The following is a 117303-nucleotide window of genomic DNA, read 5'->3' on the forward strand; positions in this document are numbered from 1 at the left end:
TCGTGCGGATAAAGGATGACAGATTGTTCTTTTCGGTCAACTGTCTAGGGCTAAACGGAAAGCAGTTGTCGGCACGGCACGGCAACGGAACGGCACGTTGTGCGGATGAAGGATGACAGATTGTTCTTTTTGGCCAACCGTCTAGGGATAAACGGAAAGCAGTTGTCCTCATCTGGGGTGGGAGGACGTCATAAAGAAAGATTTAAAGGAAATGTGAACTTCGTGGACGGGTGTAAAAAGGGATGCTTTGAATAGGTTGGGGCGGAGGAGGAGCGTGTGTAGCTGTGTTGGCCTCAGGCGGCTTGGTGCTGCGGTGAGTTGTTAGTAGTAGTAGCAATTCAAAAAAGAAAATCCTATTGCCTGTTGCTTATGCATAGCATTTGTTACTGGGAACTAAACAGACTTTTTCGGGGAGGCGAATTTTCTCTGGGGGAATTTTCAGTGGTGGGATGTGAGAGATGCCCCCTCTTAAATACTTTGCTCTTTACGCTAAAGTGTGACTTTGTATCCCAATCCTTTACGAACAACAAGTGAAACACAAGGTTCGTTAAATTAGAACAAGAAGCTTTTTGAAAATTCTAAATAACGTTAGCGTGAAAGGCGAGGTACTGTGGAGGGGGTATCCTCCTCATATACGTAATAGTTTCTGTTCGTTTAAGTTTTAATATTGATTCTTACTTTTAGTTGAAAAACCGGCTTTTTTTTGTTTAATCATTCAAAGATGCAAACAATTAGGGGAAAACATTGAAATTCGGCTCTTCAAAAATAGCCAATAGTTTAATTTTTTATTATCTGGAGGCCAAACCCGTGTAATTTCAAATCTAGATTTTTGTTGTAAGTATTTATGTCATCGAAGCTTGTATTTATATTATTCAATGTTTGAAAAAAAAATATGCAAAATACTCTTTAATTATAATTTTTTTCATTGAACTTTGGAATAACGAAGAGTTAATTATTTTTAAAAAAAAAATGATAGGAGATATCGAAATCGATACAACAAATTTAGAAAGTTAAAACATTTGAAACAAAACAGTGGTACGCTTTGGTTACGTGAGCTAATTGCCTATAGACAGTTAGATTGCCTCTGCATACACCTTGTCAACGTAGCGTTGACCAGCGACGAGAACGTAGGATGTGACATAAATTATGCAAAATTTGTCCATCGTGCTTTTTTGTTAGAACTTTCTATTTTCAAAATTCAATATTAGACAAAAGAAAATCTTTCTTAATGAGAGCTTTTAATTTTTCGAATCCTAAATTAATTGACAGATTTTGCATACAGCGTCTTAAAACCTAATGAATCCATTCTTTTAGCTGAAACTATAGCCAAAGAGTTTGTAACTTGAAATGAATTAATAACACTCCAGTATGGATTAAAGTTAAAAAAATTTAAATTCTTGAGCAATATACTTTAAATTCATTTCTAACTTTCCCTAAAATTAAAGATAGGTCAGTGGCCGGAATTACGGTTGGACATCTAGCTGCCCCTGCAATAAAACGGGTTTTATGTGGATTTTTTTTGAAATTTTGCCGCCCAATATAAGACAGGAAACTCTTTAACATTATTATCAGTTTCAGTATAGAATTTGTTCTAAATTGTTTCTTCTATTTTTTTTAATTAAACTATTATCCGCTAGATGAGCCTTTTCGTAGGTATTTGTTGTAAGCAACTCCTTTGATAAAATATCACAATAAAAATTCTGATAAATTACGGCAAAATTATTTCTAGATTTATTAACTGGTAAAATTACAATTTCATTTCATATGTTAGTGATTGCTTGTTTCACATTATCATTATACAATATTGATTTTTTTCTTAGATTTTCTTAGATTTCTTAGAATTTTTCTTAGATCAAATTCCTTCAATATTGAAAACTTTTTTTAAAATAATTTTATCCTTCTTACACCACTTAACAATAAATAAATTTAAATCATTATTTAACCCACTAAGAATACTTGCAGGCTTTAAGTGGTGGGAAAGACAGAATTTAGTCCCCATTTTCATTATATTTTGAAGATCAAAATGCTTTATTATGGACAAATCCCCTGTTACAACATGTTCATGAGTTTAATTTACATATGGTTTGCCCTGTCGTTTTCAAGAATTTATACATTAAAATTGGACAATCCTTATTCTTAAAATTACTTCAAAAGGTATTTTTCATTTTCCGCTGGTGTAAGATCCCGGGTAAATTAATATATTTTCTGTTTATTAATAAAATTGATAGATAAATATAATTCCTTATCTTTATTAACATTATCATCAGACTTTCTGTAATTTGCGATAAATTTTGTTTTAGCTAAAATGCAAAGTGCATCGTAAATTAATTTAATTATAGAATTACATGTTGTATTATTTTTCACAATCCAGAATAATTTTATTCAGTTATTCCTTGATAATTTATTCATAGATTTTTATTTTGCTCGCCTTACCATTAGACTAAAAAACTGGTATAAATTGATCAAAATCTATTTAAATCCAATTTTTTTTTCTGTTACTTTTCCTATGTCATCTTGATCGATTTTTACGTTTAATGGGACATTTAAAAGAAGAATGCTCAGTTGAGCCATTTATACAATAAACAACGACATTGAACATGTCTCCATATTTTGCCACTGGATCATTAAGCCCAAAAGGATAAACTCTGCCGAGAGCATGGATCCAATAATCTTCTCGTCTGCCTAATTAATTATTTTTCTCTTCATTAGTAAAGCTTTTTAGGTCCAGATATTCTAAAATTGTAATAGTTAGATTAGATAACGAGCACGTACCATTAGTACAATGCTGACCTAGATAATTATTAGTTTTTTTCTGATAATTGTACTTTTTTGTCCCGAAAACCTCAAATACATGTTGTTAATGCTTTCCCCCAGATCTTGTAAATAACAATTTTTACATCCTAATTAATAAATAATATTAGTTGTTTTACAATTTACATTACGCAGAAGCAAACATTAAAACTTTATTATATAAAGTGCTTTTAACAAAAGTCCGAGGGATGAAATATTCTTGTCAAAGAAAACAACGATGGTTAGATTTACTACATTTCAAAAGACCGCATTGGATATTAATATTAGACTTTATTCATTATAAAGTAAAAAATATAATAAAACTTTAGCTTCATACAGCACAAAGTCCAAAACATATCCAAAAATCAAGCCAACATCTGCCAATAATAAGATTATTCTAAATAAAGGAAAAAAAACAAGACCCTAAAATAGAGCCTTAGCTTTAAACTTTAATGCGACCATCATATAAAATAAATTAACCAAATAATTTTCAATATCAGGCTAACAACCTGGACTAGGGTTAACCTGGACCAGGGTCTGTCAGGAAAACATTTTTTGATGATTCCTCCACCGGCACTAGATCCATCCTGGATTCATATAATGTATGAAGGTAATTATTGGTTTAAAAAAGAAACGAAAGAAGAAGAATCGTTTCCTACTTTAGAAATTGAGATAAACAAGCACCTGAACAAAGACTTTATCCAATTAACTAGGACAAAATGTATAATCAAACAGTCAACCCAAATGGAACGTCCAAATCCATGCAAAGTTATTATTAATAAATGTAAACCTTTGTAAAATTACCAGGAAAAGTACCTCAAATCTAATGCAATATTCTCATGTGACTACCTAAAATAAAAGCTCTAAGTAAATACAGCTCTGAGGAGCTGTCGAACCAGCTCCTCAGAGAAATGCCACCTGCCTAAATGGGTTTCGACGCATTACATTCCTTATCCGGCAAGGTGGAGTGTCTACCATAAAGCTCTTTTGTGGTATCCTCATTCTTTGTAAAACTCGTGAATTACATATCTACTAGTAAAACTATTCAAATATTACGTACAAAATAAGATTAGCTCTATCCATGTTACAGATCTATCCCGCAAGTCAATGAAACCTAAATACAAATCTAAACAATTCCAAAATTTACGGGCTGGAGGTGGATTGTAAAATAAAGTGATTGATTGGCTTCTGGAACCAATTATAAATTTAATGTCCTTCCAGCTGGTCTGGAAACCTGTATAAATAGAACAACCTCAAAAGAAAAAAGAAAGAGAAATTATATTTATCATCAGAACTGAATAGCAGAGGCAGAGTTGACTATTGAAAGTCACACAGAAGCGATATCTTCGAGGAAAACTAGAGGTCTGGTGGACATAGAAAAGATAGTTCTATTCATGAGCCCTCAGAACCCTTCTGGCAGGATTCACAGCTGTTGAACGTGGTTACTGGTGTCCCCGCTTCGTCATCTGTTAACGTAGACGATGCCAAAACTGTGGGAGAAGAGATTCTGAAGGACATGGAAGCGAAATAAATTGACAAATATATTTTCAGGAGAAAGGAGATAGCTATAACTGTGGCTGAGAAGTCATCTCTTGTGATAGATAGCTACAGGGGAATTGTCGAACCAGCTCTAATCTTCCAAAGTCTAGCCGCAGTGGCTAGCACCAGTGGTTCTAATTTGAACGAGGTTCTATCGTTGAAGCTTTGTACATTTCCACCATCGCTCTTTAGTTTGTTTGAGATGATGAGGACAGCTGACAAAGCATCTCCAACAAATGCATTGATTAAAATTGAGGGGATGGATGGTCCAGTGACATTGCCAACCTCCCAGAGTTTTGGATGGTGGCTGGCTAGTCCACAATACCGTCGACTGCCGGATCAACATACTTAAAGGTGACAGAATCTTACGTAGATTATGTCAAAAGACATTTCGGCCAGGCAGTGGCAGTTTTTTACTCTTACACTGATACACCAACGACGGAAAATTGCACATAGCTCATGAGAATCAAAGATTTGTCGTGTCCAACGATTGAATTCTCTCTTAGCATGAAGATTGTCAAAAGTCCCAAAAATAAACAATGCTTCATCTACCTACTAACTGAGAGGCTGGTAAACTCTTGATGTCAAGTTCTGCATGCTTAGAATGATGCCTATGTCTTTGTTGTACACTTTGATTGGGAACGATACCAACCTATTAGTCCTTCTGCTATACCACGAGAAGCTTGATGCGTATGATATCTTTACGCCGACCGACACGCATAAAAATTACTGACGAGTGTATTACATAAAAAACATCAAAACACACTAGGAACCAAAGCAGCAGAAAATCTATTCGTTTGCCACGCAATGTCTGGCTGCAATACAACATTTAAACTTCACGGCGTAGGAAAACCACCTGTGGTTTCCTTTTCACTTAAAGATCATATTTTTAAAAATGCTTGCAAGATCTTCTTGACACCAGAATTCCACCACAAGGATATCACCAAAGCTGGAAAGAAAGCTTTACGCCGCAAATACAAAGGGAAAAGTAATGAGAATACCCTGAAGGATGTCCGGGTGCAGTTATTTGCTATGCAAGTTACAAGTTCAAATGCTTTCATTCAGGCAGAGCAGCTTCCGCCAACTTTTGCTGCCACAAAGTACCACTTTAACATATGCTATTTGCATAGAATATTTGCATATAATAATAGAATAACCCGCAGTAATGCACTTGACAAACGGAGTAGAGAGAAAAAAAAGTAGCCAAAAAAAAAGGAATGACAAATATTTATTAAATACGTAAAACTGAGAAACTTGTTACGTGAAAAGATGAAATATATTTAAATATCAACTTTTGTTCTACATAACGTTTTTACAGACCGATCTACTGTTTCAGGATGGGACTCCAGGGGCGTCGGTCAACTCTGCTGTTTTAAGCTTCAATACACTTGTTTATCTAGGCAGTTGGGTCTATAATCCCGTACCTTCACGTAATCCATGAGTTGCTTGCCCAAGGGAGGGGGGGGCAAGGTAAGTAGATACTTTACATATCGGAAAAAAAATGCTCCGTAACTGCTTTCGATCTGTAGCTGTGAATTCTTGCCAGAACGGTGTAAGATACAGGAAATTTGGATGCGCGCATGTGCTGTAAAGTGTGCTATGCAGTCGACGGTTAAGTCACAACTTACTGGCTACCAAGCTGCCGTAAGCACTGGCTGTTCGACGGTTAAAACGGCGGATTACTACACTTCTTGTTGTTTTTAGGGAGTCACCGATTGGGAGACCTAAATACCTCATTTCGGACTTGGGAGTGACTGGCACACTGTCGAGATTAACTGTAAATCCTTCCAGTATTTTACCCCAGTTGAACCGTAATTCATCCGATTTTTCAGGGTTAAATTTCAGATTAATCTTTGCGTATTCAAGAGTGACAAAATTTCTTTCAAACGAGAGTGCTGTTCGACTGGGGGTTAAAAATGTCATCTGCATAAGCTATAAGCGATACGTCGATTCCTTCTAAAATACACGAGGGGGTGGCGTGGGCTTGGGCATGGATTATTGAAGACAACTCGGAATATTGAAGACAATTATTGAAGACAACTGGAGATGTAAGGGTTCCCTGCCTAACCCCTATTCGGACTGGTATTACTATGTGCGTAACAGTCCCATCAGGTAATTTGACTACAACAACCAAATGAGTAGACATATCATACATGACACGGATCACACAACTGTTAACTCCACGCTTAAACATTTCAATCAGAATATGGGCATGAATCAGCGAATCAAATACACGGCTTACATCGTGACTCCCTAGAACTAGTGATTCAACAGAATTATTGGCATCAATTAAGATCGACGAGACCGCAGTCAGAGCATGGACGCACCTTAAACCCTGCGGGAATCCAAACTGGAACGGAGGCATAGAACATTTGTGTAGAAGCTCAGGCATAACCAATGTTTCGAACATCTTGCAGAATGTAGTAGCAACCGTTATAGGACGATAAGACGAGCACTCATTCAGCTGCAATGGCACGACACGTCCAATTTGCCACAGCCTGAAGACTGGGGTTAGCACCTCTCTTTGTCGCGGAATATGTATCTTCCCATTATAACAGATGCATTACCTGCACCAGATAATCTGCTGAAGGTGGTGCGATGACAGTGCACCAGCGTGTGTGAGTCTCTCAGATGCAGCTGCCGTCGGAACGATTTATCCTGGAGCTTTTCCTGCGGGTAGTGTAAAGGGGCGTTGTGTGCTAACGCTGCAGCAAGACAGAATGAGGAACAAAGACGAGTTGGAAGAAGGATTAGCTATATGCTGTGCTTTAAAATCAAAATGTTTTTGTGATTAATTTATCTGAGTTCTAAGCGTTCCTTTTTTAACTGATTGATCGTTTTTACCTCGACCTACCTTAAGTTTTTACCTCCATTAAAGAATTGGTTTTCAAGAAGATATACCTATCAACCTCTCATAGTACAGGGTCCTCAGAGGTAAAAATTCGGTAAATAGTAGAAAAAATAGCCTTTTGACCTCATATTTGGCAATAAACCGCTTTATTTGATATAAAATGGCTCTTTGATCACAGGAATCTGTCAAATAATGATCTGCGTACTTTACCTACCCCTCCCCCGACTCCATGGTGGTAAAAGTTGATATACTTATGTGGAAAACTAGATTTATGATGTCGTATTCGAAACTGTCATGCTTAATTTGATAGGAAACGATTATTGAAACTCCAAAATTTTTATAAACACAAAAATAAATTTCCCCTCCTCATTTTCCCTCTTCAAGGGCAAGTTTGGGACACTTGTGCAAGAGGGAGTTTGGTGAAATTTTTTTGTGTAATTCAGCTGATTCTTCTGAATATTTTGGTACAGAAAAAATTATTTTGCAATTTCCCTGAGCTCAAACCGTATTTTTACTCCACTATAATTAGCTTCGCTTTCTATGAAAATTGTCCTCGCTTAGGCGTTGAGCGGTAGCTAACAGAATTTTCTAATGCCCCTTTCTGCTTTTGAATATGTTTGTCTTATCCGCCTTTAGAGCTAGCACCGTTATTTTGCATTTCACCTTGATTGACGTTATAAATTTATTTTTTTTTCCATTCTCAAACCAATATTATCCCAACTTTTTGCATTATTACAACCATACCAATTATTTTCCATTGTCTTTTTTATCTCTTCAACGTATTGCATTCTTCCTTATCCCCTTGACGCTTCTTTTGTCTTATTACTTTTCCTGTTTTCCAGCTTGTGAATACCTTTTCCAAACGCGTGACTACCCATGAAAAAATCTAATGCTGCTTATGTTTCTTCTTGTTTGTATGATCTCCGGAGCACTCGCATCTTGGTGCAGATCTGTCTAATGGTTGAGATCAGTGTGGCCAGGTGCCTGACATGAGATAGCGCAGCAAGAGAAACGAAAATGCGCCATCGGTGCAATTTCGCTACATATTTTTTTGGGTGGAGTTCAATATTCTTGGGAAATTAGATAGTGCAGGCAAGAGTGCAAAAAAAAGAGGAAATCAGAGACAATGTTATCAGATTCACCCAAATTGTGTACATTTTGCCTTTTAAAAAAAGCTAGAACTCAAGATTCGTAAAATTCTCTCTTCAGTGACAAGTTCTGATACCAGATTCCAAAATCTGAAACAGTAAAGCATTTTTGACAGCAAAACTGCACTTTCTTGGTTGAAATTTTCTGTTCTCAGTCCATGATTTGACAAGAAAGATACTTATCTCACTTCTCTGGTCCCCAACAGAATTAAATAAAGAAAAGTGGTATTTTACGCTACTTTTTGACTGATATGCAGAATTCAAATCTATCCACAGTGTAAATCGCGATTAAAAAACTAAAAAAAGAAATAGGTAGACCTCCTCTGTATACTGGTCATACAATTGTGAGATAGCCTTACTTATTTAGGGCTAAAAAGTGGTAACGTGTTATAACTGAGGAGGCGTTTGGTAAGAATCGGTATTCAAAATCAAGTGACAACCAATATTTATTATTAAATAGAATAAAAGGAGAAAATGTTGCAATTCTTATTACTATAAACTCTTCCAATAGATCTCTTTTGGGTTGGCTAATCATATATTGCGTGTGTGTCCGTTGTTCAGGAGATTTCCTTTATATCCCACGTCGTTCACCGAAAAAAAAGGGATTATTTTACATTTCAGGTTATCGAATTCTTCTACTTGAAAGCATTACTCTTGAACAGCTGGGCATGGCTTGAGCTCTGGAGTATTAAGATACTTTAGTTCAAATTATTCTCTTTCTGGTGAGCCAAAAACTAGGAATAACCGTACTTGATTAGATAATAATTTATTTGTTTAACCTAAACCAAGATATCCTATATTTATATCTTGTAAAAGAGATTAGTGTTCCTTGGACCTTTGATAAACTTCAATTTTAGGAGGGAAAACTATTAATTGAATCTATCTGGACAGAAAGGATTTGAAATTCTTAGTTTGACAATATAATTACCCTTTCTCCATAACCTATCCGTATAACATCGAAGTAGCCTTTATATAAATAGTCGGCACGGGTTAACGAAATGAAAGAGAGACTAAGAAGAGGAATAAGGTCCTTTTTCGTATACAGGTCAGAGTATACACAAGGGGGAAGAAATGTTAGTGTTCAGTAGTCCCAATTTTCTTATATGTAAGATTTCTAATAATGCCTGGCTAAGTTCCAAGGGTAACAAGGCTGGAAAAGGGAAGCACAAAAGCTCTCCTAACTTTGACTTCCTGCTTAGTGTTTTTTTTCCGTTCCTTAAACCTTTCGTTATTCACAAGTTTAAGTTTCTGAGAAGAAATTAATTTTTGTCCTATTTTAACCTTTAAAATGCTATCCTTGGTCTAAATAGCCCAAGCCTTGGCTAATTAAGATATACTAACCGAATTATAAACCCAATCACCAAATAGAATAAAATCTAGAGTCCTAAGCTATTTACGCGCGTATTTTCCCGCCTTAATTAATTTTAATTACATTACGTATCCCTTAAATAATAATAAATCTATTGACACCCCTCAAAGGGGAATTTTTCCCTGACTCCAATTTCAGTTTAAATGGCTCAAATGTAAGTATTAAATTAATTCAAAATAAGATCTTGATTTTATCCCAAGCGACAGAAATCTGTCTGAAGTGTATTACTTTATTTCAGTGTTATCCTCAAAGGAAATTTATACAGGCTAGTGGTAGCTTTATATCCTAGTTAAAAAGATTTTCACTTACCCAGTTCCTAGCTTTCGAGGCAAAACAACCAGGATTTGTCTCTGATCCGTACATTTTATTCAATTTAGTACTTGACTCGCTTAGCTACTTGTCCCCCGTCTTTTTAGCCAATCACCAACCTTTTTGTTAAAAAGTAGTTTTTTTAGCCTTGATTCTCAAAGCTTGAAATGTCATACCATTACGACATTCCACTCTGTCTTGTACAAAACTAGTCTAAATTGGGTATTCAACTATTTATTATGGTTTCAAAAGTCGTTCGAGCTTAAACAAAGAAATGTCACTACAAGATTTATGACTAGTTGCACAAAGCAAAGTTATTTCAAATTCAAGCTAATTCGAAATTGTCGTTTTATTTCTGACCCATTGGAGCAAAGGGGATTCCACCTTTTACTGAAATTGAATTACCAAAATTACACAAAAATAAGGCCTCCTTACAATCTCTCCCACTTAAAATCGTAGTATAATTTATGTTTTGAAATAATTTATGTTTATATATATATATATATATATATATATATATATATATATATATATATATATATATATATATATATATATATATATATATATATATATATATATATATATATATAGGGAGTGTAAAAATGTTAAAAGTCGATGTCCAATATGTTGTTACATCTTTCCCTTTTTCTTCTTGCATGGAAACTCGTATTTGCCTCACTTCATCCAGTTCAATGGTTGAACTAACCCTATTCTGAAAGTAATTAAAAAGTAAATATTTAATTTCGTCTTCCTAAATATAGTAGAAAATTTTAGTCTTTTTTCCTAAATCTGGTAAAAACTTATTAAAACATACTTTACAACTTTGTCTTAATATAAGCTTTCCAAACTATGCTTCAGAAGTTTCAGGTTTTCTTTTAGCTTTTGTGATTCAAGCGTGGCGTTATCAAGTAAAATGACGGCTCAGTCATAACTCTTGCCTTTTATTGACAGCTATGAATGTATTTTGGTGAGTAGATTATTTTTCCAAATTATAAGTGAATCCTTAAAAGAGTATATTCTACGCAAAAAAAAACTGTACCTGTACTCTATTTGAAAAAAAATACGAGTTATGAAATTTGAACCTTTAGAACATTCTGAATTCATCTCCTGTAAAGGAGACAGAAAAATCACAAATTATTACCAGTTTAAGTTGGTGTGCGTTTACGTTACAAGGAGTAGCTTTATATAATTTCCCTATTCCATGTCCTATATTTGACGTATATTTTAAATCCTATCGGCAGTGCCCTTTATTTTCAACAATATTCTAAATCCTAGGGGCGATTCGTTTCAGTCTTATCAATGTTCCTTAGATGGTGCTATTACTATATTTTTTTTACCAATGTTCATTCGTCACCATTTGCTCTAAGTTGCAATTTTCCTCTGGTATCAAGTGACCGAATATCCAAAGAGGTCACGAGTGAAAATATTTTCTCTAAGAGTGGATAACTACCACCAACTTCATCTCCTCTCTTAAAGAGGTTTTACTTCTTTACTGCCTCTTCAACCTGGCTGTACATATTTCCAAAAACACCATATTATCTTAATATATTTAAGGTTTTTACAGCTCCCATCTGGGCCCCCCAAAAAGGATTCGAATGCAGGAAACGGTTCACTCCATTAACTAGTTTTTTAATGAAATGATCTTAAATTGACGTCTCTTTTCTTGTCAGAATCGTTCATTGTATACAATTAGCCATTCACGGGAACCAAATGGAGATTTTGTAACCTTTTCCTAAAAAAGGGATTTCCTTTTTCTCCCAAATTCGACATTTCTGGTTCTGAGCTCTACCCGAAATGTCAAATTCTGGAAAATTTTCGGTATCCTGCTATTCATATCTGTAAAATCAATTTCAGTAATGTCCACACTTTTCTTTGTCACAATTTTTAGCCTGGGAGACTGCAATCCAGGTTCATGATCATGAATACAATGTGAGCATATGCATATGCAACCTTTGCGCGTTCTAATGCAACCCTTTTTCGCATCCTAATGGATGCAAACCCTTGAGAGGTGTCCTATCAACCTCCCTCTGAAGTACATGATTCTCTGTCATGAGATGTCCGTGACTCTTAGTCACACTAGGTCTAGTCTTAACGGTTAACCTATATCTACAAACTACGAAATCTGGGCATGTGCCTTCCGGTGGTTTCCTTGCCATTGCCCGGAGGTTGCAGTACTTTCGGCAAAAATTGCCCTAACAAATTTCTTGCGGTTTGTTTATAGGTGCTTGAGCTAAACAATATTTTGCTTTGTGTCCTGTTTCACCACGGTGGACACACGTGGGAGGTTTTCGCATTCTGATTGTCTATGTGGACCCCCCCCCCCAAGTCCAATATTTTATGCGAACTTTTTTTCTTTCACTAAATTTATTCCTGGAATAATTACCCCTAGTTGATCTTAGCATATTTATTCTAAAACAGCTGGACCCTCCACAGTTCAAACATTTCTTTCGGTTGTAATTATGATTTCCTATGTCTTGAAATTCTACTCTGGAGTTATCTCTTTATTCTCCAGGGGAAGTCTTGTCTCTTTAGTCAGTCACCACTGCTCCCAAAGACATGCCTGAGAAGTTTGTATACATTAAATCAATCGATTCAAATCTATTTGCCAGCGCTAATAATTCATCTTGTTTGTCTGGTGCTTTATTTTGTTCATGAACTTTCTTTCCAATTGAAGGGAGCACACCACTTTTAAAAATACTAATAGTTATGTCATCTGCCCTTATACCAGGACAATTTTTTGCATACTCTAGTGCCTTTCTACTAATTCGGGAGTAAAATTGGTGTACTAACTCAGATTGCCTTTGTTTCTCAGATAAGAGTTCTTGTAGTTTTTGTGCAGCTGGTTACTCCCGGTTACTCCCAAAATTTCCTCTATAAGCCACGTCGTTCACTGATAAAAGAGATTTTTTTACATTTAAGGTTATCGAATTCTTCTAATAGACAGCGTTACTCTTGAATAGCTGGGCAAGGCTTGAACTCTGAGTATTAAGATCTTTTAGTTCAAATTAATGTCTCTCTGGTGAGCCAAAAACTAGGAATAACCGCACTTGATTAGATATCAATTTATTTGTTTAACCTAAACCAAGATATCCTATATTTATATCATAGGCAGCGCGCTAGCGCTGCCTAAGTAAAGAACGATGTGGCCACAATGTGTGTGTTTTTTTCTCTCCTTACCCAAGCACTTCGTATCGAAGGAGTTGTCGTAGAAACTTCGAAAAGAGCTCATTCGATTGGAAATTGGAGTGGCTAGTGCCCTTTACAATAGTCGAAAGTGATTGGAACGCAGCTAGCCCTTCCCCCACGCCCATCTTTCCCCCAAACACATCCAATCAAAATTTTGAGATAGCCATTTTGTTCAGCGTAGTTGATGTTTTTGAGGAGGACACTCCCCCACAACCGTCAGGGCAAAGGTTTTAAGTTATGCCCTGGAGGCATATAAGGTTCTTATAGAAGGCACTGTCGTAGAAACTTCAAAACAGGCTCATTCGATTGAAAATTCAAAGGGCTAGTGCCCTTTTTAATAGTCGAAAGTGATATGAATGCAACTAGTCGCCCCCCCCCACGCCCATCATTCCCCCAAACACATCCAATCAAAATTTTCAATTTGCCATTTTGTTCAGCGTAGTTGATTTCCACATAGAAAATATGTTTTTGAGGAGGACACTCCCCCACAACCCTCAGGGCAATGGTTTTAAGTTATGCCCTGGTGGCATATAAAGTTTTTATAGAAGGCTTTGTCGTAGAAACTTCGAAACAGGCTCATTCAATTGGAAATTCAAAGGGCTGGTGCCCTTTTTAATAGTCAAAAGTGATTGGAAGGCATCTAGCCCCCCCCACGTCCATCATTCCCCCAAACACATCCAATCTAAATTTTGAGATAGCCATTTTGTTCAGCATAGGCTAGTTGATTTCCAGATAGAAAATATATTTTAAGGAGGACACTCCCTCACAACTCTCAGGGCAAGGGTTTTAAGTTATACCCTGGGGGTACATAAGGTTTTTATTGAAGGCGTTGTCGTAAAAACTTCAAAACAGGCTCATTTGATTGTAAATTCAAAGGGCTAGTGCCCTTTTTAATGGTCGAAAGTGATTGGAGGGCAACTAGGCCCCCCCCAAACGCCCATCATTCCCCCAAACACATCCAATTAAAATTTTGAGATAGCCTTTTTGTTCAGCGTAGTTTATTTCCAGATAGAAATGTTCTTGAGGAGGACACTCCCCAACAACCGTCAGGGTAATGGTTTTAAGTTATGCCCTGTGGGCATATAAGGTTTTTATAGAAGGCGTTGTCGTAGAAACTTCAAATAGGCTCATTCGATTGGAAATTCAAAGGGCTAGTGCCCTTTTTAATTGTCGGAAATTATTGGAGGGAAACTAGCTCCCCATGCCCATCATTCCCCCACACACATCCAATCTAAATTTTGAGATAGCCATTTTGTTCAGCATAGGCTAGTTGATTTCCAGAGAGAAAATATATTTTAAGGAGGACACTCCCCCACAACTCTCAGGGCAAGGGTTTTAAGTTATACCCTAGGGGTATATAAGGTTTTTATAGAAGGCGTTGTCGTAGAAACTTCAAAACAGGCTCATTCGATTGGAAATTCAAAGGGCTAGCGCCATTTTTAATAGTCGAAAGTGATTGGAGGGCAACTAGGCCCCCCCCCAAAACGCCCCTCCTTGCCCCAAACACCTCCAATCAAAATTTTGAGTTAGCCGTTTTGTTCAGCGTAGTTGATATCTAGATAGAAAATATGTTTTTGAGGAAGAAACTCCCCCACAACCCTCAAGCTCATGGTTTTAAGTTATGCCCTGTGGGCATATAAGGTTTTTATAGAAGGCGTTGTCGTAGAAACTTCAAATAGGCTCATTCGATTGGAAATTCAAAGGGCTAGTGCCCTTTTTAATAGTCGGAAATTATTGGAGGGAAACTAGCTCCCCATGCCCATCATTCCCCCACACACCTCCAATCAAAATTTTGAGATAGCCATTTTGTTCAGACTAGGCTAGTTTATTTTCAGATAGAAAATATGTTTTTGAGGAGGACACTCCCCCACAACCTTCAGGGCAAGGGTTTTAAGTTATGCCCTGGGGGCATACAAGGTTTTTATAGAAGGCGTTGTCGTAGAAACTTCAAAAGAAGCCCATTTGATTGGAAATTCATAGGGCTAGTGCCCTTTTAAATAGTCAAAAGTGATTGGATGGCAACTAGCCCCCTCCCCCCTCCCATCATTCCCCCAAACACATTCAATCAAAATTTTGAGATAGCTATTTTGCTAAATGTAGTTGATTTCCAGATAGAAAATATGTTTTTGAGGAGGAGACTCCCCCACAACCGTCAGGGCAAGGGTTTTAAGTTATGCCCTGGGGGCATATTAGGTACTTATAGAAGGCGTTGTCGTAGAAACTTCAAAAGGGGCTCATTTGATTGGAAATTGAAAGAGCTAGTGCCCTTTTTAATAGTCAAAAATGATTGGAGGCCAACTGGCCCCCCGGCACCCATTATTCCCCCAAACACATCCAATAAAAATTTTGAGATTGCCATTTTGTTCAGCGTAGTTGATTTCCAGATGGAAAATATGTTTTTGAGGAGAATACTCCCTTACATCACTCAGAGCAAGGGTTTTAAGTTATGCCCTGGGGGCATATAAGGTTTTTATAGAAGGCGTTGTCTTAGAAACCTTAAAAAAGGCTAATTCGATTGGAAATTCAAAGGCCTTGTGCCCTTTTTAATAGTCGAAAGTGATTGGAGGGCAACTAGCCCACGCCCATCATACCCCCAAACACATCCAATCAAAATTTTGAGAAGGCCATTTTGTTCAGCGTAGTTGATATCATGATAGAAAATATGTTTTCGAGTAAGATACTCCCCCACAGCCCTCAGGGCAAGGGTTTTAAGTTATGCCCTGGGGGCATATAAGGTTTTTATAGAAGGTGTTGTCGTAGAAACTTCTAAAAAAGCTCATTTGATTGGAAATTCAAAGAGCTAGTACCCTTTTTATTGGTCAAAAGTGATTAGTGATATTTTTTGTTGTTGTTGTTGTTTCGACCAGGGCACTTCGTATCGAAGGTATTGTCGTGGGAACTTCGAAAGGGGCTCATTCGATTGAAAACAGAAAGGGCTGATGCCCTTTTTAACAGTCGAAAGTGATTGTAGGGCAACTAGTCCCCCTACCACTCCCACCCTCCCATTTGCCCATTATGTTTAAAAACTAAATTTTTCTGTAACATTAAATAAAAATGCACTGTTATAATGCTAATTCCCAATAAGGCATCTCAGCAGTATCCCAAGAAAGACTGAGGGGATTATGTTCAAACTTTCGGGGTTACTTCTGCTCTTAAAATTTAACCAAATCAAAATAGCGTAAGTGTATCCATGCTATCAAAGAAAGTAAACAGATTTTTTTTGCGAATGGTATCAATTCTTCTATTTCAGGTCAACTAGAGGAGGTGTGAAACTAAATTAAACAGTACTATTTGTGTCCAGATTTTTAAAAGGGTGTATGTCTTAAAAATTACTGAAAATTTTTCTCCAGCATACAAATAGAAGGCCAAACTATAAAGTCTTAAAAAACAAAAAGATTTAAAGTTTTATTTTATTTTTCCCATAAAAGACTATCTCAATATAAAACGAACAGAAATTAATTAAAAGAAAACTTTTTCCACAAAATAAGTTGTTCAAAGAAAAGTAAAAAACTCCATTAAACAAAAAATGAGCAAAAATAAAATCAAATAATCTACCAAGCGTGAAACTACCACAAATAAGCATCGATAAATAAATTACAATAAATAACCGAGTCAAACTATAAGTTGGGTGCAAAACCCTTATGCCTTCCCAAGGCCGAAACAAAATTTTCACTACTGAAAAAATACAAATGAATGTGCGTTGTCAGTTTAATATACATATACTGATATTTAGTAATCAAAATGTTAATATAATTTGATTTGTTAAATTTATAAAAGTAAAAATATTTATATTTTTTTCAGTAAAGTTCAAATTTTTTTTTGGTTTTGGGAAAGCATAAGGTTTGTGCGCCCAATGGACGTTAATTTCTACTCGTTCTGAATTTGAATCGGTTGATTATTTCAATTTCTGTTCATTTGGGGTTTCATTTATTTATTGATGCTGATTTGTGGTAATTTCACGCTTTGTAGATTATTTGATTTTATTTTTGCTAATTTTTTGTTTAATGGAGTTCTTTACTTTTCTTTGAATAACTTATTTTGTGGAAAAAGTTTTTTTAAATTAATCTTGTAAAAGAGATTAGTGTTCCTTAGACCTTTGATAAACTTTAACTTCAGCAGGGAAGACTATTAATTGAATCTATCTGGACAGAAAGGACTTGAAATTCTTAGTTTGACAATATTATTACCCTCTTCCCCTAACCTATCTGTATAACATCAAGGTCGCCTTTATATAAATAGTCGGCAGGGGTTAACGAAATGAAAGGGTGGCTAAAAAGAGGAATGAGGTCTCCTTTCGTATACACGTCAGAGAATACACCAGGGGGGGGGAGTAATGTTAGTGTTCGATAGTCCCAATTTTCTTATATGTAATAGCTTTATAAATGCCCGGCAAGTTCCAAAGGTCTGCCTTTCTTTCTTCACGCCATCTATAGTATTTCAATGCTATTATGAATGAGTTTGCTTCCTTGTTGTTATCTGGAAAAAGTGTCTAAATTATTTTGAAGTTTACTTCCTATTGTTGTTTACCCTCTAATGATAGATTATCTGCTAAGTAGTGTTTGTAAAAACTTGAACAATTGGAATAGGGCTTTTTCTTTAGGCCTTCTTACCAGCGCCATCTTTTTCTTGAGTAAATTGGCGCGCCATCTATAGTATCATCTATAATTAAATTTTTCCAATAAGCGAGCAGAAGAGGGGAGTTTCTTGTCGCAAGGGCCGTTGTACCTGCCGGGAGTGTGACTCCCTTAAACTGCGGGGATCAGGTAGCAAGAAACTACGCTTCCTTCGCTTATTGGCACGCCCACGGACTGATTTTTGGACTATTCTTTGGCATCCGATTGCAATGTCGGAGAAAAGCGATAAAGATGAAAAGCTTATTATCAATCCGGTACTGAACTTTTTAACACGTGTCATGAATGATGGACTGAAAATAGAGGTGATCACGGCAACTGCCCTGAGTTTTTTCACTCTTGAGCAAATTATTGAAGCTAAAGCTGTACTGCATAAGGAGCTAAAAATCGAGACCCGGCTGATTAAGCATAGTAAGAAGGAGGATGAGAACGTATTAGATATGTGCAGATGGTTTAACCAAGCTGTAAATCGCGAGAAAAAGTTGATTCCTACCTTTGTGATCCTAACGCCATGCTCTGTTCCTACTGTCGGGGAATCCACCTCAGCGACAGCTATCTGTCGGCTCAACGAAATCAAGCGTAAGGTCGATGGACTATACGAAATGGCTCAAAATCGGACACTGACTTGGAAACCGAGCGAACCCGCTGAGGAGCCCCCCCTCCGGCTCAGTTACGCTGTTATCCTCAAAAACTTACCTGACAGCTTAAATACACCTCGTGCGCGAAAGGACATTATTGACAAGGTCTGTCCGAACAGTAAGGAAATAAGTGAGCTTCGTAAACTGAAGGGTGACTGGAAATTAGTGGTGAAATCTAAGAAAACTGCTGATACAATTGCCTCAACACTGAAAAGTGATAAATATGATGTTACTGCGTCCGTACACTCACCGAGCTATATTGGTGTACTCAAGCGCGTCCCTGAAGACCTGAATGAGCAGTCATTGCACGAACTTATCCCCCGTGCCACAAAAGTTATGCAATGTGGATCCTCTCCTGCGTTCAAAGTTTATTTTGAGTCGCGACACGAGCTCGAAATCTTCGTCCGCAACTCCATTAAAGTGCACTACGAAAAACTACCCGCCGAAGTATTCGTGTTCAACCCAAGACGATGCTAATCGTGTCATACAGTCGGTCATTTAGCATCCGAGTGCACCAATCAGCCCAAATGTTCCAGATGTGGATCCGTAGAACATACATCTGATCGTCTCAATCCCTGTAAACAACCGCTTTTTTGCATAAGCTGCAACACTAGTGGACATTCTTGCTACAGCGTCCGTTGCTCGGCAAATAAACATGCAAACGCAGACTCAAAAGCTAATAGGCTTGCCCGTGCTACTCAATGAACATTTTATCTTGGAATATGAATGGGAATTTCGCAGAAAGGCACCCAATAGTTTGTGAAATGCTAAAAAGCAATCAAATTGTGTATATCCAAGAGCACTTTGCTCTTCCTATTTCTGTAGGTCAACTGGACATTTTCCGTGCTAATAACATGTATGTTGTTCCTGCTGTCAGAAAAAAGGACCAAGGAAGGCCCTCTGGGAGACTCGTGACGTATATTAGTAATGATGTTGAATCAAAGTTGTTTTTTTCAACGCAAAACATTCTAGCGGTTCAAGTGTGTAATTTTGTTGTTGTGAACGTATACTTGCCAACCGACTATCGTGATGACGCATCTCATTCCGAATTTGCGCAAAGTTTACGTAAATTAGCTGAATATCTTAGCAAAATCCGATTAAAAAGATTGCCTTGTGTAATATTAGGTGATTTTAACTGTCCTATGAGTGCTGAATTTACTGAAACTAACGCACTTTTTACTGGTGATCGTGAAAGTATGGTACATGGTCTCCTAGATGATACATTTACCATTTTAGAAAAAAAACAAAATTTTACATACATACACAACACAGGAAGTACTTCTAATTTAGACCATGTTATTTGCTCTAAAGACCTACTCCCTACTTCAGTACGGGTGTCTGACACTACTTTTACTTCTGACCATTTTTCAATAGAACTGCAAATCACACCTCCCGCTATACAATCTGAGCATCCACACCAAAATAACGCAGCAAAAACTACAAAAAAAATGGACACAAATACGGGATTGGAATAATGTTAATACGTCGGTTTACACGCAAGTTTCGGATGAAATTTTAGCTAAAATTAAAATCCCATTTAACCTTCTGATCCAGTCACGACGAATTGAACCGAAAGAGGCCCGACTTGAACTTGATATATATGCCGCCCAAATTACACACGCTCTTCGCTCAGCTGAGGACGCTGCTGTTCCCATAAAGAAAATTAAGACCGGTACGCAAGTTTCAGGTTGGTCGCAAAATGCTGGCCTAGTTAATGCATGCAACCAGGCAAAATTTTGGCTTTCTGTTTGGAAGGAGTGTGGACAGCCGAGAATTGGGGTTGTAAATGCCGTTAGACTCCTTACAAAAAGAAAGTTTGGAAAAGAATTGGCTTTCCACCGGTCTAATGTAATTGCTAAGTCTTCTGAAGATGCTCTACGAAATCCTGACCTTATATGGAAGACTCTTTCCGAAAGAAAGCCGAATTTTGCTGCATCTTCAATTTCCCTTGAATCTTGGAGAACTTATTACGAACAAGAGTTTAAATCCCCCTGTCCGACTCTTAGCGCAAAATACAAGGCAGAGCTGCATAATTTCCTATCAAGCACCGACCGTTCTGACGTTACTGTGTAGGTCTCCGAGGTTCAGAACGTGCTCCGTTGCATTAAAAAGAAAAAGTCACGTGGTGCTGATGGAATTTCTGCTCTTCATTTAAACAACTCATCTTCAATGCTCATTCAGCACCTTGCCCTGCTTTTTCAGATTATTTTTTTTGCAAGGTGTGGTTCCCAGTAATTTTTGCATAGGGTCCCTTACCCCTGTGCCAAAAAAGGGGAAACCCCTGGAAGAATGTACGTCTTTTCGACCCATTACTATATCAACAACTTTTTGCAAAATTTTTGAGCTGCTTATAATTAATGAAATAAATGAGAAATGTTACGCACCACCCTCCCAATTTGGCTTTCAACCTGGTCTTGGTTGTGGCCATGCGCTAAGCGTCGTGGCTTCTGTCCTTATTGACGCTGAAAGCTCAGGCGAGTCGGTCGCGATTGGTATTCACGATGTCAAGCGTGCATTTGATTCCCTTATCCACGACCAAATTATTCTAGAAATGGGAAAGAGAGGCGTCCAACGAGATGTCATAATGCCATTAAAGGACATGTATGAAAACCTCCAGGCACAAATAAAAGTTGTTTCGCCCGAGAAGAATATAAGTGAAATATACCCAACCGTCCCAGTACGAAAAGGCACCCGGCAAGGTGCTCCTACTTCTGCCCCGGCTTTTAATAACAGTGTTCTTCCAGCACAGGAAAATTAACAAATAACGTGTGTTCTGGATGGTATTGACCTTTCTCTTCTTTGTTAGGCTGACGATATTTTAAATATGAGCCGGAATATTGGTGGCATTGAATGCAATTTTGCTATTTTTCAAAAGCAATATGCTACGATAGGCCTAGAATTTAACGCTGCAAAATCAGAGGTATTACTGTTTAATTGGCCCGAAAACCAAGTCCTGCCTACCATAGACCTTGGACAGACAAGTATTAAGCCAGCAGATCACATCATTTATCTTGGACTACCGATTGGTAAAACGCTGAGACACACACGACAGCTATTAATTCAACATCTAGAAAAGCGTACCGGTTTTGCGTACAGCAGATTGGTTGCAACGAAGTTCAGCTTCAACCGGTTTATCCTTGCTCGGCTGTATACTGCACTAGCATTGCCCCATTTTTTATACCTGAGCCCTTTTTGGCGAACATTTCCATGCACCACTAAACAGAAACTTCGAGCAATATTTTTTAAATATGCTAAGTACCTTTTAAGACTCCCCCCCTGGACATGTAACACATACCTCATTAATAGGTATAAACTGGCAGATCCCACTCTTATAATTGAAAATCAGATTTCCCGTTTTAACAGTAAAATTGGTAACCACCCCTGGCATAGCTTACTCAAGCAGTAGTCAAGTGTAGAAATGTTTCGTATTTTTTGTCAGTTTAGTGTTTTTCTCGTTTGTATCCGTTGAAGTATTATTTGTCCCTTTTTTTTTTTAATCTTTATTGTACTCTGTCTTGTGTTTTTGTAACGACGGGTTATAAATAAATAATAATAATAATAATAATAGCGTTGACTTCTCAGTTAGTGTTTTTTTCGTCCCTTAATCCTTCGGTTATTCACAAGTTTAAGTTTCTGGGAAGAAATTAATTTTTGTCCTATTTTAACCTTTAAAGTGATATCCTTTGTCTAAACAGCCCAAGCCTTGGCTAATTAACATATATTAACCGAATTATAAACCTTGTCACGAAATAGAATAAAATCTAAAGTCCTAAGCTATTAACGCGCGTATTTTCCCGCTTTTAATCAATTTTAATTAGATTACACATCCTTTAATTAATAATAAATCTATTGACACCCCTCAAAGGGCAATTTTCGCCCTGACTCCAATTTCAGTTTAAATGGCTCAAATGTAAGTGTTAAATTAATTCAAAATAAGATCTTGATTTTATCCCAAGCGACAGAAATCTCTCTGAAGTGTATTACTTTATTTCAGTGTTATCCTCAAAGGAAATTTATACAGGCTAGTGGTAGCATTTTGTCCTAGTTAAAAAGAACTCCACTTACCCTGTTCCTAGCCTCCGAGGCAAAACTATCCCGATTTGTCTCTGATCCGTACATTTTATTCAATTTAGTACTTGATTCGCTTAGCGACCTTTCCCCCGTTGTTTTAGCCAATCACCAACCTTTTTGTTAAAAAGTAGTTTTTTAGCCTTGATTCTCAAAGCTTGAAATATCGTAACATTACGACATTCCACTCTGTCTTAAACAACTGTTCTAAATTGGGTACTCAAAAGTCGTTCATGCTTAAACAAAGAAATGTCACTACAAGATTTATGACTAGTTACACAAAGTGAGGTTATTTCAAATTCAAGATAATTTAAAATTGTCCCTTTATTCCTGATCCATTGGAGCAAAGGGGATTCCACCTTTTACTGAAATTGAGTTACCAAAATTACACAAAAATAAGGCTTCCTTACACAATATAAATGAAATTGTACAAAAACAAGAAAGCTGAAGGTGCACATCACAAAGATAACTATTGGATAGGATTTCCTGATGAAAAACAAAAGAAAAATATGTGAAGAACAAAAGAGAACCATGATCTTTGAAGATCGCCTATCTCCAAAATGCCATTTAGATAATTGACATCAAAGTCTTCTTCCTTATGCAATGCGTTTATAACATTGCTATTCTAAGCTTCAAGAAGATGAACTGAGTTACGAGAATGAAATATTTCGCAGTTTTCAAGAATATAAGTGAGAAAGACAAGAAAAAACGAGTAAAAGATGAGAAATTAGACCGACTGTTATTAATGTAACTATTTTTTAAATTGCAGGCCAAAGACAATATTCGAAGATTTTTTTCATGGTCACAAAACAGAAGCCAAAGACATACATATGAGACAAAAGTCTAGTCAAGATCATTATCAAAGTTAGGCAAAGAAAAGAAAGAACATATCAATTGACCTTGTAGAAAACAGTGAACTCTCCTTCCGTATCACTCAAAATTTCCTCGAGAATTTCGTCTTTATTTTCATCCTCATCGGTTGGTTTTTTATGTCATTCGTAAATCTATTCAGCACAGCGGGTGTAGAATTAAGGTCCATGTAGCACTTTCCTGGTAATTTAGCCATATGTTGCCTGGAAGCGGAATTCGCGTATTAGGCACTTCTAAACGAAATTGAGTTATTAGTGCCATCTAGTGTGAATCTTTCTCAGTGCCATCTATTTTGCGCTCTTTCCAAATATGGACTCTGTTTTAGAGTATCGCATTCCCATGTAATACTACGAGTCAAAACCGTTTTGACATAACTTGCATGATTTTCATTTTGCTGGAAGTGTGATTGACGCATCAGATATTCGCTTTTAACAGAGGACTTTTGATGTATATGCGCATTCGCCTGTACCTTTTAGAAGAAAAGATTTAGAAAACGTAAACAAAAAATCCAATAGCTTTGGCAGCTATTCTCGATAAAATGCTTCAGACATATTCTGATATTATGAAGTTAATAACATAGTCAGATTTACGCGTTCCGTCAAATAGAAACTCCATCATGAGCTACAATATGGAGAACATCCTGTTCAAAATTCCACTGGTTGAGAGAATTATTATGAAATATTGTGAGCCAGGACATTCTCTTATTAAAGAAGTAGATGCCATATACAGTGTTGTTGAGGGGGCACTTAAGAACCAGGAAGTGTACACGCCCTTAGACCTAGAAAAAAACACAGTTCAAGCTTAAGCGTCAAAGTTCACTTGCGATCATTCAGTTGCAGTCATCACATTTTCTGAATTTCCAGACATGCTCGAAAACCTATAAAACATATTCAGCAGTGCCTTTCTCAAAGGTCAAATGGCTCGAATTCCGCCAGAATTTCTGTAAAAGAGTATGATACCTTAATACCCTTAGTCTTAGCAGTGTTTACAGTAGAAAAGGTAGTTGTAGTAGTAGTAGTGTGCACATACTGCCTTTTGGTCAATTGATTATTCCCCTAAGCAATTCCTGAAACTTCAAACTTATTACCCTAAGCTATTCTTGAGATACAAACATTTAGTCTTTAGGGGAAAAAGGAAGGCTGCCCGCCCCTTCCCATAATTATGACATTTAACTGTACCTGTTTCTTAAAATTCTTTTGTATCCAGTTGTTCCTACATTATATCTGAATTTCTTGAAAAGTTTTACTCAGTTTCTACTAACTTTACAGGTCAGTTTTACCGTAAGTCGAATATCGGGCCTTTAACACGCTTGAGCTGCTTTTGACGTATCTGACAATTTGACCAACTCTTAAAAACCCAATTAGCGTACCAGTATTTTGCCGATTGATTGTCCATATACTTTTCAGATACTATGTCAGGTACGTTCTTAACTTACGCCAATTCCGCTTCCAGGCGACACATATTCAGATGGTCACAATATATTTAAGCATTTTCAGCTACATCCTGTCTTTAATTATGTACTCGCGCAGTCCAGTCCAGCGCCTATAAGCAGATTAACCACTATTAGTACTTTCAATATCCCTCTCACTACTGAATACATACAACATCTCCCCTCATTAATGACTACAAATGTTTCCTTAAAGAAAACAACTGCCCTTCTCATTTTTTTTCTCAAAGGTTGTGAAATTTTACTATAAATATTCGGAAATAGTTGATGTTGGTGATGAAATGATGAAAAGATTCAAACTACACTATTATTGACGCTAGTTTTGCCTATGAACAATAATAAAATAAGGTCAATTGACTCCTTGACAGGCCTTTTGAACCTGTAAGGTTGCCCTACTAACAGGGCTAATATATTTGGTAGCGTGATACAAACTGAGGCTTGGGTAAGAAATCGGTACTCAGAATTCAGTGACAACTGATTTTTATTACAAAAGAAGATAAAAAGAAAAAATATTCTAGTTCTGATTATGTTGAATATTTCTAAACCTCTTCTAGGTCTAAGGTCTAATGATCTGCTCGTTCAATCCACCAATGTTTACCGAAAAGAAAAAGATTAAGTTAATCCTAGGCTATCGAATGTTTCTGTTTAAAAAAGTTACACTTGAATAGCTAATCAAGGCTTGAGTTCTGGGTTATTAAAATCCTTTAGTTCAAACTATTGTTGAGCTAAGCTAAGAATAACCGTACTCTGCTTTTAATTCAATTTTCATTAACCCAAACCAAGAGATCTTCTTATTATTTCTTGAAAAGGGCTGTGTATTCCTTGGACCTTTATTAAGCTTTAACTTTAGCAGGGAAAAACTCTTAATTGAAAATATCTGGACAAAAAGGATTGTAAATTCTTAAGTCGACAATATTGTTCCCTTTTTCCCTAATCTATCTGTATAAACATTAAGGCCACCTTTTTATAAACATCCAGCACGGATTTAACGAAATGAAAGAACGATTAAAAATGGAGCGGTATTACTCTCCACATAACCGTATGAAGATTGCACAAAGGGGGGGGGGGCAAGTAATGTTATTGTCCGATAATTCCAATTTTCGGATTTAAGGTCTTTATAAAGTAAAGCTAAGTCCCAAGGAACTCTAGGCTGAAAAAGGGAAGCACAAATGGCTCTCCTAGCGTTCTCTTCTTGGTTAAGGTTCCTTCCCTCTTTGAACCCTCAGTTATTCAAAGCTTAAATTTCTGGGAAGAAATTTAATTTAGCTTATTTTAACCTTAAAATGCTGTTTTGTCCAAATGGCTCAAGCCTTGTCTAAGTGGAAATACTACTGAACTAAAAACCCAAAGTCACCAACTTTATAGTAAATGTAGATTTCAGCACTATTTGTTATTATTTTCTCCCATATACATATTAAAGTTATCTCCTAATGACAGAAATCTTTAGAGGTTTTCTTCTTATTTTAATTTTATCTTCAAACTTTTGTCTCCAAGGGGAATTCAGACAGACAGTGGTAGCCTATCGTAACTACAAAGTAAAAACACTTACTCCTTGTTTGATCCAAAAAATACTACCCCGTTTCCATCCCCGAATCCCTATTTTAAGCTTTGTCTTATTTTGTTCTTCTTTTCTCTCATTGGCCAGAGACCAGTTTTGATGTAATCCTAATAATAGTTCTTTGTTCAAGAAAAAACCTTCTTTTGTCATGTGATACATATCGCGTAATATTTCTTGTCGTTGACCCCTCGAGTTTAAAACGGCGGTGCGGTATTTGCATTTATGGCCCTAAACGGATCAAGGGTATTCTTATTCAAATGTAATGTTGTTTGTTCTCCTTACACAAAGGAAATTAATACTTACATTTATAATTACTCAAAAGTCATACTTTGCTTTTTTACAATTTAGTCAGGTTATGATGGCTTTCCCACATTCTCACAACCTTCCATACTTTAGTTTCTTAGTACAGTTTTTTTTCGTAATGAAACTGTAACTTTGCTAAGAAACGATTTATTTCCATCTCTTCTTGTTCTACATTTACGTGAAATCTTTGAAAATTATGTTTCATATAGTTTAACCATAGTTTTCTCAATGTTTTGAATATTATTCCTATAGAGACTAGTCCTAATAAAGATAGAAATAGATTAAAGGTATTGAGAAAAAATGTCCAGTAGCTAGCCGTTTTCCTTCCTTTTTCGTCCTTTAAGGAAATGTGCATTTTTCTTAGCTCAGCTATGCCAATCTGCGTCTTGGAGTTGTTCTGGAAATATATAGAGATTAAATCTTCCATTAGTTTTTTATAACAGCTATGGAGAGGTTCCCTTCTAGGCTAATTATCTATATGTTTAAAGGTGCCATTTCCTTTGTAATCTGTCCCCTAAACATTCTGTTTATCTTTAACATTTCTGCAGTTAGAGAATATTCTTCTGGCAATTTCAGTATTGAGCTGCCTTTTATATATGCGAATTTACTGTTTTTCTCTGTTTTACATTCGAAATGTATTCTTATTTCTTCTTTGAAAGGAGATGTGATTATATACCTTTCCCTTCCAATTTTTTGGATTAAGATTATATTCTTTTATATGATTTTGGTTTGACATACTCGTTCAATTAGTACACTATTGTATATATAGTTTGCTGGACTGCAGGAGTTCATTTTTGTGTTTATAATTAGAAGTTGTTGGGTCTAAAATAATTGTGTAGTAGTTAAACTACATTTCTTTTTTAAATTATCTTTTTCTAAAAATATCTCGTTTGATCTTTGCTCAACCCAAAAATTTGAACTCGTTTTCTATTTGAAAGAAATACGATGTATTTGACACTGGGAAAGGAATGCTGAGCATTTCGAACATTCTGAACCCATCTTGTTTATTTGATATGAAGAAATCACAAATAACCAACAATTTCAATTGTTGTGTCACCACATTGCAGCTAGTCGATTTATAAAGTTACAGTAAGCCGTAACGCCTATAATTTACCGATATTCTATAACCTATTGGTAGTGAATTTTCAATTTCGAAAATTGTCCTAAGTCTGTCTGCCGGATCTGTGACAATGAATGGGAAACTTTTATTTTCTGCTTGAAGAATAGAAAGAATTACTGTTTCTATTTTCTTTACTAGCTTTTTTATTTGGATTGAACTTTTTGTCATTTCTTTGTTTATCTGTAGTTTTCGGAAATTTATCTCATTAATTTCCTTTGATATTAATCATTTTTTTCTGTTAAATAATCTACCTGATGAAGAATGTTTTCTACATTTTCTTCCGTTGCTAGTCCTGTGACCCATCCTATTGTTTTTCCCAAAAGTGGTAATAGACTTCGTTTGTTTCGATTTTTATTATCTGTCATTAATGATTCTGGTATTTTTAGAATTCTATTTCCTTCACTTAATTCTAAATGTAATAGTTTGCACTTATCTATTACATATTCCTTTAGGTCATGTATTTCTCTGAGTTCTGTGAACTTCTTTTTTACCTTTTTTAAGTCTATATTGACTATTTGTTCCATAATTTTAATATTTTCGATATTTCAAATAATCAAATTCAGCTCGTCTAAATCAGATCTGAGGCTTTCCGTATTAACATACCATATTACCTGATGTATTCCGTTAACTGGTAAGATCCGACCAATCTCCTTGAAAGCTATTTGGCTATGTATTTCTGTTTCCTTAAGCAATATCCCTCTTGTAAACAGGGTCAGCCAAACATACAGGGTTCCAACCATTTTCGCTGAAATGGTTTTATGTCCTTTAGTTACCTTTAATATGGCAGGCTACAAGTGTATTTTATTTAAAACTTTGGAAGGTTCTACAATCTTACACACTCATGACACTATTTGCAGTGAGAAAGTTAAATGTCTTATTTTATGGTACGCTCATACTTGTGATATTTGCCCTCCTTACTCTCAGTGTTTCGATATGATTATTAAGCCCTACCCAGATTATATCCCTTGTGGTATGAGGCTTTCATTTGTGATAGACGCTTGCATTTTCATAACGACTTTAGTTCAGATATACTTAAATATTCTGTTCTTAGTGTTGCAGATCTTGATAAAGGAGGTCTTTGCTTATATCCATGCTTCCCCCCTCTTATTTTACTGTAATTTTCTTATGTTATGTCTAGTTTAAAGTGTATTGTCTTTTTAACAAGTGACGGGAAGATTATTTTACACACACACCATAGTGTTTCCTTGGACCTAACCGACAATTTAAGGATTTGGAACATTTCATCCTTTCAACATCACCCTATTAATCATCGGTGTATGGTTTTGGTCCTTGGTGGAATTTCATTATTTACCCTGGAACACTTTCATACCGATCTAGTGAGAAAAGAAACTAAATTATACTCAGTTCACGTCGCTGATTTTGAAGGGTTTTGTATTTCTCTAGAGGATACTGGCTTGGAGCGGCCCTTTGAAAGTTTAAATTTATAATAAGGTAAGTTTGTTATTTATTAAGGTTTCGCTATTTTTCCGCCGAGAAAGTCCTTTAAACTAGGATCTTTATAATTTAGTGGTTTTGCTTCAGCCTTTCTTTCATGGATAAATCTTCCTTGTTCGTAATTATCAACTGTTTGCACAGAAGTATTTCCTTCCGCATTGTCATTTATTTCCTCACTGCTTATTTCGTCCATGGGTTGTAATTGAGGCTCTGGTAATCTCAATTCTGTGCCTGTTCCTGCGTTACCAGAACCATTCCCCTCACTCGAAGTCGTAATTTAAGGTTGGTTTACACTTTCCAAATTGTTTTGATTTATTTGGTTTAATAAACTTCCCTTTAAATTAAATTGCCAAAAATTATGGGGGATGTCTTCCTCTATCTGTGCTTTAATTATTTGTTCCCCTTCAAATTCGTCTGGTATAGGATCTAAGGGCTTGTCATCTACCCTTAACCTTTGTTTTGCTATCTCGGGGTTCATGGCTAAAAACCTTTCGTGGTCGTTTATCCTTTTTTTTTTTTTTTTTTGCGAAAGCGAAAATCAGAAAGAGTCAAAAATGAAAGTGAAGAAGAAAGAAATATTACGTTAGAAGAACAATACAATCAGTCTTCGACGCCAACAAAATGTGGCGCAAAACCCAGCACAAACCTACAAAGATGCTATAAACTACGCAACTGTTAATTACAAGTCACTGGGACCCTTCAACGTTATATGTATTCCCCGTGGAACCCTCCATTTTCCCGAGGAAAGCGTAGCAAACAAAAGTGATTTATTTGGTGATTAACACCTACAATGAGAATCAATATATACAAGCCTCCCGCATCCCGAGTGCGGGGCCCGGCCTCGAAATCAGCTCCATAGTTATTTTTCATAAAACTGGCATTTTATACCTCTGGCCAGAAAAACGATCTAAAAAGGTTACAACTGTAAGGAAAAAATTGTATTTTTCCCAGGGTGATTGTATCGATCTTATGGTGACGCCATGACATCAAGAAGAGGCTCACATTGTTTGCGGTTAGCAGACAAGCGACACTGAGAGTCAATACATACAATCCTGCCGCGTAGCCGTGTCGGTACTTGGCCTCCAAATCGGCTACATATTTTTTTTCTTAAAACTGGCATATTCATTCAATATATTTCTCTGATTTTTTTTTTTTTTTTTTAATCCTATTTCCAATCTCTTCTTCGTTTATATATATATTTTTTTTCAGTTATTTGTGAAGTTTCCTATTAATTCTCCTATTTTCATAAATGTCTTATCCAATTTTTTTTTTTTTTTTGTTATTTGCTTTATAATAGTGTATTATTTGTTTTGTTGGCCCTTTACAATCTGAGCTTCTTGGGGGTGTATAAATTTTAAGTTTGTAATTGTTTTTTTTTAGTATTGATAAATTGATTGATTGATTGACATTTCTGGCCCAAATAACGATCTAAAAAGGTCACAACTTTAAGGAAGAATTCAAATTATTCCTAGGGTGTTTGTATTGAACCTATGGTGACACCATGACATCAAGAAGAGGCTACTATTAATACTACTGCTACTAAAGCTACTACTACTGCTAATATTATTTCTACTGCTACTACCGCTACTACTATTACTACTGGAACTACTATTATTGCTACTAAAGGTAAGGGTATCAAGGCAGAAATTTTGGGTAACATTGAAACTGTATTGAGCTAAATCGAAACACACTATGCGCATATAAGTTGTCAAGATGACGTATCAGCAATGCTTCAGGAACGGTTTATGGTATTAACTTGAAACTTTCAGCGTAAGTTGAAGAGGTTGTTGAAGAAAACCAAAGGTTATATGTGCATACTGCTACCGCTGCTACTACTGCTACTACAACTATTGCTGCTACAAAAGCTAAGGGTATTAAGGTAAAGCTTTCAAAGAATATTTCGGTAAAAACAAAGAGAAATTAATTTTTAAAAATTACTGAAAACACTTCACTGAAAACAAAATCTATTTTAAATGTTTCCATTTTTTTAAATTTAAAAAATAAAATCAGTATATGTATATCTAACTGTCAATCCACAATTTTTTTTTCAGTAAAGTGTAAATTATGTTTTGGTCTTGAGGGGGCATGGGGGTTTTCAGCACTACTCAATTTAATATTTATCCTAGTCGTTTATCTTTAGTCGTTTATCTCTTTAAGTTACCTTATATTTACTAACCTGCGTTTACAAGTTTTTAACTCCTGTAGCAAAAAGACGTTTTTACATTATTACGATAGCACTAGATAAGACCCCTTGTATGAATAATCTTTGTATGTACTTTCTTGGATGACATGCACTAAATTATTAATGAAGATTTTAATTTCCAATATTCTGTCGTTGTATTGTGCCTCTTGACCTTTTCGATCCCTTTTTAATTCATTCATACATATTTTTTGGCTGACAAATATCTCTTGAACGAGATTAGATACCCATTCATCTTCTGAACAGAACACCTCCCTCGGATTAGAAACAATGTTGTCAAATACTGATTTCACTTCGAAACCATGTAGTAGAAAAAAGGGTGTATATTTCCTGCTAGTATCTATACTAGTGTTTAACGCTGTTTGTATGAATAGTAAAAATTTACTCCAACTTTCTTAATGCATCTCCTCATGGTAGTGAGTTAGTATTCTTTTTATACATTTTACCCCATTTTATGCTAATCCATTAGATTGGGGGTTTTTTGGCGATGAGTGTATAATTTTGAATTCTAATTCTTTGACCAGTTCATTAAAGGTTTTACTTGTAAATCATGTGGCATTATCAGACAGTGGGAAATCCATATTTACAAAATGGGATTTGATTTCATTTATTATAAGTTCCATAACGGATTTTGACCTTAGGTCTTTGGCCTGTACTATGACTGTGTGCTTAGTAAAAGGCTCTACCCCAATAATTATATATTGTTCATAGTTAGTGCAAAGTTGTAGTTTTCTCGTTATATCCATTGAACATACATGAAATGGGTGGCCGGGAAAATACTTTCTCTTAATTTAGGATATATATTGCTAACTTTATTCCTCCTTAAACACAGATCACAATTCTTTACCGCCTCCTCAACTTGGCAGTACATATTTTCAAAAACACAACTTTGTTTTAACTTATTCAAAGTTTTTACCGTCCCCATGTGCGCTCCTAGGAAAAAGCTCATATGCATAAGATTAATGATTCCTCTAATTAGTCTTTTTGGTAGGATGATTTTAAATTGATGCATCTGTTTCCTTTTTTCTGAGTCGTCTATTGCGTACAATATTCCTTCGACTAGGATCGACTGAAGATCTCTTAACCACTTCACAACAAAAGGATTCCCTTCCCCTAAATTTGAAGTTTCTGGTCTGTTGTTAATTTGAGGTCTGCCCGAAACGTCAAATTTTGGAAATTCTTCCTGCGGCTTACCCCTCTTGGTGCATAGGTCTGCGGGTATTCCAGACCCAGCCCAATTATCCATGCTAGTGACCCTTTCTGTAGTCCTAGTCTTCACACGCTCCACCGCACGAGCTTGTCGTATCCATAACGGCTCGTCCCTCTCCGAGTCTGAATTCCTGGACGTTTGGGATTCGGCCCGATTATCCATAGTGCCAGTAACTCCCACAATAGTTCTGTTCTTCGCAAGTTCCGCTGTCAGAACTTGTCCTTTACAGGGTTCAATTTCACTCCCCTCTAAAATTGACCTGCTGTCAGTAACACAAGCATGCGTACTGCCCTTTACTTTTACCTCTTTCAGTACGCCGTGGATAGACCCAGAGGTTAGGCATCTATCCCTGTACCCAGGCTTGTTCCTTCTTATAGAAGGAAACTCCTTTTCAGTATTACTACTGAATTCATCCCCTTTCGATGGTTTGATAGTTCCGGGAATGTTTGAACTACCCGTATTTTACTCACATCCCTCACAGGGCCTGGTCAAACCAGTCTGGTTCGACTGTACATTTCTACCCTCTTTCGACTTTTCATTATTTTTATCTGTATCTTGGGGAGATTTTATGCCTAAGAGTGTATTTTCTAATTTTATTATTTCATCGATTGCCACCTTAATTTCATGGTCTTTTAGTTGAAATCCCCTCATTTCTTCTTTACGTATTACAAAAAAATCAATTGGTTCCTCGTCTCCTAATAGGGCTAAATATTCTACTTCTGACTCATCAAGATTAATTGACCTATTTTCCTTAACAAATTTTGAGCTAGGGCGACTCAAACAGTCTGCAGGGTTCCTGCTAGTGTTAATTTGGTGATATGTATACAAATCGTTGTCTAATAGAACCGCAATTCTATATAATTTTGAGTGAAGATCCTTTGATCTTTTAAGATATGTTAGTGCTGCACAGTCTACAAATATGTGAGTTCTCGTGGCCCGTAAATACCCTTTTTGGAAGTGCTTTAGACTTTGTACTAAGGTAAAATGTTCCCTGTTGTGGTTATCAAACCTTGAGGCTGCACCACTAAGAACCTTCGAATATGTTACCACTATTGGAAATCTATCTGTTGTTTTGCATTTTTACATTAAAATTGAAGCAATACTTTTTTCCAAGGCATCTGTGACAAGGTAAAATTCCTAGTCCTTATCAGGAAATTCTAAAAAAATTCTATTTGGATATAGTAATTCTAGTTTTAATTTTTCAAGGACTACGCTTTGTTCAGGGCCGAAAACAATGGGAACGCTTTCTCTAGTTAGTCGAATTAAAGGTTTGGCTAATTTTACATAATTATGATAGAATCCCCTACAATAATCTGTCAAGCCTAGGAATTACCTAATTCCTGTGACGTCACTTGGTGGTTCCAATTTCATTATAGCTTCTAATTTTTGTGCTTGTGGTTTCACTCCTTTTGTGGAGACTCGAAACCCTAACAAGTCACATTCTTCCGAAAAAAATTGAGATTTGTCATGGACCATGTTCTCAACAAAACACTGCTGGTGCATCCATTTGGATGCACCAGCCTCACGGCCACATACTCACGGTGCTTTGGCGGCCTCTTGGAGTTTGCGTGATTTTCAATTTACTTTCGACACTGTCGACAGACAGTCACTGTGGTTGATCCTTCAATCTGCTGGTGTACCTAATTAAATTGTCAATTTGTTCAAAGAACTATACAATAAGACCAAAAGTGTTGTCATTGTAAATGGCCAGCTCTCATCACATTTTCAAATTAGAAAAGGTATTCGGCAAGGCTGCGCTGCTGCTACCGAACTCTTCAACTTTGTCATGGACCATGTTCTCAACAAAACACTACTGGTGCATCCATTTGGCATCGGTTTTGCTGGAAGAGTTCTGTCAGCTGTTTACTCCACTGACGATATTGCATTGGTATGCGAAAATCTCACTGACATCAAAACTTCTCTGAAAACGCTAGCATCTGCTGCAGGAAAACTTGGTCTAAATGTAAATTAGACCAAGATCAAAATATTACCTGTGGACAAGACACCATGCAGCCTCCTGACAATGCGGAATTCCCCCCCCCCCCTAAAGGATAAACTTGAAAAATGCACTGATTTGTCGAATTAAATGTGCAACACCTTCAAAAAATCTCTGAAACGGCACAGGTGGCCCCACCTGGCAACACTTACCGTAACTCATTCAAGATTAAATGGGGAGAGGAAAAGAACAAGAGAGGGATACAAGTTAGAATTAGATAGCACTGAAAGCAAAAAAAAATCATTCCCGTGTTAGCAAATAGTTTACTAATGTTGTATTTCCTGAGTAACCAATCCCACATCAAAACACTGTTCCAGATTACTATGCTGGAGTACTCAATAAACCAATGAACAAATGTAGGGCGGAATGAGACATCATTGATCAAAGTGTTAAGCATCACTTGAGGAAAATTTGGATCTAAAAGTAGCAGGTGAAAAAATTTGGGAGGAAAAACACATTTTGGCCAACAATTAAATCATGTTTCAGGCAGTAGGCCTATGTATGAGGAATTTGACAGCACTAGACTACTTTTTTACTTCAAGCTCTTGGGAAAAGTTACCCCAAGGTTGCAACAAATACTTGTAGACATAATTAAAGCTTTCGATACAGTCGATAATTCTATACTTACTGAAAAGCTGCGATGATATGGAATAAAGGGAATATTTCTCACATTAGACAATCAGTTTCTTTTCTGGTCGTCAACATCAAGGTTATTGCTAATTATATGTGGCGTACCCCAATGGTGTATTTTAGGCCCTTTACTATTTTGATATTTCTTCTTCTCTTCGGCTACTTAAGTAAGGTTTAAGGTAGGAGTTGAGTGTTAAGTTAGTGGTAGCAGTGGTAGTGGTAGCATTTGTTTTTAAAACCCTTTCTGAGGTTAATGTCAATTGTTTTTTTTTCTGGATTTGTTGGATTATCCCTCTTCCATACCATGCTGGAGTATTTAGAGGGGATGTGTTTATGTTGATTTTTTTTTAAGTTGATAGTAAATAAATTAAATAAATTTAAATTCTTTTTTAATAAACACGTCAATACTAGGGGCATGTACCACCTGATATAGACAATATTAAAATTAAGCAGCACTCAGGTTAAACACTTCTTCAAAGATATATTCAGCATTTAAGTTCCAGAATTCCCCCCAAAAATTGAAAGATAATCAGCATTGCAATAGAGCTGCCTAAGTAGTAGGTGCTCTTTTTTTGTCACCAAAGAACTTCGTATGGAAGGAGTTGTCATAAAAAACTTGGTAAGGAGATATTTGATTGGAAATTGAAAGTTCTAATGTCTTTTTCAACAGTAAAATCGTTTTGAAGGCAATCAACCCCCCTCTAACACCTTTTTTCTCCAGACATCCCAACAAAAACTTTAAATATCCATTTTGTTCAGCATAGATCAAGGGTCTAATAACTATGCCTCTGGGATGACGATCCTTAACAGGACTTGGAGCCATGGCTTTAAAATAGGTAGTTCTCCCATAAAGTATCTGTTACTGAGAAACTGAGGTATATTTAACCATCAGTGGCCAAAATCGTAAGGACATTCAGATGAAGCTTTCAGGGAATCGTGAAGGGAGTATTGTACTAAATCAAAACAGAAATGTGTATGCAAGTTGTCAAAACGGTACATCCAAGAAAAGGCTTGAGTAAATTAGAACTTTCAGGGAATGATGAGAGGGGTGGTAAACTGGCCAAAATGCGACATTTGCACGCTACTATTGTTATTGCAACCATAACTATTGCTGCAAATAAGGCTAAGGGTATTGAAGCGAAAATTGAAGGGAAGGTTGAGAGGGAAGGAGGAAAAACTCTATCCATACCTGTTGTAAAAATGACATATAAGAAATCTTGGAAACACATTTATGTTAACCTTAAACTTTAAGGGAGTAATGAAGGGATGTTCAAGGGACCAAAAACAATAAGTGCATACTACTATCTATAAACAGAAAGGTTTTGGGTGCCCAGAGCCTCATCGCCTTCTGGCTTGCGTACCTATGGACTCGGAAAGAAATATGTCACCTCTATATATTTGCACTATTGATATGTAGAAAGCGTTCGATAGCGTCAATCACATGCAAACAATGAATGCTTCACTGCACAATGGAGTAATTTCGAGCATAGCGAGCACTGAAATTTCGGTACGAAAAGTTGACTGTGTTGGCTAAATGGAAAGGTACAATTTCAGATCCCGCAAAAATGAGAATAGGTGTGAGGCAAGGCAGCGTTCTTATTCCTCTTATTTTCAAACATACAATCTCCAAGATTCTGGACCATATTTTGCCCTCTCTTCTATTGCATGGTACTGACCTATCTTACTTGGCAAACGCTGATGACGTCCTTCTACTCAGTAGATCCAAAGCAGACTAACAAGACAACCTGAATCAACTTCTAATTAACTTTCAATCCATCGGGCTTTCTATCAAAATTGATAAGTGTGAATTTTTGACCTTTAATACACCGCAATGTGATTCTGTCACTCTCGGAAATCATGTTGTCCCTACGGTATCGGAACTGAGATTTCTTGGTGTTAGGATTGCAGAATCGATCATTCAAACTATACAACCAATGGTTAAGCAAACAACTACCGCCTTATATAGCAAAATTTTTGTTAAACATTTATTGTAAAAAAAAAAAAAACTATGGCTGTTCAAAAAATTTGAATATTCAAATTTGTCCAAAATTTCAGTTATAGTCCAACATCTTAATTCTTAAGTAGAAAAACTGAAATCTACTTTAAAAGTACTCCTAATATTAACGAATAACATAGCTTCGTCATACGAAATCGAACTATAATTAATAATAATAAAAAAACTTTTCCAAAAAGGAAGTCTGCAAAGAAAAATTAAGTCATATTAAAACCTAACGCTAGGAGAAGTAAAGTCATATAATACTTCAAACTTAAACCAAATAAAAATTACTATCAACTAAAGTGAAACTAAAAATGGATCGAAATCAAAATTAATTTTCATATTAAACATAAAGATAAGAGATACTGTCATTGATGAATAAATGGATCCACAAACAAAAATATTAAAATGAATGAAATGACCTTTACTTTTCTTAAAAAAACTTCTTTTTCGGAAAGTTTTTTTTCTATTCAAAAATTTTTGTTCGTTTTTGACTGCCAAAGTTTCAAGTTTTTCAAAATTCCCTATTTCAAAATATTTTTTTATTCCAAAATAAATTAACAGTTTTGGTAATAACTAATAAATTAAACTGAATATTTGTTTTAAAAAGATCTTGCGTATACAACATTTATAAATGTGTTTTTTTGTTGTTTTTTTTTTTTTTTTTTACTTGGAAATTTTTTAAAGGAATATGAAATAAAAATAGTATGACGTGGCGCTCCACGTTATTGTGTCCTAAACTCCGTCCTCGCTTCTTAGTGTATATACAAATATTTTGCAATTACCAGTTTTTTGCTCTTTAAGCAATTTAATGTCTTTTCATACAGAATCTTTTCAAAAATATTTTATTATTCAAGCAAATCCGATTTCTTCTAAGCTACAAACTTTTGGGTTTCTTTTTTAAGGTTTTTGAATTGTTGTAATCTCTTCTTAAAATTTGTACAAATATTTTTACAATTACCCGTTTTTGTTCTCCGCAATTTAATGTCTTTTCATACTAAAGTCTTTTCAAAATTTTTAATCTTTCAAATGTTGAATAATAAATCTAAACAGTGGCAATCAGAAAGGAATTTAGATGTGGCAATCGGAAAACTTGATTAATTCTTAATTAATTTTTAGTATGGTTGAAGGCGTGTTTGAATCGTATTCATGTCTTAACGGATCCTTTTTGAAAAGTGAATGTCACTACGGATGCTCATCTACTAATCACGGGGTCGACATCGAAAAAGTAAAAAGAGCATTTATTCAGATCAATGATTATGAGAAGCTATTAACGTTGAGAACTTGATTGATATTCAATATGACGATATTACTATGCATCACCCTGAGGCTCTGAGGTACTTGGTTATTGCTCCTTTTTACCATAAGATGATGATACCAAGTAACGTGTTGATGAAGAGGTTGCAGATACCCTTTGCCTGTCTCTTTCTTGATGTGATGAATGACGAACGCAAAAATGCAGTCATCAGTAAGTTATAGTTGAGATATTCTAAAAACCTGTAATATATATTACATATTATCCCATTATAATATATATAATGGGATATTAGTATAATGCTTTATGATTAATAGAGAGAAGGGGCTTGTATAAGAATTATGTGAGTGATAGATCATTTTAAAATGAGAGGAATGTAAAGAACGCGGAGAAATAAATAAAATCTGAATACAATGGGTGTGAAATGGATGGTATGGGTAAAATTGCTGAAGATCTTGAACATACAGCCAGACGGCATAAAAGTGAAATATTGTACTTGCATGTTAATAAATGGATAAGGAATAGGCGAAGTAGATTTGGTCCATTTAAAGATACGAACGGGGTCACAATTAGTGAAAGAGTTGAAGAGAGATCGGCATATGTATATATATATATATATTAGATAAATAATTGATGATAAACATTTATGCTTATGTATTTTAGTCACAATATAAATTCTATAAATTTTATTTCAATAAAAATTGAGCTATTTTTAATCCATTTTAAAAAGTGATTTTAGACTTCAACATTCGTTAATATATTTGATTTTGATTTTCAGATTTTAAACAAAATTTGATATATTTAATAAGCATAGTCGAAAGTGATTGGAGGGCAACTAATCCTATAGAGAGAGATCGGCATATATATATATATATATATATATATATATATATATATATATATATATATATATTATATATATATATATATATATATATATATATATATATATATATATATATATATATATATATATATATATATATATATATATATATATATATATATATATATATATATATATATATATATAGTATATAGAGAGTAGCTGCAGACAGGGCGGGCGGCAGATCATATGCAAATATTCTCCTATTTTCTAGGTGCTTGTGGATTTTCCTTTCCTCGGCCTTTGAGACTGGCAAAAACGGTAGATAGATCCCCAGCGAGTTTTGATAGGTAGTTCTGGGCTGATAGTTTTGCCAAGAAGTGCAATCTGCTTTTTGTTAAGGACAACTTGAGCCATGTGATGAGACCTGACAAATGTGATGACCTTAAAGATATTATTGACACAATGGTAGATTCAAAATGTGAGGGATGCACCCAATGGTTTGAAAGTAGGGATATTTTTTCTTCATTAATGAGGTAGCAAGTTTATTTACACTGAGATTATCAAGGCAAATAGCGTCAATCCCAATCAAAGCATTCATGTCTCCAGTCCTTACAAGGCACCAAACTTTAGCCACTCGTTCCAGTTCATCAGCTACAAACTGCGCAATGTGCCGCTTGGGATAGATACTAGGGTTGACACAGTGATTGGGTGATTTTCGGGGAAATCCCCAAAAATTCGGGGATAATGGAAGTCCTGCTTGAATCATTAAAATATGTTGTTGAATAGGTAATCGTTCGAAAAAAGCAGCGTTTTGCGCATTGCTAGACTTTTTTCTGGCTCGAATCCATGCGCTAAATTGTGTAATGTATTCGAAACCACATCGTTTTACTAATCATGTAATCTTACCTTTAAGAAAAAGCTGCAATAAATGCTGGTAACAATAAAACAGAATAAAAGCTGGTAACAATAGCAGTTCAACAAATCAAATGTGTGTTTTTTACCTGATACTAACGAACGCAATAAATCATGAAAAGTATTTGATACACATATGCAGTGATCGACGGATAGATAGCATGGAAAACAATTAAGACATTGAGGCAGAATTTAATAAGATCGTAAAATAAGATAAAAGGTCAAAACATTGGATAAACCCAGCACAAGTATCCATTTGAAAACCAAGATTCCAAAGAAAAAATTCAATTTGATCTTGTGGAAACCTCCTTATAAGGACACTTCATCCAGAAATAATTAAGAATCTAGTGGGATAATCCCCAAAGATTTATGTGTGGGCACTAGTTGCTGCTGTGTCACCATTGCAATGCTAGATTAGAAGAGATTGGACGGATTTTTTTTTTTTTTTAATAGGCCTTACTACCCGTATTATACCCGGATATGTAATTCACTGATTATTTATTTTATAGTTAGAGATAGCCAGTCCAAAAATTCAAGTTAAAAGTCACCGAATTAAATTTACCTCTGCTATAAAAACCTTATTTATTCAGACTGACTGACTCATCACGAATCCCCTTTTTTTTACTCAGGCAGGAAATGAAGAAGAGGTATTCCGACAGAGCGATATCAGCATAAGCTCAAAGGGGTAGGACTCATGCATTGAATCTGATGAATGAAAAATTTCTTGCGATAGATTTTAGTGAAGTGGCAGCTCTCTTAGGAATTGACTTGTTTTAATTGAGAATATTTTTTTTCATCAAAAACTTTAACTTACCACTTTTGAAACTTACCAGTAAGTTCGACCTAAAACTTTACCACTACCAGGTAAGTTACCCAGTGGTAACTTATTGTGTGATAACTTACGTCTTATACACTAGTCATAACGTTATTTCACCGTAGATTTCGACCCAATCGGTAAAACAATTAAAGGTGATCTGCCTACTGGAGAAAAGGGTTTAAGGGATTAGGAATTAGTGCTGGAGGAGAGAATCCTTTTTGTGTCATTGCCAAAAACCTTATACATAAAACTAAGTTTCCAGGTAAGAACAACAAGGAACCTTATAAAGTCATATATATATATATATATATATATATATATATATATATATATATATATATATATATATATATATATATATATATATATATATATATATATATATATATATATATGCACTTTTCAAGTAGCTGGTACACACGCGAAATATTGCATAGGATAAAAGCTAAAGGAAACTAGTCAAACTAGTATCTGTCAATAGATAAATGGACTGTAAACCGTGGTTTGTCATTGCGTTTATACTAGGTAAACTATTGTTTTCTAGGGTTTAGGGGGGGAAGTACCTAGGTTAGGTTACATAATTAATATGTGCTATGCTTTCCTATACATGTGGTGGGTGGCAGTAAAGGCAGAAGGCCAAGTTTATTTTAATGCAATTCTTGAGGACATTTTTGCATTCTGGGAGCATATTTCCGAGTTGTATTTTTCACAGTTTTGCTAAAGAAGCATTTTATTTTCATGATAGTTTTTTTTTCATTAGGTTAAATAGGTTTGGTTAGATTAAAATACATTTGTTCAGGTTGCATGTGTAATTTATGCTATGCTTTGCGAATTTGCTTGCCGAATTTCCAAAATTTAAGCTGAGAATTTTGACTAACTTTGACTTAAGTCCCGTCCGGCCTTTGTGGCTACATTGGGGCTTCTTCTCTTCTGAGCAAATGATGAATGCGGTGACAGTATTTCGATCTATCTGGCACTAGACGAAGTAGCTGGGGGAGATTATGGGCCGGGAAATTGTCGGTCCATCTCTTACGAGGTCGGCCTCCAGGGCGCGTGCCGTAAACCCTTCCTTCGAATGTGATTTTTAGAAGCTGGTTGGCTGACATTCACTGGATTTGGCCAAGCCAGCGGAAATGTTGGCTTCTGACCCGGTCCATGATGGTGGGGGGGGCAACGGAGTAGTTATCGGAGGTCTTCATTTGAGACTCGGTCAATGTAGGTAATCTGCGCAATGGGTTCTCGGCAGGGCAGTGACTTTGTAGTGTTCCCCAGCCACAGCAAGATCTCGTGGCACCCATCATTGACGCTGAACGACGGCTTCAGCCCCCTTAGTAAATGCAAAGTAAAAACCGCATTCTAAAAAGACAATTAATAAAAATATCTTTGATTTTGGAAAACGTCTGTTATTTACGCAAAAATAGATTATTTTAACAAAACTTACCCTTTTCCTATTCTATTATTATAATAGTTGAAAACTTTCAATCCTTCCACAAAAAATTCAAAAAGAGAATCAGAATAACAAAAGGTACCTTCTTTTAAGATTATTAAGCGAGAGATATTTTAACATAAAAAAAAAAAACAAAAAAAAAAACAAATGGACACTTGCTTTAGAAAATGTGAAATAGTATGCTTATATACTTCAAGTAAATTAGGAAGATTAAAGACCACAAGAATTTGTCATAAAATTCCCGCACTAAAAGCATATGCCCTTATTTAGATAAGGGCATATGCTTTATGCCTTATTTAGATCTCCTTTATTGGGTTTCGTCAGAGTAAAACTGAAAAGAGTTACCAAAGAGCTTAAGAAAATTTCCTCACAACTATTTCTGTAGATTAACTCATTTTATGATAATCTATATTACAAATAGAAAAAGCCGTTGTATTTTCTTAGCAAGACTAGCAAAGACCAAACTACCTAGCAATCATTGCCCATGTTACTCTTTAAAATATTTTACAGTCTGGTTATTTATGGGTGGAACCCTCGAAGAAGATCTCTAACAGGGTTTGTCCAGAAAGTAATAGGACTGAGTCGATTTAAAAACATTTATTGAGCTAATCATTACAATTCTTTACAAACTTTTAAAATAAGCTCCTTCTGCGTCAATGCAGCACCGCCAGCGCGATTTCCAAGCATTGAAGACATCACAGTCGGCATTTTCCAGAATAGCCTTGAGAGTCGCGGTGCATGCTGCTTGGATCCCCTCTGACGCCTCAAAATACTTCCCTTTCAACGGCATTTTCAGGCAAGGAAACAAAAAAAGTCCGGGGGACCACATCTGGGCTGTAGGGCGGCTGCGCAAGCGTTGGGATGCCAGCCTTGGTCAGAAAGATGTTCACGGGAAAGGCGGTGTGAGCCGGGGCGTTGTCGTGGAGCAACTTCCAGTCGGCTGCAATGTCTTTTCCAACCCGATTGACTCTTCGTTTGAGTCTCTTGAGCACTTCCACATAAGACTTGGCGTTGACGGTTTGTCCAGGAGGAACAAATTCATGGTGGACGATGCCTTTGATGTCAAAAAGACAATGTGCATTGTTTTCACTTTGGATTTGCTCATTCTTGCCTTTTTTGGGCGAGGAGAAGCCGACGTGTGGCACTCGGAAGATTGCCTCTTTGTCTCGGGATTATTCTCAAAGATCCAGCAATCGTCACCTGTGACTACGTTATTTAAAACTTGGGGATCACTTTCACACATGTTCAAATTTTCTTGGCACACTTCCACTCGCCGCAATTTCTGGTCGTCAGTGAGCACTTTTGGGACCATCTTTGCGCACTTCTTGCGCATGTTCAAATGTACTGTCACAATATTATGAACGACAGATTTTGGTAAATTTAACATTTAGGCAATTAAACGAATACTTATTCGACGGTCTGAATTCAAAACTTTTCCAGAACGAGTCACATTGTCGGTTTTTGTCGAAGTCGAAGGTCCTCCAGCATGGTTTTCATCGGCGACCTCTTCCTGGCCCTCTAAAAGGCCTTTTGCCACCGAAACACACCACTTCTTGCTAAAGCAACTTCTGGGTAGGTCTGCTTGATTACCGTCAGGCTTGATAGCCCTCTACCGAATCCAGTCGCAGCGCGCACGCTCCGAAGTACAGTCGTGGCAAAAGTAAATCAGTCCTATTTTCCGGGCAAACCCTGTACTTTATCTTCTTAACGACGTTGCAATTTTTTGAAAAAAAAGGTTTTAGGTTCAATAAGTTTTTCCACATTATTTACAGATTACTTAGCGAATAGATGTAGTGCCGGATATTTTAAACTATGCAGAAAAAAGGCAAATTATTAGTCTGAATTCATGAAGGCTGTCAAATCATAAAATGAGAAACAAACAGAGCAAACAGAGCAAACAAACATGAGAAACAAATCATAAAATGAGAAACAAATAAAATGTGCACATGATTATACAACTTACAGATAGTTCGTCACTTAACGTTTCAGCTACTCCCACGATTAACTGCTTGTAGATTGTAATGACGTTTAGGAAACTATCAGCAGGCATGGCTGCATACCAATTACCTGAAAATAGGCAAAGAATTAAATAAAAACAACCTGTTGGACATAAATGTTGATTTGATAAGAGCTTTGCACAAAAATGCACCCCAAAAAGGTTTTTTAGTAATTTAGAATATTTTAAGCCACTAAGCATTTTCTTCTTTTATTTTTTTTTCAATAATGGCCACTTGGCCATATAAACAAACAGCGCTAATTTAGTGGTTAAATACGGAACTAAGCGCAAAAAGTTCGGGCCATCCTTTACTAAGTTGTTCGGAAGCCAGGAACTTTTTTATAATATTTTTTTTTGCTCGACAATTTTGCAAGCCTTTTAGTTTTAACTTACGTGCAAAGCATTAAAATATTCTTGATACGATTTCCCCCCAAAAAACACCCATGATAAACCAAGGAAAGCCCCAGTACTTTCTTATTCCATAGATACTAAAAACTTGCCCTCTATGTACTATGAGTTCCAAAAAATCTTCTGAAAATTTCTTTTCCGGAAATTTCCCAGAAAATTAAAATAATTCCAATCTAAGGTTCTCTGTGATCATGTATATTAAGTTCTGACGCTTAGCTGCGCCCCAAAACACCGGCCAAAGTAACTCAGACCATGTTTTAATGAATATGGGCAGTAAGATCTAAGCACCTCAAAGCAACCAAGGGCTTATTTTAGAAATAAGTTGCTAAGAAAGGCAACCAAGCTACCTCTTTAATTCAAAAGGTTACCTTCTTTGTCACTTCTTCGAAAAAAACCTAAGCTTTTCAGCTCTTTTGCTTTCGATTATGTTTGTTTTGTTTTTATGTTTTTTTTTTTTTTGTATATTCTTAATTTCTTAATAATCTTTAAAATTAACTTATACAATCTAAACTTTACACTAATATCAAATATATTATTAAATGCTTCATAATAACTGATATTTCTATATGCTTAAAAAAGATGCGGTTCTTTTGATCCAAGGTGAGAAACCAATTTCTAATCAAGTCCAAATTATATTTCGTTAAAATTCTTCAAAAATACTTAACTACTTAAGGGTGTAAAGATTTAGAAAATCAACTAGTTAGTGGTAACGAACTGTAAATAAGGACCGACGCGGCTCAATAGCAACTGAAACTCTAAATAACGTTTTTGTTTTTTTACATCATTAGATATATAAAAAGAATTGGCTTGTTGTGCTGATTCCGAATATATAAGTGTCATTATGTTTAGTGTTACCCATCAAAAGTTACGAGCCTGAGAAAGTTTGCCTGATTTTCAAAAAAGGGGGAGACCCCCTGGAAGTCAAAGAAACTTAATGAAAATCATAACATTAGATTCAACGGATCCGAGAACCCTATTTTAGAAGTTTCAATCTCTCATTGGCATAAATGTGGAATTTTGTGGTTTTTTTTTAGTCAGAAGAAAGATCACGGATGCGTGTTTATTTATTTATTTTTTTTTTTTATTCTTTAATTTTTTCCAGGGGTGATTGCATGAAACCAATAGGCCTAGAATATAGGGAAAAGGAAAAATTCAAAGGGAAATTAAAAGTTTTGGTGCCTTTTTTAAGCGACTAAAAAGATTGTAGGGCACCTAGCAAACACCCACACCCAATTTTCCCCAAAATCGTTTGATCAAAATTCTGAGTTAGCCATTTTTTTCAGCGTTAAAAAGCCCCATTACTATGCCTTTGGAGATAACACGACCCCCCATCCAGCCCCTGGTGATAAATCTTTAAGTTATAAAATTTGGCCATTGTTTACCTATAGTATTTGTTATTAGGAAGTATGCAGACGATTTTTTGGAGGGAGGAATTGTGCTTGGGGTGGATGTCCTTGGGGATAATTTTCCGTGTGAAGGGAAAATTTCGGGGGTGAACTTTCCAGGGGAAATTTTACGCTGGGGGATTTGACAGGATTGAAATAAGAATTCCTTTTTATTTGTCATATTTCCTCTTTGCCTACTAGATTTTGGATGAGAGATGTTCAGGGATACTGTCCGGGGGAAAATTTCAGCTTGTTTGGATTTCAAGGAAACAGTTTTTCACGGAAGGGGGGAATTTCGGAGTATTCGAAAAACGATTATAACTTGGTATTTTTTAAATGAAAGTATGTAGAGAAGAATTTTTTAGGCTGAATCTTCTGCAAGAAATTTACGGAGGGTGGGGGGAATTTTCAGCGAGAATGGAATTGTCCGGAAGGAATTTTACGGGTGGCGTATTTTCCGTGGGAGGAACTTTCCACAGAGGAGTTTTCCGAGAGGGGAGGGAATTTTCATTGAGGGCGAACAAAATTTACCGGCATTATTTGAAATCGATCAGAAATTAAATAAAAGAATTTGTTTCAACTGAAAGTAAGGCGCAACATTAAAACTTGAAACGAACAGAAATTATTCCGTATACAAATGGGGTTCTTCCATCCTCAATACCATGCTCTTTACGCTAAAGATTGACTGTTTGGTCTAATTTTGTAAGAATGACTCCTGAAACACAATGGCCGTTAAGTTAGACTCGGAAGCTTTTTTAAAAGTGCTTAAAAACTCTAGCGGGAAGAGTAAGGTGTTAAGGAGGGGGGCAACCCATTCATATACGGTATTATTTCGGTTCATTTTGAGTTTTAATGTTGCTCATTACTTTCATTTGGAAATAGTTTTATTTAAATTTAATTATCTTCAAAAAGTGACAATGTAGAAGATGAATGGAATAACTTTGGGGAAATAGTTTTTGGAGTCACTGATGGTATCTCAGGGAAAAAAGTTGAAAATGGTGTTATGAATATTAGTGAAAATGCTTTATCAGAGACAATGCTGTACCGTTGCCTAAAGAAAAGGCCATATAATGTTCCATTTTATTTTTTTTCCCCAGAGGCACTTCATGCGGAAGGGGTGGCCGTGTAAATTTCGTAGGGGGCTCATTCGATTGGAAATTGGAAGCTCTCGTGCCCTTTTTAAGAGTCCAAAGGGATTGGAGGGCAACTACCCCCCCCCCGCTGACGCCCTTTTCCCCCACATGTATCTGATGAAAACTTTGAGATAGTCATTTTGTCAAAGTTAGTCATTGATCAAAGTTCATATAATAAAAACTCCGATGTTTACACAAACCCCCAGAACCCGGGGGAAAGTGTTGTAAATTATGGCCCAGGGGCAAATAAGGTTTTTATAAAAGGAGTGGTCATATAAACTTCGGAAGGGGTTCATTCGATTGAAAACTGAAAGTTCTAGTTCTCTTTTTAAGAGTCAAAAGGGACTGGAGAGTAACTCGTCTCCCTTGCCCTCTTTTCCCTGATCCGTTTAACATTACATCTCGCCAAAGCCGTACCAAGGATTTTTTTTTTCGGAGGGAGTTTTATTAATAAAAAAAAATTCGGGGGGGGGAGGGAGTTTACACACATAAAACTCAAAAAACGCATGCAACATTTGTTTATATCTATTTTTGTTACGTTTTTACGAGTCAGATAATTATTTTTTTTGGGGGGGGGGGGGGGAAACCCCACCTCTGGGTAGGACCTTGCGCCTCGCAATGCTTTGGGAATGCAAAATAATTTTGCGGTAGTTTGCCTTGTTACGAACGGTAAGGAGCAATTCGGCCCATATTAACCAAAATTATAAGATTTTTATTGACAGGAGATACATAAAAAGAATTGACTTTTTGGCTGATTTCAAATGTATAAAATTTATCCAGTTTAAGTTAACCTATCAAGAGCTACAAGCATGAGAAAAATTTGTTTGATGTTAGAAAAAGGGGAAAATACCTCCTAAAATTTAAGTGAACTTATTGAAAATCATACTAGCAGGTTCAATATATCAGAAAACCTTAGTGTAGTGTAGAGGATTCAAACTTTTATCTCCGGAAATGTGGAATTTTATATGTTTTGGCAGAAGACAGATTATACATGTGGTTTTTTTCCCCAGGGATGATTGCGTTGAACCAATGGTCCTAGAAGACAGGCAATAACCACGTTTAAAGAGAGTTGAAAAGCTCTAGAGCCCTCTTTAACTAAATGAAAACATTAACTAGCTACCCTCCCACACCCTTTTTTCTTCAAAGACATCAGATCAGTCTATGTAACTTGCGTGTTTATGAGGAGCTCCAGAAGAACCTAATTTATCATGCATATAATGAAAGGTCTATTTTATCATGTTGAAAGGTCTATTTTATCATGAACCTATATATATATATATATATATATATATATATATATATATATATATATATATATATATATATATATATATATATATATAAACTCCCGAGCCCTGGATGTCGCTGACAAAGTGAGATTTGTTTTTGTTGTTAGGTGATGTGGAGATCGTTTATCTTCGTGTGAATAGTACTTCTTATTTATTTTTGCCAAGACCTGCAATTGATACATATTGTAGTGTTAATTTTTTTTTCCAGTTAACGGGCCTCTGGGCCCTTTGAGATTTTTCTGGATTATAGAGTTTTTATATTTATTGAGTAAAACAACCTGAACTTGAAAAGGTATTAAATTACGACATCCTTTATTGCTCTAACAATTTCATTCCCAGCGTTTTTCTTTGTAATGTAATTAGCGAGGGGTAGAGGGGGCAGACCCTCTTACATAGAGAATAATCTCTGTTCAGTTTAAGTTTTAACACGACTCCATATTTTTAGCTGAAAACTTGTTTTTGTATTCCTTTATTTCTAAATGCCCCCACCCGAGGATAGTTTTTAAAGGAGAATTCCCCTCAAGTAAAAATTCCTCCCGTGGAGGACCATGTGGATAATGAAATGCACTAGTCCCCCCCCACGCCCATTCGATACAAATTTTGAGACAGCCATTTCATTAAAAAGAATTCAAAGGTCAGATAACAAAAACTCCGGTGTCGACACAACCCCCTAGGGCCAATGGGCAGGCGGTGTAAGTTATGTCCACGGGGCATATATGGTTCTTATGAAAGGGATACTCGTATAAATTTCAGAGAGGACTCATTTGATTGGAAACTGAAGGTTCTAGTTCACTTTTTAAGAGTAAAAAGACATTCAAACACAAGTGAGAAATCGATTAAAGATTGGTTGTTAGACCGCGGTCTTTTTCAGGGAGTAGGGTTTATGTACTTCTACTGAATGGTGTCTCCTACAAACAAGAGTATGTTTACTGCCCGTTTCTCTAACGGTAAAAGCATAAGACCTACTGCGTATTAGGCGCTTTACTAAGAGGAATTATATTACACATAGTTTCTTTTTTCTTATTACAACATTAAACTAAAATGAAAATTGCAGCGAAACAGACCAGGACTCGTAGAAAAGAAGCTCCCCCACGCACAACGGGATTAAGCCTGTCCATCCTGTAATACGTCCTGTAGGGCCCACTAGGCCCTGCGGCTTTCACTATTCCCGAAGCTTCGAGGATTTCTCCGAAAATCTTGCAAAAACGGGGCGACAAAAACGCTTGGGCCTAGAGGCGTCAAAGCTTTATATCCGGACTGGGTGAAAAAATTTTGAGCTAGTGAACTTTCAGCAATTAATATCATTATATATCCAATATTCAGTTTAATTTATTAGTTCTTACCAAAGCTGTTAATTTATTTTAAAATAATAAAAACATATTTTGAAATAGGGAATTTCGAAACACTTGAAACTTTGGCAATCAAAAATGAACAAAAATTAATATCATTATATATCCAATATTCAGTTTAATTTATTAGTTCTTACAAAAACTGTTAATTTATTTTAGAATAAAAAAAAAATATTTTTTGAAATAGAGAATTTTGAAAAATTTGAAACTTTGGCAATCAAAAATGAACAAAAATTAATTAAAAAAAAAATTTCTGAAAAAGAAGTTTTCTAAAGAAAAGTAAAGGCCCTTTCATTCATTTTAATATTTTTGTTTGTGGATCCATTTATTCATCAATGACAGTATCTCTTATCTTTATGTTTAATATGAAAATTAATTTTGATTTCGATCCATTTTTAGTTTCACTTTAGTTGATAGTAATTTTTATTTGGTTTAAGTTTGAAGTATTATATGACTTTACTTCTCCTAGCGTTAGGTTTTAATATGACTTAATTTTTCTTTGCAGACTTCCTTTTTGGAAAAGTTTTTTTTATTATTATTAATTATAGTTCGATTTCGTATGACGAAGCTATGTTATTAGTTAATATTAGGAGTACTTTTAAAGTAGATTTCAGTTCTTCTACTTAAGAATTAAGATATTGGACTATAACTTAAATTTTAGACAAATTTGAATATTCAGATTTTTTGAACAGCAATAGTTGTTTTTTTTTACAAAAAATGTTCAAAAAAAATTTTGCTATATAATTTTAAGTGAATGGGGAGATGGATTGTTATTAACGGGGATAACACGACCCCTCACAACCTTGGAGAGAGGTCTGTAATGAGGTTTGTCCATTGTTTATGCATAGCATTTGCTATTGAGAAGTATACAGACACTTTTCAAGGGGGGCAGGTGGATTTTCTCCTGTGGGGATTTCCCACAGGGAGAATTTTCCGGGGGGATGGAAGTTTCCGGGGGCTAAACTTTCCAGGGAAAATTTTACATTGGGGAAATTTGCTAGAATTTCAATACAAAACTATTTCGATTTGTCTTAACCGACACAATTTTAGATGTGGAGATGTTAAGGGGACTCGTACAGGGGAAGTTTTTACTGGGTTGGCATTGCATAGTGTCTTTCTGTGGATGGAGGGGGGAGATTTTTTATGGGATATACTTTCAAGAGGGAAATTGCTGCGGAAGCAACTTTCAAATAGGGGATGGGTGGGGGGGTGAATTTTAATGGAAAACTTCCACGGAGGAACTACCACAGCGTAAAACTACCACAAATCCCAATAAATTGATTAAACCCAAAACGAACAGAAATTACAATAAATAACCGACTCAAACTCAAAACGAGCAAAAATGAACATGAGTAGAGATGATAACCCCCACACCACCTCAAGACCAGAACACAATTTGAAATTTACTGAAAACAAAATACATTTTAAATGTTTTCCCTTTTTTGACTTATAAAAAAATAAAGCAGTATTAAGACTTTAAGGAATAACTATCAGTATATGTATATTAAACTGACAATCCACGTTTTTTTTGTTATTTGTTAATAAAGCGCAAATTATGTTCTGGTCTTGAGAAGACATGAGGGTTGTCAGCCCAATCCTTTTAATTTTTGCGGGTTTTAAGTTCGACTTGGCTATCTACTGCAATTTCTGTTCGTTTCGGGTTTCATTTATTTACGAATGGTGATTTGTGGTAGTTTTACCCTTGGAAGATAAGAAAAACTAACTCGTAGAATTTGACAACGCTTTCGTCCGTAAAAACTTAAACAATAATAATGTGTTGGTTCCCAAAGCCAATTATCCTTTCAAAGGAAAACTAAACCTTCTTAAACTTTTGGTGCCATATATTTTTAGCTTAATTTTGATGATTTTTCACCTATATTTTTTCTTCTTCAACTTTTTCTTTAATTTGTTGCCCGCTACTGCCAAAAATCATGGACTTTCATATGGAAGTCCTTTCAACAAAAATGGATTTGCGATTTTTTTTTAAATTTTTTAAGATACTTGTGATATTTAAATTAAAATTTTTCACTTTCCTTAGATCTTCTCAATTAAAAAAAAAAAAAAAAACAAAAAAAAACCACCTTAGTCCACCGTTATATTAAAAGAATCTTTTCGTGTTACATTTCAATACAACCAAAATGGTAAAATTTCGATAACTACACAATAAGACGTTATGAACCAATACGACCACATTTGTTTCTCAGCTTGTAATCAAATTAAATTCATGAATAATGTTGAAACTCTTCAGATCTCTTCAGCCTTCACGGACAGGGTGCTTTGTTTAAGATTAATTAAAAAAAAAATTTCCACATGTTTTTACTTTTATAACTTTAATAAATCAAATAATATTAGCATTTTTATTAATAAATATCTGTCTATGTATATTAAAATGATAATACCCATTCATTTGTATTTTTTTCAGTAAAGTGCAAATTATGTTCTGGCCTTGGGAAGGCAAAGGGGTTTTGAGCCCTACTCATGTTTACTTCTGCCGGTTTTGAGTTTGTCTCGGTTATTTTTTGTAATTTCTGTTCGTTTCGGGTTTCATATATTTATCGATGCTGATTTGTGGTAGTTTCACGCTTGGTAGATTATTTGATTTTATTTTTGCTCATTTTTGGTTTAATGGAGTTCTTTACTTTTCCTTGAAAAAACTAATTTGTGGAAAGTTTTATTCAATTTCTCTTCGTTTTATATTGACACAGTCTTTTCAGGGAAAAAGAAAATAATAGTTTAAATCTTTTCATTTTTTTAGACTTTATAGTTTGGCCTGCTATTTGTATGCTGGAGATAATTTTTCAGCAATTTTTAACAGAATACACCCTTTTAAAAATCTGAAAACAAATAGTAGTGTTTAATTTAGCTTCATTCCTCCTCTAGTTGACCTGAAATAGAAAACTTGATACCATTCGTAAAAAATCTGTTTACTCTCTTTGATAGCTTGGATACACTTACGCTATTCTGATTTGGTTAAATTTTAAGAGCAGAAGTAGCCCCGAAATTTTGAACATAATACCCTCAGTCGTTCTTGGGATACTGTTGAGACATCTTTTTGGGAATTAGCATTAACACAGTGCATTTTGATTTAATGACAACATTTAGTTTTTAAACATAATGGGCAAATGGGAGGGTGGACGTGGGAGAGGGATTAGTTGCCCTCCAATCACTTTGAACGATTAAAAACATCACTAGCCCTTTCTATTTTCAATCGCATGAGCCCTTTTCGAAGTTTATACGATAACTCCTTTTATACAAAGTGCCCTGGTCTATAAAAAAAAATAAAAAAAATAATACATTGTAACCACATCGCTGTTTACTATAAAAATGTCAAGCCTTCCAATCACTTTCGACTATTAAAAAAGGGTACTAGTCCTTTCAATTTTCAATCGAATGAACCCTTTTGAAGTTTCTAAGACAACGCTTTCTATAAAAACCTTATATGCCCCAGGGCATAACTTACAACCCATGCCCTGAGGGCTAGGGGGGGGGGGGTGTCAGCCTCAAAGTCCTAATTCCAGACTTTCAACGATGTTGAACAAAATGGCGACCTCCAACTTTTGACTAGATGTGCTTGGGGAAATATTGGGCATGAGAGGGGGGTAAGTTGCCCTCCAATCACTTTCGACTATTAAAAAGAGCACTATCCCTTTCAATTTCCAACTGAATGAACCCTTTTTGAAGTTTCTAAGACAACGCTTTCTATAAAAACCTTATATGACCCCAGGGCAAAACCGACAACCCTTGCCCTGAGGGCTGTGGAGGGAGTGTCTTGTAATCCTCAAAGACATAAATTCTGGACCTTTCAACTACTTTGAACAAACTGGCTATCACAAAATTTTGATTAGATCTGTTTGGGGAATGGTGGGCATGAGAGGGGGGTTACTTGCCCTCCAATCACTTTCGACCATTAAAAAGGGCGTTAGTCCTTTCAGTTTCCAATCGACTGAGGTCTTTTTGAAGTTTCTACGACAACACTTTCTATAAAAAAAACCTTATATGCCCCCAAGGAATGACGTACAACAATTGCCCTGAGGGCTGTGGGGGAAGTGTCATCCTCAAAAACATAATTTCCAGACTTTTTAAATACGTCAAACAAAATGTCTATGTCAAAATTTTGATTGGATGTGTTTGGGGAAAAGGTGGGTATGAGACAAGGATTAGTTGCCCTCCAATCACTTTCGACTATGAAAAAAGGCACTAGCGCTTTGAATTTCCGATCGAATGAGCCCTTTTTGAAGTTTCTACGACCAAGATTTCTTTAAAAACCGTATATGCCCCCAGGGCATAACTTACAACCCTTGCCCTGAGGGCTGTGGGGGGATGTCCTCCTCAAAACATAATTTCTATCGGGAAATCAACTACGCTGAACAAAATGGTTATCTCAAAATTTTGATTAGATGTGTCTGGGGAAATGGTGGGCGTGGAAGAGGTGTTTGTTGCTTTCTAATCAATTTCGACTATAAAAGAGGGTACTAGCCATTCCAATTTCCAATCGAATGAGCCTATTTTGAAGTTTCTACGACAACTCCTTCGATACGAAGTGCCCTGGTATGGAAAAAAAAAATACATTGTGCCAACATCGTTCTTTACTTAGGCAGCGCTATTGCGGTGCCTATGATAGCTTCTACTTGATTTTGACAGCATACTGCGATTCAAAATACCCCTTCAATCCCCCTAGATACTGTGTTGATTTGCGTAACAAATATTTCTTTCCCTTTCAAAATAGGAGTCCAAAATAGGGGCCCGAGTGACGCTAACTGAGAGCAAAATTTTAAGATAGTAAAATACTGTACTGGCATGTTAATGAATTGAGAGGGACTAGTCGAACTGGACTTTTCACCGTTAAACATAGGAACAGGGTCACAATTGCTGCTAAAGAAAGAGTTGAAAATAGACGTGTAGACCATTTTAAGAATGTCCTGATAGAGTCAAGGGGAAAAATAAAGAAAAGAATGAGGTTTGTGACATTTTAGCATTAAAAGAAGGTTTATTTTTTAAGGAAGAATTAGTAGCAGTACTACAAAGATAAAAAATAATAAGACCCCAGGTACTGATAGTGTAGTAAATGATTTTTTTTTAATTTGGAGGTATTTTAATGATTTTTTTTTAAATTTAGACGGATGAGGTTAGAAATAAGTTACTGGAGATTGTGAACATTGAATTTTGAAAAATGGGAAGTATCTAGCGATTTTAGAAAAAAGACTAATTAAACCTTTCCATAGGAAAAGTGACAATAGTGAGTGTGATAATAATGAAGGTATTATCATATTTTTTGTGGTATGCAGACCGCAAATCGTGTGGTTCTAGGAAAGACAGAGAGTGCTATGACCACATTTTCACTCTTGGATAAATAATTGAGAAGCACCATTGTCATCTCTCGTTCTCAGTTTTATAGACTATAAGCAAGCGTTTGATTCAGCTGATAGAAGATATTTGCCATAGGTCCTATCCTTTTATAGTATACCATTCAGTACATTAAAATGATTAGTGCTAGCTGCGGTTAAGGGAGGAAGTGAGGTTAGTAGCACGAAATCAAATGGGGAAGCAAATATATCTTATACTTCGATTATAGTGATGATTTAAGCATCCTAGATGAGGTGATGGTAAAATGAATAAGGTTTTAGAGGATTCGCAAGATCAGGGTGCAAGAATAGGTTTAAAAATTAAAGGTCAGTAGGACTAGCAGTAATTAAAAATGAAAAGGTGACTTGGGTAACGAGAAGATCTATTTAATGGATAGCTTCACCTATTTATGCATTATTAATAGTAAAGACGGTGGGTGCAATGAAGATGTGATAAGCAGAATAGCAAAGGTCCATGGTGTTTTTCCGCTGTTGAACAAAGTTTGGATTGATCATTACCTAATCATAAACCTGAGAAGGGGAGGGGCTAACTTTAACCGGGGTGGGACTTTTCCGAAGGGAATTTCGGTGGGAGGGATTTTCCGAGGACATTTTTCACAAGAAGAAAAGGTGGATTCCCCGATATGAGTCTTCAACTGAAAGTGATGAACAATATTAAAACTTAAAATATACAGAAATTATACTGTATATGAAGGGGGCTTTCCCTTCCTCAGCCACCACTCTTTAAGCTAAAGTTTGAATTTTGGCCCAATACTTCAAGAACAACTCTTAAAACAAAAAGACCATTTAATTGGAATAAAACTATTTTTTATATAGCGTATGATCAATGGTTGAGGAGTTGGCTCCCTCTTATGTTCAATAATTTGTTTTTTTTGATGTTGCTCCTTAATTTCAGTTGAACAAAAATTGGCGTTGTTATTTAGTACCAAACTAAAAAGCACTTGGAACGAGATATTTTTAATTTTATTTCTGTATTTTTATTGTTAATCCTAAGGCCTTAACCTGTTCCTCCCCTGTATAATAATAATAATAATAAAAAAGAAAACTGAAAGCTAGGAGCAACATCCAAACTATAAACGACCAGAAATAATCCAGTATATGACGGCGGCTGTCCCTCTTTACACTAAAGTCTTATTTTTGTTTTTAAATGCTTCTCATTCAAATTCAGCGATCCTTGAATTTGAGAAGTCTTTTTTAAAGACTTCTGATAAAAACAAAGCTTTAGCATAAAGAGCAAGGGTTGAGGAAGGGGCAGTCCCCCTCATATAGAGATTAATTTCTGTTCGTTTCAAGTTTAAATAATGCTCCTTACTTTTAGTTGAAAAAACCTTGCTTTTATTTCATTCCCAATAAAAAATACTAATGTGACAATGGGCAAATTGGGCAGTTTACAGCCCTTTACCCAGGGAGTATGGAGGGTCAAGTTATTTCAAAAAGCATAGTTAATGGATATTTCAGCTAAACTAAATCAAATGGCTCCCTTAACATTTTGATCTGATGTCTTCGAAGAAAAAAGTGCGTGGGATGGTAGCTAGCTACCCATCAATATTCTCATTTACTTAACAAGGGCACTACAACTTTTCACCTCTCTTTAAATGTGTCCAGTGCCTGTCTTTTAGGTCCATTGGTTGAACACAAATCATCCCTCGAAAAAAAAAAACTACATGTATAATCTTTCTTCTGGCAAAACATAAAATTCCACATTTCAGGAGATAGAAGCTTGAAAGCTCTACAATAAGGTTATCTGATGTACTGAACCTGCTTGTGTGATTTTTACTAAGTTCACTTAAACTTTAAGAGGTATTTCCCCGTTTTCCTAAAATCAAGCAAATTTTCTCAGGCCCATAGCTCTTGGTAGGTTAAATTAAACTGAATAATTTTATACTTTTGAAATCAGCCTAAAATGTCAATTCTTTTGTTGTATCTCCTGTCAACAAAATTACTTATCTTAGAATTTTGGTTACTACTGGGCGGAGTCGCTCCTTACTGTTCTTTACCAAAACTGAACAAAACAAACTACCGCAAAATTATTTTGTATTACTAAAGCATTGTGAGATCTTATGTTAAACGCATCAGATTTGTTCATTTTTGTACGACGTCCCTTAGGGTCATTTTTAAAAGCCCAGCCACAATGAGAAACAAGTTTTATTTATTTGACAAAAAAAGAAGAAAAAAAGAAAAAATGAGAAGAAATTACATAAAAGTCGATTGGCTTATAAAATGAAGAATCTAAATATTTTTCCAATCATAAGGTGAGAAATCAAAAATTTTCTTAAGGGGAAGGGGTATGGATGTTTAGGAAAAACCCCGCCCTATGACTAAGAGAAAAATTGTTAATACCACACCTAATCAAAACAAAAATATGAATTTTTTTTTTTTTTGGAAACAAGGGAGGAGAACGGCTTACAATAATTACTAAGATAATCATTTAATAAAAAAAAAACAAATTACTGACTTATTTCAATATATATATATATATATATATATATATATATATATATATATATATATATATATATATATATATATATATATATATATATATATATATATATATATATATATATATATATATATATATATATATATATATATATATATATATATATATATATATATATATATATATATATATATATATATATATATATATATATATATATATACATATACATATATATATACATATGCCGATATATATATATATATATATATATATATATATATATATATATATATATATATATATATATATATATATATATATACATATGCCGATCTCTCTCTATAGGATTAGTTGCCCTCCAATCACTTTCGACTATGCTTATTAAATATATCAAATTTTGTTTAAAATCTGAAAACCAAAATCAGATATATTAACGAATGTTGAAGTCTAAAATCACTTTTTAAAATGGATTAAAAATAGCACAATTTTTATTGAAATAAAATTTATAGAATTTATATTGTGACTAAAACACATAAGCATAAATGTTTATCATCAATTATTTATCTAATATATATATATATATATATATATATATATATATATATATATATATATATATATATATACATATGCCGATCTCTCTTCAACTCTTTCACTAATTGTGACCCCGTTCGTATTTTTAAATGGACCAAATCTACTTCGCCTATTCCTTATCCATTTATTAACATGCAAGTACAATATTTCACTTTTATGCCGTCTGGCTGTATGTTCAAGATCTTCAGCAATTTTACCCATACCATCCATTTCACACCCATTGTATTCAGATTTTATTTATTTCTCCGCGTTCTTTACATTCCTCTCATTTTAAAATGATCTATCACTCACATAATTCTTATACAAGCCCCTTCTCTCTATTAATCATAAAGCATTATACTAATATCCCATTATATATATTATAATGGGATAATATGTAATATATATTACAGGTTTTTAGAATATCTCAACTATAACTTACTGATGACTGCATTTTTGCGTTCGTCATTCATCACATCAAGAAAGAGACAGGCAAAGGGTATCTGCAACCTCTTCATCAACACGTTACTTGGTATCATCATCTTATGGTAAAAAGGAGCAATAACCAAGTACCTCAGAGCCTCAGGGTGATGCATAGTAATATCGTCATATTGAATATCAATCAAGTTCTCAACGTTAATAAGCTTCTCATAATCATTGATCTGAATAAATGCTCTTTTTACTTTTTCGATGTCGACCCCGTGATTAGTAGATGAGCATCCGTAGTGACATTCACTTTTCAAAAAGGATCCGTTAAGACATGAATACGATTCAAACACGCCTTCAACCATACTAAAAATTAATTAAGAATTAATCAAGTTTTCCGATTGCCACATCTAAATTCCTTTCTGATTGCCACTGTTTAGATTTATTATTCAACATTTGAAAGATTCAAAATTTTGAAAAGACTTTAGTATGAAAAGACTTTAGTATGAAAAGACATTAAATTGCGGAGAACAAAAACGGGTAATTGCAAAAACATTCGTATATATTTTAAGAAGAGATTACAACAATTCAAAACCTTAAAAAAGAAACCCAAAAGTTTGTAGCTTAGAAGAAATCGGTGTTAGAAATCGAACTTGCTTGAATAATCAAATATCTTTGAAAAGGCATGAAAAGACAGTAAATTGCTTAAAAAGCAAAAAACTGGTAATTGCAAAATATTTGTATATACAATAAGAAGGGAGGACGAAGTTTAGGACACAATAACGCGGAGCGCCACGTAATAATATTTTTATTTCATATTCCTTTAAAAAATTTCCAACCAAAAAAAAAACAACAACAACAAAAAACACATTTATAGATGTTGTATACGCAAGATATTTTTAAAAGACGAAAAAAAATGAAAAATATTTAAGCTAGGGTCAATTCAAAAACCTTCAAAAATTATAACTAAAAGTTTGAAAATTGGGAAAATTGGCATCAAGCCAAAGAAAATAGGTCAGTAGTTAAAGAAAATTCGTTAAAAGCCTTACTTTTGGGAAAAAAGATTCATGTTTGTGACGTCATATTCATGAATACATTCAAAAAGCACACATACTTCATATTTGCCTCAGTAGCGGGTGTATCGTTCTTAGTGTCTATGGTGCAGCCAAAATTACACAAGAAACAAATGATTAACAAGAAAGATCATATGATTGACGTCGTTTTTATGAGTACATTTCAAGAGAATAAATTATATCATTCCTCTCTTCCCCCTCCGAAAGTTAATGTGTTGTTTTATATCCATAAGGCATACGACTTTACAAAAGGAACATAGCTAGGTATAAAATACCAAATGTGATTAGTCTATTTACAAAAGGCGTTTTAAGTAGTTTCATAATGCCTAGAATAGGTAAAGCAAGTAAAGAGAATAGTTATAATGCCTAGAGGACAAAGTTTAGGACACGTTAACGCGGAGCGCTACGTCATACTATTTTTATTTAATGTTCCTTTAAAAAATTTCCAAGCAAAAAAAAAAACAAAAACAAAAAAAAAACAACAAAAAACACATTTATAAATGTTGTATACGCAAGGTCTTTTTAAAACATGAAAAAAATTCAAGTTAGAGTCAAAGTCACTAAAGTTATTGGGGAAACTGAAAAATATTTATGGAGCATGAGCAATAATCTTTATGTTTAAATTCAAACTAGAAAAATACCTGAAAATTTTACAATTAGTTTTTTTTGTTACATCAGATCAACTCGCTACGTTATTTGGCTTACAGGTTTGAATGCAACCAGTTATATAATTTCAGCATGAAGGCCCAAAAACAAATTTTGCAATAATTACAAATTGTGATTCTTTGGAACCGCATAAACCATCAAACGTGATAAAACCGATAGAAAGGCACGAACAAATTAAATTCACAATGGGTGAGAATCAACAACCTGGACCACCAAATGAGACGAGAACAATACGGGCAGCTAAAGACAAGGGTATTGCTAAGTTGACGGAAGTAATCAAAACCAAAATGAAGAAGAAAGACAAATGTGGTTAGAAGATAAGCAACGATGAGTATAAAAACTTGTCAAAAATTAAAATAAAGAGCTAAGACACGGGCAGTTAGAAGATATGCTAAAACGAGAATTAGAGCGTGTCAAAAATGAAAATAAAGAGCAAAGAAACACACGGTTAGAAGACAAGCGACACCATGAATCTGAGCGAGTCAAAAATAAAAATGAACAGCTAAGACATTTGCGGTTATAAGAAAAGCAACACCCAGAATCTGAGCGAGTCAAAAATGACAATGAAGAGCAAAGGCATGGGCGGTTAGAAAAATTTGTATTTTTCCAGGGTATTCTGGGATTTTGTGGCCTAAAAAAACAACGTAAAAACGAACAATTTATATGGGGCACAAGTTTGAGGAAATTCGTCAAAAGCCTCAATTTTTGGGGGAGGGGGGATATTTATGTAAGTGACGTCATATTTATGAATACATTCGAAAACCATAGACACGTCATATTTGTCTTAGCAGTGGTTGTATCGTTTTCAGTGTCTATGATGCAGGCAAAATTAAACAAGAAACAAATCATTGACAAGAAAAATCCTGTGAATAACGTCATATTTATGAGTACATTTCAAGAGAATAAGTTATATCATTCCCTCCCCTCCAGAGTGACTGCATCGTTTTTACATCTATAACGCATACGACATTACAAAAGGAACATAGCTAAGCATAAAATACCAAGTGTAATCAATCTATTTACAAAAGGTGTTTGAAGTAGTTTCATAATACCTAAAGTAAGTAGAACCAGTAAAGAGAGTAGTTATAATGCCTAAAGGACAAATGAAGAACCTAGACCATCAAATGGTACAAAACCAATCCGATCTGACTGGATCTGACAAATCCGAGAGGCTATGTTAATGGTTATTGAAAAAAGTGTAAATTAATGATAAAAAAAATTGAATATTCAGTAAGAATACTTGCGTCAGCGAAAATTACAACGACTCAAAAACAAAAGTGAAGAACAAAGAAGTATCCGGTTAAAATATAACTGGAAGCAGGAATTAAAACAAGTCAAAATAAAAGTAAAGATCATAGAAATATGATAACCCAACCTGACAAATTGTTGAATGTCCACATTCACCGGTGAATGTCCGAAATACTTTTTTTCTCCTTGGTCAGCGTTGCCAGTCAAATTTTTTCAGTTTCATGCAAGGTTTTATGATTACAGGTTAGGTTAGAAAGGGTTTGGTTAGGTGAGGTTAGGTTGGGTTAGGTAAGCTTAGGTTTTCTATCCCTTTTTTATATTAATTAAAAAAACACGTTCCGAAAAATAAGTTTTTCAAAGAAAAGTAAAGGCCACTTTAAACTTAAGCTCAGCAGATACAAATACCTGTTAAAATTCAAACTCGAAACGACCAGAAATTACTATTAAAGAATAAATGAAACCGAAAACGAACAGAAATTAAATAAACCATCATAGCAAAAAACATACAACAAGTAAATAATTTCTGAGACCACACTAGCTAATCATGATAAAACAAAAAACCGCGAGGAAAGGAAGAAAACGAGGACAATTAACAGCCAGTGAAAAAATTGAAAAATTATGCAAATATTTCGGTCAAGGTCTTTACTTTTCTTTGAAAAACTACCTATAATACACCCCTGGATGTCCAATAGCCTGTAAAATGAGCCATGTGTAGCAAAAAAAATTATTATTATTCAAAAATCACTCACTGCAAAGGGAACTTGCAAAAAATTTGGTCAACAATAAATGAAATTCTTTAAAAAAAAGAGAAATCAAGATCTATACCTATTAACCTTAAGGACATCAGTGGCAGATTAATTGACCCAATTTCAGTACCGGATGCTTTTAATAATTATTTCACCAATATTCCAAATGCTAACTCCTGTTCCCCCTCCGAGTCAGTACACCCTATCAAGAATCCCAGATCCATGTTTTTCTCTCCAACTGATAGTAATGAGGTGCTTCAAGTTATCGAATCTCTCTCTAGTAGTAGTACACATGACTTCCTTGGGATAAGTAATAAGCTTCTTAGAACTGCATCTTCCTATGTTTGTGAACCCATTGTGCATATAGCAAACCTGTCTATGATCAATGGAGTCTTCCCAGAAATATTTAAATCAGCAATTGTTATCCCGATTCATAAAAAAGGCGATCCGTCTGAGATAAGTAAGTATCGTCCAATCTCACTTCTCCCAGTTGTATCCAAAGTGCTCGAGAGAATTATCTTCCGACGTCTTTCTTCCTTTTTATTTGGGATTGATCCTTCAGATTCGTTGATTTCTTCTCATCAATATGGCTTCCGTTCCAAATTTTCAACTGTTCATGCACTAATCGACGCCACATAGTTTATCCGTTCCCAACTTGACCTTAAAAATACTATAATTGGCTTATTTCTGGATTTTTCTAAGGCCTTTGACATGGTTGATCACAGTGTTTTATTGAGTAAACTCAAGAACATAGGGATTCGTGGAATTCCTTTCTCATGGTTCGGCTCTTATATCTCTGGTAGAGTACAGAGTGTGAGTCTGGGCGGCATGACCTCGCATCCCCTACCTGTCCGGAGGGGCGTACCGCAGGGCTCTGCTCTTGGTCCAATACTTCTTCTCCTTTTATTAATGATTTGGTTACAGGCCTGGGTCCATCAGTGCACCCAGTACTTTTTGCTGACGATAGCAACTTTTTCATCACCGGCCCTAATTTACCATCCGTCGTCACCTCTGCTCAAATCCTTCTGAATAGAGTAGAGGAATGGTCTCTCGTTAACTGCATGACCATTAACAGCAAGAAAAGTCAGGTTGTATTATTTCGAACCCCTTACAAAAAAAAATGAAGCTCAGCAAGCACTTGGCCTAAAATATTCCACCAATTTCCTCCCGCAGATCGAAGTTGCCAAGTTTCTTGGTGTCCACATAGACTCCCCCCCATCATTTGCAACTCATGTTTCCTACATCAGAGCCATAATCTTGCGACAGGTAAGTATGATTAATCGTGTAAATAATTTTCTTCCCCCTGATATCCTTGTCACCCTTTATTACTCTTTTTTTTACCCATATATCTCCTATTGTGGATCTGTTTGGGGCAAATCTTATCCTTCAGTTACCAATAAATTAAAATCTGCCCAAAACCTTGCCATCAAAGCAGTTTTTCGGCTGCCCCGACTATATCCCACCCAGGACTTGTTTTCCGATTTTGGTATTATCCCTTTTGAACAAATCATTGAAAAATTAAATTTATCCCTTGCATACTCCGCTTACCATAAAAACCTTCCTCCCCAATTATTATCTTATTTTAATTGCAATAATTCTGAAGGCCTATGTCTCCGTTCATTCAACCGTTCCTTTATTGTCCCCAAGTGTGTTTCTAGCTCCGCCCAGCGATCCCCCATTTATAAATCTATACTTCAATCGAATGTGCTTTTTTATTTCAACTGCCTCCCGTAAAACCTGCGTGAGACCTTTAACGGGGGCAACAATGGAGGTTTCGTCAAACAAAATGAAATGGTATGGACTCGCGTACACATGTTGCGCCAAGGCGGAATCAAAAACCTCAGGCCTTTGGCGTAACCTTTACGCAAAATGTGCTTTACGCAAAATCAAATTCTGAAATGCCATTTAGACTTGTGTTTTTTATTCAGTTACCTTTTCACCATCGAAATGGCTATCTCAAAATTTTGATTGGATGTGATTGGGGGAATTATGGGCGTCGGGGGGGGGGGGCTAGTTGCCCTCCAATCACTTTCGACTATTAACAAGAACACTAGCCCTTTGAATTTTCAATTAAATAAACCTTATTTGAATGTTCTACGTCAACACCTTCTATAAAAACCTTGTATTCCCCATGGGCATATCTTAAAACCCTTACCCTGAAGGTTGAGGGGGAGTTTCCTCCACAAAAAAATATTTTCTATCTAGAAATCAACTACGCTGAAAAAAATGGCTATCTCAAAATTTTGATTGGATGTGTTAGGGGGAATGATGGGCGTGGGGGGGGGGGGGGGCTAGTTGCCCTCCAATCACTTTTAACTATTAAAAAGGTCACTATCCCTTTGAATTTCCAATCGAATGAGCCTTTTTTGAAGTTTCTACGGCACACGCTTTCTATAAAACCTTATATGCCCCCAAGGCATAACTTAAAACCCTTTCCCTGAGGGTTTGGGGGGAGTATCCTCCTCAAAAATATATTTTCAATCTTGAAATCAACTACGCTGAACAAAATGGCAATCTGAAAATTTTGATTGGATGTGTTGGTATGAAAGATTGGCGTGGGAGGGGGAGGGGGGCTAGTTACACTCCAATCATTTTCGACTATTGAAAAGAACACTAGCCCTTTATTTTCCAATCGAATGAGCCTGTTTTGAAGTTTCTACGACAACGCCTTCTATAAAAACCTTATAGGCCCCCACGGCATAACTTAAACCCTTGCACTGAGGGTTGTGGGGGAGTATCCTCCTCAAAAATATATTTTCTATTTAAAAATCAACTACGCTGAACAAAATGGATATCTCAAAATTTTGATTGGATGTTTGGGGGAATGATGGGCGTGGGGGGGGCTAGTTACATTCCAATCACTTTCGACTTTTTAAAGGGCACTGATTCTTCAATTTCCAATCAAATGAGCCTCTTTTGAAGTCTCTACGACAACACCTTATAAAAAAACCTTATATACCCCCAGGGCATAAAGTAAAACCCTTACCCTTAGGGTTGTGGGGGAGTATCCTCCTCAAAAATATATTTTCTATCTGGAAATCAACTACGCTGAACAAAATGGCTATCTGAAAATTTTGATTTGATGTGTTTGGGGGAATGATGGGCGTGGGGGGGGGGGCTAGTTGCCCTCCAATCATTTACGACTATTAAAAAGGGCACTAGCCCTTTAATTTCCAATCGAATGAGCCTGTTTTGAAGTTTCTACGACAACGCCTTCTATAAGAACCTTATATGCCCCCAGGGCATAACTTAAAACCCTCGCCCTGAGGGTTGTGGGGGAGTGTCCTCCTCAAAAATGCATTTTCTATCTGGAAATCAACTACGCTGAACAAAATGGCTATCTGAAAATTTTGATGGGATGTGTTTGGGGAAATGATGTGTGTGAGGGGGGGGGAGGGGGCTAGTTACACACCAATCACTTGCGACTATTAAAAAGGGCACTAGCTCTTTAATTTCCAATCGAATGAGCCTGTTTTGAAGTTTCTACGACAACGCCTTCTATAAAAACCTTATATGCCCCCATGGCATAACTTAAAACCCTTGCTCTGAGGGCTGTGGGGGAGTATCCTCTTCAAAAATGTATTTTTTATCTGGAAATCAACTACGCTGAACAAAATGGCTATCTCAAAATTTTGATTGGATGTGTTCGGGGGAATGATGGGCTTGAGGGGGGGGCTAGTTGCCCTCCAATCATTTTCGACTATTAAAAAAAGGGCACTAGAACTCTCGATTTCCAATCGAATGAGCCCCCTTTGAAGCTTCTACGACGACCCTTTCCATATGAAATGCCTCTGGAAAAAAAAAATTATAAATAATAATAAAACATTGGAGCCGTATGGCCTTTACTATAGGCAACGCTACAGCGTTGCCTCTGATCATAGGCTTTTTGGGTTTAGACCCCGGGCACTTCGTATCGAAGGAGTATTCATAGAAACTTCAAAAAGGGCTCATTTGACTGGAAATTAAAAGGTCTAATGCCCTTTTTAATAGTCGAAAGTAATTGGAGGGCAACTAAGCCCCCTCCCCTTTTAATTTCTTATTCTCACCCCAATTTTGAATGGGACTAAAGGACCTCATTTCCCCCGTGAATCCGTCTTATTTTGAAAATATAAAAAATTTATCAGTTAAACGCTTGATGTTTCACAGTCAACCCAGCAAAGTAAACCCAGTTTCATACTATATTATTGTTTCTCTTTAGATTTTTTTTCCTCTTCTGTAGGCCTATGGCATGGCCTACAGAAGAGAAATGTCTCCCAGAGACCTTGACGAAGCACCAGGGCTGGGACTACTGGAAAGTATTATCAAACAGAAGATTGAAGACCTACGAGATCACCAAACAGCAAAGCTCTGGCTGCAGTACCTTGACATGGTTAAAAAACTTCTCAAGTGTATACGTGCCGAGAGACTGGGCCTATGAGACAAGGTAGCTTCACTTACCTTGGCAGTATTAGGATATCTTCACTTACATACTAGTAAAGATTGTAATACTTCTCTAGTGTAAAGGTTTATCGACAAAGCCTACCTACAAAATAAAAGCAATATCTAAGCACAGCACAAGCATTAAGTAAGCGCAAGCATGGTATAGGCACAAGCAGGGAATTAAGCACAAGCATTAAGTGGGAATTAAGCGGAATGCTACAGCTTCCTTCTTTTGTCATTTAAGCTGCCTGCATTTCCTCTTATACCAACACTCCACAGTCGCTCCCACTCATCCACTGTGAGCAGGCTTACACTCTGTAACAAGTACCTTTGAAAAGGTATGTGTAAGAAGGCGCTAGGCTTGCTTCTTACATATTCACTAACTAGTTCACTTCTTCTTCCTCTCATACTGTCTCTATTTACAGGTCTACTTTTAAAATCACACTGTTATAAGTACCTTCAGAAAGGTATGTGCAAGGAGGCACTAGGCTCACTTCCTACATATTCACTAACTGGTTCACTTCTTCTTCCTCTCATACTGTCTTTTACAGGTCTACTTTTAAAATCACTCTTTACAGGTTCCGTTTCAGGGGTTTTCTTACAAGTCGGCAGTATCTCGTGCATGCCGTCGCTGGTGTCGCGCCTGATTCTAGGGGTGGCACCGCGGTAGCGCTCTGGCAGGGCCTAGGGATTTGATTCCGATCCTGGATCGGCAACGGGGTCATGAACTGGTCTGCCTGCAACAGAAGGGGTGGTGGCTTGGCAGTCGCATATGGTACTATGCCATCGTCAAGTTCTTCACGAACCAAACTCGTTCCTTTCGGACTTTAATGTGGGTGGGCTGATAGGTGCTTGCAATTCCTCTGCAGAATCGTACCTTCGTTTGTGTGCATCCGGTACGATCGCGGCTGTTTTGCATGAGAAACCATAACGGCCTGTTTCCACGGTCCGTCAGGCATTTTCTGAATGTGGATCGCATCGCCGTGGTTGAGCTGATTTAAAGCCTTGGCTGATTTGTTGTGGTAACTTTTCTGGCGTTTCTGCATTTCAGTTCTTTGCTGAGTGAACTGTTTGATCGGGACGACCTTCTTCTTTAGGTGATGTGTGGTGCCTGGTAGGATGGATCTTAGTTGGCTAGACATAAGGAGTTGAGCAGGCAATGCAAACCCATCAACTGGTGTATTCCGGCATTATAGTAGACCCAGAAAAGAGTCTTCTCTACTTTTCGTTGTCTTGGTCATAATTTTTTTTATAATCTGCACAGCTTTCTCGGCGAGTCCATTGGATTTGGGATACCCGGGACTAGATGTGCTCAGTGAAATACTCCAGGCTTTGGAAAAATTGATGAATTCCCTGGAAGTGAACTGGGGCCATTGTCAGACATTAGCTGCGATGGTATGCCATGTCGGGCATAGTGGGCCTTAAGTCACATTATGACCGCGTTGGATGATGTCATCGTAAGTCTGTCGACTTCAAGGAAACGGCTGTGATAATCGACAGTTGCTAGGAAACTGGAACCATTCCATTCAAACAGGTCTGTAGCGATATTTTGCCAAGGGAGCGTTTCTATGCTGTGGTTCATCACTGGCTCCTTTGTGTCGTTTGGCATGTGCTTGGCGCATGTTTGGCATTTTGCTATGTACAGTTCAATGTCTGCGCTGAGGCCTGGCCAGTACACTAACATCCTTGCTTGCTGTTTGGTTTTCTCAGTTCCAAGGTGGGCTGCATGTAGCTGCTGGAGTGTGGCTAACTACAGGTTCTTGGGAATGATCAATCTTTCTCCCTTGAGAAGAATGCCTTTTGTGAAAGACAGATCGTGTTGAACGTTCCAGTAGGTTAGGATGTTGGTTGGGCACTCATTTCTAGCACTCGGCCAGGCCTCTTGAATTGTTTTGACTAGGGTGCTCAAGGTTTCATCCTGCGTTGTTTCCGTCCGTATCTGCTCAAGTTTCTGGTCGCTGGAAGGTTCCGTAATACGTGGTGTACATAGATATTCAGATCTTCTTCCAGTTTTGGATCTGTATCGCTAAGATGGAGGCGCTACAGAGCGTCAGCAACTGGGATTTTGGATCCTGGTTGGAAGCTCAGACTCAGGTCGTAAGGCAGGAGCTGAAGCATTAATCGTTGCACTCATGGTGGGGCTTTGTGAATAAGATTTGCTACAACGGTTTCGAGAGGCCGGTGGTCAGTTGTGACGTCAACGTGGCGACTGTGCAGATAATGGTGGAAGTGTTTACAGCCATACACAATGGCGTATAACTCTGTTTCGAGTTGTGAATACTTCTGCTCTGCCTTGCTGAGCGATCTCGATGCATACACTGTGACCTGCCCTTCCGAAAAAAGGTGGGCGCCGAGCCCGTGGCTGGAGGCGTCAACAATGATTTCGATGTTCTTGCTCTGATGGTTGAAGAACGGGGTGTTCGACACTATAGAGCGTTTCAGGTCCTCAAGTGTTTGGGTGTGTTCCTCTGACCAGATGAATGGGTTTGCTTTGGTCAGGTCACGGAGCGGTTTGTTTTTTGTGGATAGGCTCGGTATGTATTTGGCGAGATAGTTGATCATCCCAAAGAAGGTTAGCAGTTCTTCTCGGCATGATGGATTTGGCATGCGGTTAATGGCGCGAAAATTCTCGGGATCTGGCAGCATCCCCGTGGAGCTGATTATGTGTCCAAAGTAGCTGACACTGGAGGCCAAAAACTCGCACTTATCTTCATTGAAACAGATACCCTTAGCTGGGGCACGTTCGAATATCGCTGCTAGGCGTTCATTGTGCTCTCCTTGCGTCGCGCCGTACACGATCATGTCATCAATGATGATGAAGAAACCCTCTAGGACTTCAATGGCATCTTCCATCCTCCTCTGAAACTCATCTTGTGCTGAGATGATTCCAAAGGGCATTTGCTTGAAACGATATCTTCCATATATTGTGCTGAATGTCATGAGGTAAGACGAATCTTTGGAGAGCAGAATTGACCAGTAACCAGAACAGCCATCAAGTTTTGTGAATATTTTCGCTCCGTATAGCTTGAAGGTGACGCTGTCTAGAGTGGGAATGGGATAGTGTTTAGGTCCACGGGGTCTATGCACAGTCTTATGGACCCGTCCTTCTTCTCAACTATAACCATCGAATTAACCCACTCCGTTGGGGTAACGACCTTGTCGATAATCCCGAGGTCTTCTAGGCGGCTGAGTTCTTGCTTGAGTTTATCCTGCATGGCCGCGGGTACTTGTCTTGCTGGGTAGACAGTTGGGGTGGTATTGTCTTTCAGGTATATGTTTCATTCTCTTTTGAGTTTCCCATTTCCTTTAAACACTTCTTTGTGCTTTTCCTTCAGGAATGGTACTCTTGAAGATGTTAAGTTTACGTTCAGTACCAGCTTAATCAGGTCCAAATCAAAGCTTGAACGGTAGCCTATGATGGGGGCAGCTGAGGTGTCTACTACAAAGAATTGTTGCCTGCTGCTGAGGTTATCTTTATAGCTGCATGATAATTCGCAGACTCCCATTACAGGGATCCTTGCTCCACAGTAGCTGGTGAGGCGCTGGCTTGTGGGTTTCACGGTGGGCTTTGGGTTGATGAGGTCTAAGTACTTCTTTGGAATGATATTGACCTGGACCCCTGTATTGATTTTGAACTGGACAGGGAACTGAATGTTGATGATCAAAGGTATCACTGCTTCATCTTTGTTTTAGTTTTGTTTGATGGAGTACAGGAATACGGTTTCATCACCAGAGTCTGCTTTGACAGTGTCTTCTTCCACTGCGTTTACTGTCTTACTTTGACAAACTTGTGCAAAATAGTTGAGCTCTTTTGCAGATGGAGCATGACTTACCCTTTGCTGGGCAGACATGGGAGGGGAGTATGTTCCACCACAGAAGTAGCATTCAATTCAATTCAATTTATTAAATATTACCATAAACACATAAATACACTTAAGCACTAGAGGTCCCAAGAAGCATAGCTTGTAGAGGACCTCGTATCAATCACAAAATCCACACAAAACAAATCAGGTAAGTAAAAAAAATACAACCATATCTCAAAAATATAAACACAATGCAAGAAAAATCAAGAAAAAAAAACAACAAAAAACAAACAACTGCTACACAATAAATTTTGACTTAATTTTATCCGAACTGAAAATGTCCTGTAATTTATTAAAAATCCAAACCATTAATAATATTATTAAACAGCGGGGTTCGAATCTCATTCAACATAATGAGAGAGGAGAAAAGAAAAAAAAACTATATAAAGTAAAGCGGAATAAATAGACAAAGCAAAATGAATAAAGAAATAAGGAAAAAAAAGAAAATACTTCAAGCCTTAGAAAATATTTTTCTGCTAAACGAACAAGAGTTTTTAATCAGGAAAAGGTCACTGGGCAAAGAGTTCCAAAGAGCATTTGCTCTATAAATTAACGACCTCTGAGCAGCTGAGGAAAGCCTTTTAGACAACCGAAATTAGTGAACAGAGCTCCGAAGCAAACTCTGGTACTTATGTGTTAATGCTCGATCAAAGTAGGATATAATGTTTGGAGGAAGCAAGAAATGTAAGGCTCGATGAGCTAGTTTTAGGTTCTGCTTCTTGATAACCACATCTAAGGCATCTAGACCTGTATCACTGTAAAGATCAGCTGTAGGATAGAGTCGGGGTAGGCAAAAAGTTGCCTTCACTGCTCTATTCTGTGCTCTTTGGAGTTGCCGAAGGGAAGAATAGTTAGTATTGCCCCATACAGTGCAGCAATAAGAAAGATAAGGAAGGACAAATGCATAGTAAAGAGAAAGCATTACATCGGGAGGAAGAAATTGATTGGCACGATGAAGCATAGACACTTGACGAGAAATTATAGAATGTGTATAGGAAATATGAGTTTTGAAAGAAAGAAAACAATCAACATGCACACCAATAAGTTTAACATAAGAGCACTGGGGAATTATATCAGTACCATAGAAAACAAAGATTGTTGGGGAAGGTTCACAAAAGTGGTATGGAGTTCGAAAATGAATAATACTACTCTTAGAGCTATTCAACAGCATCCTGTTCTGCTCACATCAATCACGCACATGGTTGAGCAGAAGCTGAGCCTTAGCAACAGCAGAGGGCAGATCATTGGAAACCACAAAAAAATTACTATCGTCTGCAAACAAAACAGTGTGGGTATCAAGTTTGGTAGATGGAGGAAGGTCATTAATATAAATAAGAAAGAGGAGTGGTCCCAAAACTGAGCCTTGAGGTACCCCTTTGGAAACCAAAGCTAGATCAGAACATTTCCCATCATAACACACAAACTGAGATCTATTGGACAGGTAAGATTTAAACCATTCAAAGGCAATTTCCCAAAGTCCAAGTAGAGACAGTTTTCCCAGTAAGACAAAATGATCTACCATGTTGAAAGCCTTATAAAAATCAAGAAATAGTCCTAGAACACAACAACGCTTTTCTGTGTTAACACGCACAAATTCTGTGATGCCAACAAGAGCACAATGTAGTAGAGATTTAAGGTCGGAAGCCATACTGGTGATCAGACAGAACAGAACCGCTTTCAATTGAAGCACCAGTAGACAGGAATGAAAAAAGCCTCTTATGCACAACTTTTTCAAGTAATTTTCGAGAAAATTGGGAGAATTGATATAGGTCTATAATTTGACACTAAGCTGGGGTCACCCTTCTTAAAAAGAGGGAGTACTTTTGCGATTTTAAATGAATCAGGGTATACACCTTTTGAAATAGATAGATTAAAAATATGGGTAAGAGGTTCAACAACATAAAAAGAAACAGACTTAAGCACATGGTTTGTTAGTCCAAGCGCATCAGCTGTGTTACTGCTACTTAAAGAAGAAATAAAATCACAGATCTCTATGCTTGTACAAGGAGTTAGAAAAATACTTCTTTCAGCTGGTGAAGATTTGCTCTTTGAGCTGCTTGCTTCCTGTTTTTTTTTCTGCTGCTGTTCTGGTTTGGGTAGCGTGAGATGGCATCAATCTCTTACTTTATGGGAATAGACTTAGTTCCATGAAATGTTTTAAGCTGTGCCTGGGTCACTTTGTGGGTTCTGCACATAATGGTTGCTTTTTCAAGCATAAGTTCATCACCTTCAGCCAGGAGCTTCTCATGTACGTTTTGGTTTAGTATTCTGCAAACTCTGCGATTGTGGACCATTTTGTTTTGGTCCAAGTAAGACCATGGTTTCACTAATGTCTTGAGCTCTGTAATATATTTCTCTATACTTTCTGCCTCATTTTGGTCTCGTTATTGGAACAGATACTGTGCAAAAACTGTGTTCTTCCGTGGTGATGTATACGCCTTAAATTTCTCAAGGTACCGTTCTATTTTGTTCCGCTCCTTGTCTGCAATGGTGAAGGTTTTAAATATTTATTGTCCTTTTGCTCCAGCCCCAATAAGTAGGTAGGCACAGAGAGCTTTCTCGGTTTTGCCAGCCAGTTGGCTTTCGAACAACAGTTGGGTATGCTCTTGTAAACAGTTCCATTTGTCTGCTAGGGAGCTGGATTCCCAGTAGATTGATGCCTGTAGCGCACCCATGGGATCCCACTCTTGACACCATGTAATACTTTTCTAGTGTAAAGGTTTATTGACCCAGGATACCTACAAAATAAAGCAACATCTAAGCACAGCACAAGCATTAAGTAAGTGCAAGCATGGTATAGGCACAAGCAGGGAATTAACCACAAGCATTAAGTGGGAATTAAGCAGAATGCTACAAAGACGGTGGATCAGTAAAGATGCAAAAGGGTATCTTTTGGCAGTAGAAAAATAGAAGACCATTCTGCAAAAGAGGGCAAGATCATGGCAGTGATAAAGTATAGCACTAACATGGGACATTTCAAAAGGGTGAAGAAGGTTTGTTAAATATTTTCCTATGGAATTGTCTATTCATAATTTTAAGCCCTTGTTTGACGGAATGTAAACTAAACAGTAGGTTGTGTAAAAAAAAAATGTGGTTTGATCCCACTTCCTAGAGCAATAATGAAAGACAACTTAAGATGGATAGGCCAAATAAAAAGCAGGTCATCTCAGAATGACAAGAGGTAATAAGAAAGGATTTAATGGGAATTAGAACAAAATGGGAGAAGACAAAGAGTGAAGCTGTGAATAAGAGAAGAAGAGGAGCATGCAAAGCTATGTTGGCCTCAGGCAGCTTGGTGCAGGAATCAGTTAATAGTACCCATAGGGGTAGTATCAAAATTGACAAGACCAATAACAGTGCTGGTGAAACATAATGCAATATTAACAAAAATCATATTAGCATTTAATTCTGTCAAGGTGCTCTATACTGTTTTTTTATCATTCTAGTGGACCATATGAGGGCCCTTATTGAATTAACATGAAGATTTCATGGTTCTGTTCTCAGCTAAATAAAAGTGGCATCATGAAACCTACAGCAAAAAGCCATGTTTCTTCAAACTTGACAAAATTTTCAAATATCTTTCATATATATAAGGTGAAATATTCAAATATCTTTCATACATTAAGTATGCATGAATTACAATTAGAATCAGGAACAAGGGGCTGGGGATCCTATTTAAGGTGATTCAATACCTCACAGGATCACCCTATCTCATCCATTACAAACTTTATAAGTTGTGTGGCCATACTGTTTAGAATTGATTACACAGCCTTGCTGTAACTTGGATAATAGATCAGAATAGATTACTGAAAACTAAAGCTGACAACTACATTCCCCCAAATAGAAAACTCCTTTAGCTTGTCTTGTTTGTGCAAGAGATATTGAGTGTTAATCAAACTTATATTATTAGAAAGTGGGAATTTTATTTTTTGATTAAACAAAGCAGAATTTTCTTTGATCATTTTTCTATAGGTGACTTTGGATGAATGTACAAGGAGCTTTTGTCTATCTTGGGAAAGTAGCCTAGCTCAATCAGGTGAATGAAACTTTCAGGAATGAATCCACAGCCTTAATGATCCCCTGTGAAGACATTTCAAAATCACTACCTCTATCCTCTAATGGGCATACACCATAGACCTTTGTGCTACAAAAGTGAAACCTAGACAAGCTAATTTACTTCTCCAAACAAAGACAGTGAAAGCATTCTGAGGCTTATACCAATTGAGCAATCTAGACTTATAACGTCTTGAAGATCTGTAAATCTATTTCTTAAATTTAGAAAAAAAAATGTTAATATAGCTTAATATCCAACTGAAACAATTGAAACTGCATTTCCAAAAATACAGCACGTAAAAAAGAGAACAAAAATCAAAATCAAGGTAAAACATTTTTAAACAAAGTTAGATAGATATGGACCTGTCATCGATGCATTGTTTTAAGCCCTAAAATTAAGGAAAGGGTGAAGATACCAGATTGACAGCACCTTTCAGAGCCATAATTTAGGACCTAGATTCACCTAACTCTATTATTTTTGAAGATGGCAAGAAGCCTCTCAACTAGAACTCTATCAATGATAAAATTGGAAGCCTGGTTCTTATGAAATCCTATAAATGTTTATTTGTAATTACCTGTGCCAATATTTTTACTACACTATTGGAAAAAAATACAACAAAATAAGAAAGAAGTGGTAAATTTTGCCAAATATTTAGTGGTTGGTCATATTTGAAGGAAACATTCTAAATGAATAAAAGGAGTGCCACTAGATTCCCCATTCTTTGCTTTTCCTAAATGTTGGGGTAACTTTTCTGACAAAGCAACCCCCCCCCTTGTCCCCCGCATAGTCCCAGATACACCCCTAGGAATATATAAAAACTAAAAACAAACACTTAAACAAAAAAAACTCTTACTTTATAATATGTAGCATGTTTCTATTACTCACATTATAATGTTTTCTTCCATTGTTATTTAAAGCCATTTCAAACAATATTTTTCATCTAATACTGGATCAATCAAAGAAAAAACTAAATTTAATCAAATCAAGACTTTAGAAACCCAGTTAACAAAGAACCTTGATATATCATATGATTCAATTAAAAGACATATATATTAAATGGGCCTATATCTGGAAATATCAAGGGGATCAGGTATTTTGTCAGAAAAGTGAGCATGATATTTGGAAAGAGCATAAAACATGGAATCTAATGATACTACTTTTGTTTGTCTAACATGTTTCCTTTTGAGATCAACCACTAAATATTTCATTTCTAAACATTCTTTTCTGTATATAATTAAGGAAATTACACAATAAGTCACTTTGTATATACTAAAGATCATAGCAATTTTTAAACTGAGAAATGACCATAGTAGCCTATTTTAAGGGCCAGCATATATAAGGTGTAGGCCTATCTAGGATATTCTGTGAAATTTAATATTTTGGCTGAGTCAATCACATAAAATTCTGAATAGCTTAGATTTACTTACATGCTGGGCAGAGACTTGGAAAGTAGAGTTCATGATATCTTTTTTATGCTCTTTAAAATTGTAACACTTGATTTTCTTGGGAATTTAATTTTAAGCCATTAATGGACTGTCAAAGATGATACATTATTCTCTTATTTTAAACACAGCTTGTATACTACTGTTAGCCTTACTCTTGTTTCAAGCCAATGGTGCACACAGAAAACAATTATGAAATGGGGCTGACCAACACAAAACTTTAAAAATTCCTTAGAAAGTCTTTTAAGGCATTACCTTAAGTTTATTTTAGCTCTTTAAATGGAAGTTTTGAGTAAGGACTAAGGAATTAATGATAAAACCAAGCAGATTATATAGAATTTTAAGACAGAATGTAATTTTTTTTCTTGAGGGGGGGGGGGTATGAATAAAGTTAACAAACCCTATGCTGCCTTTTTTATGCTCTATAAAAATATAATAATTGCCTTTCTTGAAAATTCAAACTTAAGCCCATTTTAATCCCTTGAAAATGACCAAAAAAATTCTATTTTTTGGGTATAAAAGGTTTAAATCATTATGAATTTCAGCCCCCCCCTATATAGGCTATACCTAACAACCTAACCCTGAATTGGCATATATAGGGGGGGGGGCTGAAATTCATTTCCGAGAGAAATTCTTATTATATTTCTAATCAGTATAAAAAAAGGCATCAAATGGTGTATTCACTTTATTCCTAACTCAATAATATGATCTGGTAGATATTTACCAAAAAATATTGATATGACTTAAAATTCTGCTTAAATAAAAGAAATTGCATTTTCAGAACTAAAACCAGAGAAAAAGAAACTGATAACTGAAAATTAAGGTAAAATGTTTTGGTAAAATTTCAATAGCTATAGACCTGTCATGTAGGCAAATTTCAGGGCCCTCTAGAGGAACAAGGTATTTAGGTAGGTACTTCAAAATACCTTACCAGGGCATACTTAAGCCTGTAGACCCTTCCCTGAAAGTTTCATTTCTAAACTCCTTTCCAAGATAGCCAAAAGCAACTAAAGTAGAATTTTACCGAACCTGATAATTAAGGTAAAATGTTGTTTAGTCAAAATTTCAATAGGTATAGACCTTTTAGTAGGCAAATTTTTAAGACTTAGAAACAAGAGGAGGGTTAACATAGAGGCTTGGCAATACCTTGCCAGAGTATGGAACTTGAAAGACCAGGATACAGTCTCTTCTGCCTGTATTGATTTATTCAAATCATGATTTGACAAGGAATGGTGCAGCAGGCCCTGGCAAACTGTTTGAGGCTCATCTGATCAGTTGGCACACTAGGCTATCTTCAATGACTGATGACTGCAAGCTTATTCTATTGCTTGCAATTGTGATTTGAGGTATTAATATAATAGGCTATAATTAACCCTAAACTTAGGCTAGGCCTATGTAACTGCACTTAACCTAGGCCTACGCATGAGAGTGATAGTATTTAACAATGCTAATTTTCTAGACCAATAGATAAAACACCTAATCTAGATTTGTACCAAACAATAAGACACACAAACACAAGAGGGGTAATGTCAATTCTTCTTCCTTCTTCTAATTCACAGCAGGCAGGCTATTCAGTTGGTACTATTTAGCCCTCTTCTTTTTGCTTCACTCTGTGGGCTACAGAGCTACTATCTTGGTTGTCTCTTATTTATTAGATATTGTCAGATATCTTTCAGTAGATCTTTTGACTCAAGGAGTTCGAATATAAGATGATAGATATCGATTTCTGTGCTCTGTGTGCAGGTATAGTTGGCTAGGCTCTTGGCTGACAGTAAGATTTTGTGGTGTTTGAAGTATTTTAACAGTTTACAAAGCAAGGTATGTTGTGCAGACGTCAGCATATTACATTCAAATAGGCAATAATCAATTGTTTCATTATTCATATTACAATGCCTGCAAAGAGGGGACAGGGGAATTGTACCACTTGAATTAGAAAGCTTATATGAGAATGCAAGGAAATTTAGTCCATTTGTTCCAGAACGAATTCTATGATAAATTTTAGAAAGATACTACTTGGGAAAGGGGGAAAGGATAGGATTGATCTTATTAAAATTAATATCTGATAGCCTCCATCGGTAAATATCTCTAATTGGGATTGATCTCCCACTTGGCTGGTCAATATTTATAGCATTTTTTGCTATTTCATCAACCTGATGATTACCACTTATGCCAGAGTGGCTAGGAATATACTGAAAATAAGTTTTTATGCCACTTGAAGCAAGCCTATTAATAATACTGAGACAATGATAAGTGTCAATGTCCAACTTATATTGGGGAGCTGAGGCCAGCAACTCAAGGCTCGATAGAGAGTCGGAATAAATGATAACATTATTCGAATTTGCAATCAAAGGTTGGTTTTGCTTAAAGTGTTCTAATGCCATGATTATGGCATTTAACTCAGCAGACATTATAGATAAATTATTAAATAATCTCTCGCCCATTGCAATTTTCAGGTGAGGAAGGAAAACACCACTTGCAACTTTCTCATTCATTTTTGACCCATCAACAAAAATTTGGAAGTGATTTTTATAAGTATAAAAATCTATAATTTATAAGTATATTTATAAGTATAAAAAGACAAAAGCAATGGGGGTTAAATCTTTATTCCATTTAGAAAATTCAGTATTTATTATAGGAAATGATCAATTCTATGGAGGGGAATGGGAGAAAGTAGGTGTAATAGACTTTGCTGGTACTGGGAACTTCTTGTGAGCTTTGGTATACTCATTTGCAATACCTCTAAACATGGCTGAATTTCTTGACCAATTATGTAATGTGTGTGAGCTACTTGATTCAATTTTTGTAAGATGTTTTGTCAAGAGAAAGCTACGTCTCTCCCTTAGTGTTGTTAATCCACTCTCCATAAGCAGAAACTTGGTGCTTGTGGATTTCCTAAGACCAAATATGAGACGTATTATATCTTTTTGTGTTGTTTCAATTTTTTGCAGCTGGGTCTTTGCACATGCACCATAGACGATGAGCCCATAGTCAATATGGGGTCTTATATGTGATTTATAAAACTGGAGTAAGGTTTTCTCCTTACAACCCCAGGGTGTGGAAAGAAGTCTTTTTAGTATATTTGCTTATATAGTCAATATTCGTTCAATTTTTAATTATCTTCTTCTTCTTCTATTTAACAGCAGGCAGGCATTTCAGTAATACTATTTAGCGCTTTCCCTTTTGCTTCACTCTGTGGGCTACAGAGCTACTCGCTTGATTGCCTCATATTTATTAGATATTTTCAGATATCTTTCAGTAGATCTTTCGACTCTAGGAGTTCAAATATAAGATAATAGATGTCGATTGCTCTGTGCGCTCTGTGTGCGGGTATAGTTGGCTAGGCTCTTGGCTGATAGTGAGATTTTGTGGTGTTTGAAGCATTTTAGCAGTTTACAAAGCAAGGTATGTTGTGCAGACTGCAGCATATTACATTCAAATAGGCAATGGTCAATTGTTTCATTATTCATATTACAATGCCTGCAAAGAGGGGACAGGGGAATTGAACCACTTGAATTAGAAAACTTATACGAGAATGCAAGAAAATTTAGTCCATTTGTTCCATAACGAATTCTATGATAAATTTTAGAAAAATACTTATTGGGAAAGGGGGAAAGGATAGGATTAATATTATTAAAATTAATATCTGATTGTCTCCATCGGTAAATATCTCTAATTGGGATTGGTCTCCCACTTGGCTGATCAATATTTGTAGTATTTTTTGCTATTTCATCAACCTGATGATTACCACTTATACCAGAGTGGCTAGGAATATACTGAAAATAAGTTCTTATGCCACTTGAAGGAAGATTATCTATAATACTGAGACAATGATAAGTGTCAATGTCCAACTTATACTGAGGAGCTGAGGCCAGCAAGTTAAGGCTTGATAAAGAGTCGGAATATACTATAATATTATTTGAATTTGCAATCAAAGGTTGGTTTTCCTTAAGGTGTTCTAATGCCATGATTATGACATTTAACTCAGCAGACATTATAGGTACATTATTATATAATATCTCGCCCATTGCAATTTTCAGGTGAGGAAGGAAAGCACCACTTGCTACCTTCTCATTCATTTTTGACCCATCAACAAATATTTGAAAGTGGTTTTTATAGGTAATTTTATTAAGTTCGGCAAGTTTTTTCTGGACAAAAGCAATGGGGGTTAAATCTTTATTCCACTTTGAGAAATCAGTATTTATTATGGGAATTGACCAATTCCATGGAGGAGATCGGGGGAAAGTGGGTGCAATAGACTTTACTGGTATGGGGAAAATCTTCTGAATATTGGCATGCTCATCTTCAATGCCTCTTTACATGGCTGGATTTCTTAATCAATTATGCAGGGTGTGTGAGCTATTTGATTCAATTTTTGTAAGATGTTTTGTCAAGAGAAAGCTGAGTCTCTCCCTTATTGTTGTTAATCCACTCTCCATAAGCAGAAACTTGGTGCTTGTGGGTTTCATAAGATCAAATATGAGACGTATTATATCATTTTGTGTTATTTCAATTTTTTGCATCTGGGTCTTTGCACATGCACCATAGACAATGAGCCCATAGTCAATATGGGGTCTTATATGTGATTTATAAAACTGGAGTAAGGTTTTTTCCTTACAGCCCCAGGGTGTGGAAAGAAGTCTAAATAATATATTGGTTTTTCCATAGCTTTTTTTTATTGTGTTTGAAATGTGGAGGTGGAAATTAAGTTTTTGGTCAAGCATAAGACCTAGGTAATTAATATTATTATCTTCTGGAATAGTTGTCCCATTTAGAGTTAGTTTTGCATTAACATGGTTTCGCTTTCGGTGAAGTTGGATTATTTTTGACTTGGTAGGTGCAATGGGTAAATCTGAATGTTAAGAGAATTTTTCAAATTGGAAAAGTGACTTTTGCAGATTTGACTGTGCTATCTCAAAGGTGTTGCCAGATGACCACAGCACCAGATTGTCAGCATATTGTAGATTCGTGTGGGGGAGGTTGATGTCCCAGAGAAATAGGGCAAAGAGGAGGCAACTGAGGACTGCTCCCTGAGGTAGGCCTTTGGTTATTGTCTTTTGGGATGAAGAGGCTTAACCAACACAAACAATGAAACTTCGCACTTCTATGAAGGATTTTATAAAAGATACTAGCTTGGTGGGTAGTCCAAGGTTTGCAAGTTTGTTTAAAAGGATTTGGTGGTTCACATTGTCATATGCCCCTTCAAAATCTCGGAAAGCTGCAACTAGGACATTATTTTTTGAGAATGATTCATTTATTGCATTTGTTAACAAAAGGAAAGCATCCGTTGAGGAGTGGTGTTTCCTGAATCCAATTTGTGTGTGAGGGATCATATTATTTTTTTCAACAAACCAGAGGAGTCGGTAATAGATCATTTTCTCCATTATTTTCCCCATCACAGGAGTAATCATTATGGGCCTATAGGACTCAGGGTTATCTTTGGTGCAAATTTATAATCAACGACCTCATCGATCCAACGTTAGCCCTCAGGAAGTTCCTTGTGCCGATCATAATACACTTGACATTTTTCTAAAACAATATTCCAATGAAAAGCTTGTGAAGAAAAATTCTATGTTGGTGATACTGTTCGAATTAAAAGAACAACCCATATTTTTGCAAAGTGAAATTACTTATGGTTCTCTGAAGTTTTTAAAGTGTCAAAAATCCTAAACACTAAACCCATAACTTATCTTCTACGAGACACCAAAGATGAAGAGATTCTCAGTAGATTTTATGACTATGAATTACAAAAAGTTAAAAATAATAGTGAAATCTATCAAATTGAAAAGATATTAAAGAGCCGAACACACAGGGGCAAGAAACAGTTGCTTGTTCGTTGGCTAGGATATAACTATGATTTTGATTCTTAGATAGGTGTTGAAGACATATACAATGCCCAATGATTTCTATGTGACATTCATGTCCAATGTTTCCGATCTTTTCTTTAACGATTTGAATAAAACAAGCGATTTTTGGACAAAACTTTCCCCTGCCATTAAATTTGAAGGTGGTTATGAAGTTGCTCTCGTCAATTGTATTTTCAAGAATACATATGATGTTCTACGAAAGGCGACACCATATGATATTTTAGTAAGACTCTTTGACTTCGGTGATAAAGGTGGGGTGGCAACCTTGGACTCAGATGATTACCCTATTGCTACCATACCCTATAAGGAATAAAGCAATTTGCATGAGCTGTGTCGAGTTATCAACAAAAAATTGCAAGTCGAAAAAAGGGTTGTTTCACTTTCAACTATTCAACAGAACAAAGAAGAATTTACATTTTCAATCCATTTGAGAGTTAATAACTTTCCCTCAATGCGGATTTACGTGAGGTTCTCGGTTTTAAAGATCGTGTCATTAAAGCAAGAATATTTCATTGGCAAGAAACATGTTATCTATGCAGACTAAGCACCAAGTTTCTCCATGGACACTTGTATATTTATTTACAGTTCATTTGCTCGTCTGGAGTTAGTTCCCATGCAAATTGGCACATGAAGAACGACCTCCACATGCCTCTGTATATCTGGCTAGCCAACAGAGAACCAAATGCATCTAGGGATGGTTGGGTTGGCAGCCCTCCTCATGAAACTTCTATTGTCACGGATGGAACCAGAAATTCAGCCTCAGATATATCATCTCAAACCCCGTTTCGAACCTGGACCACCCACGGACGATTCCCTCTGAATATCGTTGACCAAGGTGGCATCAAGGTGATCACCTGGAATGTTCTGACACCAAGCCAACCAAGTTCAAAGCTTCTATTAGCCAGGAAATTAAAGAAATGCAAAGTTACAATTGCTGGAATCACTGAATCACATCTATTTGGTGATGGTGAAGAGTACACTGGTGAAGGGCGCACACTGCTTTGGTCTGGTGGTCAACAGAAACGAGGAGGCGTTGGCCTAGTGCTGAACAGTGCCTCACGCAAGGCCTTTCTGTCATTCGCACCAGTAACAGCCAGGTTTCTGAGAGCAAGGCTTCATGGTAAACATGGAAAAAAAAACCATCATCACCTGTTATGCCCCCACAAATGAAGCCCAGGGAGAAGATAAGGATTACTTCTATACCCTTTTAAGGTCCGAGCTCTCGTCAGTACCTCCCAATGACTACCTGACCTTCTAGAAGATATGAATGCTAGCATTTTCAATGAGTCTGGCCTGTGGGATTTTGCTTTTGGGCCAATAACAGTAGATAACCTAAACGACAACGGAGAAACAATGCTGAACTGCTGTCTCGCCCAAAATCTTACCATTGCAAACACATGATTTCAGAGACCCAATATAGCCAAGTACACCTGGTATAGCAATGATAGATCAATGAAGAAGATGCTCGACTACATCATCATACGCCGGCGATGGCTGTCGTCTGTGCAGAATTGTCGCACCTACCGAGGCGTCGAACTTGGGAACACCAACCATCGTTTTGATGCAGCCCAAATCTGGCTTCACCTAAAAGCTACAAAAGCCAGCCAGAAACCTCAGAAAATTAATATCTACAGTATCCAGCAAGACCCCGCTTTGGCTAAGCAGTATCAGGTCGAAATATCCAACAGATTTGAAGTTCTTACGCAATGCGATGATAGTGAAGGTGTATGGATGGTCTTCAAAGGGAATACTCTTGCAGCTGCAACTAGAGTTGCTGGAATGAAGCAGCGCACTAAAAAAGACTGGATCAGCAACGAGTCCCTCGCCATTGTTGATAGCAGACGGGAAGCCCGCTTTTGCGGGGACATGAAAGCGTATAGGAAATTAAATAAAGAGTTTAACATCATGCTGCACAAAGACCGTAAGACCTTTATTGACAAATAATCACGCAAACTCCAAGAGGCCGCCAAAGCACCGTATGTGGCCTGACATCAGAACTCCTTAAAAATGGCAATTCATTTATGACGCTCTGGCTACAAGAGCTGTTAAATACTGTGTGGTGCTCTGAAATAATACCCTCAGACTGGAAGACAGGCTTACTTGTGCCAGTCTAAAAGAGGAAAGGAAGTAAAGCAGAACGTAATAACTATCGTGGAATAACTCTGCTCTCGGTACCCGGCAAACTCTTTGCCATGCTGCTCCTCAAGCGGACAACAAAGCTCCTCCATCCCCTTCGTCGCCACCAGCAAGCTGGATTCATGTCAGGTAGGTCCATTACTAAGCAAATCCATACAATTAGACAGCTGATAGATAAAACTCTAGAATAAAAAAGAAAGGCATACATTGCCTTCGTTGATTTTCGATCTACTTTCGACACTGTCGACAGACAGTCACTGTGGTTGATCCTTCAATCTGCTGGTGTACCTAATTAAATTGTCAATTTGTTCAAAGAACTATACAATAAGACCAAAAGTGTTGTCATTGTAAATGGCCAGCTCTCATCACATTTTCAAATTAGAAAAGGAATTCGGCAAGGCTGCGCTGCTGCTACCGAACTCTTCAACTTTGTCATGGACCATGTTCTCAACAAAACACTGCTGGTGCATCCATTTGGCATCGGTTTTGCTGGAAGAGTTCTGTCAGCTGTTTACTCCACTGACGATGTTACATTGGTATGCGAAAATCTCACTGACATCAAAACTGCTCTGAAAACGCTAGCATCTGCTGCAGGAAAACTTGGTTTAAAAGTAAACTAGACCAAGATCAAAATATTACCTGTGGACAAGACACCATGCAGCCTCCTGACAACTATAGAAGTATGTGGCCAGGATGTTGAGACAGTCAAGCAGTTTACCTGCCTTGGCTCAATTGTTTGCTCAAACGGAAATCTAGGTCCAGAGATATCAGCAAGGGTGGCAAAGTTGAACGGCGTTTTCGGATGCCTACTGAAAACAATATTCCACAAACCCCAGATCAGTCATCTCACGAAAGCTCGTATCTACTCTGCCTCGGTAGCAAGTGTTGTGTTGTACTCAACAGAGACTTGGCCTTGGACGCAGTCATAGATGATAAAGGTAAATGCTGTCCAGACAAAACACTTCTGCAAAACTGAATACGTTATGTGGCTCGACAGGGTAAGGAACATGGATATCCTCTGGTCCTTTAAATTACAACCCCTGTCCGAACAGCTTGAGTCACACTCGCTGCGTTGGTACGGTCATTTACTTTGCCTACCCACTGAAACACCTGCCCGACTTATATTTGACTTTGATCCAACTGCAAACGACTGGAAACACCCCAGAGGTAGACCACGTACGAGATCTGCGGATATAACACACGATCGACTCACAGCGTGGGGCATTTACCCCAGCGAAGCTCCTACCCACGCCCACAACAGGCCACTTTGGAGACAACTTACGTCGCTGACGTCTGGTTCCCTCTACACTGGCGACACTGCCGAGCAAGAGCTTTAAGTCAAGTAAGTCATTAGTGCAACCGTCAAGAATTGGTAATTCAGATATTCCCCCTTTACGTATTCCAGAGAAGAAAGGTTTTGAAAACAATCTTAACTTCTGCAATGCAAAACATTTCCAGTGTGTTCTCCCTTACATTTTATATTTGCAAATCTGTCAGTTAACATTAAGAAGTAAGCTCCGAAATCTTTTAGCTATAACAAAGGGGTTGCTTGTCATTACCTGTCATTTCCGACCCGTTGCTTAACATGAACAATAGAAGTATTACAATTGTTTGTCCTGACATTGATTGTTATGTTGGTGCTCTGAGTCATCGTCAAATAGGTCATGGATTTGAGTTTTACAAGGGGTGTACTACAATGTCTGGCAATGGTCTTGGCAGTTGGTTTGCTAGGCTATTTCGTTGTGCACTACCCCTTGCCAGAAAATATATTGTGTCTACTGCATCAAATTTTGCTGCCTCGACAATACAGGACTGGGGCTCGGGAAAAATTTCGACGAGAGTCTCAAAGAAAACATTAGATCTCCAGCAAGAGTCGTTGGCGAACAATTAAAATCTCAGCAAAAGGGAAAAGGATTAAAAAGGGTGCGTGATCATCATTAACTCATCAGTCTCTACCCAGGAGGAAAGCGAAAGACATCAACAACGACTTTGAAGAAAAAAAGAAGAGCAATAAGAAGAAGAAAAAGCTTATTAGATCAAAAAAGGTTTTCTTCTCTTAAGATGACCTATCTCCCCACAAAGAGTCGCATCCATCAATCAGCTCGTCATTGAATCTATTCAATGCTGAAAATGTTGATGTTTAGTGTCAAGTATAGCTACTATGAACAATTTCATCCTCAACAACTCCTGTCGGAAAATATACACTTTCAGATATTTTCCAATGAAGACTTTTCATCGATTTATCATCTACAGTTATTGATTTAAAAGCTGCAGTGAAAAACAAGTCAGACAATCAAACTCCCGTTGCTACCAATGGCCTATCCTATGAAAACAGTATTCTACACAACTTGTTCAAACAAATCAATGTATTCATTAATGGAACGTTGATGAGCACTAGCAATAATTTATCAAACTAAGCAAGCTACATACAATTTACGATGATGACTCCAAAGTCATACAAGGAGTTGACAAGACAGGCACTGGGTTACGAATATAGATCGAATTTTGATAATGACGGCGACTTATCAGCTGCAGTGACCCAAGTGTACCATTTAGTGGGAAAATTAAATCATCAGATATTTAATATATCTCAATGGTTGCCTCCCAATGTTAAGCTTGACATAAAGTTACAACTAGCTCCATCCAATTTCATTTTTAGAAAAACACTTGCTGCAGCACCTGATGGAAATGTAATTATCACTTCAGCAATTCTTAATGTTCGAAAAAAACAGGTTATGAGCTCTGTTGCATTGGCAGTGGAAAAAATAAGAGCCAGTGGTAACAATAAAAAACTTTTCGTCCCCCATACAGGCACCAATCAATGTCACATTGCCACTGGTTCTCGTAGTTATACCAATTCGTATAGCTAAGAATCGTTTTGAGGGGAATGGAGATATCCCCTCAAAACTTGATTTGGCCTTTGCGAAGAGTGCTAGTGCCGTTGGATCCTGGACTGCACACCCCACGATTTTAATTTTTTTGGCTTATCTAGCCCTGTGTGCAAAGTGAATAGAACTCCCTTGTACACTTTATCATTTGATAAAAATCATACAGAACTCTGTATGAATTGACTATGCAATTCCTAGATCATGAGACACAACTATTTGAAAATGGAATAACAAGTTCAATGTTTCCAAAAAAGCATGGTGTAATTGATTTGGACTTGTCTGGCACTCAAGATATGAGCATTGTACAAACGGGGAATGTAGGTTTAGAGTGCACATTTGCCGATGCTTTGACTGAAAGTATCACATTTATATCACTGAGTCAATTTGAAACTTATTGGGAAATCAACCCCGATGGCAGTGTTCTACTAGACCTAGCACCATGAACACAAATCAAATAATCAGCGTATTTAATATGGATTCATTCTTGTCGAAATACAAATTTTATTGTGTACCGTCGGACTTCCTTGAGAAAATTCCAAGTGTTAACAATACCCTAATCATTGTTAATAGTAGTGCATCGAGTGTAAAGCCAGGTCATTGGCTATGCATCTTCCAAACAGCGAAGAATACAGAATTGTTTTATCCTCTTGGCCTATCATATAAACTCTACACTCCACACATCAACGACTTTATTGAAAGCAGTGGGAAAACTATTATTCAAAACCAGAAGAGAGTGCAGTATTTAACGACTAAGAGCTGTGGCTTTCATGCATTACTGTATTTCATTTTCAGATTTCATGGCTTCTCAACATTTACAAACAGTTTCTCAACATTTACGTTGACAATCCTCATCTGAATGACTTCTTAGTGGAAGATGTACTTTCAAACATTTATAATATTGATTTTAGTGCCCTACGAATAAAATGCTCTAAAAATGTATGTAAAATTGTTTATTAATAAAAATAATGTATATACATAGTAAAAACGGCTTTTTTCTCCTCTTTAAATTTCTTCTTCTACGTATAGGTACTTGTCGAGAACAACTAATGCTGGTAGATCATCTGAATTCACTGTACACTGATCCTAATGTGCTGCAATGCCAGGGTCACATTTTCTACAGTACAATAAACTTCACTCGTATTATGCCTTTTTGTACAGTTAATGACACTATTTTCATTCATATTGTAAAATTCACGTGTTTCAATTTGCTTATTTGAAGCAATGTCACATACTGTGTTTTCAAATGGTGAATCACACTCTGTAACAGTGAAATAAAAATCAGTAGGCTTATAATCATACTAGCCATTGTCTTCACAACGATGACATAGAAACCAATTTGTTTTGTAATTCAAACAGTTTAATCGTAAATCTGATTCGTCCTCCCAAAACAATTTAAAGCCGCTACGATACCAGTCTCTTAGAAATAAACTAAACTCACGTTTAGGATTCTTTCTAATCATACCAGGATAGGTATTCTCCCACTGATTACATTTATCATAATGACAATTGGAGCATAGGAGTCCTCTTGGGTGAGAGTCAAATATCTCTTCAAGACAGGAATTACAGCCTTTAATTTGCATTGCATATCCTCTATGCAATTTATATGGGTTGCATAATCTACACTTTTCATCATACTCATCAATCATTGTAAAATTCTCACATGATGACCAGCTGCCCAGTCTATACATGCATAGTAGATATGTATAGAACATTTTTCATGTGTTGACACTCTCACCGCCAAAATGAAACTGACATACAATTGGTAAATTGGGAAGGAGAGAGAGAGGAGTATTTGAATGATATCATAAAAACTGTTTGAACAGGAGCACTAATCAAGAATAAATTATGTATTATCGGTATCTAGTGAGGTGAAAAAGCCTTTAGAAAAGCCTTTAGGCTTTTCGTCCACTTTATCATTATAGTCGAGTATAACCAGGTCGATAGGTTTCTATGATCTCCTTCAGTATCCCATACACCTATTGGCCCAGAAACCTGTCTGGTAGGTTTTGTATAATTCAAATCAGCACCCCCTCACTACTCTCACTCATTTTCGAAATGCATTCAGTCAAAAATTTGAGACAGCCATTTTGTTCAGAAGTGGAGAACGGTCTAGTAACCATGTCTGCGTGATATTGGATATGAAACCCTTACAATTATGCATTTGGCCCATAATGCTTTAACCCTAAATCAAAAGGCACTGTGTGTACGGTTGCCAATAAAGTACCACATAATTATATCTAGAACGACTAGGGGAATTAAGTTGAAAATTATCAGGGCTACTGCTATTACTACTCCTGCTCTTATTATTTAAATGAATCAAAAGGGTGTAGGTGCATCCATTGTCAAAGAGAATAGATATAATTTTTGGGAAGGATATTAAGTTTTATGCTTTAGGTCAACTCAAGAGAAGTATATTTACAATGAAAATAAATTCATAGTTCAGACTCTTACTGAAAAATCTTTTTCCACAATACAGATATTTCAAGGAAAGTAAAGAGCTCCATTAAACTAAAAATGAGCAGAAATAAAATTCAAATAATCTTCCAAGCGTAAAACTACTACACATCACTATTAATAAATAAATGAAACCCAAAACAAACAGAAATTACAATAAACAACCGATTCAAACTCAAAACGCGAAAAATAAAAACATGAGCAGGGCTGACAACCCTCAACCCTCAATGCCTTGTCAAGACCAGAAAATAATTTTCAATTTTCATTCTAATGTTTTCACTTTTTTCCTATGATAAATAAAAAATTTGAACAAATATATAAATACAATAAATAGCCAAGTCAAACTCAAAACGAGCAAAAATTATCATGATTAGGGCTGACAGGTCCCATGCCTTCTCAAAACCAGAACACAATTTCCACTTTACTGGAAACGAAATAAATTTTAAATGGTTTCACTTTTTTTACTTTAATAAATTAAAAAACTATTAATACTTTAAGGAATAAGCATCAGTATGTGTATAATAAAGTGACAATCCATGGTAATTTGTTTTTTTTAACACAAGACTCGTGACAACTCATTAAACACAAGGGCCGTTTAATCAGAATCAGACGCTTTTTGAATATGCTAAAAACTATGAGCGTGAATAGCACGGTATTGAAGAGGGGAGCAAGCTCTTCATACAAGAAATAATTTCTGTTCCTTTTGAGTTTTCTTGTTACTCTTACTTTCAGTTGAAAAAACTAGCCTTTTTATTTAATATTCACCAAGATCAAGTATTTTCATCTTCAAAGTGACCGCAAATATGACCAAAAAATCGTTATACATCCTCTATAAGTTTGCTCGAGATTATTTATTCTTCTTTCAACTACCCAATACAATTCGTAATTAGCTTGACCATACTAATATAAATAACATCTGCCAAGATATTCAGTCTATTGAATGAGGCACTTCCTTCTAGATATTCCACATTTTCTTACATATCCCTACACCTGTTTATTCAGAGCCTTCCATGTTCATAATGGCCTAACCTATAGCAAAAACCAAATGAAAATGAGCCACGCTTTCGATCTATCTGAAAATGGAGCCTCCATTGAAAGATATAAGGAACCTTTCCCCAAAAATTAACTCCCATGAGACTAACGATTTGAATTTGAGACTTCCCAGTCCAAGAACAGGTGCTATTTGTTATGGTTCCAAAAAAGGTCACCTGCCAAAAATGGATATTATTTCAAGCCATTTTTTGATAAAACTCGTGTTAAAACGACTTTTTTATTTGAAATAGTTGCCTAATCGTTTTGCCAATTTTGTACAGTAAAATTGAAGAAAGTTTAAAAATCTTTCATTTTATTTTCATGACTAATTCAAAAGACAACCTCAAATATCAAAGCACAGTAAATATACACGTCAGAAACACAGACTTATGACCTACTACGACTGCTACTAGCAGCCCACTGCAACACCGTGGATGCTTTTAACCGTGCATATAACCGTGGATGCTTTTCCTCTTCCAAACTTATGAACAATGACATTCTAAAGTTACTACCAGAGATCAATCATCATAAATCATCATACCGATACAACACTATTTTGTTTTAGTAAACCTAAAAAGCGGAGGACAAAGCAGAGGACATACAAAGCGGAGGACAGACTACTTCGTCGTCCCTCCGGATAATAACATTTGATAAAGACTTATAACATTGTAATATAGAACTCGGAAAATAGTGAGAAAATACCGACTTTATAAGAGAAGTCGTGACTTTTTTGCATTAGAAATCATGATAGCTTCTCATAGACAAAACTTTTTTTCTGAAACTTATATGATTCCATAAGCTTATGCCTACATACAGTCAGCAGATGGGAAGGGGGTAAACCAAGATTAGCTAATTCACAGATAGAATTCTTCACAAAAAATCTATTACGGTCAATGTCCTTCTTTTGTCCAAAGCAAAAAATATAAAAATGCAAAATTAATGTTACTCTTAAATAAATACATAGCTTTTCCAGCTTTAAGACTTTTTACTTGCAAAATGACCAATTGTATTTTTAATTTTTAATTAATTGCCAAATCCTGCTTGAAACGACAGTGAATACAACTAGTTATCCAGATTAAAAAACTATGACCGGTGTTAGAAGATGGCTGGGGTAAAATCGCACAGCCATAAAAACAAAAGTACACCAAATGGACAAATTTTCGAGCAGAAATGCCTCAAGTGCGCGATTCCCCCCGCCCCCAAGGATAAACTTGAAAAATGCACTGATTTGTCGAATTAAATGTGCAACACCTTCAAAAAATCTCTGAAACGGCACAAGTGGCCCCACCTGGCAACACTTACCGTAACTCATTCAAGATTCAATGGGGAGAGGAAAAGAACAAGAGAGGGATACAAGTTAGAATTAGATAGCACTGAAAGCAAAAAAAAATCATTCCCGTGTTAGCAAAGAGTTTTCTAATGTTGTATCGCCTGAGTAACCAATCCCACATCGAAACACTGTTATAGATTATGCTGGAGTACTCAATAAACCAATGAACAAATGTAGGGCGGAATGAGACATCATTGATCAAAGTGTTAAGCATCACTTGAGGAAAATTTGGATCTAAAAGTAACAGGTGAAAAAATTTGGGAGGAAAAACACATTTTGGCCAACAATTAAATCATGTTTCAGGCAGTAGGCCTATGTATGAGGAATTTGAGAGCACTAGACTACTTTTTTACTTCAAGCTCTTGGGAAAAGTTACCCCAAGGTTGCAACAAATACTTATAGACATAATTAAAGCTTTCGATACAGTCGATAATTCTATACTTGCTGAAAAGCTGCGATGATATGGAATAAAGGGAATATTTCTCACATTAGACAATCAGTTTCTTTTCTGGTCGTCAACATCAAGGTTATTGCTAATTATATGTGGCGTACCCCAATGGTGTATTTTAGGCCCTTTACTATTTTGATATTTCTTCTTCTCTTCGGCTACTTAAGTAAGGTTTAAGGTAGGAGTTGAGTGTTAAGTTAGTGGTAGCAAGGGTAGCATTGGTAGTGGTAGTTGTAGCATTTGTTTTTAAAACCCTTTCTGAGGTTAATGTCAATTGTTTTTTTTTTCTGGATTTGTTGGATTATTCCTTTTCCATACCATGCTGGAGTATTTAGAGGGGATGTGTTTATGTTGATTTTTTTAAGTTGATAGTAAATAAATTAAATAAATTTAAATTCTTTTTTAATAAACACGTCAATACTAGGGGCATGTTCCACCTAATATAGACAATATTAAAATTAAGCAGCACTCAGTAAAAACACTTCTTCGAAGATATATTCAGCATTTAAGTTCCAGAATTCCCCCAAAAAATTGAAATATAATCGGCATTGCAATAGAGCTGCCTAAGTAGTAGGTGCTCTTTTTTGTCACCAAAGAACTTCGTATGGAAGGAGTTGTCATAAAAAACATGGTAAGGAGATATTTGATTGGAAATTGAAAGTTCTAATGCCTTTTTCAACAGTAAAATTGTTTTGAAGGCAATCAACCCCCCTCTAACACCTTTTTTCTCCAGACATCCCAACAAAAACTTTAAATATCCATTTTGTTCAGCATAGATCAAGGGTCTAATAACTGTGCCTCTGGGATGACGATCCTTAACAGGACTTGGAGCCATGGCTTTAAAATAGGTAGTTCTCCCATAAAGTGTCTGTTACTGAGAAACTGAGGTATATTTAACCATCAGTGGCCAAAATCGTAAGGACATTCAGATGAAGCTTTCAGGGAATCGTGAAGGGAGTATTGTACTAAATCAAAACAGAAATGTGTATGCAAGTTGTCAAAACGGTACATCCGAGAAAAGGCTTGAGTAAATTAGAACTTTCAGGGAATGATGAGAGGGGTGGTAAACTGGCCAAAATGCGACATGTGCACGCTACTATTGTTATTGCAACCATAACTATTGCTGCAAATAAGGCTAAGGGTATTGAAGCGAAAAGTGAAGGGAAGGTTGAGAGGGACGGAGGAAAAACTCTATCCATACCTGTTGTAAAAATGGCATATAAGAAATCTTGGAAACACATTTATGTTAACCTTAAACTTTAAGGGAGTAATGAAGGGATGTTCAAGGGACCAAAAACAATAAGTGCATACTACTATCTATAAACAGATTGGAATGAAGGAGAGGCGTACGTAACTTTATTCAGGCAACTTGATGTTATGTAAAAGCCATTTTTCTGCAGTGAAATATCTGCTGGCAGTGTGCATATTATTCTAACACAAAATGGACAACACAGAGAAAAAATTAACAAGTAAAAGCACGACATAAATAAAACAAAACCTAGGTAGCACCTGCCAGAGAATAAAAGTCATCCATCAAACACGCTAAAAAATCTACGGAAGGTTTTCCCGTTTGCTTATATTTTGCGTATATTATATATTTTGCATTTTGTATATATTTTGTGTATACTTAACAAAATTATAAATCAATTTGATAAACATAGATGCAACTGTTTTAGACCTAGCAACAACTATGGATTTAATTAAGTTAAATTCCAAATCAAGTGTTAATTGTAAGGTTAGGTTGGGTTGAATAAGAATTTTCTTTGAGACATTTACCATTTATTGCAATGCAGATCAAAAGTAAACAGAAGTCAACACGGCTTGACTTCTTCGAGTCAAACTACTGTATATTGGTTGTTTATCTAACAACCAGGTTGTTTATATAACAGGCTGAAGACTGGTAAAGACTAGCCAACTAACCAAGGTTGAAAGATACAGAAGACTAGCATAATTGTTTCAAATAATTGGTAAATGAAAAGTGTAAATAAAGGAAATGAAGTAAAGAGGAGGAATAATTAAATTAAGACTTAACACGCTTTTTTCGCAGTTTCTAATTCCCCTGAAAGTCAAAAAGTTTTTTAAATAAATGAAATAAAATGTTGTTTAGATAAACAACCTGTTTAACAGGTTGCACATATTTAGTTTTCTTTTTTTACATTTTTTTTTTACTTCTGGGTTTGATGTTCTCCATTAAGGGCAATTTTTGTTCGTTTGTGATTCAGACTTCTTCTTATAATTGGTCAATTTCCATCATTAGTTAATTTCCATACATTTACAATATTTATTAGATTGAACATAAATGAACATATTTTTAATGAACATACTGGCAAAACGTAACATCTTGGAAGAACATTTTTAGTTAAAGTTACCTGGAATGGATAATGAAGGAAGAAACTTTCATTGTCTAGTGCATTTTCCCACTTGTTGCGATAAATTTTCAGCAATCGTGATAGTTTTCCAGCACTCGGGATACGAAAGTTTTGAAATTTTATTGGTGTCTCTCGCTTTTTATTGATGATACTGAAAACTCGAAGAATTCCAAAACAAACGCACAAATCTTTATCATCGAATGGCAGCTACCACAAATCGAAGCAAGAGATTTCCTGGAGTAGCACCTACGATTCAGCACCACAGACGCTTAAGCACATTTTTAAGGCGGTAGTTGTTTGCTTAACCATTGGTTGTCTAGTTTGAATGATCGATTCTGCAATCCTAACACCAAGAAATCTCAGTTCCGATACCGTAGGGACAACATGATTTCCGAGAGTGACAGAATCACTTTGCGGTGCATTAAAGGTCAAAAATTCACACTTATCAATATTGATAGAAAGTCCGATGGATGAAAGTCACTTAGGAGTCGATTCAAGTTGTCTTTTAAGTCTGCTCTGGATCTACTTAGTAGAAAGACGTCATCAGCGTTTGCCAAGTAAGATAGGTCAGTACCATGCAATATAAGAGAGGGCAAAATATGGTCCAGAATCTTGGAGATTGTATGTTTGAAAATAAGAGGAATAAGAACGCTGCCTTGCCTCACACCTATTCTCATTTTTGCGGGATCTGAAATTGTACCTTTCCATTTAGCCAACACAGTCAACTTTTCGTACCAAAATTTCAGTGCTCGCTATGCTCGAAATTACTCCATTGTGCAGTAGAGCATTCATTGTTTGCATGTGATTGACGCTATCGAACGCTTTCTACATATCAATAGTGCAAATATATAGAGGTGACTTATTTCTTTCCGAGTCCATAGGTACGCAAGCCAGAAGGCGATGAAGCTCTGGGCACCCAAGACCTTTCTGGAATCCAAGCTTATTGTCCCCAAGGTCCAGTATAGATCTCAGAGAAGACCACATATTCAAATACTTTGCTCAAGATGCACGAGATGGTTATGGGTCTTTAAGATTTGTATTCGTTTGGATCGTTTTCTTTTTTGGCGATAGATGAAATGTTTTCGCAGTTTTCAATGAGATGATCGAAGCTCAGGTATCTGAAACACCTTCGAGGGGCCTCCATGTATTTGGCAACCAAGAAAAAGTAGTATCCACGCTTGATTCCGTTAGACATTGCAAAGTCTGATTCTGATTCTCTTGACTTGAAAGTCCAGTCTGATTCTCTTTTTTAGTCTGATTCTCTATTTTTGAAAGTCAGTCTGATTTTTGAAAGTCAATAACGTGAATTGAGAGGCAATTCACTGAATTTATGGGATTCGATTAATGCTAGATTCACAGTAAGTTGATGACTTTTACCGTTGAAACAAAATATTATTTCACAAGCAATATCTAAATACATGGTTTATATACAATTATATATATATATATATATATATATATATATATATATATATATATATATATATATATATATATATATATATATATATATTATATATATATATATATATATATATATATATATATATATATATATATATATATATATATATATATATATATATATATATATATATATACATATATATATACATATAAACTATCATGTTTCTAAGCTCCTTGCTTGCAAGTGCCTGTCAACTAAATTTCAAGCGAATCCAAATAGTTCAATGCTGAAGGTGAATTAAAATATGTTCTATTTGTTCCCTACTCCTAATGATTTGTCCCAAGGTGTTTCCGAGTGCATCTAAGCCCTTTTCTGCTTTAATCAGAGATGGGAGTATGTCTCTAAACATCATCATCTTCATGCCATAGTGTCACAACTAGTGTGCAAGATTTACCGGTAAGTTTCGAAACTTACTCTTACCGAATAAGTTACCGGTAACTTTGGTGGTTACCGTAAGTTACCGCATAAGGGGTAGTTTCAAATACTCTCTTCTCTGACAGAAATATTCTCTTCTCTGACAGATTGAAAAGACAAATATTATTTTTGCATCATTTTACTTGTTTATTTCCTACTTTATTTACACGGGGGAAAAATTATAAAAAAATTGCATTTTAGGCTTTAGATAATTTCTTATAAGAGATAAGCTAGAGCTGCTGCAGCTGCTCCTCCTCCTCTTCATCTGGTGCATCTTCAAACGCTATGTCTGGCAGATCATCTTCCACCAGACCATCTCCACTATCATGTGGCAGTGAACTATTGATAGAAAGACATGATGGCAGCGTAAACATCCCTTCCAGCCTTTCACGTCAATTTCGAGGTTTTTTTTGAAGCTGCACGGCTATGCTCACTTTTGTTTTGCTATTGTGTGACTGAGGGACCATGAGAATTTTGTTAGCTGTTTCATGCTTGATGTGTTTTCTACCCTGGGTCTATACTAGTCCATAGCCTGAACAGAATCTGTCGCAGGAGGCTACGGTAGCACAAATTGTCGAGATTTTTACAGCGACCCCTGTAAGCACCAACTTTGGAAAAAAAAAAAAAAAAAATCAGCCCCCCAACTAGCTGCCGATTCGACAGCCTTTGCAGTCTCAAAGAACAATGAATGGGCCAATGGGCCACTTTTGGAGATGTTGCTACAGAGTTCTGTGTTCAAGACCCCGATAGAGTCAGTTTCAGATCTTTCGTTAAATGAATTACCATCCTTCCGTAATTGGTAGGAAAATCTAGCAAGCTCATTGATTCGACTAACTGCATCCGTAAACTCATCCTATGTCAGTGGGTTTGTACAAAAAAGCAGATCAAGTAGAGTAGCTGCAGACAGGGCGGGCGGCAGATCATATGCAAATATCCTCCTATTTTCTAGGTGCTTGTGGATTTTCCTTTCCTCGGCCTTTGAGACTGGCAAAAACGGTAGATAGATCCCCAGCGAGTTTTGATAGGTATTTCTGGGCTGATAGTTTTGCCAAGAAGTGCAATCTCCTTTTTGTTAAGGACAACTTGAGCCATGTGATGAGACCTGAAAAATGTGACGACCTTAAAGATATTATTGACACAATGGTAGATTCAAAATGTGAGGGATGCACCCAATGGTTTGAAAGTAGGGATATTTTTCTTCATTAATGAGGTAGCAAGTTTATTTACACTGAGATTATCAAGGCAAATAGCGTCAATCCCAATCATAGCATTCCTGTCTCCAGTCCTTACAAGGCACCAAACTTTAGCCACTCGTTCCAGTTCATCAGCTACAAACTGCGCAATGTGCCGCTTGGGATAGTCACTAGGGTTGACACAGTGATTGGGTGATTTTCGGGGAAATCCCCAAAAATTCGGGGATAATGGAAGTCCTGCTTGAATCATTAAAATATGTTGTTGAATAGGTAATCGTTCGAAAAAAGCAGCGTTTTGCGCATTGCTAGACTTTTTTCTGGCTCGAATCCATGCGCTAAATTGTGTAATGTATTCGAAACCACATCGTTTTACTAATCATGTAATCTTACCTTTAAGAAAATCTGCAATAAATGCTGGTAACAATAAAACAGAATAAAAGCTGGTAACAATAGCAGTTCAACAAATCAAAAATCAAATGTGTGTTTTTTACCTGATACTAACGAACGCAATAAATCATGAAAAGTATTTGATACACATATGCAGTGATCGACGGATAGATAGCATGGAAAACAATTAAGACATTGAGGCAGAATTTAATAAGATCGTAAAATAAGATAAAAGGTCAAAACATTGGAAAAAACCAGAACAAGTATCCATTTGAAAACAAAAATTTCAAAGAAAAAATTCAATTTGATCTTGTGGAAACCTCCTTATAAGAACACTTCATTCGGAAATAATTCAGAATCTAGTGGGATTATCCCCAAATATTTATGTTTGGGCACTAGTTGCTGCTCTGTCATCATCGCAATGCTAGATTAGAAGAGATTGGACGGATTTTTTTTTTTTTTTAATAGGCCTGACTACCCGTATTATACCCGGATATGTAATTCACTGATTATTTATTTTATAGTTAGAGATAGCCAGTCCCAAAATTCAAGTTAAAAGTCACCGAATTAAATTGACCTCTGCTATAAAAACCTTATTTATTCAGACTGACTGACTCATCACGTATCCCCTTTTTTTTACTCAGGCAGGAAATGAAGAAGAGGTAGTCCGACAGAACGATATCGGCATAAGCTCAAAGGGGTAGGACTCGTGCATTGAATCTGATGAATGAAAAATTTCTTGCGATAGATTTTAGTGAAGTGACAGCTCTCTTTGGGATTGATTTGTTTCAATTGAGAACATTTTTTTTCATCAAAAACTTAAACTTACCACTTATAAAACTTACCAGTAAGTTTGACCTGAAACTTACCATTACCGGGTAAGTTACCCAGTGGTAACTTACCGTGGGGTAACTTACGTCTTATACACTAGTCATAACGTTATTTCACCGTAGATTTCGACCCAATCGGTAAAACAATTAAAGGTGATCTGCCTACTGGAGAAAAGGGTTTAAGGGATTAGGAATTAGTGCTGGAGGAGAGGATCCTTTTTGTGTCATTGCCAAAAACCTTATACATAAAACTAAGTTTCCAGGTAAGAACAACAAGTAACCTTATACAGTCATATATATATATATATATATATATATATATATATATATATATATATATATATATATATATATATATATATATATATATACATATATATATATATATATATATATATATATATATATATATATATATATATATATATATATATATATATATATATATATATATATATATATATATATATATATATATATATATATATGCACTTTTCAAGTAGCTGGTACACAGGCAAAATATTGCATAGGATACAAGCTAAAGGAAACTAGTCAAACGGGTATCTGTCAATAGATAAATGGACTGTAAACCGTGGTTTGTCATTGCGTTTATACTAGGTAAACTATTGTTTTCTAGGGTTTAGGGGGGGGGGAAGTACCTAGGTTAGGTTACATAATTAAGATGTGCTATGCTTTCCTATACATGTGGTGGGTGGCAGTAAAGGCAGAAGGCCAAGTTTATTTTAATGCAATTCTTGAGGACATTTTTGCATTCTGGGAGCATATTTCCGAGTTGTATTTTTCACAGTTTTGCTAAAGAAGCATTTTATTTTCATGATAGTTTTTTTTTCATTAGGTTAAATAGGTTTGGTTAGATTAAAATACATTTGTTCAGGTTGCATGTGTAATATATGCTATGCTTTGCGAATTTGCTTGCCAAATTTCCAAAATTTAAGCTGAGAATTTTGACTAACTTTGACTTAAGTCCCGTCCGGCCTTTGTGGCTACATTGGGGCTTCTTCTCTTCTGAGCAAATGATGAATGCGGCGACAGTATTTCGATCTATCTGGCACTAGACGAAGTAGCTGGGGGAGATTATGGGCCGGGAAATTGTCGGTCCATCTCTTACGAGGTCGGCCTCCAGGGCGCGTGCCGTAAACCCTTCCTTCGAATGTGATTTTTAGAAGCTGGTTGGCTGACATTCACTGGATTTGCCCAAGCCAGCGGAAAGGTTGGCTTCGGCCCCGGCCCCTGATGGTGGGGGGGGGGCAACGGAGTAGTTATCGGAGGTCTTCATTTGAGACTCGGTCAATGTAGGTAATCTGCGCAATGGGTTCTCGGCAGGGCAGTGACTTTGTAGTGTTCCCCAGCCACAGCAAGATCTCGTGGCACCCATCATTGACGCTGAACGACGGCTTCAGCCCCCTTAGTAAATGCAAAGTAAAAACCGCATTCTAAAAAGACAATTAATAAAAATATCTTTGATTTTGGAAAACGTCTGTTATTTACGCAAAAAAAGATTATTTTAACAAAACTTACCCTTTTCCTATTCTATTATTATAATAGTTGAAAACTTTCAATCCTTCCAAAAAAAATTAAAAAAGATAATCATAATAAAACAAGGTACGTTCTTTAATATTCTTAAGTAAGAGATATTTTAAAATAAAAACAAAAAAAAAAAAAACAACAAATGGACAATTGCTTTATAAAATTTGAAATAGTATGCTTATATACTTAAAGTAAATTAGGAAGATTAAAGACCACAAGAATTTGTCATAAAATTCCCGCACTAAAAGCATATGCCCTTATTTAGATAAGGCATATTCTAATCTCCTTTATTGGGTTTCGTCAGAGTAAAACTGAAAAGAGTTACCAAAGAGCTTCAGAAAATTTCCTCACAACTATTTCTGTAGATTAACTCATTTTATGATAATCTATATTACAAATAGAAAAAGCCGTTGTATTTTCTTAGCAAGACTAGCAAAGACCAAACTACCTAGCAATCATTGCCCATGTTATACTTTAAAATATTTTACAGTATGGTTATTTATGGGTGTAACCCTCGAAGAAGATCTCTAACAGGGTTTGTCCTGAAAGTAACAGGACTGAGTCGATTTAAAAACATTTATTGAGCCAATCGCTACAATTCTTTACAAACTTTTAAAATAAGCTCCTTCTGCGTCATTGCAGCACCGCCAGCGCGATTTCCAAGCATTGAAGACATCACAGTAGGCATTTTCCAGAATAACCTGGAGAGCTGCGGTGCATGCTGCTTGGATACCCTCTGACACTTCAAAATATTTGCATTTCATCGGCCTTTTCAGGCGAGGAAACAAAAAAAGTCCGGGGGGCCACATCTAGGCTCTAGGGCGGCTGCGGAAGCGTTGGGACGCCAGCCTTGGTCAGAAAGCTGTTCATGAGAAAGTTGGTGTGATCCGGGGCGTTGTCGTGGAGCAACTTCCAGTCGGCTGCAATGTCTTTTCCAACCCGATTGACTCTTCGTTTGAGTCTCTTGAGCACTTCCACATAAGACTTGGCGTTGACGGTTTGTCCAGGAGGAACAAATTCATGGTGGACGATGCCTTTGATGTCAAAAAGACAATGTGCATTGTTTTCACTTTGGATTTGCTCATTCTTGCCTTTTTTGGGCGAGGAGAAGCCGACGTGTGGCACTCGGAAGATTGCCTCTTTGTCTCGGGATTATTCTCAAAGATCCAGCAATCGTCACCTGTGACTACGTTATTTAAAACTTGGGGATCACTTTCACACATGTTCAAATTTTCTTGGCACACTTCCACTCGCCGCAATTTCTGGTCGTCAGTGAGCACTTTTGGGACCATCTTTGCGCACTTCTTGCGCATGTTCAAATGTACTGTCACAATATTATGAACGACAGATTTTGGTAAATTTAACATTTGGGCAATTAAACGAATACTTATTCGACGGTCTGAATTCAAAACTTTTCCAGAACGAGTCACATTGTCGGTTTTTGTCGAAGTCGAAGGTCCTCCGGCATGGTTTTCATCGGCGACCTCTTCCTGGCCCTCTAAGAGGCCTTTTGCCAGCGAAACACACCACTTCTTGCTAAAGCAACTTCTGGGTAGGTCTGCTTGATTACCGTCAGGCTTGATAGCCCTCTACCGAATCCAGTCGGAGCGCGCACGCTCCGAAGTACAGTCGTGGCAAAAGTAAATCAGTCCTATTTTCCGGGCAAACCCTGTACTTTATCTTCTTAACGACGTTGCAATTTTTTGAAAAAAAAGGTTTTAGGTTCAATAAGTTTTTCCACATTATTTACAGATTACTTAGCGAATAGATGTAGTGCCGGATATTTTAAACTATGCAGAAAAAAGGCAAATTATTAGTCTGAATTCATGAAGGCTGTCAAATCATAAAATGAGAAACAAACAGAGCAAACAGAGCAAACAAACATGAGAAACAAATTATAAAATGAGAAACAAATAAAATGTGCACATGATTATACAACTTACAGATAGTTCGTCACTTAACGTTTCAGCTACTCCCACGATTAACTGCTTGTAGATTGTAATGACGTTTAGGAAACTATCAGCAGGCATGGCTGCATACCAATTACCTGAAAATAGGCAAAGAATTAAATAAAAACAACCTGTTGGACATAAATGTTGATTTGATAAGAGCTTTGCACAAAAATGCACCCCAAAAAGGTTTTTTAGTAATTTAGAATATTTTAAGCCACTAAGCATTTTCTTCTTTTATTTTTTTTTCAATAATGGCCAATTGGCCATATAAACAAACAGCGCTAATTTAGTGGTTAAATACGGAACTAAGCGCAAAAAGTTCGGGCCATCCTTTACTAAGTTGTTCGGAAGCCAGGAACTTTTTATAATATTTTTTTTTTGCCTTTTAGTTTTAACTTACGTGCAAAGCATTAAAATATTCTTGATACGATTTCCCCCGAAAAAACACCCATGATAAACCAAGGAAAGCCCCAGTACTTTCTTATTCCATAGATACTAAAAACTTGCCCTCTATGTACTATGAGTTCCAAAAAATCTTCTGAAAATTTCTTTTCCGGAAATTTCCCAGAAAATTAAAATAATTCCAATCTAAGGTTCTCTGTGATCATGTATATTAAGTTCTGACGCTTAGCTGCGCCCCAAAACACCGGCCAAAGTAACTCAGACCATGTTTTAATGAATATGGGCAGTAAGATCTATGCACCTCAAAGCAACCATGGGCTTACTTTAGAAACAAGTTGCTAAGAAAGGCAACCAAGCTACCTCTTTAATTCAAAAGGTTACCTTATTTGTCACTTCTTCGAAAAAAACCTAAGCTTTTCAGCTATTTTGCTTTCGATTATGTTTGTTTTGTTTTTATGTTTTTTTTTTGTATATTATTAATTTATTAATAATATTTAAAATTAACTGATACAATATAAACTTTAAACTAATATAAAATATATTATTAAATTCTTCATAATAACTTATATTTATATATGCTTAAAAAAGATGCGGTTCTTTTGATCCAAGGTGAGAAACCAATTTCTAATCAAGTCCAAATTATATTTCGTTAAAATTCTTAAAAAATACTTAACTACTTAAGGGTGTAAAGATTTAGAAAATCAACTAGTTAGTGGTAACGAACTGTAAATAAGGACCGACGCGGCTCAATAGCAACTGAAACTCTAAATAACGTTTTTGTTTTTTTACATCATTAGATATATAAAAAGAATTGGCTTGTTGTGCTGATTCCGAATATATAAGTGTCATTATGTTTAGTGTTACCCATCAAAAGTTACGAGCCTGAGAAAGTTTGCCTGATTTTCAAAAAAGGGGGAGACCCCCTGGAAGTCAAAGAAACTTAATGAAAATCATAACATTAGATTCAACGGAACCGAGAACCCTATTTTAGAAGTTTCAATCTCTCATTGGCATAAATGTGGAATTTTGTGGGTTTTTTTTAGTCAGAAGAAAGATCACGGATGCGTGTTTATTTTTTATTTTTTTTTATTCTTTAATTTTTCCAGGGGTGATTGCATGAAACCAATAGGCCAAGAATATAGGGAAAAGGAAAAATTCAAAGGGAAATTAAAAGTTTTGGTGCCTTTTTTAAGCGACTAAAAAGATTGTAGGGCACCTAGCAAACACCCACACCCAATTTTTACCAAAATCGTTTGATCAAAATTCTGAGTCAGCCATTTTTTTCAGCGTTAAAAAGCCCCATTACTATGCCTTTGGAGATAACACGACCCCCCATCCAGCCCCTGGTGATAAATCTTTAAGTTATAAAATTTGGCCATTGTTTACCTATAGTATTTGTTATTAGGAAGTATGCAGACGATTTTTTGGAGGGAGGAATTGTGCTTGGGGTGGATGTCCTTGGGGATAATTTTCCGTGTGAGGGGAAAATTTCCGGGGTGAACTTTCCAGGGGAAATTTTACGCTGGGGGATTTGACAGGATTGAAATAAGAATTTCTTTTTATTTGTCATATTTCCTCTTTGCCTACTAGATTTTGGATGAGAGATGTTCAGGGATACTGTCCGGGGGAAAACTTCAGCTTGTTTGGATTTCAAGGAAACAGTTTTTCACGGAAGGGGGGAATTTCGGAGTATTCGAAAAACGATTATAACTTGGTATTTTTTAACTGAAAGTATGTAGAGAAGAATTTTTTAGGCTGAATCTTCTGCAAGAAATTTACGGAGGGTGGGGGGAATTTTCAGCGAGAATGGAATTGTCCGGAAGGACTTTTACGGGTGGCGTATTTTCCGTAGGAGGAACATTCCACAGAGGAATTTTCCGAGAGGGGAGGGAATTTTCATTGAGGGCGAACAAAATTTACCGGCATTATTTGAAATCGATCAGAAATTAAATAAAAGAATTTGTTTCAACTGAAAGTAAGGCGCAACATTAAAACTTGAAACGAACAGAAATTATTCCGTATACAAATGGGGTTCTTCCATCCTCAATACCATGCTCTTTACGCTAAAGATTGACTGTTTGGTCTAATTTTGTAAGAATGACTCCTGAAACACACTGGCCGTTAAGTTAGACTCGGAAGCTTTTTTAAAAGTGCTTAAAAACTCAAGCGTGAAGAGTAAGGTGATAAGGAGGGGGGCAACCCATTCATATACGGTATTATTTCTGTTCATTTTGAGTTTTAATGTTGCTCATTACTTTCATTTGGAAATAGTTTTATTTAAATTTAATTATCTTCAAAAAGTGATAATGTAGAAGATGAATGGAATAGCTTTGGGGAAATAGTTTTTGGAGTCACTGATGGTATCTCAGGGAAAAAAGTTGAAAATGGTGTTATGAATATTAGTGAAAATGCTTTATCAGAGACAATGCTGTACCGTTGCCTAAAGAAAAGGCTATATAATGTTCCATTTTATTTTTTCCCCAGAGGCACTTCATGCGGAAGGGGTGGCCGTGTAAATTTCGTAGGGGGCTCATTCGATTGGAAATTAGAAGCTCAAGTGCCCTTTTTAAGAGTCAAAAGAGATTGGCTGGCAACTACCCCCCCCCTCTGACGCCCTTTTCCCCCACATGTATCTGATGAAAACTTTGAGATAGTCATTTTGTAAAAAATTGATCAAAGTTCATATAATAAAAACTCCGATGTTTACACAAACCCCCAGAACCCGGGGGAAAGTGTTGTAAATTATGGCCCAGGGGCAAATAAGGTTTTTTATAAAAGGAGTGGTCATATACTTCGGAAGGGGCTCATTCGATTGAAAACTGAAAGTTCTAGTTCTCTTTTTAAGAGTCAAAAGGGACTGGAGAGTAACTCATCTCCCTTGCCCTCTTTTCCCTGATCCGTTTAACATTACATCTCGCCAAAGCCGTACCAAGGATTTTTTTTCGGAGGGAGTTTTATTAATAAAAAAAAATTGCGGGGGGGGGGGCGGGAGTTTAAACAAAAAAAACTCAAAAAACGCATGCAACATTTGTTTATATCTATTTTTGTTACGTTTTTACGAGTCAGATAAATATTTTTTTTTTGGGGGGGGGGGGAGAAACCCCACCACGGGGTAGGACCTTGCGTCACGCAATGCTTTGGGAATGCAAAATAATTTTGCGGTAGTTTGCCTTGTTTAGTTATGGTAACGAACGGTAAGGAGCAATTCGGCCCATATTAACCAAAATTATAAGATAATTAATTTTATTGACAGGAGATACATAAAAAGAATTGAATTTTTGGCTGATTTCATATGTATAAAATTTATCCAGTTTAAGTTAAACTATCAAGAGCTACAAGCATGAGAAAAATTTGTTTGATGTTAGAAAAAGGGGAAAATACATCCTAAAATTTAAGTGAACTTATTGAAAATCATACTAGCAGGTTCAATATATCAGAAAACCTTAGTGTAGTGTAGAGGATTCAAACTTTTATCTCCGGAAATGTGGAATTTTATATGTTTTGGCAGAAGACAGATTATACATGTGGTTTTTTCCCCCAGGGATGATTGCGTTGAACCAATGGTCCTAGAAGACAGGCAATAACCACGTTTAAAGAGCAGCGTTTTTCTTTGTAATGAAATTAGCGAGGGGTAGTGGGGGCAGACCCTCTTACATAGAGAATAATCTCTGTTCATTTTAAGTTTTAACACGACTCCATATTTTTAGCTGAAAACTTGTTTTTGTATTCCTTTATTTCTAAATGCCCCCACCCGAGGATAGTTTTTAAAGGAGAATTCCCCTCAAGTAAAAATTCCTCTCGTGGAGGACCATGTGGATAATGAAATGCACTAGCCCCCCCCCCCCCCCACGCCCATTCGATACAAATTTTGAGACAGCCATTTCATTAAAAAGAATTCACAGGTCAGATAACAAAAACTCCGGTGTCGACACACCCCCCGAGTGCCAATGGGCAGGCGGTGTAAGTTATGTCCATGGGGCATATATGGTTCTTATGACAGGGATGATCGTACAAATTTCAGAGAGGACTCATTTGATTGGAAACTAAAAGTTCTAGTTCACTTTTTAAGAGTCAAAAGACATTCAAACACAATTGAGAATTGGATTGAGGATTGGTTGTTAGACAGCGGTCATTTTCAGGGAGTAGGGGTTATGTACTTATACTGAATGGTGTCTTCACTGCAAACAAGAGTAGCTTATTGTTAATGCCCGTTTCTCTAACGGTAAAAGTATAAGACCTACTGCGTATTTGGCGCTTTAATAGAAGGAATCATATTGCAAATATTTTCTTTTTTCTTATTGCAACATTGAAACTAAAATGAAAATTGCAGCGAAACAGACCAGGACTCGTAGGAAAGAAGCTTCCCCACGCACAACGGGATTAGTAGAAAGGGAGGTCCGACTCCCGTACGAACACCGTGCTGCCATCTACAATTTAGTCTAACTCTGTCAGCACACCAAATATGGGCATGGAATCCCCAGGGAGAATGATTGCATAATCGAAGTGGGTCAATGACCTAAATTTCCAAAGGTCGATTTATTTGATGTTGTTGTTTTAGCCAAGTGCACCAATAATTCCCCTTAGAAACAACAAATTAATTCCCCTTTCTTGACAAATCAATCAACCATGACATCATCTGTCAGACATTAAAAAACTTCGCACAGAAACAATTCTCCAGGAATAGACCCAAGACATTAATAAAAATTCTGCCCCGGAAACAATTCTACTGGTCGAACTCCAAAAGATATTAATAAAACTTCGCCATGGGAACAATTCTCCAAGAAATATCTTAGAGGTGAATAGATTAACGCGGGAAAGAGTTTCCAAGTAATTTCAAATGTGACAGCGCAGGGATGCCAAAAACAAAAGGAACACGCAGAAATTACGTTTAGAGGTTATTTGGGCGAAACCGTTTTAGACATTTTAGGGAATTATTTCGGCGAAACAGTTAGAGACATTTTAAAAGATGATTTTAGAAGATGTTTTAGAAGAGAATTTGAGGGTGAAACTCTGTGGTCGTTATAATACACAAGTTCCATTTGAACAGTGTCGTGAGGTCCTCTGCCCCAACCCCAAAGGCCTCCGATCCCCCTACCCCAACCCCGAAGGAAGCCCCCGGTCCCCAAAAGGCCCCCGGCCCTCAAGGGCCCCCAGACCCCCAAAGGCTCACCCCGGGCCCCCAAATAGTCCCCTCCCCATTTTGTTAATACGTTTTTGTGCACTTTATTATATATTTTCAGAACAAGTTCCTTTCTTAATGTCATTCCTAAACCCATTTTTACAAAATGAAGTATCAATCCTTTCACCACAACTTTACTTTACAGCTTTTCGAATAGCCCAACATCAAGCAATAGTTTTCAAAAGACATTTCAGAGCAACTTCTTTTCTTAATGTTCCCTTCTAAACCCATTTTCCAACTTGAAGCATCCTTCCTTTTCACACACAGCTTTACATTACAGCTTTCTGGATACCTCAACACCAAGAAATACCTTTCAAAGGGCATTTCAGAGCAAGTTCCTTTCTTAATAACCCTCCTAAACCTATTTTACAAGTTGAAGTACCCATCTTTTTCACCACAACTTTTTGGATACCTCAACACCAAGAAATACCTTTCAAAAAGCATTTCAGCGCAACTCCCTTACTTAGTTATCATTCTAAGCCCATTTTACAACTTGAAGTACCTGTCCTTCTCACCAACAACTTTACTTTATGACTTTTTGGATACCTCAACACCAAGAAATACCTTTCAAACGCCATTTCAGAGCAAGTTCCTTACTTAAGGTCCCTCCTAAACCCATCTTCAGACTTGAAGCATCCATTTTTTTCACCCGCAACTTTACTCTACAGCTTTTTTGGATACCTCAACACCAAGAAATACCTTTCAAAAGGCATTTCAGAGAAACTTCCTTTCTTAATGTCCCTTCTAAGTCCATTTTCCAACTTGAAGCATCCTTCCTTTTCACCCACAACTTTACATTACAGCTTTTTGGATACCTCAACACCAAGAAATACTTTTCAAAAGTCATTTCAGAGAAAGTTCTTTTCTTAATCTCCCTTCTAAACTCATTTTCCAACTTGAAGTACCAATCCTTCACACCCGCAACTTTACTTTACAGCTTTTTGGATAACTCAACACCAAGAAATACATTTCAAAAGACGTTCCAGAGAAAGTTCCTTTCTTAATTTTATTCCTTAACCCATTTTTACAAGTTGAAGCACCAATCCTTTCACCACAACTTTACTTTACAGCTTTTTGGATACCCCAACACCAAGAAATACCTTTCAAAAGGCATTTCAGAGCAACTTCTTTTCTTAATGTCCATTCTAAACCCATTTTCCAACTTGAAGTACCCATCCTTTTCATCCACAACTTTACTTTACAGCTTTTTCGGATACCTCAAACACCAAGAAATACCTTTCAAAAGGCATTTCAGAGCAACTTCTTTTCTTAATGTTCCCTTCTAAACCCATTTTCCAATGTGAAGTACCTGTCCTTTTCACCTAAAACTATACTATACAGATTTTTTGATCCCTCAAACTCAAGAAGTACTTTTAAAAAGGCATTTCAGAGCAACTTCTTTTCTTAATGTCCCTTCTAAACCCATTTTACAAGTTGAAGAATCCTTCCTTTTCACCCACAACTATACTTTACAGCTTTTGGATACCTCAGCACCAAGAAATACCATTCAAAAAGCATTTTAGAGCAAGTTCCTTTCTTAATGTCTCTTCTAAACCCATTTTACAAGTTGAAGCATCCATCCTTTTCACCCCCAACTATACTTTACAGCTTTTTGGATACCTCAACACCAAGAAATACTTTTCAAAAGGCATTTCAGAGCAAGTTTCTTTCTTAATGTCCCTTCTAAGCCCATTTTACAACTTGAAGTATCCCATCCTTTTCACCCACAACTTTACTTTACAGCTTTTTGGATACCTCAACACAAAGAAATACCTTTCAAAAGGCATTTCAGAGCAAGTTCCTTTCTTCATGTCTCTCCTAAACCCATTTTTCCAACTTGAAGTACCCATCCTTTTCACCCACAACTTTACTTTACAGCTTTTTCGGATACCTCAACACCAAGAAATACTTTTCAAAAGACATTTTAGAGCAAGTTATTTTCTTAATGTCCATCCCAAACCCATTTTCCAACTTGAAGTTCCCATCCTTCTCACCCACAACTTTACTTTACAGCTTTTTGGACACCTCAACACCAAGCAATACTTTTCAAAAGACATTTCAGAGCAAGTTACTTTCTTAATGTCCCTTCTAAACCCATTTTCCAACTTGAAGTACCCATCTTTTTCACTCACAACTTTACTTTACAGCTTTTTGGATACCTAAACACCAAGAAATACTTTTCAAAAGGAATTTCAGAGCAGGCATTTCAGAGCAACTTCTTTTCTTAATGTCCCTTCTAAACCCATTTTCCAACTTGAAGTACCCATCCTTTTCACCCATAACTTTACTTTACAGCTTTTTGAATGCCTCAACACCAAGCAATACTTTTCAAGGCATTTCAGAGCAAGTTCCTTTCTTAATGTCCATTCTAAACCCATTTTCCAACTTGAAGTACCCATCCTTTTCACCCACAACTTTACTTTACAGTTTTTTGGATACCTCAACACCAAGAAATACTTTTCAAAAGACATTTCAGTGAAAAATATTTTCTTAATGTCCATCCAAAACCCATTTTCCAACTTGAAGTTCCCATTCTTTTCACCCACAACTTTACTTTACAGCTTTTTGGATACCTCAACACCAAGCAATACTTTTCAAAAGACAAATCAGAGCAAGTCCATTTTACAAGTTGAAGCATCCATCCTTTTCATCCACAACTATACTTTACAGCTTTTTGGATACCTCAACACCAAGAAATACCTTTCAAAAGACATTTCAGAGCAAGTTCATTTCTTAATGTCCCTTCTAAACCCATTTTCCAAGTTGAAGTACCTGTCCTTTTCACCCACAACTTTACTTTATGACTTTTTGGATACCTCAACACCAAGAAATACTTTTCAAAAGACATTTCAGAGCAAGTTCTTTACGTAATGTCCCTCCTAAACCCATTTTCCGACTTGAAGTATCCCATCCTTTTTACCCACAACTTTACTTTACAGCTTTTTGGATACCTCAACACCAAGAAATACCTTTCAAAAAGGCATTTCAGAGCAAGTTCCTTTCTTAATGTCTCTCCTAAACCCATTTTTCCAACTTGAAGCATCCTTCCTTTTCACCCACAACTTTACTTTACAGCTTTTTCGGATACCTCAACACCAAGAAATACTTTTCAAAAGACATTTCAGAGCAAGTTATTTTCTTAATGTCCATCCTAAACCTATTTTACAAGTTGAAGTTCCCATCCTTTTCACCCACAACTTTACTTTACAGCTTTTTGGATACCTCAACACCAAGAAATACTTTTCAAAAGACATTTCAGAGCAAGTTCCTTTCTTAATGTAATTCCTTAACCCATTTTCCAACTTGAAGTACCCATCCTTTTCACCCAAAACTTTACTTTACAGCTTTTTGGATACCTCAACACCAAGTAATACTTTTCAAAAAGCATTTCAGAGCAACTTCTTTTCTTAATGTCCCTTATAAACCCATTTTCAAACTTGAAGTACCCATCCTTTTCACCCACAACTTTACTTTACAGCTTTTTTGGATACCTCAACACCAAGAAATACTTTTCAAAAGACATTTCAGAGCAAGTTCTTTTCTTTATGTACCTTCTAAACCCATTTTCCAACTTGAAGTACCTGTCCTTTTCACCCACAACTTTACTTTACAGCTTTTTGGATACCTCAACACCAAGAAATACCTTTCAAAATGCATTTCAGAGCAACTTCTTTTCTTAATGTCCATTCTAAACCCATTTTACAAATTGAAGTATCCATCCTTTTCACCCACAACTTTACTTTACATCTTTTTGGATACCTCAACACCAAGAAATACTTTTCAAAAGACATTTCAGAGCGAGTTCCTTTCATAATGTCCCTCCTAAACCCATTTTATAAGTTGAAGTACCCATCCTTTTCACCCACAACTATACTTTACAGCTTTTTGAATGCTCCAACACCAAGAAATACTTTTCAAAAAGGCATTTCAGAGCAAGTTCCTTTCTTAATGTCCCTTCTAAGCCCATTTTACAACTTGAAGTATCCCATCCTTTTCACCCACAACTTTACTTTACAGTTTTTTGGATACCTCAACACAAAGAAATACCTTTCAAAAGGCATTTCAGAGCAAGTTCCTTTCTTAATGTCTCTCCTAAACCCATTTTTCCAACTTGAAGTACCCATCCTTTTCACCCACAACTTTACTTTACAGCTTTTTCGGATACCTCAACAACAAGAAATACTTTTCAAAAGACATTTCAGAGCAAGTTATTTTCTTAATGTCCATCCCAAACCCATTTTCCAACTTGAAGTTCCCATCCTTCTCACCCACAACTTTACTTTACAGCTTTTTGGACACCTCAACACCAAGCAATACTTTTCAAAAGACATTTCAGAGCAAGTTACTTTCTTAATGTCCCTTCTAAACCCATTTTCCAACTTGAAGTATCCATCCTTTTCACTCACAACTTTACTTTACAGCTTTTTGGATACCTCAACACCAAGAAATACCTTTCAAAAGGCATTTCAGAGCAGGCATTTCAGAGCAACTTCTTTTCTTAATGTCCCTTCTAAACCCATTTTCCAACTTGAAGTACCCATTCTTTTCACCCACAACTTTACTTTACAACTTTTTGGATAGCTCAACACCAAGCAATACTTTTCAAAATGCATTTCAGAGCAAGTTCCTTTCTTAAAGTCTCTCCTAAACCCATTTTACAAGTTGAAGCATCCATCCTTTTCACCCATAACTTTACTATACTAGCTTTTTGAATGCTCCAACACCAAGCAATACTTCTCAAATGACATTTCAGAACAAGTTTTTTTCTTAATGTCCTTCCTAAACCAATGTTACAAGTTTAAGTTCCCAGCGTTTTTACCCGCAACTATACTTGACAGCTCTTGAATGCCACAACACCAAGCAATACTTTTCAAAAGACATTTCAGAACAAGGTCTTTTCTTAATGTCCCTCCTAAACCCATTTTGCAAGCTGAAGTACCCATCCTTTACACCCAACACCAGGCAATACTTTTCAAAAGGCATTTCAAAACAAGTTCCTTTCTTAATGTCCCTCCTAAACCCATTTTACAAGTTGAAGTACTCATCCTTTTCACCACAACTTTACTTTACGACTTTTTTTTCTTAATGTCCCTCCTAAACCCATTTTACAAGTTGAAGAACCCAACTTTTTCACCCACAACTATACTTCACAGCTTTTTGAATGCACACAACACCAAGCAATACTTTTCAAAAGGCATTTCAGAACAAGTTCTTTTCTTAATGTCCCTCCTAAACCCATTTTACAAGTTGAGGTACCCATCCTTTTCACCACAATTTTACTTTATAACTTTTTTGCAAGCCACAATATCATGCTGGTTTCCATTTCAGTTCAGATTTTTATGTTCACACCACAGTATCACGCAAGATTCAAATTCAGTTAAGATTTTTCTCAGACAGATAAAAAGATTTTAAATACTGTTCCAAATTTTTCATAGAAGATAGAAAGTTCAAGTTACCTTCCGAATTTTATTAAAGAACTTACAGTTCAATTCTAATGTCTCCAAAAAAATAAAAAATTTCCACTTCATTTCTTAATTTCACAAAGGCACAAGGAAACTTAAATTTCTATTTGAAATTTTTACGTAGAAAATAGAAAAAGCTATACCATAGTTATGAATATTTTCCCGGAAGATAAAAATTTCTACTTCAATTTTAAATTTTCTCAACGAAATGAAGAAAAGTTCAAGTTATAGTCATCATGCAAGTTTCCACTTCAGTTTAGATTTTTCTCAAAGAGATGAAAAAATTTAAAATACTGTTCCAAATTTTTCATAGAAGATGGAAAGTTCAAGTTATATTCTGAATTTTATTAAAGAACTTACAGTTCAATTCTAATTTCTCCAAAGAAAATAAAAATCTTCCACTTCAGTTCTTAATTTCACAAAAACACAACGAAGTTTAGGGTTCTACTTTAAATTTCTCAATGAAGGGAAGAAAAGTTCAATCTCCTTTCTGATATTCTCTCAATGAAAATGAAATTAGTCATTGAACAATTCTATTTTTACTAATAATATAAAAAGGTTACAATTCACTTCAGATATTTCACCAGAGACATAAATTATTAAGGCTCACCACAATTTTTTGCGGAATATAGAAAAAATTACATATGTATCGTGAACACTTCACATTAAAAATCCTGAACTAACTTTTTCATTTATTTAAATAATAGTCCAAGCTCTTTTCCCTGGTAACCAAATAAAGAGACATAAACTACCGATGAATTCTATTTCTAAAGAAAAATTTACAAATTTCAAATTCAGTTCAGAACTTTCTCAAAGAGATGGAAAAATTTAAAATTACTGTTCTAAATTTTTCATAGAAGATCATAAGTCTGAATTTTATTAAAGAACTTACAGTTCAATTCTAATTTCTCCAGAGAAAAATAAAAATCTTCCACTTCAGTTCTTAATTTCACAAAGACACAAAGAAATTTAAAGTTCTCTTCTGAATATTCTTAGAGAAAAGAAAAGTTATAGTTCAATTCTAATTTTTTTTCAAAGAAAATAAAAAATCTCCAACTTTTTAATAAGCATTCTAAACACTAAACATGCTAGCGTTTCCTAAGATAATAAAAACATAACAAAGAAATGCATCAAATATTTGTTTTGAAGTAACAACTTGTAGTAACAACATAAAAACACAAAGTAGACCTGGGGGGATTTTCAGGCGAGTCTGGTTAGGTTAGGTTAGACTAGATTAAGTTAGATTAGATTAGGTTAGGTTAAGTCAGGTTAGGTAAGTTAGGTTAGGTTAGCTAAGTTAGGTTAGGTTAGCTAGCAAACATCTCTCAATGTTTAAGTTAGGTTAGGTTAGGTTAGGCTAGATTATTTTCCGGCGAGTATGGTTAGGTTAGGTTAGACTAGATTAAGTTAGGTTAGATTAGGTTAGGTTAAGTCAGGTTAGGTAAGTTAGGTTAGGTTAGCTAAGTTAGGTTAGGTTAGCTAGTAAACATCTCTCAATGTTTAAGTTAGGTTAGGTTAGGATAGATTAAGTTAGATTAGGTTAGGTTAAGTTAGGTTAGATTAGGTTAGCCTACGTAAGCGCGCGTACGTAGGCTAACGTAGGGTACGTGGGGGACCTTGGAGGACCGGGGGCTTCCCTTAGGGTTGGGGTAGGTGGATCGAAGCCCTTTGGGGTTGGGGTAGAGGACCTCACGACACTGTTCAAATGGAAGTTGTGTATTATTACGATCACAGAGTTTCACCCTCAAATTCTCTTATAAAACATGTTCTAAAATCATCTTTTAAAATGTTTCTAACTGTTTCGCCGAAATAATTCCCTAAAATGTCTAAAACGGTTTCGCCCAAATAACCTCTAAACGTAATTTCTGCGTGTTCCTTTTGTTTTTGGCATCCCTGCGCTGTCACATTTGAAATTACTGGGGAACTCTTTCCCGCGTTAATCTATTCATCTCTAAGATATTTCTTGGAGAATTGTTTCCATGGCGAAGTTTTATTAATATCTTTTGGAGTTCGACTAGTAGAATTGTTTCCGGGGCGAAATTTGTATTAATATCTTGGGTCTATTCCTGGAGAATTGTTTTTGTGCGAAGTTTTTTAATGTCTGACAGATGATGTCATGGTTGATTGATTTGTCAAGAAAGGGGAATTAATTTATTGTTACTAAGGGGAATTATTGATTGACCTTTGGAAATTTAGGTCATTGACCCACTTCGATTATGCAATCATTCTCCCTGGGGATTCCATGCCCATATATGGTGTGCTGACAGAGTTAGACTAAATTGTAGATGGCAGCAAGGTGTTCGTACGGGAGTCGGACCTCCCTTTCTACTGGGATTAAGCCTGTCCATCCTGTAATACGTCCTGTAGGGCCCACTAGGCCCTGCGGCTTTCACTATTCCCGAACCTTCGAGGATTTCTCCGAAAATCTTGCAAAAACGGGGCGGCAAAAATGCTTGGGCCTAGAGGCGTCAAAGCTTTATATCCGGACTGGGTGAAAAAATTTTTAGCTGGTGAACTTTCAGCAATTAATATCATTATATATCCAATATTCAGTTTAATTTATTAGTTCTTACCAAAGCTGTTAATTTATTTTAAAATAATAAAAACATATTTTGAAATAGGGAATTTCGAAACACTTGAAACTTTGGCAATCAAAAATGAACAAAAATTAATATCATTATATATCCAATATTCAGTTTAATTTATTAGTTCTTACCAAAACTGTTAATTTATTTTAGAATAATAAAAAAATGTTTTGAAATAGGGAATTTTAAAAAACTTGAAACTTTAGCAATAAAAAGCGAACAAAAATTAATTAAAAAAAAACTTTCCGAAAAAGAAGTTTTCTAAAGAAAAGTAAAGGCTCTTTCATTCATTTTAATATTTTTGTTTGTGGATCCATTTATTCATCAATGACAGTATCTCTTATCTTTATGTTTGATATGAAAATTGATTTTGATTTCGATCCATTTTTAGTTTCACTTTAGTTGATAATAATTTTTATTTGGTTTAAGTTTGAAGTATTATATGACTTTACTTCTGCTCGCGTTAGGTTTTAATATGACTTAATTTTTCTTTGCAGACTTCCTTTTTGGAAAAGTTTTTTTTATTATTATTAATTATAGTTCGGTTTCGTATGACGAAGCTATGTTATTCGTTAATATTAGGAGTACTTTTAAAGTAGATTTCAGTTTTTCTACTTAAGAATTATGATGTTGGACTAAAACTGAAATTTCGGACAAAATTTGAATATTCAAATTTTTTGAACACCAATAGTTGTTTTTTTTTTTACAATAAATGTTTAAAAAAAATTTTGCTACATAATTTTAGGTGAATGGGGGGATGGATTGTTATTAACGGGGATAACACGACCCCTCACAACCCTTGGAGAGAGGTCTGTAATGACGTTTGTTCATTGTTTATGCATAGCATTTGCTATTGAGAAGTATAGACACTTTTCAAGGGGGGCAGGTGGATTTTCTCCTGTGGGG

At 36.2% G+C, this 117303-nt stretch overlaps 2 protein-coding genes across 3 annotated transcripts; both read right to left on the bottom strand.

Annotated features, from left to right (window-relative positions):
• Window positions 1–6211: 6211 nt before the first annotated feature.
• LOC148940597 (uncharacterized) lies at window positions 6212–6739 on the bottom strand. The gene has a single exon (XM_089105021.1). The coding sequence runs from the start codon at window positions 6737–6739 to the stop codon at window positions 6212–6214; it is 528 nt and encodes a 175-aa protein (XP_088961147.1).
• Window positions 6740–39569: 32830 nt separating this feature from the next.
• Window positions 39570–78195, bottom strand: LOC148940598 (putative E3 ubiquitin-protein ligase HERC4). 2 transcript variants are annotated; one of them, XM_089105218.1, is made up of 4 exons: window positions 77967–78195; window positions 58962–59311; window positions 44541–44644; window positions 39570–39825 (listed from the first exon to the last, which is right to left on the bottom strand). In XM_089105218.1, exons 2-4 carry the CDS (start codon window positions 59308–59310, stop codon window positions 39796–39798), a joined length of 483 nt encoding a protein of 160 aa, XP_088961344.1. In that variant the 5' UTR covers window position 59311; window positions 77967–78195; the 3' UTR covers window positions 39570–39795. The 2 variants fall into 2 exon arrangements, with proteins under 2 accessions (XP_088961344.1, XP_088961345.1); XM_089105219.1 differs by lacking the exon at window positions 77967–78195 and adding an exon at window positions 77933–77958.
• Between the last annotated feature and the right edge of the window lie 39108 nt (window positions 78196–117303).

Source organism: Artemia sp. Qi Xiang Cuo, chromosome 19 (genome assembly GCF_049724085.1).
Source record: "Artemia sp. Qi Xiang Cuo chromosome 19, ASM4972408v1, whole genome shotgun sequence".
Taxonomy (NCBI): domain Eukaryota; kingdom Metazoa; phylum Arthropoda; class Branchiopoda; order Anostraca; family Artemiidae; genus Artemia; species Artemia sp. Qi Xiang Cuo.

Bases quoted from the DNA above. Each gene is read 5' to 3' on its own strand.
- LOC148940598 (XM_089105218.1), bottom strand. From the start codon at position 59,310: ATGGTTGAAGGCGTGTTTGAATCGTATTCATGTCTTAACGGATCCTTT. The intron at 44,645-58,961 runs GTAAGTTATAGT...GCCTATTTTCAG, and splicing joins ACGCAAAAATGCAGTCATCA to GTAATTGGTATGCAGCCATG. The intron at 39,826-44,540 runs GTAAGTTGTATA...CACATTTGTCAG, and splicing joins CGTTAAGTGACGAACTATCT to GTCTCATCACATGGCTCAAG.
- LOC148940597 (XM_089105021.1), bottom strand. From the start codon at position 6,739: ATGTTCGAAACATTGGTTATGCCTGAGCTTCTACACAAATGTTCTATG.